Source organism: Apteryx mantelli, chromosome 2 (genome assembly GCF_036417845.1).
Source record: "Apteryx mantelli isolate bAptMan1 chromosome 2, bAptMan1.hap1, whole genome shotgun sequence".
Classification (NCBI taxonomy): domain Eukaryota; kingdom Metazoa; phylum Chordata; class Aves; order Apterygiformes; family Apterygidae; genus Apteryx; species Apteryx mantelli.
In genome coordinates, this window is record NC_089979.1 from 131,878,359 (window position 1) to 132,018,478 (window position 140,120).

Sequence of the window (140,120 nt, forward strand, 5' to 3'; positions counted from 1 at the left end):
GTTTGAAGACTGTGCTTTCACAGTGAACTGCTTGCCGTTGAAATATGCTAAACGTTTCTAGACTGAGCGTGGATTAGCGAATTTAAATTCCCACTACTGTTCAAATAGCTGCGCCGCATATATATTGCACAGCGTAAAAAGGGGAGCGTTTGGCTTGCGATAGCTGGCCAGGAGTAAGGTAACATTTTGGATCGGACCCCTGCCGCCATGTAAGTGCGCGTGGAGGTTCCCGCAGGCTTCAGCAGAGGGGGCAGGTCGCGCTGCCCGGCGCGCAGGGGCCCTGCGCGGCGGCGGAGAGGCCCGCGGCGGGCAGCAGGATCGGGCCCGCGGCCGACAAGCGGCGGAGCCCCGCGGCCGTGCCCGGGAGAGCCGCATCGCGCCCCCCGGCCTGCCGGCCCCCCGGGCCCTGCTCTGGGCCCGCCTGGGAAGCGCACCGCGGAGGGAGGCCGCTGGCGGCTGTCAGGTGAGGGCTGGGGACCGCCGCGGGGCCCTTCGGGCGCGACCCTCCGCAGCAACGTTTGGGGGGTTTAGGGCACCGAAACGGGGACGGGTACACGGTCCTATCCGCGAAACACGTCGTGTCTGCGGGGCTTCTGTGCCTGCCTGCACCCTCCTCGGTCCTCGCGGCTGCATCCCGTCGGTGGGCCCGTCCGCGCGTCGCCCCGTCCCTCGGCCGGGGCCGCGGAGCGTGCGGGAGAGCCGCGCGTAGGGGTGTGTGTGCACATTATTTATTACCGTCATTTATCGTCCAAAAGCCGTTGGCAAATACATTTTCAAGTACAAATTGCTGTTGTATTACATATTCCCCTCTCACCAGTCTGCCGCCAGCGTGCTAAAATATATCCCTAATATGTTTTATAAGTATGTATATCACCAACGAAAATAATTAACCAACGTGATACATTACTTCACGACGTCCGCCTATGCACGCGGTTCGAAGAAAATTATGATTTCTATTCCCTGAGTTATCCAAAACGTTTTAAAACGGTCGTGGGGAAGTTATCGTGCCTGGCTTGTGTGGTGGAGTCATATATGCGAGGAGTTTTATTTGCAGACATTAAAAAAATTGTCCCGGAAGCAAATTTGAAAGTAAAACAAGCATAAAAGTAGAAAACAAACCACACACAAGCAAAATCGAGACTCTATTTTCTCAGTTCCCTTGAAAAAAATGTTGTGTACAGAAAAGGATGTGTAGAACGAAGCAAAGGACAGAGAGAATAAGTTAATTGTGTTTTTAGCGGATTCGTTGAAACATTAATGTCAGAATAATATTTCTGTCCCAGAGCAAAATGCAAAACATAATTCAAGATTTAAAAAAAAATCTCAGTTTAATTCGAAATAATTCATGCAGGATTCAGAGGCATATACTTTAATTCTAAGTGTCTGAATATATGGATTTATAATCGCCTAATTCCTGGCGTCCACTATCCCTTAGATTTGAAATTCTTATGGACAGAGAGAGGGCTTAAGCTTTTGATGAGGACGGAAGGATACCGCAAATGTTTTGTATTTTTTTCCCCCACCAAGAGAATAATCCAATATTTAATCTATCCCCGCCTCGAGCTCTTGGCAGTAGCAAAGGTGGTTTGCTATGGGAAATAAACCTTGACAGGAGCATATTTCCGAAAAAGAATGATAAGTAGAACTGCAGAGCTGTATCTTTTTCCCCTTTCTTTTTCTCGCAAAGACTTCCGCTTAAAAATGCTCAGGCTCTAAGAAGTCTTTCTGAAGCAAATGGGGAAAAATATGTTGCTTCACATTTAAATGATCAGAAAAGAAAATCGCGTTGTGCTTCCAGAGCAGTGACTTTATTTTGCATTCGCCTGAAACAAACGGGAAAGCATTTCGGCCTTTAGCCTATAAATTAAAGTTTAGAAAAAGCTGGCTTTGGCTTAAATAAAACCCCATTCCTCGTACATTTCAGCATTCTCCGTGGGCAGTACTCGCAATAAAATCAAGACAGCGTTTAATAAAAAAAAAATATTGGCAGGCGCTAAAAGGCCGTTTGTTGCCATTCATAACTTTTAGATGCGTTTTAATGCACTTTAATGATGATTTGAAGAGATGGCCTTGCGCATACACAGCCGGTAAAGGAGTCCAAAAAAGAAGAGTGGGGGTCGGGAGGCGGCTCTTGCCCTCCCCCGGCGGGGGCGGCGGGGGCGGTGGGAGCCGGGGTACCCGGGCCGCCCCGCAGTTGGGCCGCAGCGGCGGCCGCGGGGGCTCCTCCGTGCCGCGGGCCCGTCCCTGCCCCCCCCCACCGCCTGGCCCCCTCCCCCTTGAATGCAGTTGATTCATGAACTAGGGTACGAAATGCAAATGTTCATTAAGTCTTTCCTCCCTCCCTCCTCCCTCCCTCCTCCCTCCAGCCTCGCTCCCGCCTCTCCATCCCCCCCCGCAAAAAAAAAAAAAAATTTTTTTTTGCTCCAGTGAATAGCTTCAACATGGCGTGCTGAAAGGCAGGAGATTTGCCCGTTCCTAGATGTGAATTGTGATTAAACATCCCCAAAGAGAGCATCTCCCTTCCTCCCGCCGCTCCCCCCTCCCTTCCCTCCCCGTAGCGTGAAAGAAAGCGCCCTCTTCTACGTAGGAAAGGTCAAGTCCTACAACGCACAACCACGGTCATTACTGTACTGTGACCCGGGGTGTACTGGGGAGGAACGGACGGGTGTCCCGTGAGCAAAAACACTTGGACTTTTTTTTTCTTCTCCTGCGATGGGAATCCATGGAATTAGACATCGTTTTAGCCTCCTGCAATCACCTTGTTTGTGTGCAAATCGCCATCGGAAATCCTAGGGGATCAGGAGAGAAAGCGAGAGAGAGGAAAAAATAAATAGCAGTAATAACAGTAATAATAACAGCCATTATAATAATTAGCCTGTGATATTGCTGCATTTTGCAGAGAGTCTGAAGCTTGTAGGAAGGACGATGTGCCCTAGTGGCTAGATTTCTCTCCGTTCAATTAAAGGCAAACAAACAACAACTAGAACAAAAAAAGTTAAAAAAAAAATCAGCAACAACCTAAATCACTGAGAGCTCGAGAAGGAATGTTTTGTGGACCGGGTATATACAATCTGTAGGGGCGGAAACCAAAAAATGTGCAGTTCATCCTTATTGATATGGAGGTCTGCAGCCCAGCGCGGGATCCTAGCTGTCAGTATCCGTGGGGATATATTTTTGCGCAGGCGAGAGACTTCTGGATGCTGGGGTAAGATTTTCATGCTCTTCCTGGAAGTGGCTGAATGTTTCTGCTCTCCTCGTGCTTGGTGGTGAATTAAGCAAACAAGGCAACAACAAACAACCGCCCGGTCCCCCCGGCAAGCCCCGTGCATGACCGGAGAAGAGTCATTTGGGAGGCCTTTGAGGAGGGTTTCCCAGGCCCCTGCTCCCCCCCCCCCCGGCCCACTCACCCACCCACCCGGCTCCCTCTCTCCCGTGTGAGCCAAGCTGCTGCTCAGGGGACCTGGGTGAAGAAGGCAGGCTGGGAGGATGCTAATAGGGGACGAGGAGCCCGTTTAGAAAAGTAAGATTCCTTGTGCTAGCTTGGGTCCTAGCTCCACCTTTCGCAGAGATGCTGCTCCCAGCCTCGCCTAGGTGGAAAGCAAGGAGGGCTCTTGGCAGGCAAGTGGGCCAGAAGAGGCTGGGGGCAGAGCCCGAGGTGCGGGCAAGCTGGTCGGTAGAGATGCTGGGTGCTTGGCTTCGTATTGCGCTGGTTTTGCGGCAGATTTGGGTCAGGCTGCAATGGAAAGCGGCTCCTGGATTTTATTCCCGGTTGTCTATACGTGTTCGCCTCTGTATTAATTTTAATCTTTCATGAGACGGGGAGCAGGGTCGACTGCTCTGTGTGGAGTAAAGCAGGGGAAGGAGGTATTCCTTCGGAATGGCTATTTAACCTGTCTGCTTTTCTCCTTTGCATGTATGTATCTAGAGAGAAAAATGCCAGCCGGGCGTTGTAACCTGACAGTTTGAATTAATCTGAACTTCGTCGTAATCGTCTTGATTGGAATGCACCGAGCGAAGTGCTCTTATTTATTTCAGATCGTATAAATCGGCCTCTCTAGTCGGCTTTGGTTAGGAGTAATCGAAAAGCAGGGTATTTTAAGTCACTCTGGTTTTAGGCTTCGGGATGCCTCGGGTAGGCATACAAATGGATAAGTCTTAATGTAAAACAATATTGGATGGGCTTCATGTAAATCAGTCATGGTTGGCGTATATCTAGATACGTCAGTTTTAAGAAATTAAAAAAAAAGCCCTGCCTGGATACTTGAAGGGAAAATAAAAACGAAAGAGAGGACCTTTAATCTACACACCCCGCCTTATCCGATTCGAGTGATTTTGCCAAAATTTCTCTGACCTCTGCATTTTGGACTGGTTGTGTTGACGCACCTCAATTTCTATCAAAAGTGATATTCTAATCTGTGTTGTTAAAAGGCCTGGGAATGAGAAATAAACGGTACCCTGGGCATGTTTTGACCCCAGCATAGTCAAAGCAGCCATATTAGGATTATCGGGAGAGCTATTTTTATGGGTAGCTTTGCGTGACATATGAGAGAATAGACAACAAGCTGTCCTTATAGTGCAGGCTGATATGCGCATGGGAATACTACTGCATTTTGAATGCCAGCGCTTACTTTAAACTCGTATCAAATAGATAACTGTAAAGGTTACACAAGTACAGGTACATTTATTATAATGCAGTTCTAAGAGTTCATCAAAAATGTGAAGTTCGGGATTTAAGGTCGTTGATTTGACAGCCCCGGTACAGTGCTACTTTCTGTATACGACCCCTAAAACAATACTTGATGAAGAAATGTCGTTACTTTGGTGGGTTTCACGATATGTGAATAAGATTCTCCTGTAAAGTTAGCAGTGTGGTACAGTTAAATCTGATGTGTTTCTTGGAGAGTTGGGCAAAAAAATATATATATATAATGCCTTTATAAACTACCGATCAAAATCAACGTGCATTAGAGAGAACCTTATATCCTATAAAATTCAATTTAGCTGAGAATCCCAGTCTATTATCTTGACTGCAATTTTTGTACCGAGTGCGGCAAACTGTGGGTCTTGGCATCACAGGAACAGTCTAAATACAATGAGTTTGTCTCGGCGTTGAGGTATTTTACTTTACGTGCCTTTCTGCTCTTAGTATAGAGAGTAAATTATATATTTTATACGTCTTGTTGTTTGCATTCTGAATTTATAGGCAGAAGTATACTCGTTTGCTAGAAGCAACGCAATAGGATTTTTTTTTTCTCTCGCTGCATATATTTCCTGGATTAACAAATCTAAGGTCAAGTTCAAGGCATCAGTTGTAGCAATACTTTTAAATGTAAGTGGTCATGGGAATGTTTTGGTGGACTTGTTTTTTTAATGTGTAGGAAAGCGGCATTGCAGCCTCTGTCCTGCGTGTGGACTTTGCATGGGAACATCTCCTGAGATGCTACCTTCTGTAGGATAACCGCGTTGTTTAATAGCTCGGCTCTTGCAAAGAGTTGCTGGAGATATTCCCTAAACCGCTCTGCTTAATTCCACATAAAATACTTCGACATGAAAGGTGACTGGAACCTGCTTGCTACAACCAATATTAATGACTCCTGTTCTCTGTGGGTCTGGGTCTGGGTGAAAGTCGGTTGAAAGTGTATGGTTTTCTGTATCGAGGAATTATAACCAGGGAAACTCCCTTTCGGAGACATTTTAGAGCCCGCTGCTTGGTTCAGACCCCCCATCTCGGCACCCTATTTTGCTAGAAGTCTCTTGCACCTGTATGTGGGCACATGGGAAGAAATGAATGAATGAATGGATGAATGAAAGGACGTTTTGAAGTGTTGGGATAAGTCTCGCAGAGCATTCAAGGGGAGAAAAGGAGACATTTATGGTAGCATCGTCAGTCAATCAATTACCGAAATACTTGGCCGTCTAAGATAATACCTCCTTATGCCCACCTTATTCCCCAGTCCACCTAGACTGTCTTTCATCAGGCAAGCTAATAACACTAAATAAAGGCAAAATTTAGAGGGGCTTCAGAGAAACAGAGCCTAGGGCGCAAAGCGCTTAGACAACCAGGGATTTTGAACACACACACCGTTATGAGAAACTCTCCGCGCTTGTAAAGATGCTGGGAGTGCGTTACAACAACAAATCCTTTGGCCACAAAAGGGCGAGAAAATAGTTCTTGAGAAGGAGAAGTTATCTTTCTGGAATCAGCTGCCTGGTTTGAAAAAATGTCTTCGATATTTCTGTTTGCTGCAATTATCAGAAGCAGGGTCTAATTTCAGATATAACGCTCTAATGTCCATCATCTGAATGGGATGTAAAATACCATGGTCGACCGCCAAAGACAGGTAGATCTCTTTAGGTCTGTAAGCATTTAATCTTAATGTTCAAACTAAACCGGGGGTGGGGGGGAGGGCGTGAAAAACAACAACCTCCCTCAAACTTTTCCGTCTCAGCAATTTAAAAGGAAAGAGGGGGTGACAGAGCAAAGGAAAGGAAAGGACTTCGATAATTTATATTAAGAATGAATCTAAAATATTCTAGCCCAGACGAGCACATCATTTTGGTAAATTAGTGCCTCTGAAATAATGTAATGCGATTAAATATACCAAAAAGCCAGAAGAACATTTACCTGAATGCTGATAACATTTGCTTTTTCTCTTTATACATATTCAGCAGTTTCCTAGCGAAATCACAACCGTGCTGCCTCGGGTTTTCAATAATAAATAGTCTGTCCCATATCACAAAATTTAGATTTTATCTTGCCGCTATCAGAAATCACCTATTACTTGAATTATGAGATAGATTAATATTTGAAACATTTAATCTAAATACTGCAAAAATTCCTTCTATTACAGTGTTAAGGGAACATATAGAGGTTAAAAAATATAAATAAAAAATACAGACGAATTTGTATAGCTTCTTACCATAACGGACAAAAAGGCAAAGAGAAAAGAGCAAACGCCTATTAAGAACTTTTGTGTCTGAAATATTTAAAAACAAAACAATAATCACACTTTTCGGAAGATACATTCTTGGCACATTTTGCAAAGAATTGTAGCCTTATGGCGTTATTTTAATTGGAAAGGGGAAGGTGATGTGCTTTTCGCTGGCAAAAACGTTGCAAGCTCCCTACAATTACGTTTTTCTAACAGTCCTTTGTATACTGTAATCAAATAGTAGGTTTACAAAACGCTGTCCTAATTCCTGAGATATCTTCTGCTGTTCGAGTCCTAACAATTCTCCCGTTTTGATACATATGGAACATAAAAGATTAAAATCAGCAATCGTGTAATATTTTAATTAGCTCTTCTCGAGGTAAATTCCTTTCAGTACACGCTTCTCCTGTTAATTACAGAAACCCACCCTCTTGGCAAGGTAGGCTTAAAAATTTAAAAACAAAACACTGTACAAAAAGACAACAATTTAGATACTATAGAACTTGACCTTTAAAAGAAGAGCCGTAGTAAGTTAAACAGTTCCCTTTGCACGCGATCTGTATATATAAAAGCTAGGCTATCGAGACATCCTAGCTTTGTTTATATTCCTCCAAATACGAGATGTATCTTTTTCCTCGCTTTGTTTAGCTTAGCTATGGGTAAAAGTACTCGGAGACTCTCTCCACCTCTTGGCCATATTTGTCCTTTGCAAAATGTTCTGCAGCAGAGCTGCAGAATTCATAACATTTTTAGCCGCGTTACCCTCTCTAATCCGGCCGAAATACTTGGGAAGGCGTAACGAATGCATTTTGCTTCTCAAAATGAAATGCCTCCCTTTGTTTATGTTGTTTTCATTGAGGTTAGCAAGGGGAAGGCTCGATTTTCCCCCTTCCTCAACGCGGAAGTCCCAATTACTGTATTAAAAGAGCAATTCAACATTAGACCACATAATCAACATTGATAATTGTGCTGAACACAGCAACTTAACAGCAGGCTCCCTGCAATTACCCACACATTCCGGGGCTTTAAGCATACATTATCTCTGTTTCACTTAACAGCAAATAAAGCGGAGAACTGTCTGTGCCTCGGGTGTCTACACCCTCTCGGGCGAGCTGCGCCCCTCGCAGCCTTCCCCGTCGCCCTTCCTAATTGCTCTGCAGATGGCACCAAGAGGCATTTTTGGGTCCCCTCGCGTGGAAAACTGGACTGAACAAATCTGCTGCTTGTTTTGGGGGGAAACACACACCCGCGCGCACGCACACACACACACACACACACACCACGAGCAATGCAAAACTGGGCAGAGGGGCTGCACGTGTGCACGCTGTGCAAGCACACATATGCCCATGCACACACACACACACACACACACGCTGCGTCTAATTTGGCAGAAGGGTCGCCGGACTTGAGCTGCCTTTTCGCCCTCCTTGCCTTAATTTCCCTTTGTTTCCCAGAGGCAGCCACGACCTCTGGCAAGGCAGAGCCTTGCACGGCGCCACAGCCCCCGAGTGCAAAGACGAGCAGGAAATAGCCACATACAAACCTTTGCCAGCTTTGCTCCCCATTTCTACCCCCAAGGTTTGAAATTTATTTAATGCGAGAGGGGGAACTGCAGTGAGTCCAAGTAGGTGGCGTCCCGCGACTAACCGTCGGGCAGCTCTGTCGTGTCTGCTCTGACACAAGCTGAAGTTGACTGCCAAAGTGCTATAAAACCGCAGGTCAGTCTAGAACTGTTTTCGTTTCTCCTAGACGCGCCGTGTTCAATTATAGCCTTAAAAGCCCTAATACAAGTGCAAGAATTTGTTTGCCATCACACAGAGGCGGGGCGAGTCTCTGCAATGGTGGCGCCTTTGTTATCTCAAAGTCACTGAAATCCTTATACATTCCTTTTTGTTTGAAGGGAGGGGTGTGTGTGTGTGTGCGTGTGTGTGCGAGCGGGCTGGGGGCACTGATTTTTCATATAGAAGTCGAAGGGTGGGGGGAAGACGGGAAAAAAACAACAGTGCTCGGATACCAAAAGAAGACTTCCAACACCCCCCTCAAAAAATGAAAAAAGAAAAAAAGGCTAGGGGTGTAGGGGAGAAAGTAAATGCGAGCAGAATTATAGCGTTAAGCAAAAAGCCAACCGGAGATCTTGCACACACACATCCTGGCTTAACAAAAAAAAAAAAAAATAGAGACAGAGACAGACAGACAGACAGAGGGAAAAGACACAAACACTTTTACAATCCCTAAACGACAATGCAGTCTTTTGCTATCGCTTTTGACGACATGAGATCTCTTTCCATCCACTTTCTAGCAAATATGTCAAACTCGAAGGTTAATTCATTAATTTCAAGTTCAGCAACCAAACATGGAGCAAGCATAAGAAGTTCTCGCAGCAAACCAAAATAGAGAGTTCATTACAGGGATATGTCCAGAGCATTTGATTTGTGAATGGTAACCCTTGTAAAATAAGAAAAAGGCATATAAACATTAATGTTAATAAATTAGTTTACTCCACTACAAAGTAATTACTCGATAATATTGATATTTACAACTTAAATCCAAATGAAATAGTTAACTATAATGTAGGGAAAATACATAATAAGAATATTTTCTCTCTGCACAACATGATTAGATTTGTTATCGAGTCAGTTACGATAAGCTAAGCAATAAATAAACAAATCGATGTTGACATTTAAATACCGAAGTTCTCCAGAATTTACTACAGAACTTTCTCCGGATATATAAATAATTCTACAGCACTGCAGAGGAACGGGGAGGGGGGGCGAAATCCAAATATTATTTCCTTAACATTTTAGTTTCCCTCACATTAGTCTCCCAAATCCACAGGGGCATGGGTCTTGAAATATGTCTAATTTCATAAGATCACCAACTTCATAATAGTTGTTTGCAGTTCTGTTTTTCTATCTTGATTAAATCCAGCCGGAACCCTAATATTTCTTTATTGAAATCGAGCATCAGAATATTAAAAAATATATTTTTTCCAACAGCCTAGGGATGTCCATGCCTCTAAAGGTGCTGTATTCTTTGGCGTATTCCTCTGTTTTCTTTGGCTCTACACATTCGGTGGAGTGTGCATTTTTATTGGCAGAGAAGTACTTTTTAGTCTCTGCCCTGTACAATCCGCTTTCTATATCATCCCTTTCATGCAACAATAGTAAAAGTTTAACCACGTTTTTAAAATAGGTCTCCCTGGGTCTCAGCCTTCAGCGACGGTATGAAGCAAAAAGGAAAGTATCTTGGTACTGCAAGTTTGTTCCTAGGGGTTAATAGTATGTCAAATAATTTTAACTAGGCTTCTGGCAATTAAACTTAGAATATTTGTCAAAGCGGGATAGCCCAACATCCACTGGTTTCCCCAGTATTTAGCAGCACTGTTGAGGCCAGGAGATCAGCAAACACTTTTTGCTCAGTGGTCTGCGATTTAAAGGACTTTCTGGCATTGCAAATAAAGCAATCAACGGTTTGGAGGGCATGAAGAAATAGAACCTGCGTTCTGGGAATCAAATGTTGTTAACTACCTCCAGTAAAGCTTGGATGAAGCCGCGCAGGGTATTTGAGGTTAATATGTAAGTAAGGGAAGGAAGACACTAAGCGCTTCGGAAGTCAACATGAATGCAAGCATGTAATCTATTCACCATGAAAATCGGTACAGACTTGACCCTGGCACATTCTTCCTAGTAACGTTTCCAGAAAAACCCTGCAGGGCGAAGGCTTTTATTTTTTTTTCGGGAAAAAAAAAAGGCAAACAAAAGTAAAATAAAAAAAAAAAAAAAAGGAAAATAAAATCCGGCCGATTTCTTAAGGAAGGTTTCCTGCTCGGAAGCAGCTTTCTAGAACAAATCGTTATCTAATTTCTCCTGTTCTTGTGCTTTTCGAGTATGCCAGCGAGCAAACAAACACACAAGCAAGCAAACAAACAAGCGAAAAGGTCTCACCTAACACTGTGGGAATTTCTAATTCTTTCTACTCCAGAGCGCCTGGGTGCGACTGGCCGGGCGGCCAAGTATGGGGAAGAGGCATGCGCCTTTTTGTCCTCTAAAGGTACCCAGGGCAGACCTGAGGGGCGTTTGAGCTTGCGTGCTTTTTGGGGAGACTAGCGAAGTGACGATCTGTTGCTTCCCCTGAGAAGGCTACAAAGAGCGGAGGGCCCGTGCGCGCAGCTTGTCAACTGCAGCGCGGCGTCACGTGGCCAGCACCTCCCTGCTAAGGATGGGGATAGCTTTCCACGTCAGCTTACGTCTCCAAATTTCTTACTTCACGGATCCGCTTCAAAGAGGCAGCTGCATTAGAGAATCATGTTAAGCTCAGCTAATGCGGAGAGCCCGAGGTAGCCCTAATGATGGATTTTGATGAGCGTGTTCCTTGTTCCTCTAACATGTATTTGCCAAGTTGTACTTACTACGTCTCGGGTCCTGATTTTTCCAGCCTCCCTTCTTTTTTGCCCCAGACCCCGTCTTCTCGCCCTATGACATACTCCTACTCTTCCAACCTACCCCAAGTCCAACCTGTGAGAGAAGTTACCTTCAGGGAATATGCCATTGATCCCTCCAGTAAATGGCACCCCAGGAACAATCTGCCCCACTGCTACTCCGCAGAGGAGATCATGCACAGAGACTGCTTGCCTTCCACCAACACTGCTAGCATGGGCGAGATGTTCGGGAAAAACACAGCTAACGTCTACCACCCCAGCACCAACGTCTCCTCCAATTTCTATAGCACGGTGGGCAGGAACGGGGTCCTGCCCCAGGCTTTCGACCAGTTTTTCGAGACGGCTTATGGCACCACGGAAAACCTGGCCGCGGCGGACTATGCGGTAGACAAGAGTGGCGAGAAGGCGCCCGCGGCCGCCGGGGCGACGGCGGCAACTTCAAGTTCGGAGGGCGGCTGCGGCAGGGCGGCGGCGGCGGCGGGCGCCGAGAAGGAGAGGCGGAGGCGGCCGGAGAGCAGCAGCAGCCCCGAGTCATCTTCCGGCAACAATGAGGAGAAATCCGGCAGTTCCAGTACGTATAAAGGCAGCGCCCGAGCGCTTTATGAAGGGGAGGTTGAAATCTAGCGCACCACCGCTGTTAAATTTTTATATGCTGTTTTATAAGCATATAAGGTTTATGAAGGGCCTTTAGATTTCCCCCAACAAAACTTTGTTATAAAAGGCGAGATCACGTGTTTAGTGCTGAAATTGGCCGTGAAATACCCACCGGGCAATGGATGCCTTAAAAAAAAATTCTTTCTCCTTCCTCTTTTTTTTTTTTAATAATAAAAAAAGAGCTCTGTGGTCAGCTCTAGAAAATATAATAACGTACGTTTGGTGCCTGTAAATTCGGCGAAAAAATGAGATCCCGACTCCTTTGATATCAGTGTAATCCAGTGATTTTATAAAAGCCATGTGTTGCACCAGGAGTCTAGTTAGGAGCTGAATTCAAAGCCATCGCCGTTTTAACGGTTGCACTAGAATAATGTTTAACAGATAAAGTAGCCGCCTGAACTGTAGCAATATATTAAAAGAAACAAATTAACCTAAAGCTGGCCTTTTTGTCTAAAGGAAGCCATTTTACTAAGGCACTGTGGCAATTACGTGTTGCCTTCTGTCCAACAGTTTGTTACTTACAATTGTTATTCAATCTGTCAAAGTCTGATTTTTTATGTGGGTTTTTTAAAAGGCAAAGCTAGTATACAGCTCGGGGAAAAAATACCTCGACAATAAACTGTACCAGAAAAGGAAGCTTTTAAAGGGAAAACAGCTATATTTAATGTAAAGAGCTTCTGAACCTTGAAACCTTTTATATTCTGCTTAATGAACTTTGAAATGGTAATGACTAATCGAGAGGAGAATACCTTGATATCGTGGAGAGCGTGCTTTAAAATTGCAGGCTGAGTGGCTTTTTCTCTGCTGGGAAGGTATAGCCGGGACTGGTTTAGAGAGCGAGAAAGAAATCCGTGTGGGTACGGTTGTCGAGGCAGGCAGGGCTCCGGAACGCGTCGCTTACGCTCGGTACCGCGCTGTCTGGCTGAAGGCAACCAGGTGACGGTTGCGCCCGTGTCCCCGGGCGGCTCGGTGCGCGCGGAAACCCGGCGGAGCAGCCCACAAAGGATTTCCTACAGCTCCCGAGCCGCGCAGGCACCCCCTGCCTCCGCCGGCCCGGTCCGAGGCCCGGCGGCGGCCGCGGGGCTGCGCGGCGGCGCTGCGCTGCGCTGCGCTGCGCGGAGGGCCCGGCCCGGCCCAGTGAGTCCGGCCCGGCCCGGCCCGGCCCGGCGCCGCGCTGCCCGCGGCCTCGGGGCCGGCGCCCGGCGAGGGACCTGCCAGCGCTGGCCTCAGAGCGGGCACAACGCGCATTTTCCGTACGGGTGCGTTTCGCCCTAAGCGTCCCCCCCCCCGCTCAGCCCCCACCTCCGGCAGCCTCAAACGCCTCTGCCTTTTTTCGCTCCACAGGTGGACAACGCACCCGTAAAAAGAGATGCCCCTACACCAAATATCAGATTAGAGAGCTAGAAAGGGAATTCTTCTTCAGTGTCTACATAAACAAAGAGAAACGCCTGCAGCTCTCCCGAATGCTCAATCTGACCGACCGCCAAGTAAAAATATGGTTTCAAAACAGAAGAATGAAAGAAAAAAAAATTAACAGGGACCGATTACAATATTACTCAGCTAATCCACTACTTTAAAACTCATAGCGTTTTTCAAGACGAGATTAAATTCAGATTTCGCCCTTGACAAGGTCAAGCCACGGGGTTACATGGAGGAAGGAGGTGTGTATCTGACGGGACTAGAAGAATCCAAGGCTTTACATAAATGTAAATCTACTCTGGACTTTTAATGATTTTTTTTATATATATTTACACATCAACTGGAATCGATTTGATTTTGACACATATGGCATCCATTTCTAACGTGCACGTCACCTCTGAGTGCAAAATCCATACCTCTTACCTTTCCAAGCACTGCGGTTCACCCTGCTAAGGCTTTCGGGAGTCACGAGTGGGGACGACACCTCTGTGTACACTGACTAGCCGGGGTCTGTCTGTCTGTCTGTCCCGCTCCTCGGTTTTGCTGTGGAACATGTGTATGGAGATTTCCCATGCCGAGCTGACGTAAGGAGGACCACTGCAGAGTACAAACTTTGAGAAATAATATTTTGTCCTTCCTAGAGGAAAATGTCTGTGTTAGAGACAGTGCTCTCTTAACCATAGGTTTGAAAGGAGAATTGAAGGGGGGGAAAGAGAATTAAAGAGGGAAAAATTACATACCTACACCTTCATGAGGCCAATCACGAGCAGTTGTAATATGGATGTAGTGATGGGTATAATCTTGTTTCCTTGGGGATAGGGGTGGTAAGGAGTGGGTAGGGGGAAGAAAGAGAAGTAAACAAAAGACTTAATTATTTACTTTAAGAATATCAGGTATAAATTTGCCATATATCATAAAGAAACAATCACTGAAGAAAAAAAAAGCAAAGATTTAGCAAATTTTAATTAGCTCACGTTTTATTTATGACAACTGGCTATGTGCTGTCATCTTTTTGGAGACAAATCATATATAAATGCTAAAAATAAAATGGCAAAAAGTGTGAATTTCAGTGTTTTAAGAGAAACAAATACATAAAGGAAACTAACCTTCTGGCTTCTGGCTCACAAACTTTCTCCAGGAAATACCTATGGAGAACGACAGTTTGGCAAATACCACACAACACTTAATTGAAACTTGGAGTTGTGCAATGCACTAACATCGGATCATTAAAATAACTGAATCGCATATTCTTTAGAAGGTGACTAGTGAGGAATTTAATCAGAAGCCAAACAATGTAAATATGGTAATTTTGTTGTTGTCTACTTTAAATGTCAAGAGCTCTACTTTGTCGCTCAGTCCACATATGCAAAGAATGGAGAGTTTTTTGGAGTTATTTTAAATATCTATAAATATATATATTTCCCTGCAGGAACCAAAGCGTGAAAAAATGCAATTTAAAAAGAAAAAGGAAAAAAAAGGAAAATATTTAAAAGTCTATATCAGTTTACAAAGGATACGGTGTTCTACCGTTAAGGTAATTTGCTGTTGAGAATATCTGAATGTATATTTCATACATGAACGGTGTTTTACAAGACTTGTACATAATAAAAAAAGAACCCATGACCTATTTTGTTCAAATGCTTTTTTTTCTTTTTTTTTCTTTGAGGATAGAGGGTGTGAAATTTCTTTACATATGCAACAACGTGGTGATAAGAATGTTTTCTGAACAATAAATTTACCAAAAGGATGTAATTTCTTTGACACAGTTCACAAAATGCAATATCTTTATATGACATCACTGTTTTCAATATGTATCATCTATATGTATATACAGTTTTCTTTTAATATGAGAAAGTATTTGGTTGCATGTATACAGTGGAACAGTGCACAAGGAAAATAAAAAAATGGAAACTTTATATTTTTATTCTGGTGTTACGTTACTGCATATTATTTTATCTGGTGTAAGTTTGGGACTCGAAATTCTTCATGGCCTTGTTCAGTCATTTTGGGCTAATTATTATTCCTTTATGAATCTTCGCTTTTTTTGTGTGGAGTAAACAAGTGAAACCAACCTTGCTCAAGCATCGTTTCAGCGGGCTACAGGGAAAAAAGAATGGAAATTAAGAATGTTCATAGCTCGCTACATGCATAGCCCTTTCCTTATCCTTTGTACAACGCAGGCAGGGAAAGATCTTATGTTCTGGGGGTTGATGTGACATTGCTGTTTTCTTCAGACCACATGTGTCCAGGAGAGCTACTTTTGAATTGTTGGTAGTGTCGGTAGCGGTTGGGGCATATTTTATAAGACCACCACCAAAGCGAAGGTACGAACGAACTGATGTGTGTGTTTAATACTGTGAGAGCCCTAAGAAAATTGTTGTATTTGAAAAAAAAAATTCCGCATGGCGGTGTGGTGGAAATGGTCTGTTTGAAATTGTCCTTGATCTCCAAGGCAAGGCGGGGGTGGGCTGAGGGGGTGGGGGTGGGGGGTATAGAGAGAAAGTTAGAAGCGGGGGGGGGGGAACCCCAAACAAAACAATAGCTGAGATGGGAATGTGTTTTGGGAAGAGTGTTTGAATCTTTAATGTTGACCCTAATCCTAATCAGGAAAAGAAAGTACATTCTGTTTTCATATTGTTTACTGGCTTTGAACTTCTGTATTGCTTGGACATCACCCATAACCTTGAGGTGAAGGACTTACTGACTTTGGGCCTTTGTTGACACCCGCCACCCAGTCAGACAACGTCTAGTCAAAGGAAATGATAAAAAAAACGAGGGGGGGGGAAAGGGAACTTTGCTTGTTTGTTTGTTTGTTTGTTTGTCTGGCGTGCTACAGTGGCATGCACGTTAAAAAGAGGTGGATGGACGGACAGACACAGGCAGGCGGCGGGGAGAGACAGAGGGACCGATGGAGAGCTGAATGGCAATGAAAGTTTAGCAAGAAAGCTTCCTTTCCTGGTTAAAAATTAACTGGCATTCATAGCCAATCCTGGAGACAGTTAAACCATGGAGTTTCTCTGTTTGGGGTTTGATTTCCTAGCCCAATAAAATCGCATCCTCTGTGCCGCTGTGACAATGTGGCCATAAAAAGTGTCCGTGACTTGTCCGCTTGCATATGCCGAGTGCCCGGCTATAAACGCCGCGGAGGTTGCGCAGCCGTGTCTCCGCGGCTGGGAAGGGGATCCGCTCCGCGGGGCCGGGGCCGGGGCCGGGGCCGGGGGACTGCGGCCGGAGCCGGGGCCGCGGCGGCGCAGGGCCCGGCTTGCCACGAGATGGCGATCTTCAGATCAATGTCAAAGCCGCCCCGGGCGAGGGGAGCAGCCCTGGAAAATCTTGGCCTTTGTTCACTTTACATCCTAGGAGCCGCACGTTAAATTATTTCACTTTCTGGGCCAGGGTTTGCACAAGTAGCGGCGACCGCTGGCTCGCTTGTGAACCCAGGAGAAACCTTCCCCAAGGCCTGTCTGAGGAGTTAGAGCCGCTTGGCTCTGGGGTGGGCAATGCGCGAAGGTAAGTGCTTTCTCTGTACCCTGCGTGGAGCAATGAGAAGAATGTGCCGTTATCAGAGTGGTTTTTAGAGAGTTTGGACGACCCCTGCTTCGACTTTGTTTCAATTAAGCACTTTTGAAGAGAACCATGGGGAGGGGAAGCGATTCAAGAAGTTGGTGATTAAACTTACGAGGTGAATAATATTTGAGGAACTTTCTGAGTTTCGGTTGACCTTTTTCTTTCTCTTCATAAAGTTTTGGCCAGCGGCGTGGAAAATCCACGTTATCTGGAAATAATTTTTTTTCCAGCGAAACTTGTAGATTTCTTCCATTTATAAAAATCGTAGCACTGGAAATATTATGAAACTTGACATTTATGTGTGGAACAGTAGGTGTCTTCAATCAAATAGATCTATGGTAACACAGACTGCAAATGACAGACAATTCTGACGGTCTTATTGGACTTGAACTGTAGTTCAGTAAGGGTAGTTTGGTAACTTTAAAGGCTAGTTGTTTCATCGCAGCTGGACACAGATTATGGCAAACAAGTTTTGACACACTTATACTAAAAACTACGTATTTGGTTGCATATTAAGTCAATGGTCGTGTAAAACTAGATTTGGATATCTATCATCTATCTATCTATCTATCTATCTATCTCAAATAGCACATGTGTTGTAAACAAACAATAGTCACACAATCTCATGTGCTGAGGGCTGCTCTGGGTTGTAGCTTTGAAACTCTACCCTCGCTACGAGTATCTCTAACTCCAGGTTACTTTTCTCGCCCATAAAAGTTTCACATGTTTTTGTTATGTCTCCATTTGAGAAAGGGGGGGGGGGAGGAAGGTGGTGTTGTGCGGGCATACTGGTTTGGCTGCATATTTTAATCCACGCGTTTCTTTCGAGAGAGTATACAATATTTAAATATCTGTCTGAAAAAGGGGTCATTTTGTCCTTGTTCCCCTAAGCGTCTTCATATGTAAACTAATGCAACATGCCTGCAGTATTTTTTAAGAAGTCCTTTCAATTTGTGCTTGTAGAGAACTGTTGAAAGTATAGTTAAAAGCACATGTTCGGTCGGTAGAGAGCAGTTTTGAGATGGTTATCGGAACCTATCGATTTCATCAAAGATGTTCCATTAAAAGCTCGGGGATTTTGATCTCTTTTGACCTCTCCTCGGAAATGTCAGGGCTTAAGAAGTCACGTCTCGAGGAGGAGCAGGGCAATTGCCGAGGGTCCTTTTGCTAAATTTCATTTTACACCAGTCAAGTTAAACTCAGCATATTTGATCAAATATTTATTTTTCCCCTTGTTGTTTCCCTGCCCATTCAATGCTCAACTGAATAAATCAAAGGGCCCCCAGCAGCAGTTAAAGCGCCCTCTGGTTACGAATTGTTTACTGACGGCCGCGGTCATAGGATAATATTAAAAAAAAAAAACAAGCTTGTTTCTTACAATAATTGTTTATTATTTCACATGATTTGGGCTTGCATATTTTGGAAGGAAGAGGCGAAGTCAACTCAGTGTCTACACTGTGTTTAATTAATCGCGTGCTCAACTTCAGTTCACATACCACATCCAAAACCCTGGGAGGCTTTTTCATAAGCTCTTCTGGTTTGTGTTTTGTTGTCTTTTTTTTTTTTTTTTGTCACAATCTTTTAATTAAACGCTCTGAAATCGAAACTTCAGACCAACGTGCGTGTCTGAGAGCCAAGCTATACTGCAACCAAAAAAGATATTTGTGTTTATATCCAGATCTTATTTAAAGAAAAGACTGCTACAAAAAGGGGAGAAGCGATACAGTTTCAAATGTTTAATACAGCTGTGCGGCCCATTTCTCTCAGTAAGGGTACACTTAGAAGACAGGCCCATATATTTAAGATTTTACCCATACATGTATAACCCGATATCACTGCTGCTTCTGGACGGTGTTTAGGGCTGTACAGACAACAGGAAGCACCGTTCTTCTTAACAGGGTCGTAGGAATGAAGGTGAGATAAACCCTTAATGAACTGGCTGAGGTGTATTTTGTTCTGCCGCATACTAGAATTTGGAGCTCGTCAGAAACGCTTGCAAAATATGTTCCTAATCCAAATGAGTAAAACGATACACATTTGCTATAAAATATGTTTAGGAGAACAGGCCTCTGGATGGCTGGAATAACTGGAATAAAATTAGATCTCACCCTAATTTTTAACAGGATAATCCGCCACAACAAGCCACCCCCCCATTGGGAAAGAATTTATAGTAAAGATAAAATTAGTGGGGCCGTCACTTGTCACCTAACTCGGCACGGACACAGTTCCTAAACCTCCTGTTTGAATTCCGCCTTCTTTGGAGAAAATCCAGAAAAAAATAAAAAAAAGGAATCCGGCACACATGTACGTTCCTGACAACTGACAGTTCCAATATTAAATAACTATACTCTGATTGCATTAATTTTTTCGCGATATATAAAATGTAATCTGCATCTATATCCTCAGATAGGCGGCGCATGCACTCCTATTACAAACTGCAAGGCCATTTAAAATTTTGCAAATTGTAGTTTTCCCGTGTCTATAAATTAGAGCATATTTTAATTAGCTTACAAAATGCGTCTCTTGATTAACATTGCGGTATCTTTTGGTTTATACGGGATATAATAAATGGATAAATCATGATTTAACATGATGCATTTTGAAATTTCCAACCAGAGTTTGTTTAGGCTGAGCTGTCAAGTTTTATTTATTCCCTTTTTGTTTTTAATTTTAGTTAAACCAATAAAACAGGTTAACGACTCTATTAATGCATCTATTATATTTTTCTTAGATCAATAAAGCTTTGTTTTGATAGTGTTGTCTATGCACGCCGTGAGTTTAGATTCTCCCCGAAACCACCTTCTTACTGGTTTTGATATTTATCAGAATTTTATTTGCTCGAATTTATGGACCCTCGGATAGCTTTACTTAGAGAAGTAGAATTAAAAATAAAGTATTTCTCGTCCCCTGGTGTCCACAATATTATTTAAAATTTATTTTAAATAGGGGTTAACCTCCAAGGGACACATTGTTAAGCTCTGGAAATGCAGTAGCTACACACAATGCATGCCAAATTAGCTCAGTTTAGTCAGAATTGACCATTATCTTTTATAGTTAAGAATCAAGCGAACATTATTAGTTTTACTTCACTGGGTTTGATGATGCTGGTTACTATTTGCCTTGGCCTTGTTAGCGATTAAAGAAAGCAGGGATAATACACCGCAGAGCTGAGTTCATGATCTAGCCGGAGTGCCTTGACCATCAAACCAACACTGCTCATTATTATAAACAAAATAAAAAAGGGCAGAGATCAGTGTTTCCGATGGCAGCTTCTGCAGGACCCAGGCACTTTCCTTTTGGTCAAAGTAACCGAGGGCTAAAACCGAGCCCCTGCGTGGCGAACCTTTTGCCACAAAAACTATACAGGGGCGGAAGAAAAGTTAAATAAAAAAATAGTTTTCTTCTTCCGAATAGTCTCTGGCCCCTGTGTCTTTTGTCTGATTTCTCTGCATCAGCTTTCAAAGAGGAAAGAGAAGCCAATTCGTGTTTGATCCAATACGTTTGGAGTAATTTTATTTAGGCTGACGAGGATTGTAACGTAATTTTATAGGCCTTTTCCCTCTTTAATCAAATTTTTTAAAGCGACCTGCTTATTTTAAAAACAGCTTTGGAAGGATTTCAAGTGTTACTCCTCCATTCCGTATGGGTTTTAGGTTTGCAATCCATTTCTATTTAATTTGGCAAATGCAAAATAAACATACCGCAAGAGCGGACTTCCCCGGAGTAATTTTTATACCTGACTTGTGTAGAGAAATGTATTTGGAACGTGGAGTTCGGGCTCACATTTCATTTTATTTAGATCTGTATTTATAACGTTAAGCCTATTGATAATAGCCTTCCTGTATACTAGCCAATAAAATGGTTCCTTATATGGTATTAATTTTGTTAGCAGTGATATGGCCCTCATAGGAATCTGATAAGGGTTTGTCCATCACACATTAACACGTTATGGGGAAAGTCGGGTTTGGGAAATACAAACAACATAACAGAAGGAAATGCGGGAAAAAATCGAAGGGTTTCTATAGGCTGTTGGATCTACTCCTATCACCGCATCCGACAGGCAAGACCCGCTTAGCACTCATAAGTAAGCTGTGCTATAACGCACATTCGCTAACACTGGAAAAATAAGACGCCTTTCCATAAAGGTTTTATGGGTATTGCCAAATTCTAACAACCTCTCCCTGCTCCAGCGTTTCCATCTGACAAGGACAGAGCCTCGGGAGGGCCCCACCAGCTTAACTTGCCTACGGAAACTAACATTTGCGTCCCGCTGTCTTCAGCACGTTTCAGAATAACTTGTCTAGGGGAATGACAAAATGCGGGGGGGGGGGGGGAAATAAATAATTTCCTCGTCGGAGGCAAACACTAAAATGGGAAACCACGTGAGGCTTGACAGATCGATAGGCTGGAGGGGAAGCGGCCCGGGCGCTGCCCGGGCCCGTAGCGGGAGCCGCGCTGCGGGGCCGTATGAACGCCAAGGGGAGCGGAGCGGTGCGGAGCGGCGCGGGGTCGCGATGTCCCTGCCGCCGCCCGCCGCGCCGGGGCCGCGGCCGCGGCCGCGCGGGCCGCGCTCGGGGGCGGCAGGAGGCTCCGGGCAGCCGCCTGCCGCGGGGAGCAGCCCCAGCACGGCCCCGGCAGGCCTCGGTTGCCAAAGGCCCCCCCCCCCCCGGCTCCGACCTCTCCCTCTGCCTCTCGCCCCCTCTCCTGGAAGCAGAGCCCGGGCGGACCGCGGTCCGCCGGGCGGAGGGGCTGGAACAGGGGAGCCAGCCCTGCGCGGCGGCAGGGATGGGGAGCAGACGCTGGGAAAGCCCTGAGCGGCCCCAGACTTTGTTTCGACTAAAGAACCCTTAATCCTCCGGGCCAGGCAGTTAGGCGACTTCGGAATAGCATAAGCGAGAGATGATGGAAGTGAAAGCCAGGATCATTTAGCGATTCATTAGAAAATCTATCTGTCTCTCTGTCTGTGTGCCTGTCTGTCTGCTATCTCTCTGTTACCTCCGCCACAATTGCATGTTGACTGGACAGAGCTGTCTAGTATCTCTGGATTCATCTACTTATTCTTTCCATTATTTAGTACTTTGCTTGTGAAAGAGACGGTGCTTTTGAAGAGACGAAAAGTGAATGACCCAAATGGGGAGGGGGGAAATAAAAATGATCTCCCAAATATAAACACATCAATAAACAGGGTGTGTAGCATCCTGTGAGAATCCATTTGAACTGCTCACGTCTGGATTTTTTCTGTGGCATATGTCTGGCTTTATATTTTAAGCGGCGATCAGACCTCGGGAAGAGTCCAGCGTTAACTAAAGCACTGGAAGCTGCAACCACACAATCAGTCCTCCTAGAGTGGCATTGCTTCCTAACAGATTCTTCAGCGCAGCAGCAAACATTTTATTTCTAGTAAATTTAAGTCTAACCTGGGGTTTTGGTGGTGATGTTAGGCTGGAAACAGCCCATTCATCAGTAGCGACACGAGGCCCGTTTACAGTTTCCAATGATCCGTGATAAACAATAACATGTCTTTTATTTCTTAAAAATTAGACAATCAAATAAAATGCGCAGAGCCTAAGCATACAAAGCAGGACGAGCCGTGGCTTTATTAATTTCGTGACAAACATAGGCTGTGCAGTGAGTTGAGCATGCATTACTTCCTGAAAGCCCGACTGCGGGGAGAGAAGTGATAATAAAAGCTTCATCTGTGTACCGCTTCATCCTAGGTATAATAAACATCAAGACCTCAGGGCTATTTTATAGTGGCGCGTGTGATAACAGGGAAGCGAAAGTTGGAGTAAGTGCCACCAAAACGCGCTCCGACCGCCTTCCCGGAGTGCAGCTCTCCGCACAGGCGCAGGCACACACACGTGCACGAAGTGTGCGCGCGCGTGTGTACAGAAATCCATATCACACATTTATATACATATATATCCCAAATTCAGAGGTCGACCTGAGAGCAGCTCCGTGCATACGAAACCAGACTGGGAGGGGTTGCTGGGGAGGCCCGGGTTTCCATTGGCTGCAAGCATTCGCCGTGGAGCGGGGGTATCTCTAATCATATTCAGCATGTTTTGCACAAGAAATGTCAGCCAGAAAGGGCTATCTGCTCCCTTCGCCAAATTATTCCACAACAATGTCATGCTCAGAGAGCCCGGCTGCAAACTCTTTTTTGGTAGACTCCCTGATCAGCTCGGGCAGAGGGGAAGCGGCGGGAGCAGGAGGCGGAGGCGGAGGCGGAGGCGGCTACTATCCCAGCAGTGGGATCTACCTGCCACAAGCGTCCGATCTGTCCTACGGGTTGCAAAGCTGCGGACTTTTCCCCGTTTTGGGCAAACGCAATGAAGGTACTTCTCCAAGCATGGTCCCCACCTCGCACCCCTACGTGTCCGGCATGGAAGTGTGGCTAGACCCCCCGCGGTCCTGCCGCATGGAAGAGCCGGAGAGCCAGCAGGCCACCTCGTGCTCCTTTGCTCAAAACATTAAAGAGGAGAACTCCTACTGCCTCTATGACTCAGACAAATGCCCCAAGGGCTCGGCCGCCTCCGAGCCCGCTCCGTTCCCGCGGCTGAGCGCCGAGGCCGGCTCCGCCAGCCCCGGCGGCGGGGTGCCGGTGCCGGGCTATTTCCGCCTGTCGCAGGCGTACGGCGCGGCGCGGAGCTGCGGCGCGGGGCCCGCCGCCGCCGCCGCCGCCGCCGCCCCCTTCCCGCCGCGGCCCCCGGGCCGCTTCGAGGCGCCCCCGCCTCTGCCTTCCGTGCCGGGCGCCGGGAGGACCGAGGACGAGGAGCGCTCCCCCAGCCCCTTGGCGTGCGTCTCCCAGAGGGAGGAAGAGACTCAGGCTTCATCTTCGACGGCAGAGGAGCTCTCGCCAGCTCCGTCAGAGAGCAGCAAAGCCTCTCCTGAGAAAGAGCCCGTAGGTAAGCAAACAATGATGATGATGATGATGATGATGATGGTGATGATGGTGATGATGATAGGAACGAAACAAAAAAAATGAGAGAGAAAAGCAGTTGAGGATCATAGTGGCATCACAGTGCAAAAGGAGGATCCCAGCAGCCCTGCAGGGCTGCCAAGAAGCGCTGCTCAGACTGACCTTCTGAACTTTGTAATATTCGGGCATAGGGTTGCAGTAAAAATTAATGTCCATCCTATAGTTAAAAACACTTAGAGCCTTCGCTCTGGGTGACTTTAGCCTTCATGCAGCTTAAGCGTATAGGAAAACAAGATCAGTCTTTTCCCAGTGATGTGAAGGTGCCTACCAGATAACAGAGATGTTTGTAAAGCATCCAAAATAAACAATAAGCAGTGCCAACAAATAAACCTATTAACGCAGCAAGTTATATTTTACGATCCAGAATGCTTTTCGGAATAACAGCCGCACTGAAATGTGCCATCTATGAACTGCTATCAAATTAGGCTGATGAATGCACCACGAGTATCCTTCAGCGTCTACACTAGATAACAGGGTTGTCATTTATTAATTTGCCTATTTATTTCCCTTTCTGCTCCTCATGGCAAAAAAAATAACTCCCCTTCCCTGGGCTGCAGACTTTTCAGGCACTTCTCCCCGGCAGCATTTCAGACGCTCTGTTATTCCTTCGGGCGTCCCGTTGGAAAATAATAAGATCAAAACAAAAAGCAAGCAGAAAACAACTAGAGAGCCAGTCCCAAACCCACGAACCACTCAGCCATCGAGGGATCGGTATTATTCATTCCCATCCGGTTTCAATAATAGGAATAAACACCCTGCAAAGGGGGATATTTTTTCCCCACGAAATCGTTTGGAAACAGAGAGCCAGGGCGAAGCTTTCCGGGAATGCAGGGACTAGAGGCAGGGAGGCTCCGGCTCTGCAGCTCACCTTGTTTTCCGCCACCAGAGCACACTTACGAAGTTCTGACCCGCAGGCTTTGCTTTTTGGAAACAGGTGTTTGGGGAGGGGAGGGAAATGCCCCCAGGCCAGCCATCAGGCCGCCCCTCAGTAGCTGTGGGCTGGGAGCGGCCGAGGGGGAGCCAGCAAAAGCCTGTTTTGGGGGGGTCCGAGATGAACTGCCCACTGGGCATCTTTCCCCGCCGGAGGCTCCCTAGTATTTTGGGGCAGAGGCAGGCTTTTTCCAGCGAGTTCTCGGGCCTTTCGGAGCTGCTTTGAAGTTCAGGGAAACGAAGTTCCCACACGGACTCCCTGCATTTAAACTGTGCCCGGGGCCGCAGCTGGAGGAGTGAACCCCTGTGCACACGCACACGCTCTTTCCACCCTTTCCCTCCCCGGCTCTTTGCCTCGTACCCGCTGGTAATGTCCCTTTTTTACTTTCTTAAAACTAGGCAATTCAAAAGGAGAAAATGCAGCAAACTGGCTAACCGCAAAAAGTGGCAGAAAGAAACGGTGCCCCTATACCAAGCATCAAACTCTCGAGCTGGAAAAGGAGTTTCTGTTCAATATGTACCTGACTCGTGAGCGTCGCCTAGAGATCAGCCGCACAGTCCACCTCACAGACAGACAAGTTAAAATCTGGTTTCAGAACCGCAGAATGAAACTGAAGAAAATGAACAGAGAGAATAGAATTCGGGAGCTCACAGCCAACTTTAATTTCTCTTGATGAACCTATAAACACATCTTTATGGTTTAAAGAGCCAGTATCATTTTCCTAGGCTGTAGTCATCCGCACCTGTATGGATTAACGATTTTAGACATTCTCAGTATGTCCTTAACCTCTTTATAGCTGCTTCTTGGGGGGGGGGGGGTGGGCATGGGGGGTGAGCCATGCTAAGGCACAAAATGCCATGTATGAACTTCCCTCGTTCCTTTAGATTTCCCCGGGTCTCAATTGTCCTTTTTAAGGCTTGAAACAAATAAATATTATTTCAGGAGCTGCAAATATCATTCCCCCCTATATCTCTTTGAAAAGTAAACAGGCTCGGTTAAAGGCGCATTCTTTTAAATTATAGGTGATGTAATTTGTACTGTATGTAGCTTCAGAATTAATAATTTAAGTCTTGCCATATTTATATATATTGGGTGCTCAGCTTTGCCCCCTCCGTTTTCCTTTTCTCCCCCTCCTCCCTTTTTCCTTCGACAAGCAGGACTTACAATAATGAAATGCAGGCATGCTTTAAAAGAGCTTCATGGGAACTGGTGTAAGAGTGGGTTTTTTTGTTTGTTTTTGTTTTTGCTTTACCTTAAAAGTCAATAATACAGCTTTAAAATTGGCCAGGAAATGAAATCTCTTCTCTTTAAAGGTATAAAAGAGTTCGTGTTCCTTATGGACTAAATTATGACACTTACCTCTGAATTTCTCTCTCTCTTTCTGGTTGTAGATATTTACTTAACGTAGTTTTGCTTAAATATGTGGAATTAGTGATTTTTTGTCTATAAATAACGTTACCGTTGGTAACACATGACAAGCACACAACATTCCCCCTTGAGAAAATAAGTCACTTTTTCCTCACTAATTTTACTCAAAAATGTCTATCCTGAACATCAGAAGGACTTTCTGAGCCAGAGTCTAAGATAGCAAGGGAGAATATGTCCGTCTTCCTTTATACTGTGAAGTTACATACATTAAAGGGTCAAACATATAGGTGAAAAAAAAGAGAGAAAAAATAAAGAAGGGGAAAAACTAAAAATACAGATATGTATAAATGTCTATTATTATGAAAATGCCGATACTGTTTTAAGCAAATGCATTCTATCGTTATTATAAATGTTAGTTCTAGCTATATCTAGTTCTTACCTTAAATCGGAATAAATTAATATTGTAATGCTGCTGTGCGTGAAAAAGACGATGTTTATGTTCTCATAGAAGAATAAAAAACGTGGAATGGATCCTTTTAATTTTACCTTTTTTTGTGACTGTTTATCCTCAGGTTCTACTTTATGTCTTCAAGAACATTTACAACAGGAATAGTTGCCTAAACCCCCTGCAATTACTTTAGGAATCTATTTAAATATTACCTAGACGGTCGTAATTTGTCTGGGCCATATAGCGATGGTGCTCTAAGGTTTGTCGGCTTTTGTTCAGTTTTATGACTTGCTAGTATATCTGGATTGTTGCTGTCTTGAACGAGTGGTTTCAGTTGACTGAGGAGCTGCATAGACTGAGGAAGCAAATTACTATTTCTTGAGGGTAGGGAACCGATTTTTTTTTTTTAATCAAACACCTACAAATGTGCGGAGATCTTTAACTCCAGAGAACAGTGACAAAAATCTAGCTTTATGTCAGGGCTCAGAAGAAATCGTGAAGGTGAGCACATGGGGAGGGGGTGATATTAGTCTCTCCCTGCTGCCACCGGGCCGCTTCCAACCCCCTCAGACAAGGCTGTTCCCTACCTGTCTGCATGCGGAAGAGCTTATTTAACCGATGCTGCTTTTTGCATCCTCCCTCCCTTCTTTGCTGCATGTTTATCTAGTAGGGTCGTGCACAAAGGGAAGGCAAAACGAGGTCTGGGATAAGAGCGACAGCTAATGCTTTCTTCCAGGGTATGTGTGCGCTGGGAGGAGGGGGGGGGGATAGACTTTGAACCCGGGCTTATTGGGAGCCGTTAGCTTTTTATGATGTAACATTGTCGTGCACGGCCTTTTCTTCCCGTTTGCATCTGCATGGAGAGGCGAAAGCTGCCCGTAGGGAAGGTTATTATTATATTTCTCTTGTTTTCATTAACCCGCCAAGGCTGGCTGGGGGGGGGGGGGGCGGAGGGATGCCGGCTGGGTGTGCGGGCGGGCGAGAGGGGTGTTTTAGTCACGTTTTTGGTTTTATTTTCGTAGTGGGATCCTTGCGTTAAAGACCACGGCTATGGGGAAAGTAATAATTAGCGCCTGAGAACTGCTCTGTGGTTTAGGTAGTTTCATGTTGTTGGGGCTCCACCTTTCTCTCTACAGCACGAAACTGCCTTAATTACTTCAGTTGATATCATCACCAGGTATGCTTGGTGCGAGGGTCCTTTGTGCCCGAAGAAATCTTAACGCCGAAGTTATCTCTAAGCGTCAAGTCCCAATGCCATTGTTTCCCATCTGCAACGGAGGCTCCTTTGATTCCTCAGATAAACACGGCAGACAAGGGGGGAAGCTTGACAAGTTCTTCAAGGTTAGCTAGCTCCTAAGCGAGTCCCTGCCTGCTTACGGGATTTTAATATCTCTTGCAGGCTGCATTCAAGGTCAGGTGCGTTTTTGCATTCTGCTCGGCGTGGGTCGGCGGGGTGGGGGGTGGGGAGTGGCTTTTTTATTTTTCTGTCTGGATTTATTAAAAAAAGAGCGAGCAAAAGGCTCTCTGCTCCCTGATGGAGGGGAAAGAGATCAAGTCTGCCCCACGCCGAGCACCAACACAAGCAAGGCCCCGGCGAGCGTGGCCAGCGGCCGGGCAGACCGCACCGCGCTTGGCCCTGCGCATTGCCCTCGCCCCCTCCGCACCGCGGGGACCCGGGCCCGCACCGGGGACCCGGGTCGGTGCCTGCCGGCCCGCTCGGCGCCGGGCTCTGCCGGGCTCCGCGGGCGCGGCCGCCCGTCGGGCCTGCTCCCACGGGGCGCCCCGCGCGCGGCGGCCGCGGCCCGCAAGGCCTCGGTGACGATCACGACTGCGGCGAGCCCACGGCCCGCGCTCCGCCGCGGCGGAACGGGCAACAGCGACCTCTCCGGGCCCTTGCCGCCGCCGCCGCTGCCGCCGCCGCTGCCGCCCTTGCCGCCGCCGCCTTTTGTGTCCGCGGCGCGCCCCGGAGCGGGAGCTGCCCCCGGCTCCGCTCGCAGAGCGGCACCGCTCCCGGCTGGCAGGATTTGGGGGGAAGCCTGGGAGAGGGCCACACCCTTAAAAAAAAAAGGCAGAAAAAATAAAAAAGAGCAGAAAAAAACACTCGTTTGGGGCTTTTTTTTTTTTTCATGACGGTGATTTTTCTAATTTAAAGAAGAAAAAGCTTTTTAAAAACTCTCAGCCGAGCTGCAGGAACTCGCAGTAGGTTGGAAAGCGGATTTTATCTGGTTCCCTAGCTGGATACTTGTAGAAGGAGACGCCTTGCCTGGGGCAGGAGCAGATCTTTGCTTTGCAGTCAAATATAAGCGTCTGTTTCTGCCTCTATACGCACTGCGCGTCTGACGGGGTTTCTGCTACGTCTGTGTACATACAGGGAGTGTATTAATGGTACATATGTGTGTACGTGCCTGTCTATATAGCGCTTGTACATAGGTTTGCCTCTGTGCAGTATTTCCCATTTGAATCGCATCATTCTAATTTTGGATTGCACCCCCCAAAATCTGAATCTTTTTTTTTTTCTGTCCGCTGTGCCAAAATACCTCTGTGTATTTGCAGAACGGGCGAGTTCGTAAGAAACGTTTGCAATCGCAGGAAACGCTGGGAAAAGGCGATCCTGAACTTCCAGTTCAATAGAGATCGCAAAAGCCTGCAGAATCCTCCCCCAAAGCCCCAAGCCTATGTACTCGCTCTGCAGTGTACTGCTAATGAAATAGCACTTACTGATGCCCCTTACTTAAAAATGACGATGTCCTTCCTGTTGCTGTTGGGAGTAACAGCCAGCGGAATTGTAGCTTTGTAATTTGATTATGCCGGGATGGAGGTCAGGGTGTATTTTTTTTTTAGCCACAATTGCTGAAATAGAGCTTCATTCCTAACTATTCCGATTTCATATTACGATTTGATATGAAGGTGTATTTTTTCCCTCTTTGTGGTCTGTTGCATCTATGTAAGTCATCGTGATGCTTAAACTATTTGAAACGCATATTGTATGAGGCTAATGCACCCCTCACAAGCCTCGTGGCCCGTATGTAAAATATACTTCGGGAAAACTCGCTGTTACAGGACAAAAGAGAGGCGAAAGTTCGAGTGTTATTATCAAAAACTTGACCGCGTGAAAAATGTCTGTAATTATTTGCTATATTTTGACCCTTGCTTTCTGTATACCCTTTCCTGACACTTGGGTGCTGGCAGTGAAAAGATTAAGAAAAATACAGGGAAATAAAAATACAGACACGTTCTTTTAAACGTTATTGTTATTGTTATTCCATTACTATTATTTTTGGTGAGGAACCAAAAAAATTAAACCCGCTGCAAGCTGAGAACTCAAATTCGAATATAAACATCCAGGACTCCTGCAGCTAAGATTATTTTTTTCTGAATGGAAAAAGGAAGTTCTACAATCACATTTCACCACAGCTGACTCTTAATAATAAATACAAATGACGTCGAGTTCCGTCTTTCCAGGAAAGAAATACAATTATTTTATATTACGGAATGTCTATACAATGGCCACAAAAATAGACGAGGAGATCTTTATTTGCATTTTTTAATTGATAGAAATTAACGGGCTACTTGTTTGTGGAGGTCTTGTAATTGTTCTGTAATTTTCTAACTCTAAGGGGGGATAATAGTTTCATTATGGGCCTTTACAATCCCGAATAGAGAGAGAGAACGTTGTTAAAATAGGATGTCTGTAAGATTTCTGATTAAACTGTTGGGAAGACACGAAAAGAAAAAAAAAGAGAGAAGGAGAGAGGGGGAGAGAGAGAGAGGGAGAGGGAGAGACACAGAGAGAGAGGAAGCCCACATAGCGATGTAAAACTAATTAGAACCACACTTTGCATGCACAATATTTACACGTGATTTTAATTATTAGCCAGCCGTCCCTACCATTTGCTTGGCTCTATTTTCAATAAAAAATCTTTCGAGTAAATTGAGCCTCTTACAGAGATTTTCGTCCCCCCTGCATCCCATTGACCACATTTCTTTGCAAACAACAGGCAATAAACAGCGTGCATGTCCGCCGGAGAAAATCATGAAGTCCACAGTCATATTTGCAAAATGTCCAGCCACCACTTTAATTCATAACACTGGACTTGGATCTGGCCGCGTCTTACTTTCCCCCGCACACCCTCCCCTCCTCTCCTTCTGCAGAGGACTGTAACCCTCCGCTGGGCTCCTGATGCTGCTAGTGTGTGTCCTGGAGTCAAAGGACGTGCCAGCAAATAAATAACTATATTTGCACATAAATTTAATTCATCAGAATGCGGTACAAGCAAAAGCAAGCGCCCCTTTTATAGTCACGCTGACAAGCAGGGTGCCTTTCGGCAGCGGGCAAGACAGGGCTTTTTCTCCCCTTTCCCCCTGCTGCTTTGGTGCATATTTAAGAATGAAGCGGCTGGATACATACGGCCGCCCCCTGCCCTCCTGCCTCTCTGCCCGCTCCGTCGCGGCGCGGGCGGCAGCCCCGGCGCGGCCAGGCGAAACGCCGCCGGCAGCTGCCGCCGCGCCGCAGAGCCCCGCGGCGGCCCGCGCAGCCCCGCGCAGCCCCGCGCCGCGGAGTCGCCGGCCCGGCCAAGGGCACGGGCGGCGGCGAGGATGCGGGGGCGGGGGGGGGGGAGTCGGTCACTGCCGCTTTCAGCCCGCGGGGGTGCGGCGGGGAAGCGCAGTTTGGTGCCCGCCGCGGGCCGCCGGCGCGGGCAGGACTCGCGGGTCGCCGGCGAGTTTGTCGTCGGCAAAAGTGCGAATTTGCCGTAAGCATTTCGAAAAGTGCCCCCTCCTCGTTCCCCGGCCGGGGCGGCGAGGGTAGGCACTGCAGAGCAGTTTCGGAAGGAGGATATGTTGCATTTGACTTTTCATTGCCAGCCCTAGTTAGCTCCGAACTAAACGGAACAGTATTATTTACAGTTAGTTCCCAAACTAAACACAATAGTATAATTTAACCTTTCCAAGCACTCGTAAATTTTTACTGCTGTGAAACACAGCGATGCAAATGAGTATGCTCATAGTTACTGACTTAATAACAACCCCGTGGTTCCTGAACAATAACTCCTTATGAAATATAATAAATATATATTTAAATACAGTATACCGCAACTGCTATTTTGCTTTTTTATTGCTTCAATTATTGTATAATTTTATGTGAAGGTCTCCGATCAGAAGGGTTTTTTTTTTTTCCACAGGGAACACGACCCACTGATGGGCTGATTAATTATGATATAAAATAGTCCGCTTAGGAAAAAAAATAAGAAGAAAGAAAGAAAGAAGGGGGGTGGTTGTAATACGGAATCCGATCTTTTAATCTCAGTTGGCCACAATTAAAACAAACTTTGCCGTATAACTCAAATATCCCTTTGCATAAAAACATATGGCCTCGCAATAAAAATTATGGCTGGAAAACACTGACCCATTAATAGCCTGCGGACTGATTTATACTTTATTGTTCTGCTCCCCCGCCACGTGACGCGGGCAGCCAATGGGCTGACAGGCAGCCTTCAACTTATTAGTGACTCTACTTCTTCGCCAGGACCAAGTTGTTACGTGAAACCCGCAGCCCCGTAATTGCGGCGGGTCCGGCGCCCCGCGCCCGCGCCATGTCGGCTCCCGGGACCCTCAGCACTTACTACGTGGACTCCTTCCTGGTGCCCGAGGGGGACGAGCTGGCGGCGCCCCGCTACGCGCCCGCGCCGCTGGGGCCGCCGCCGCGGCCGGCGGCGCTCGCCGAGCACCCCGAGCTGGCGCCCTGCAGCTTCCAGCCCAAGGCGCCCGTCTTCGGCCCCCCCTGGAGCCCCGCGCACCCCGCCGGCGCCAGCGGCGTCCCCGCCGTCTACCACCCCTACGCGCACCACCAGGCGCCCGTGGCACCGCCCGACGGCAGGTACATGCGTTCGTGGCTTGAGCCTGTGCCGGGCTCCTTGTCTTTCCCCGGGTTACCTACCAGCAGGCATTACGGCATTAAACCTGAACCGCTGGCGGCCAGAAGGGGTGACTGTACCACGTTTGACACTCACACTTTGTCTCTGTCTGATTATGCTTGTGGTTCTCCTCCAGTTGATAGGGATAAGCAAAGCCACGAAGGCGCATTCTCTGAAAACAATGGAGAAAGTGAGGCAAACGGAGAGAAACCACAGATTGATCCAAGTAAGTGGGACTGCAGGGGTAATGGACTTCAGGGCGCTGCGCTGGCCGCGGGGAGGTGTCGAGGCGCCGGGCTAATTACGTGGCTAAGCACCGGCTGCTGCTGCTGCTGCTCCCGCTGACTGCGGTGCGGGATGTGGAAAAGCCTGCGGTGTCTTTCTGAGGCTGCTAAAATGGGATCTAGGAGGGCTCGAGCTTTCCAGGCTGAAAGGAAAGCGAAAACCCACCCTACAACAACAATTTAGCAAAAAAAAACCAAAAAACAAAAAACACCCCCCCAGACCCCTTCACCCCGAGCAAACTCCGCAGGACGTGTCCACAGCCTCTTGCTTCGCCTGCTCTCACAGGCGTGAGCAAACTGCGGGGAGAGGGGACTCAGGGAGCCCTGGATGTGAGGCTGATCTTTTGTGGCCGCTCTCGGGCGAGGGTGCTTATCCTGGGGCTGAGAACACAAACCTCGTCGGTGGCTTGATTTGCCCCCATACACATGCCCCCACCTCCCCCCTCTTCTCGGTGGAAAATCCTGGGTGCTCCCAGGGCTACTGCACAGAGAGCAAAGCACCGCGGAATTGCTATTGCTAATAACGCCATGCAAATACGGGTCCTAAGCAGGCGAGGCTTTAATTATGCCAGCTGTAGACTGAGTCGCCAGCTCCTTGGGTCTCGTCCGTGATGACACGGGAGAAGGTCAAAATTAAAAAAGTGAAACAATTTCGATGACATGCTGGTCTGGCTGGGCAGCCCCCGGGCTAGCAGTCTGAGGTGTGTGTGTGCGTGCGTGCGTGCCTGTGTGTGTGTGTGTGTGTGCGTGTGCAGGGGGGGAGAGGACGGGAAGGAGGAAGGGAGCTAGCAGAGAGAAAGAGAGCGAGGGAGAGGAGGCGAAAGGAGATTTTAAAATTGCATCCTCCAAACAATAAAAACGGCGAGAGGAGGCGGGGGCAGAGGGGCTCCGCCGCGTGTGGTTGCGTATGACCTTTCCATGCGTCTGTATTTTGATCCCATTGTGTCCCACCGTCCTGTATGTCTGGGGAAATGAAGGGAATGTCGTAAACCCCGATATCGGCATACCTAGGCGGCTTGCAGGCAGGACACCAAACTGTGGAGCTGCGTGGTTTTCTCTCCCTAGTCCTCCCCCGTCGCCCACCCCCCACCCCCGAGTCTGAACTTCTCCTGTTATTTTTCTTGTAGATAATCCAGCTGCAAACTGGCTCCACGCAAGGTCCACCAGGAAAAAACGGTGCCCTTACACCAAGCATCAAACGCTCGAACTGGAAAAGGAGTTTCTGTTCAATATGTATCTCACTAGGGACCGTAGATACGAGGTGGCCAGACTCCTCAACTTAACTGAGAGACAAGTGAAAATCTGGTTTCAGAACAGGAGGATGAAAATGAAGAAAATCAACAAAGACCGAGCAAAGGACGAATGATGGCGATACGCGGGTTAAATTGAAAACGCATAAATTAAAAGAAACAACAGAAGTTAAAAACAACAACAACAAATTCCTCCCCTCGAGCCCTACCATACAATACATCTGGGTCCAGGCCTCATTTTTTCCCATGGCAAATTCTGATTATGATTGTACCTGGATTGTCACAATAGCCAGTTTGCCAGGAGAGGTACAGTAAGACTTTTAATTTTCTAATAGGAAAGCAAAAGGGGGCATTAGCACGAAAAGGCTGCTTAGCTGGCTTGTATAAGTCTACCTGTTTCTTCACTTACAGAAAAAAATAAAACAAAAAAAACCTACCTTTTCATAATGCACAACTATTTACGGACTGTATAGTTTAGTCTACGTAGTTAATTTTATTCGCTCTTTGCGCGGCAGAGAGAGCTCTGCTCTAATACTTGAACACTGTGTTTTATTGTGGTAATTATGTTTGTGACTCAATTTATGTGCTTGGGTGCTGTACCGGATGTAATTGTGTAAGCTAGAATTCAATTTGAACTCAGGTTGTTTATTATAAAAATTGCATAGAGTATAGCTCTGTAGTGTATTAAGTCTTTTCTGTATAATTAGACAGTTAACCTTTGATTGTAAAAATATATTATATATATATATAAACCAATTCAACACAAAAAAGTAGAAAAAGAAATTTGTCTGGGATGTCTAGGAATTACGGTTCTAAAATATTTCGAAGCAAGTAATTTTAGTATGCACAGTTGATATATATAGTACTGTCTTTGTCAGTTGTATATATAATCTATATATTAAAAAAGTAAATAAGCAGACTAGCTTAAATATTGTTTTTGCACCAGTGAGCAGTTATCAGATTTCGGAGCTATACATATATGTAAAAAAGGTAACTACCTATCATTATGTTTTAATTTTAATCAAATAATTTGATGGTTATTGTAATGAAGGTTAATTTTATTGATAATAAATTATACACTATGAAAACCTGCATTTGGTTATTGTAAAATTGTATCGATTATAAAAAAAAATAAATCTGGGAAGTTATGTTGATGCAGAACGTATACTGTCTATTTTGAAATAGTTACCTCATGGCCTACTGACCAAACCGTTGTGTTGAAATGATATTTAACTTTTTGCCAAATAAAATATATTGATTCTTTTATATTTTGTGATGTTTTAAGATTATTAAGAAGGGGTTCTTCTATATCACTGCGGATATCAGCCAGCAGGCATGGCAGCAGTAGGGCAGCTGCAGAGGGGAATATTATTATTATTTCTGAGCCAAGGCAAACGGCTCTATAAACGCAGACCCGAGATGATAATTTGGGCGGATTTAAGTCCTAAATGTATTTGCTTCACTGAGGGGAGGCATAGCTCGCCCCTCCCGGATATAATTTCGTAAACTGGTGCTTAGCAATGTAAGAAGGAAGCTCTTTCAGATACGAAGGGGAGCATGCTCTGAAGGTAACACATTTTTAATAAATTTGTCTGGCAGAGCCGGCGTATTTAAGACCAAACCAAAACGTCCGATGTTCTTTAGTGTGGGCAATAATGTAAATCAGATTAGACAGCGACATTTAAGCTGAGATGGTTAATCAGCCTATGGTAAAACGTCCAGAACTAAGTGTACTTCTTCAACAAGCTTTGTCAAAAGGCTCGCCTTACCACTACGTCCATTTTAAATCTTCTTCTAGAGACAATTGCCCGTGTAAAATATGTCATTTAAAGCGTCACCCATTTTTTCTTCCCTTGCGTTCACATTTGCGATTTTTTTCCCCTTTCAAATGTCCCATGGCAAATAAAAACAACACGTTGTATTTTACTAGCGCCTCAGATTATATATGCACACACATATATATGCACATACATATAAAATTTTACTGACAATTATCGTAGAATTTATGGTGTCAAATTTACTCGCTGATTTAGCCGAAGGAAGGAGCTGGGCTGGCAGCAGGCTAGAGCAGAGAAGGCAAAATATGTTAAAAAAAAACAAAACAAAACAAAACAAAACATAAAGAAGGCTTCTTTCGGGTGGAAGATTTCCGCACACACCCCCGTTGCACCCACCCCTCCCCCGCCGCCCCAAGCCAAACCAAGCTAAGTAACAAGAGAAAATAGCGAAGTCTGTGAGCTTGCTGAAATTTACCCTTGTTTGGGGCGGACATCTTACTGCTCGGAGTGGATATCCTGCATAATATGATTCCCAACATATTTCTGCACAACACCAAACAGTGTTGCGGATATGTCGAATAATGGAAGTCCTGTTGTTATACGGGCACATGCTTATATATATATATATACATATATATTTAAAGCAAAATTAGACGGAACACACTTATGGTCTTGACAGAAGTTGTTGTTAGGAAAATTCAGAGCCATACAGTGCAATAAAATAAAATGACTGCTGTAATCGTTTATGGGGTGTAAAACACTGCGGGGCTGAAGACAAAAACTTAGGGAGCCGGCAAGATGTTTAAAGATGTGCAGAACGGCGGGAGAAAAAAAAAATGTTGCTTCACCTTAAAAAAATAGTAAAAGAAATCCAGGGTAAGATGTGATGAGTTCTAATTAGTGAAAGGGAGCTCGTCCCGGTGCTCACACACACAAAAAGGACCCTAATTGATCCCCGAGCCAGTATTTGGGGATGCTGGGACGCCCTCTGTTGTTGCAGACAGAGGCAACTTCAAAGAATCAGCATTAAGAGTGTGTAATAAATGACGGGTCTGCAAACTGTCTGGAATTCGGCTCTTAATGAGTTTACAACTGTCCAGCCACAATTAAGATTTTCTACAAAAGCCTTTTCATTTGTTTTGTCTGGCTGTTTTAGATAAAGCGGGCGAGCGGAAATAACAACCTTTTATTGGCCTTCCCCTTCTTAAATCGCGGCTGGGCGGTGGACATTTATCTTTGCGCGCGCTGGCGGGCCGCGGCGCGGCTCCGCGGGCGCCGGCTCCGCGGGGCGCGGGGCGCGGGCGGGGCGCTGCGCTGCGCTGCGCTGCGCGGGGCGCGGCGGCAGGTGGCGCTGCGCGCCCGCGAAACGGCGCCCGCCGCCGCCATCAGCGCGCCCCGCCGCCCTCCTAAAATGTCGACTTTATGGGAGCATAACTCTGCCCGCCACCGCTGATTTCATTTTCACAAAGGCCCGTAGGGTTTTCCTGCTTCTGGCCTTTTTATTCTTTTGGTTTGGTTTCCCTTTTTCCCGGGCCGCGGCCGGGATCGCCTCTGCCGCGTTGCAAGGCGGCGGTGCAAAGGTAGAGCTTGCCCTGTGGACGCACTCTGCATTCATTACCCTCAAAACACCGAGGTATTTCTTATTAGTGAACAGAGAACGGATGGAGCTCGGGCACAGTGGCGAGCTGCCAGCTTGTCTTGCCCTTTCCAAAAATATCAACCCTTCCCTGATGAACTTCTGCGCCTGCAGACAGAATGTCCTGGTCTCCTGCAGGGCTGGTGAGAAATGTAATATTTGCAGAAGTGGGAATTCAGGGCGCGGGCAGGACGGCAGGAAAGTCACTGCCAGCTCCCCGGTGCTTCCCGGGGTCCCCCTGACCAGCCCCCAGGAGGGTCTGCGAGGGGGCAGCTTCGCACGGAGAGCGGCGAGCAAGGCAAATAAATGATTTTCAGACGAAAGCCGCTTTGCGGAGCTCAAGACATAGCCGCGTGGAGGATTGTGCACAGAAACGGCAACATAAGAAACCTTACATTCAAAATTATTTACCGTCGAGGGAAATTCTGCAACCGCTGTCTGTGATGCAAATAAAAAGCCCTGCTTGTGTCCCCAGCAATTTCAGCTCTGGGGGACCCGTTGTAGTTATATTATACAGAGGCTAACAGCTTGATGCTCTGCAAACTTGACATGTCTCTCAAAGTCATTCTGAACTTCTCCTAGCCTTTTATTTTGATTTCCCCGAGCAGTTTTCATATTTTTTCCGTTTTGCTTGTGCTGAGCTTCACGTCTTGAGAATGAAGTTTAGAGGGGAACTGTAGTCTATTTTCAGATGTTAGTTGCCAAAAAGAGAGGAGGAACAAGTAATTGGAAGGAAAATAAAGGCAGGAGGAAGGGAAGCATAAAATGTGGTCTGAAGTATGAATGTTATATTTTCCAAGTTAAAGCCAGACAAGTAAATAAATCGCTGCATAGTGCTCAGTAACAGAACTACTTTCTCCGTGTTTTATTTACGTTTCCTTAAATCAAAGCCAATTTATTTAAATCGAAATTCAGCATCGGGAAGGAATGTGAACACTGTGCTATTTTTTTCCACACACCATTTCAAAGATTTAATTCTTTCTAGGGATAAATTGTAAAAGCCACTTGCTGCTTTCTAATAAGAGCCTTCTTATCAAATGTTTGTCTACAATAATATTGTTAAGCTTGTTATGATTAATTATTTTTTTTCCTTGGGCAGTAAAATTATATTGAGATTTAAAAGTGTTTATGCCTCGTCATACTAAATAATAACTTGGCACAGTATGTTCCATTATATTTGTGGCTACATTGCGAAGAGAAGAGATTTCAAAACAACAAAAACCTGACTAGTATCAGCCACATCAAGATACTGCTTCACAGACAAACCATAATCTTGTAGTGCTCCCAGGTCGCTTATAACTTATGAGAACCATTTTACCACTACCTTTTACTTCCCGCAAAAGCTCAGAATGCAAAGAGTAGTCCAGACTCATGCGAAAAATAAATAAAATTAATCCCGACTAGAGTTATGTTTTTAAAGCGTGTGAGAACATTGCAATGACCGAAACAGTGCGATTTGTGGTGGTTCACGGTTTCCTCGAGTGCAAAAATATGTTCAAATTAAAAGTGCATTTTCAGACGTGGGGAACCAGCGTTTTTTTTATGTGCGACAGAATTACGTATTTAAGAGTCTATTTGTTATCCTGGTGTTTGACGAACAAGTAGGGGATGGAGGGAGTAAAGAAGGTGGTGGGGACCCATGTCTAGGGCTCCCGGTAAGTTTTTTTCAGTGAAGACTTCTTGAGAAATCTTAGCAGTTGGCAGAAAGGGCTGAGAGCGAAAGACAACAAAAAGTGGTTGTACTAGATATACACGCACAAGGATAAATACATAAGCGTGCATATATTACAGAAACAGAGAGCCCAAAATACAAACGCTCAGCTATTCCATTCAGTCCTGCATTATCAATATTTAAGTCTAGACATTGGTTATATTTGCTGTTTCTTTCTTCTTGCATCTTGGTATGTTGTCACCAGAGGAGCAATTTATTGGTCTAATGACATCTACTTCAGTCTCTTTGATCTTCTTAGTCGTTGTCTTGTTTGCTTCGCTTTCGTTTAACTTCTTGGGCCTTTATTCCTTTCTAGCAGCCTTTTCTGCCGGAATGTTCCCACATTGCGCTTTGCAGCCGCAGGGATATTGTCTAATATTGGCGAATTGAAATAAATAAATGAAGGAAAGGCTCTTTCTCCAGATTCTCCTTTGCGCCTGCGAATAATAACTGCATTTTCAACTGCTTAACACTTGGCAAATATCTAAATACAGGGACCAAAATTGCATACGCTGAAGCACAAATATCGCAGGGATCTCGCCTTAGAGAATTTATTTGCTCCTGTCAGTAACCTATATGCATAGGGTTGCAATAACCAAGCATAAAGAGTCCCAAAGCGTGTGTGTGTGTGTTGGGGGTGGGGGGGGAGTGCGGCGGAGAGGGTGTTCCACGGTTACAAAACATAAAGTTTAGGGTCCGTGCGAAATATCGCCAAGAACAATTTTAACTGGTGAGAAAGTCTTTGTACACAGGGCACCAAACTATAATTGAAAGGAGAATTTCCGGGGCAATTCCATTGTGCTCCTTCCAGTTTATGATGTGCAATACAGGCAGGCAGTAAAAGCTGTCTTTACCAGGACTCCCTGTCTGAGGGAAGAAAACTCATTTTACGATCCGTTTAAAGGAAGGGCACGGTGCAGCATCCTCAATGGAAAGCCGTTCTCATTGTTGAGAAGCTGAGTGTTTAGAAAAACAGCAACGTTACCCGTGATCTAAGTGTAACGTTGCCGTCTCAAGCTTAGGACTGTAAGGTATGTACGATGGGAAGGTAAAAGGGGCATTAAGTAGGCGTCTGAAATCTGAATCAGCACTATAAAGGCCATTCCTTCAAAACACTTTTATTTAATTTTATTTTATTTTATTTTATTTGAGGGAGGGGAAGGGGGTCAGAAAGTAGCATCCTCGCTACGGTTTGCCTTTTTTTTTTTTTTTTTTTTTTACTCCAGCCGGGAAAATCGGTGCGAGAAGGGACGGGCTCGCTCTGGGAGACGCAGTGAACCCGGCGCGCCTGCAGCCTTGATTTTCAAGGTTCAGGCAGAGATTTAGGATCGGCCCCCGGGGCGGCGGAGCCGGGGCTGCGGCGGGCGCCGTGCCGAGCCGGGGCCCCTGGCACCCGGGGAGCCCTCTCCCTCGGGGGTCCTTCACCCTTCGGGGGGGCTTGGTTTTAGGGGGCCTCGCCCCCTGGTGCCCTCGCCCTCGGGTCTTGGCGGCGGCCGGCGAGAGGGCAGAGGGAGAGGTGCTGCCCCGCAGCCCGCGGGGGCACCCTGCATGGATCCGCCCGGCTGCAGGCTGATTTCACGACTCCTCTCACGGAGGGGGAAAATCCCGCGTGGGTGACGAACGGGATGGCTGGAAGCTTTTTGCCCCCCCTCCCCGTCCTCCCACGGGCAGCACATGGCCTCAGTCCTGCCGTCCCCCCCGTCGGCGGCAGCGGGGCGCGGCGCTCTCCGCGCGGGGCCGGGCCGGGGCCGGGGCCGGGGCCGGGCCGAGCCGAGCCGAGCCGAGCCGAGCCGAGCCGAGCCGAGCCGAGCCGACGGCGGCCCCGTCCATGGCCGGGCAGCGGCGGCCCCCGGCCGGCACCACCTGTGAGGCGGGCGGGGATTGGCGGGCGGCGTCATATGACCGGTCACGTGCTGGAGGCAGCTCAGTCCAAAAGAAAATGGGGTTTGGTGTAAATCTGGGGGTGTAATGTTATCATATATCACGCTACCTCGTAAAACCGACACTGAAGCCTGCCGGACAACAAATCACAGGTCAAAATTATGAGTTCTTCGTATTATGTGAATGCGCTTTTTAGCAAATATACGGCGGGGGCTTCTCTTTTCCAAAATGCGGAGCCTACTTCTTGCTCCTTTGCAAGCAACTCCCAGAGAAGCGGCTATGGACCAGGCGCGGGTGCCTTCGCCTCCTCCATGCCCGGCTTGTACAATGTGAACAGTACCATATATCAAAGCCCGTTCTCTTCCGGATACAGCCTGGGCTCTGATGCCTACAACCTGCATTGTTCCTCTTTTGATCAGAACATTCCCGTCCTCTGCAATGACCTAACCAAACCCAGCTGTGAGAAAGCGGAGGAAAGCAACCTGCACAACCAGGCTGAGGCTAATTTCCGGATATACCCCTGGATGAGGTCTTCAGGTAGGGGCAAGCGGAGACGGCTGGAGCTGTGGCAGCCAGGCAAAGCGTGTCGCCAAAATTACTGTCAGCACAGCCTTTATGGTTTTAATTATAGCCGAGGCGCCATTGCATAGAAAGCCCGTGGCATTGTATGTAAATGAGTATCATAAAACTTTTTATTGCCCAATTAATGGGTTCTATCCTCGTAAATTTATTTAACTCCGTTTGCTACAGAATTTTAGCACTGAGTTTATTTGCGCTCTTTGCTTGAGAAATGTGGAGAGTTGGCTGCGTGCTCTCAGAGCCCCCACGGGTGAGTGTCTCCCCTGCCCACTGCACAAGTTGGGCAAAAAATCCTGCTTGGTGGGGAAGGCGGAGGGGAGAGGGCGTTCAGGAGCGGGGCCCGGGCTGACGAGGAGTTTTCCAGCGCATGTTACTGAGACATGTCGCTCTTGTGCCCCTGCCCTCTCCATAGAGATAAAAATCTATAGAAAATCGCTAAACAGGAAAACGCGGGGGTGGGGGGGCGGCTGGGGGCGAGACTGTGTGAAAAACGAGAGCGCTCTTCTGGAGCTAAATGCGATGTATTGTTTACGATCCAGGCGGGGGAGGGGGTGTGGGGGAGCCCCCTGGCATTAAAATAAAATAAATACAGCTCAGCCTTCCAGCTTTTTATTTTCCCTTGCGAAATGCGAAAGTCTGGAAGGTTTTAGGGAAATACATCGCCTGGGGGAAAGTTCCTCCTCCCAAAAGCAATTTCCTCCCCCACCTCCTCTCCTGAATGCTTTCTCTCCACTTTTGCTATGTCTCGAGCAACTTAATTTTTGCCCTGCCTGAGCAAGGCAGGTCGCGTAGCAGAAATGTCTTTGTTAGGGCAAAGTGGGGTGGCGGGTGGAAGTGAGAGAAGATTATTGACTCTCGCTTGGCCGTTTGGTTTGGTTTGGTTTGGTTGTTTCTAAAAAAAAAAAAAAAAGCAAGAAAAAAAACTTTGCACCTCTCTTCCTGCTTGACTCCTGGACGTGTGTGCGTGCTTTCAGGTCCAGATAGGAAGCGAGGGCGCCAGACCTATACCCGCTATCAGACCCTGGAGCTGGAGAAGGAATTCCACTTCAATCGCTATCTGACTCGCCGGCGGAGGATAGAGATTGCCCATGCCCTCTGCCTCACGGAGAGGCAGATCAAAATCTGGTTCCAGAACCGGAGGATGAAGTGGAAGAAGGAGCATAAAGAGGAGAGCTCCAGCACTCCGGTTCCCAACGAGCCCACGTCAGCAGCAGCCTCTGTGGAGAAAGTGGAAGAAGACGAAGAAGAGGAGGACTAAAGCGTCCCATTCGAGGAATCAGTCCTTTAGTATAATGTATGCACGTGACAGTTATAAAAGCTCCCTTTAAAGGAAAAAAAAAAAAAAGAGAGAGACTCACTGTTTTTATTAAAAAAAAAGATCATTTCCCTTTAATAAGTATCTCGCAAGCGAGCATTTGCAAACATGAAAACGTTTCCTGGGCTGGTTTTCCAGCCCCATCTCCGCTCTCCCATCCTCCCCAAACCTGTCCTGTCCCGAACCTGTTGGTAGTATCTCCTAAGAGCATCCAACGATCATTTGGTTTTCGTTCACCCAAGCTTGGGTGGCTTTGTCCAGGGAACATTTCAGTGGGAGAACTGCTGCTTGCACATAGAGTAAACCGTGACCTTCCGAAGTAACTACCTGACTCAATAGTCCCAATCATTTGTAAAGGGGAAAAGTGCATTAAGCTCACATTAAGAAAAACTACCTAATTTTGAATAAGTAGCTCTACACTTCTCGTTTATTTCTTTATTTTGTAATTATTCTTATAAAGGTATCATAACTAACAGCTACACTAATAAAAGGTTAAACTGCAAGTGTGTGTGGGGGGAAGATGTTACACAAACCACTACAATCTACAGCAATGATTTGTACTACCTATTTTCCAGACTACCTATATATCTTGCTCTGCCTACCTATCTTCGAAAGTATACTGTATTTTAGTAGTCAAAAGAAAATAACATACTAATGTGAATCGCAAAATGCTTTTAGAAACCTAAGTGTAGTCGTTCGAGAAGCGTGCATCAATAGCTTTGGTATAGAATTTGGTACCGAAAAGGCTGAATATATTTAAATTTAAAATAATATATTTATTCCAAAGCAATTATAAATGAAAACCATATGCTGCAATATATCTCTGTTCCCGATTCTTTACTATTCCGAGTGAGGAAGCAAACACACGCCAATATTGTACAAAGCGGTTTAATATCTTCCGTTGGCTTCTACCTTTGACTGCCTCTGTTAAAGGCCGTTTTCTTATTCTAGTTTGATCTTACTTAATATAGCGGAAAGTGTTATTTGAAAAGTGAATTTAAATGACCATGTTACCACCTTTCAGAAAAACTGTTTGTCATGATTATCCGAATGCGTTAATATGTAATACCGTGAATTTTCCTACAATAGCAGATACTGTATATTCGAACGATTTTTTTGTCATTTATATTTGTCTTGGAGCTCATTTGTAAGATCATGTCATAAATTGGGAAGTATGTAATTAATTTGGAAACTTTGTAGCATGACGTATTGTTAAAAACTCTGTATAAATCCGTCTTGAAGGTTTGGCTAAAATTTATTCAAAAATTGTATGTTGCAATGTGTTTCGATGTGTTCGTTGTGAACATTTGGATATGCCGTGTAAGTATCGGAAGTGGAAAAAAAATGTCTGTGAACTCTCTTTGGAAGTGATACCGTGTTCAAGTATCTCCCACGATAAATGAGTTTTATGTTACACAGAAAATAAATATGCTTGTTGACAATGAATTATGTTTCTTTATTAGGGAAACAGTTCGAATGAAGCATAAAAAATAATTTACACAGACAAATAAAGAAATTAGACCATATAAATCCTCATTTTTCCCCCGTAATCAGAAAGAAAAAAAAATCCAAGGTGATGAATTGATAGGAATCAGTCAATTTCTCTATCTCGACTTCGTGATTTTTTTTCCTCTAAAGCAGAAAGCCTTCTTTATGGGAGGGCTTCCTTCCACTGTGTTCCAGTGTCCTCTCGAAATCATAAGCCCAATCCAGGCGGCCTGTGACCAAGCCGAAATCGCATGCAGTGAAACAATATTTGGTAATGAATGGAAAGTGCGATACGAAACTTCCAAGTGTAAATGATCTATTCGGGTACGTGTGTGTGGCTTGTGTGTGCGGCTTTCTCCGGGCGGGGGGCATCAGGGTGGGATTAAAAAGAGGGAAAATCACCCTGATTAAGAAAATATATTATTTTTGCCAGATACCACAGAACGTCAACGGGATCAAATATTTTAAATCATTAAAAAATAAAAAATAAAAGCCTGAAAGTCCCTTTGTAAGGCCAGATAAATACAGGTAGAATGCAAGCATAATTTGCGCAGAACTTCCCTATTTCTACTACGTTCAGTTGCTGGTCAACACACTAATTGTAATTTTAATAAAATTAGTACAAACTCTAGGTCTTTAAAAAAACTCCAGGGCTGCCTCTGTGGTAAGATGGCGCCTCTCTAAGACCTGCCTCTTCTTAGTGATGAGGAAAAGGCCATAAATCCGTTGTTGTTTATGAAAATTTACAACTTTGCAATACAACTTTATGAGTTGTTCGGTTTTTCCATTGGTCGTTGTCGGTCATGTGGATGGTAACCGTGAACATGAACTTTTTTATAATTTCCCTTGCGAGAATAGAGCCGCATTCTTTTGCTGAGCTCTGTCCTGCTTCGGATCTCTCTGGCTTTCAATCCCCATTTCATTTGTTCTTTGTAAGGCAATAGTGAACAAAGTGTGCGGAGGTTCGGCATAAGCAGCCGCCTAGAACACAGATCCGGGATGGCAATTTCCAGTTCCCCCGCTGGAAGGTGTGGCATATTGGATTCAAAGCACTGGCGTGGCAGATTTTCAACTTGCAACCTGGCTAATTTCCTGCTTCTTCTGGCACCAAAAGGAGGGCGATTCGTCTCCTGTGCAGCCAAAGCGACAGCTGTCAAAGTCGCAGGGGCTCCTGTGAGCCAGAACCTAAAAGGTGAGAAATGTATATGACACTACTGTAAGCAGGGAAACATGCTTTAATACGTTTAAATATTAGACATGTGCAATTGTACCAGATGGAAATGTGACCGGCCAAAAATAGATGTGCCTGCAGCTCAGTTTATTTTGACTTAACCTGTGCATGCAAAAAATAGTCATAAATAAAATGTCTACTTTCTATTATTTAGTAAGGAAGCCGTGGATTTTTCACGAAGTTTATTTCTGTTTGCATCTGCCACGGGCTTGCTGTGACATTCGGATTATTTTCTAATAATTCAGGTTTACAGCATCAATCCGAGGGGATTTTTTTTTTCCAGTACGGAAAAAAAAAATCCCAAACACTAATTTTTGTTTCGCGGCGTTAACTTGAAGTTAAATTGCGTAGCTATAAATGTAGATGTATTTATTTTTGACCATTTCAGAAAAACACCAGCCATCACAATGTCTTCTCGCTCCCTGGCACGTCCAGGGGAAAGGTTATTTCTAGAGCAGCAAAACAGCGCGAATGTGCCTTTTGGTTGTCTTTATGAGAGAAACCCCTGCCTGCAGAATAGCTGTGCCACGCAGTGGGTCCAGCGGAGCAGCACTCCCGGCGCTTCCCTGCGTAGGTAGCGTGTGCATTCCCGGTGCGGGGAGCTCGCTTTGTAGCAATTAGCCCTATTTCAGGGGCTCCGCGCCGTGCCGGTCAGGGCGCCGTGCCGGGGCGGCGGCCGGTGCCGGCGGCGGCGGCGGCAGCGGGGCCGGGAAGGCGCCCCCGAGCCCCGCCGCCCGCCCGCGCTGGCCCCGCGCCTGCGGCCGGCTCCGCGCCCGCCTCCGCGGCAGCGCTTAGGAAGGAGCCGCTGGGAGCGCGTGAAACGTTGGCCGCGGCGCCGGGGATGCCGGCCGGGCTGATAAAGCGTTGCATTTGCATTGCATTGCGGTATCCGCCGGACTGGGGCTGCAGCGAGCGCCGGATTATTTATTGCGGGGCCGCGGGTGCTCAGTGCTGCCACGGCGTGGCGGAAAGGCGGAGGCAGGCGCGCAGCGGCCCCCGCGGCCCCTGGGAAGGGCAGCGCTCGGAGCTGCAGGGCTCCTGGAGACATCCCGCCCCCCCACCACCAAAAAAAAAAAAAAAAGAACAAAAAAAGAAAACAAGAAAATATCGGCCTATCTTACCTAAGGGAGCATCGCGGGTCGCCCACGGACAGGATATTCCGGCAGGGCTGGCTCTTCCCCCCTCCCCTTCCCCTCCGGTTTTACCTTGATGTGTGTCAACTGCAAAATATCACACTGGGAACTGGCTGGGTAGGATGAGCTCGCGTCCACCCCAGTGAGGTCCCTAATACCAGTCCAGTCTAAACAATGGTTCGCATTGCCCAAACTGTTTGGATTAGAAGCTATTAGTTAAAGGTTGTTTTCTGTGACACTGCCGAGCATGAGAAGGATTTGTAAGTGGATTTATATACGAAGAGAAGGAGGCTTTTAAGCTTAAGAGGGTAACTGCCCCCGCACCTGTACCCGAGGGTGGCTGGAGGTGCCGGCCGGGCTCGCGGCGAGGGGAGGCAGGCGCAGCGCCGGATGCAGCAGGCGCTCGGCGCTCCGTGTGCGGGGCATTCAGCAAACAAATAAAAGGCAGATGAAATAAATGGGTGTTGCAAAGTGTGACTTTGTGGCAATGGTAAAACGCAACGGCTGCCTTTCGGCTTTCCGGAGGGAAATGGTGAAGGAAAACTGCTGCGAAATGTGCCTAGCCAGGACATTTTCCTGGCAGAACTCGGGGGCTGCAGATTATTGTAATTCGGTTTTTTTTCTGGGAGTAGGGGGAGGAGCAGAGAGGATGCATGAATGTGACTGAAGCGAAGATTGCAGTGCAGATTGTTTAGCTGTCACTGTAACAACTCTAACACGACCCAGGCAGGCAAATGTGCAAATTTAATTCCTTTTAATATTATGGGATCAACGAAGAAATGTTTCCACCGCCTGTGGTCAGGCTTTCGGCAGTCTGATTTGGACGCAAACAATAACTTGAAAGAGAGAAAGAAAGAACCAAAAAGAACAGAAAAAAAGACAAGATCAAATCAATATGTAGCCGATGCTATAAAATGTGAATACGACTAAGCCTCGCGCGATTTTTATTTTTTGTTGTGTGTGTGATGGATTCAATCAAAAGCCCTCCTAGCCACAACTTTTTAAAGTATTGGGCGGTGGGTTTCACATGCCCTAAGTATTAATTTTTCATGGTACATTTTCGTTCTGAACTACGTTGTCAAAAATCTGCTCGTTTAAATATGGCTTTGTATTTACTATCTTGTGTGCTTCTTTACTGTTGTCCCCCCCCTCCCTTTTAGCTCTATTTGCACAGAGTAAAAAACTTTTCTGGGGAAGGCTGGCTTTCAGTAAATACACGTTTCCTAAATCACCTCCCAAAGCATGCAGCTAGAGAGATGTAATTCTACCAGGTGTGTTTATGGATTAGCCTGGATGAAGAGGTTAAGGAAGTTGAAAAAAAATTGGAGGCAATCAACATCTGAATGTGAAAGTCCAGCTGAGACTGTGAACAATACAAACTATTGTGGAGAGATGTTTTAACTCACTACTGTTTTATAGGTATCGTAATCTGCCCCCGGAAATGAGATAAATGGTCTTCCAACAACAACAAAAGTCTAATTTTAAAGCTACTTTCGGAAACAGAGCTCGTACGAATGTCACTTTCCACTAGAGCACGTTTAAAATTAGGCTATTCAATCTGTTGTAATGGGCACGTATTATGAGTAAACACAGCTTGGAATGAACAACCTCATGTTATCTCCAGGAACTGCAGGGTTACGGCTGAATTAAAAGCATCTCAGCGAATTTCATCAGCACTGTTACTGTCCCTGCCCTGGGCCAAGAATTATATTTCCGCTATGGGGTAACTGCCATGTTGAAAAATGAACGTGGAAATGTTTGTTTCACGATTTTTTCCCCTCTCTTAAAGAAACACATCCGTGTTTAATCAAATTACTTGGAGCAAGAACGAAAACGATTGGCTTCTGCTGACTCATTAGCGGGGCTATATTAATTAGGAATAGTCCTACTGGTTCGTGTCTGAATATGAATGTTTGATACACTCAGACCGACTTTGGTGGGGGGACTTAGAGAAAACAGACACGTGAAACTTTATCTGAACCTCTTGGAGGGCGCCGGAGACCTCGCCCAGCCCTTCCGAGGGACTCCTTTCGAGGCACTTCTTACAAAATAAAAATACCCCCTCCCCGAAGGCCACTGTTTCCTGCTCCAACCATAACCTCTGCGGTAATTATCGCAGTATTCGTGAAGATAGGAGACCTCTTCCACGGAGGACGTGCCTTAATTTAGCCTCCCGCACAAAAGCTGGGTTTCGAGGCGGGGAGGGTTCCTCCGGCTCCGAAGGGAAATCTCAGTTTCGGGGCGCTCACAGAATATCGCCTCCAACCAGGAGGGCTCCGACCGCGATGGGGAGGGAGCTGCCGGACTGGCGGCCGCGGGCACCCGCGCGCCGGCGGCGCCCAGCCCGCTGCCCCGCGCGGCGCTGCGCGGCGCTCCGCTCCCCCCTTCACGTGCTTCCCCCGCTCCAAACTTTCCCTCCGCAGCATCCATCACCGCCTCCCTCCGCCGGCGGCCGCCTCGCCCGCCCTGCCCACGGGGGCAGCGCGGTCCCGCGGGGGCGCCCTTCGCCTCCCCCTCTCCTTGGTGGGGAGGGACAACTTTTAAGGGCTGCCCCCCCCGCATTCCGGGGGGGGGGCGCCGCCGCCACGCTCCTTTCCGCTGCCGGCCGCCGCTGTGAATGACTGCGGTGCCCCCCCGGCGGGGTCCCCCCGCGCGGCGGCGGCGGCGGCGGCGGCGGCGGCGGCGGCGGCGGGCGCGGCGCGGCGGGGCCGGGGCCGGGGCTGCCGGTAAGTTGGCGGCGCGGTGGCGGCGGCCCCGGGGGAGCGGGCGCCGCGCGCGCTCCCATTGGCCGCCCCGCCGTCAGCTGCTCCTATTTTCTGCTGTCGCTTTTGGCGCTCGGCCATCCAGAAACAAACCACTTCGATGACTACTAATAGTTATAGCCAGATGTACTAATACACAACAAATCACGGTCCGGGAGAGGGGCGAGCAAATGAGTTCCTATTTTGTGAATCCCACTTTCCCTGGGAGCCTGCCCAGTGGCCAGGACTCTTTCCTCGGGCAGATCCCCCTTTATCCGGCTGGCTATGATGCTCTGAGGCATTTTCCGGCTTCTTACGGGGCAAGCAGCCTGCAGGACAAGACTTACACCTCACCTTGTTTTTACCAACAGTCCAACACCGTCATTGCTTGCAATCGGGCTTCCTATGAGTATGGAGCCTCTTGTTTTTATTCGGACAAGGAAATTAGTAGCGCCTCTCCCTCCGGCAGTGGCAAACAGAGGGGACACGGGGACTATCTGCACTTTTCTCCCGATCAACAATACAAATCGAGCAGCGTGCAAACCAAAATTGTAAATGACGAAGGCACCGACCGGAAGTACACGAGTCCTGTTTACCCCTGGATGCAGCGGATGAACTCCTGTGCTGGTAAGTCATTTGAATGAAATCAAGGGGGGACGAAAAGTTTCTTTCCCCAATATGTATATTTTTTTTCTTAGATAAAGTACAGACTGCTGGAGAGAAATGGCTCCTGCAGGGCAACGTGTAACATGAAACCTTCCCAGGTTATTTTAGACCTGGCACATTGGCACCCTGGGAACAGTGGCCGAGAGCCCAGCTTGTGGGTTAATTGGTGAAACTTACTGAGGAATCCTTAGGAAGCAGGAAAAAAAAAAAGTAAGAAGGGAAGGAGCAGGGCTGTTTTACCACTCTCCTTAACCCATCCTAAAGCCCCTGCTTTGCTCCTGCATTGTCAGAGAGCGATGTAAGGAATATGCCCTCTGCATTGAGGCTCCAATGCATTTGTGGCACATTCCTCATGGCCCCCCTCCCCCAGCTCATTAGCGTGTGAGTATTGGATATTGAGAGCACGTTTCTGGGGCCGTGTGCGCACTTCCATGGCATCGGGGATTTTCCCTGACTTCCAAGTGAACTTCACATAATTGAACTATTCTGTCTAGGAGTGGTGCTGGGGGGGGTGTACTGGAGTGGCACTTATTTTTAATAATCCCATTAACACGTTTACTTCCAGTGTTTGCTAATGACTCCCCTGCTCTCCCCTCCTCCAGGGTCTCTGTTTGCTGGACCCTGGGTTGCGTTTCTTTTGGGGAAAGTTTAACTTTTAGGAAGACCATTCTGATGCTGCTTTGCATTTCAGTGTAATAAATTCCGGAGCAAATGGCAAAGGCTGTTCTATGATCTTTAGCTGATGTCTATAATTATACCTAAATTACAGAGCCTCTGTTGTCATAGCCATGGCAATAGAGGGTGTTTGTGTAAACACACGCATACACATATATGCGCGCACACACACACACACGCGCGCACACACACACACACACGTGTGCAGCTCCCTGGGTCGCACACGTGTGTGTGTGTGTGCGTGCGTGTGCGCACAGGCTCTCAACATGCAGAGTGTAGGCACTGTTCAGCGATTTACAAGGGTGTTACCTACTTCACTTTTCCTAGGTCCATCTTACAGCCTCTTTGTATCTGAGTTACCCCATCGACCCTAAGCACGATGCACGTCTGCATTTACAACTCTTCAGGCAGGAGAAAAGGAAAAAAAAGGGTGAAAAATTCCTTCAGAAAACCAGAGCCCCCCCCCCCACCATGTGATAGTGCCTGCAAAAGGAGGCAGAATATACTAACCACTCTTTCTGATCTGAAATCACTGGGCCCTGTCCAATGCGATCATTTTGTCTTTACTTCTACAGGTACAGTATATGGAACTCATGGGAGACGAGGGAGGCAAACTTACACCAGATACCAAACGCTAGAGTTAGAGAAGGAATTTCATTTTAACAGATACTTAACCCGAAGACGACGTATTGAGATTGCAAACGCTCTCTGCCTTACTGAACGCCAGATTAAAATATGGTTTCAAAACAGGCGGATGAAATGGAAAAAGGAAAACAAATTCGTAAATTCCGCACAGCCCAGCAGCGAAGAAACAGAGGAAAAGTCAGGGGAGTAGAATCACATTTAATAAACGCTACCAGGCCTTTCCTTAGCGCTTACTATTATTATTATTTACCTTGTATTCCTTCTGCTACTAAAATCCTATAGGTTTGTCACAGTCTATTAATTCCCCAAAGGCTTGGTTAAAAGATGTACATTTACAATCAACTGTGACTTTCTTTAATATTTGTAGAAGTCTAAGCTTTCGAGCTATGTCATGTATATATATAACCACCTCTCCAAAGCATAGATGGCTTTGCTTAAAGTATTTGAGAAATGGCCCAGATTTTTTAATATTTGAGGTGAGCATCTGTGTGCGAGTGAGTGTCCATGATGCGTCTGTGTGAGAACAGATAAGCGAGGGATTTTTTTTTTTTAAATTAGGATTATTCATATTGTAGAAATACGAGAGATTTTAGAAAATCTTGGTTTTACGTTTTCACTAATTCCTGCTACGTCAGGCCGTCTCCTGTTGTGTTTGGGAGTTTATGGTTTGTAGGAAAAAAAAAAGTTTAACACACGTATAAAGTATTTAAATTGCAAAAGAAGAAATTTTCTTAAAAAAAATCGTTGTATAAAAACATGAGTATGAAAATGCAGTTAAAGCAAAGATGAATCGCAGGGAGATAATAAATGCCGCTAAACTGTCTCTAATCTGCACTACTAGTATTAAAGTAAAAACTCGGTGTTAAACTTTAGGACAAGCTAAGGAAGAGGTTTTAAGGCGGGCGAATTTCTGTGGTTCCCCTTGAGCTTACACTGAGATTTCGGTGAGCTCAGCTCTACACGGAGGGGCTTTGAATTATGCACTACATTTCTTGCATTTCTTGGGGACTTGTGGGCTTGGTTATTTCTTTATTATTATTATTTTTTAATTAAAAGTAAAGTATCTGTCATATTGACTCGGGGATGTTCTTCCCCGCTTTTGTGTTATCTTAATTTACATTCGTGTTTCCTAGCACCGGGGGGGGGGGGGGGGATAATCTAAAGAACAGCAGCTGCGATAAAATGCGTCCATTTCGAGTTCTCTTTAAGTAAAATGAGCACAGTGAAAATATTGACTAATATATACATTATATATGAGTGTGTGAGTGTGCGTGTGAAGCTGTGTACAAATATACATGTAGACGCATCAAGGCTCTTTTGTTTGAAAGGAAGCATAATTTGGGCTACCGCTCTAAATATTTTAAAAGTCACACCGTGAAAATATTGGTGCAAAATGGCTACCATCGCATTTGTATTTTTTCTGGGAGGCGTAAAAATAACGCCGACCATAAAGCCGCCTGGAATTTGACCCCCTAGTTAGAAAAATGCTGCGCAATATTTATCTTTCATAGGTACCTGCCATTTCAGATCGGCAGGACCCGGTTGCCTCTCGAAAGCTCTCGCACAGGGAGGAAAAAAAAAGGGGGGGGGGGAAGGGACATAAGCGTTGCCAGCATCCGAGGATTTATTATATAGTATTGCTGGACTGGTGCAAATAAGCCGCTCGCGGAGGAGAAAACAGCGGCGTGATTTCTGCGCTCCAGGGTCTGCAGCAGCCCGGGGGCGGGAGGGCGGGCGGGAGGCGGCGGCCGCGGAGGCCGCCGCGGGGGAGCGCGGGCCGCGGCCCCGCTGCCGCTGCCGCCGCCGCGCCGCTGCCGCCGCCGGCCCCGCCGCCGCCGCGGGCCGCCCGCGCGGCGCGGCGCGGCGCGGTGCGGAGCGGAGCGGCCGCGCCGCCGTCGGGGGCTTCTCACCCCAGCCCGACCCCGCGGCCGCGCCTTCCCCCGCGCCGCCAGCGGGTGGCGCTCGAGGCCGGCGGAAGGGCGGGCGGCGGCGGCGGCGGCGCGCCGCGGCGGCGCGCCCCGGGCCGCCCGCGCCCTCCCAGCTCCCCCACCAGTGCACGAGTTTACCTCTAGAGGTCATCAGGCAGGATTTACGACTGGACAACAAAAGCACGTGATTTGAAGCCGTACCCCATATTTGGGTGCCTACGTAGGAGGGAACCAAGTACATGTCCCAGTCATTTCCATAATTCATCATAAATTGTGCAAGGGTGCTATAGACGCACAAAACGACCAAGAGCCACAAATCAAGCACACATATCAAAAAACAAATGAGCTCTTATTTTGTAAACTCATTTTGCGGTCGCTATCCAAATGGCCCGGACTACCAGTTACATAATTATGGAGATCACAGCTCGGTGAGCGAGCAATACAGGGACTCCGGCAGCATGCATTCCGGCAGGTACGGATACGGCTACAATGGCATGGACCTCAGCGTCGGGCGCTCTGCTTCCACCCACTTTGGTGCCAATGAGAGATCCCGCAGTTACCCGGCCAACACCACCTCTGCCTCGACAGAGCCCAGGTACAACCAGCCCGCGACGTCTTCCCACTCGCCGCCACCTGACCCTCTGCCCTGCACCGCCGTGGCCGGTTCGCCTGTCAGCGAGAGTCACCACGGGGTGAAAAACTCCCTCGCCAACTCCACCAGCACTTCGTCCAATTCCAGCAGCAACACGCACATAAGCAGAGACGGGGTTGGCACCTCGTCTGGGACTGAGGAAGACACTCCAGCAAGCAGCGAGCAGGCAAGTGCCCCGACCGACCAAAGCACAGCCCAGCCTTCACAGCCCCAGATCTACCCCTGGATGCGAAAACTGCACATAAGTCATGGTAAAGCAAATACCCTGTTCTTTCTTTATTTCTCTGGAGGAAAAGGAGGATTTAATGTAAACCGGGTGTCTGCGCTAAGCAAGGTCGGGGAGAGGGGGAGAGGAGGGCGTGAGAGCGTGCAGCCTCCAAGCACAACTCTGCTCGCAGGGAAGCCAGGTCCGTTGTCTGGGCAAGTGCCCCCCCCCCAAAATAAAAACGGCCAGCCCCAAAAAGAGAGCCTGCCTTGCTCCCGTCGCCAGCCCTGTCTCGCCCCAGGCTTGCGAGGCTAGCGAGGGGGATTGTGAGCAGAGGCTGCTCCTGGGTCTCCTTTTAAGGTGGATCCTCCAGTGGGAACAGCGCTGCTGACCCCATTTATTTTTCCCGAGCCGTGCTTAAAAAGAGAATAGGAGAGAGCGAGGAGAGCAGTTTTCACTGCTGGGAAGCCCTGGGTGAGGGGGGCAGCAGCCCCGAACTCCGGGTGAGGGACGCGGGGGAGCCGAGAAACTTTCCGACCTGGCTACCTGCCGTGCCCCCGCCGCCGGGGGAGCAGCCAGGGGCTCGCTGCCTCCCACCGCCTTCCCCTGCCCAGCCGTGGGAAAGGGCTGCCCGCCTCAGCTTTGCTCTCCCAGCCCTGGAAACCCAGCTCTAGCATCAGAGGCACCCTCCAAACCAGCTTGTCTGGGGGGAGGCATGTGGGGATTAGTCTCAAAATAATAATAATAAACAAATCTAAATCTAAATCTAAGATAAAACTTACCACGACCACTAAATCCCCCTCCCCCAAGCCTTTCCTAAAAGAGGCTGGAGGGGAAAACTTGTTGAGCATTTATCCAAACCAACACAAGCAGGGCTGAGAATAACGGTCCTGGCTGCTCGTAGCTGCAATAAGACATGAAGGCTCCAAGTCGCTGCTGAGAATCTAAATCATGTACTTTTCTCTTCCAGACAACATAGGGGGACCAGAAGGGAAAAGGGCTCGGACTGCTTACACCCGATATCAGACCTTGGAGCTGGAAAAGGAATTTCACTTCAATAGATACCTGACCCGCAGAAGAAGGATTGAAATAGCACATGCTCTTTGCCTCTCAGAGAGACAAATAAAGATCTGGTTCCAAAACAGGAGAATGAAATGGAAAAAGGATAATAAGCTGAAAAGTATGAGCATGGCAGCTGCAGGAGGGGCATTCCGTCCCTAAGCATTTGATCAATTAAAAGTACTGAGCAGTATTAGCTGACCCTGCGTCTCATGTCAGTACTAAGTTGACTTTCTAAAACTTCCTTGTGTTACTTCTGTGAAGAAACCCTGTTCTTGTCGCCCTTATTCATCTTTTAATCATGAGCCTGTTTATTACCATTCTCTCGCGTGTATAAGTAGATCTGCTTTTATCGTACATTTCTTTGTCTTGAATGGCTTTGTCTTGAAAAAATAATAGATGTTTTAACTTATTTATATGAAGCGAGCTGTGTTACTTGAAGTAACTGTTAAAAAAAAACAAAGCAAAAAAAAAAAAGAGAAAAAAAGAGAGAGAGAGAGAGAGAGAGAGAAAGAAACCCTCCCCCGGTTTAGTACAAATGTTATGTGTTGCACTCAACCTGCTTAACTGTGCATGTGTGGTCAAGTGTTAATGTCTGTATAGCTCCAAGCTGTTAAAAATATTTTTATTCAAACTACCTATATAATTCCTGTGTAATTAATGCTGTTGTAGAGGTGAAATGATGAAATCAACTGAACTTGTCCTACGTGTAGTGAATAGTGAATCTGTGACGAAAACTGTGATTCCAAGCAGTATGTCCTTGCTGTGCCTTTGTATATGACTCTTTGCACGAACTCTTAGAAGTGGCTCTTATTAAGCGCAGCTTCTGTGATGTATGTTTTTTGTGAACAAAGTTACAAATATAGTCAAAGTCTGGCTGTTTGAGCAAACTGTGATCAGCTTTTTTTTTTTTTTGTATTTGTTTTTAAAAAAAACTGACTGGAAATCAGCAAAAAAAATAAACTTTCTATTGTAAAGTTTTCGTGATTTGGTTTATGCAAAGCAAGGAGTTGTGCTTCCTGATTTGCCTCTTAAAAATGTGAATCCGTGCAGAGTTTGTGATAATATTTTACCTGGCTTACGCTGCACGTTGCATATGATAGAGCTGCAATTTTCTGCTACCAGTATTTTTAATTTAAAGTTTCACCATAAGTTCTTCCTTGATGGTTTCTCATTAGGTGGAAAGCTGCATTGCAGGACCACAATCAACACCCTTTGTGGGTGAATCAACTGTTAGATGTTTGCTGGTGGTTGAAAAAAAACATGTGCTTTGTTAAAACACACTGCTAACTCCAAGGCGTGTTTGCATCGCTCTAGAATTTCTCCTGTGGTTTCATTAAGTATATTTGCAGGACAGCCACATCAGAGCCCTCTGTGTCTATTAGTAACACTCGATAGCCACATTCCCACTTTTCACCCTTTACAGATTTTTGGCTTTCTTCACTACAATTAGTTTTCTATAAACGCAATGTTACTTACCCCATCAGAGCTTGAATGGTTAACTCTTCTGAGCTTCTAAGAGCAACTAAAGATTTGCACATTTACTGACTGGTTACATTGATGCCTTCCCTTAAAAGTTATAAAACAGTAAACTTTATAAGCCCCAGTTCCGGCTATATGACATTTGGGTGCCAAATGAATAGGGTTTTGTCTATGAATTAGATCGTAAAATCATCCATAGCACAGACAGATAGGCTCACTGGCTATAAAAAGTCACGTGGTGCCATTAAAGTAAGTTTTATGGTTTTGGGGAGTTGACATCCAACATTATATACCACATAACATATAATCTCACTGACGCTGGACTTCATTTGACTCTTTTGCAGGCTACGTGTGCCTCCTGGCCATTCAAATTGTCAGTTTTAGGTTCAGAAGTATCCAAACCACAAGTTCTCAATACTGTATGAAAAATGGCTCCTTGCAAGTCAAGGTAAGTTTTGTGCACAAGTTCCTTAAAGTTTATTTGTACAGTTGGGACCTCGAGGTTCTCGCTCGCTGGTTCGCTCTCTCTCTCTTTCTTTCTCTGTCTCTTTCCCTTTCCCTTTCTCTCCGCCTCGAGCTTTTCAGGACTGTCCCACCGAGCCCGAGAGGCAGATTCAACCACTCATGATACAGGTTGCGCTGAAAATTCCCCCATCCCTTCACTCTCGAGCAGCTAGTTCTCTATTTTAACGATCAAATCAAAGTAAACCACAATAAGCGACTTTGGCAGAGATGGATTTTGGGGCCTAGGTTTAATCACTTTGACTACCGCAGAAGATAATTACTTCCTTTGCTCCAATAGACTCTCCAAGTTTGGAAAGGTTTTGTTTAGCAAGGAGTAGTTACTGCAGACGATTAAGAAAAGGGAAACAAAATAGATAGGGCATGATATTATCTGGGCAGTGTTTTATGCAGGCATAATAGAGTTGGAGGCGTGCTGATGTGGTAATAATCTTTGGATTGGCAAAATACGTTGCACATCAGAGCTAGTATTAAAGTGGCATAGATTGTACTGGAGCACTTAAATTCCTCTTTTCTGCATTGGGTTGTGCAGGAAGCTTTAGCTACGTATATATGTCCATCTGTGAGTGTGTAGTGTGTTTCGGTATGCACATTTATAACATTATTGCAACTTTTTCCAGATCCTATATCTATAAATAAATAAATATATTGATATAAATATAGATATAAAAATTATATGCGTGCGTGCACGTATGTATAAATCTATGCATATGCATGTATAAATCTGTGCACATGCGTATGTGTATCTAATACCCATGCATTTAGGTATACAGGGTGTGTGCATGTGTGTATACTTATATATGTTATTGTGACTCGTTTTTTTTAAGCGAGCCAATTGACTGTAACTTGTAGCATTAATATAAGAGACTACAGGTCATTAGAGTGCTGCAAATTATGAAATACGGGCTTGGTTTATTGAAGATTGCAAATATCCCCATAGCTCTGTGCTCTGCCTCTATCCTTATATTGCTGGCTGGCCATTGTAGGGTAGGCCCCAGCTGCATGTTTACTTCAACATTCTTTTTATTTAAGTAGACTGTTCTCACCAGAGTGTGATTACTCAGCAATAAACTTTATGACCGGATTTAACTTTAGTCTTTGAATTTCCAGGACTTGAATGAAAGGGTGAAAGGAACTCTGTCTTTCTGTGGGTAGCATTAAGGCCTGATCCTTACCCACATGACTCTTATTTAGGCAAGTAATCTCAGGGAGTGCAGATGGACTAGTCGGGTGCTAGGGAAGAGATTTGAGAATTAGCTTCGATATATATCTATACGCAAATCAGTTGTGAGTATCTTGCATCCTGCTCAGGTTTGGAGGAGAAGTGTTTCAACACAAACGTCTGGGCAGATTGCATTGTTTTGCCTCATGTGTCATAAACTCGAGTCTGAAGAAGAATTGGGTTTTGGGAAGCGATATGAGCTTTGTTTTATTTTGCTAGTGCTCTCCTGTCTGAATATTGCAATTTACATTATATGTGGTGCTGCCAGCAAAATGAGAGAAAGGCATTGAGGTACAGGAGAATAATTAAGATTGTTATGTGCCTCTATATGGCCTGCACGGGTCCAAGAATGACATTGCAGATTGATCCTATTTTTAATTTATTCCCCTTTTATGTTAAAGAAACAGTAATAGTTAATGTTGGTTCACCCAAAAGATTTAATAATTTTACAAATTAAAAAAAATTAGAGTCACCCCTTTGTGTAAGACAAATGGAGTCTGGAGCCTTTTGTGTTTGTGTATCTTTCTATGAGCACTAAACAAAACACATATGAATATACTTTATATTAAAAAATGGGAAAGACTTGAAAAGTGCATATCCAAATGCCCATTTGAAAATAATTTCCATAATAAACAGCTGGAGATTTTATAGTACACTAGCTGTCACACTTTCATCAATAGGAATACCAGAAAGTTATATATGATAGGCGTGTAGTATATTATATTGTATGCCATAAAATTTTATAGTGTGAGGTAAAGGCATAAAAACACTTTGAAAGTTTTGGCTTCTTTTATATATGAGTTATTTTCTGAAAGAAAATCCTCTGCTTGTTGCATAGAAAGATACTGCCTGCAAACAATTTACAATTACTCAATATTCGACAACATTGCGTTGTTAGAATTATCTGATATATATACAAACAAACGCACACACGTTCAACTAATATTTTAGAAATCTGTATATCCTCTCAGATTGTGATTTTTCACTGAATAGAGTAAAAGGATTTGCTACTATTATTTTCACTTTTTTTTTTTTTAATGTGGTTTCTAGAGTATATTCTATGTAATATTGTGTACAGAAATTCAAGAACTGTGGAAAAAGGAAAAATATCAGAAAACCGCATAGGCATATAAACCGGCACAAACTGAAAGAAACTCTGCAAAAACAAAATAAAGTTAGCTAGAAATGACACGTTTTCAATATTTCTGGCCCTGCCCTGTCCTAACCAGGACAGTTTAAGTCCTTTAAAACCAGCAATGCATTAAGGTTTTATAATCCACTTCGCAATTTAAAATTCAAACAACTTCAGAATGTCGAACTCTAAAAAAATATTCCCAGGTCCTGATTGTTTTCTGAGTGAAAATGTCATGGAGAATAATCGCTTGGAATCAAGAGACAGTTCTTATCTGTGCACATTATTTTTCTGCTGTGTTTGGGGGATTAATGCGTGCGAGTTTGTTTTACTTAAGGCATGGCAAGTGGCGTTCTGCGCATTGAAATATAGTTTACCTAATCCTTTGAAATAAATACTTGAGTGCAGTGTGTCATGTCTGAGCGTAAGGCCAATTAAAGATTAGGCAACTCTCTTAATGTGTGTAACTAGTGACTTTATAAGTCATAACTTTCTCTGAACCAGAAGTATAACAATTCGATTGAAAGTCATCCGTAAATTACAGCTCTGCAGCGTTGGCTAAGCCCTGCAAACGCCCTAATTGCAGAACATTATGGGGAAATTATTATTCTGCCATTTCCTTACATTTAATAAGTGTGTATCTGTGGAAGGGTGACAATAGAAGGGTTCGCAATCTGCTGCATGGGAAATTGAATGGAACAGATCATGAGGGGCGGATCAGGAGGTTTCGATTTCAAACCCTGGATACTGGAGCAATGCCTTTTCCCTCCCCGCAAATACAGATTTAACGCATTAAATGCAGACATAAGTAAATCTCCTCACCAAGTTAAGACATCGCTTTGCTTTCTTAGCTCTTTCTCTTTCCTGCCCTTAAAATATTCCAAATTTATTGTTAGAGTTGCTAGTCAGAGCGCAGAAATACAGCTCCCACAGCCGCCTGATCATCTTTGAAAATATTATCCCTTTTAAATTAAAGCATCCTCACTAATGCCTCTCTGGAAGGCAAATACTCATGGACCATCACAGTCACATGTTCGTGTAGCTACACGCACAAACAATATCAGCTCTGACACAGAAAGCGTGTAAGATTTGCAAGGATTTCGCCTTGTAATGCACAGAAGGAATCTTTCCTATATCCCCCCCCAAAATGTCTTTTCAATAATAATATTTGCTATGAAGGTTATTGGGTAATTATTGCAATTTTGTGGAACAGTCCTTGCTTGAGGTGAAGTCTGTCTCTGGATAACAAATGGCAGCCCGTGCAGTTCACTGCCAGGTTAAGTAAATGCAGAAAAGATAAATCTGCACACCCTAGGAATCACCAGCAGAGCTCGCTTTAGACCAAGTTCACAGTCAACTCGTTTGCCTAGACAAGGCTTCGCAAACAATTAGAGTTGTTTCTTTATGTTTAAATCAAGGCATAATGACTAAGACCCTAGCAGTAGAGAGCCCCAGTTTTCCCCCCAACGCTAGTCGCTACATTCCTTCCAACCTCACGCCCAAAACTTACCCAGCATTTCACCTGCAATTGTAACCATAACGCGCCTTTGAGTAACAGACTTTCCTCCAACGCTGGCGAAAGGGTGTGCAAACTGATTTAACAGCACTTTACCAAGCTGAGAGATTAAAAAAAAAAAAAAAAGGCAATGATTAAAAATGCAAAAGTATCCGATTTCTCAACAACAAGAAGAAGGAAAAAAAAACACCTTAGAAAGCTGGGGGAAACGGCAGAACTATTGAAACAAACAGTGCGAGTCTCTTACTCCTAAAAGAAGCTGCATAGCTTTTGTATATCTTTGTGGTTAAGGGCGTTACAACTGCAGGTCAAAAAGTTGAGGGTCAAAAGTTTACGTTTTGCACCACTCTTAGTCATTCGCCCAGACAGAGTTTGATGTCAATGTTATAGCCGAGATCTTGACTATCAGCACAAAAGATAAAATAGCTCTGAGTTACGTGTGTATCACAGTATGGACTCCAGGTGAACCCTACTGGCTGAATGACCTCAATTACCGAGGAAAGAATAGAAAATTCCTCTTTTCAAGAGTAATACACGTTGTATTTCATCTTGAATTATCGGCCACATTTGTGGCTGAATATCTCGGGTTCAGCGCGGCAGGTAAACGTACATGTTACCCCCACACCAGCCACTGGTGCTGCCTCCTCAAAGCGTCAGGTAGCAAAATGTTTCACCCTTGTTTATTATATAATAACCTGCTTAAAGAGGTTTAATGTTAAGCCTTCTCACTTTGCAAAATGGCAGGAAGATAAGATAGGAGCAAAGCTATTAACGTGTGTATCGATCCTAGCTGCGTCTTTGTTTTTGCTCTTATTTCTGTAGCGACCACTAAACTGTGCTTAAACAGGACATGCTGGAGATAATACTGACTGGTTATACGTTTAGTCCGAAAGAGCTCTTTTAAAATGCAGAGCGATGGGGACATATTGTGCTACCGATGGAAAATGTGCTGAGGACCTGGCGCCCCTGCATCTCCCCACGGCGCGGGGGGCTCCCCGAGCCTGATGGAAGGACCCCGAGACGGCGCTTTGCGGCGAAACGGGTGTCCGAGAGGCAGGAGTGTGTCCCCTTTCCCCAAAAAAATGTTTAGCGGGATTTCTTTGTGCAGGGAGTTATTTCCACGTTGCTGGGATTTTTTGTTGTTTACAAAGCCGCCTCAGTGTTGAAGCTTTAACTCCTCAGTTAGGCTTGTTTGGAAGAAGAACCGGATAATATTAACAGGGAATTTAATTTTGAGGGGAGACAACTGTATACCACCTCCGGATTCAGGCTGAAATTGTACGGATCGGGATCTGTGGAAGAGGGAAAGGATATTCCAAAATATTCAGAAGCAGATGTGAAAGGTGTGGAGGAGGGGACAATGCGATGAGGAAGACAGAGCGAGAGCGCACCTCACCACCATCCATGCGTAGCTGCTTTTCGACCCAAAAGCCCGGCGTCTATACTGTCCTCTATGTATTGGGTACACGTGAATTATTTACTAGAGACACATCTGGATCATCGTCTTCTAGCGATGTTTCTCCAGAACAAATACGCGAGGTGTTAGATTTCAGATTAGCCAAAATTATTACTGGACATTTTGCCTAAAGTACCTGCTGAAGCGTAGAAAGTGTACATAAGTATTTGCTCGGCATGTAGACATTATTCACAAGATCCTGCTGCTGCAAACTTGTAGTGAGCCCCTGTCTTACACATTTGGGGAGCCATTTCTCACTGGAGATACTCTACAACCTTTCAAATCTGGAGTATTTATTTGGTGTAAGAGCAAAGTCTGATAACAAGCTAAAAAACGTAGCCAAGTATCTATTTTGTTAAAGAATAGTAGGCAGATTGTTTCCAAGAATAACAATGCGTCTTTGATACTCCCCGAACGAAAGCTGTTACTATAACTGGGTAACTCAAGAGTAGGCGACTGAAATACATGTTTCCTTACCAAAACAATTAGTCGCTCGAATTCCATATTTTCAATCTAGTTCAGAATAAAAATATCAATGAGAATATTTTCAAAGAAGTTCAAACTGCAACTTCAATAAATATTGACTCTTCTTAACTGTTGTTTAAATTATCCCTTAAAAAATAAGGAGCAGAACGGTTATTAATTTGAGACGAACTATTTCTTTCCTTTCACTCTCTGCATTCAGCACATTGCACTCTGGCGTGGAAGGTCTGGTCAAAAGACCATTCATTCAAAACCCGAGCACAAATCTCATTTTATATGTGTTTATTTAACCACGCCAGGACAGAGCGAGCAAATCCCGCCAAACATCCAGTTGTTAAGAACATATCCTATGCCAGCGAAGTCATCGCTTTTGTAAAATGATGAACTTGGGCAAAAATGTGAGAGCCTTGCCCCAGTAGCTACCATGGAAAACGCCCGCTTCCAAAGGCGAAAGGCAGTAGCTGTCTTGAGGGCTTTCTGAGTGCCGGGAACAAAGGAGGGGATACAGTCGATACATTCCATAACGTTTACATTTTCCCGCGATTTTTTCTTAATTTTCTCTTAGAAGTAGTGACCTGGGCAAAGCACCCTGCTATCTAAAAGACACTGTTATAGACCTTTTAGAAAAACTAAGTCCAAGGCCGAGGTGAACTTCAGGTCACTGCGTCTAACAAATATGAAAATGTCGCCTGGTGAAGGGCACGCCTTGTTATTTAACAAAGACTGTCAATGTGTAAGATTAATAAGAAACAAAATGCACACGGTGTCACTTTTCGGTCACTTTGAAACTTGGGACAGCCTTGCATTCAAGAGGGGAAAGCTGGGGCTAAATATATTCAAAATGGTTCAAATCAAATTCAAACCAGGCTGCTAGTGCGATTCTTTCTCCTCCATCCACTCTCTGTGCAGGGTTCCCGGGCACGGCGAAAGGGTGACTAGAATTATTATTACTATTACGATTATTGCTATTATTCTCTCTTTCGTGGTAATTATGTTTTAGCCGCGCACGTGGAAGCTAGCAGATGTGCTTGCATGTTCACAAGAAACAGGGGGATCCCCCTGTCCCACTGTTTGGGTATGTATGAGGATGGCTCTTCTTGGTGCATGGAAATTAACTCTCTCACTCTCAACTTAATTTCAGTGAACTCCCCATCTCTTCCTCGACCCGATTCAGCCGGTAAACTCTCGGTCCTTTATTAACTGATTAAAGTCTCCTTCACCAGTGAAATTGAGCCTTTAGTCCTTCTATAAAAATAAGGAACCAGAGTTACTTTTTCATTTTCTTTCCTTTCCTTTTCTCCCTTTAAGCGGTTAGGATGATGCTACAAGTTTGTAAAGGGAAGTACCGGTGAAAAAAAGGGTTCTGAGATTGTTTATTACAGCCATAAATCTTGCAGTAAAATGTCGAAATGGCCGTGTGCAAGATAACACTTGGTGGTCTTGGCTGGGTTCTTGTTTATGATAACAAAACCACAAAGACATGGAACAGGCCTTTTGGAGGTCCTGCCTCAGCACATCTTCGCGGACTAATAGAGCCACACGAAAAAACAGACTTCAGCTCGGCAGCTCAGGTCACCTCGTAGATTTACAGTCGTATACAAAATTGCATCCTTCTCTGTTTAACCGAGCGCCAGAGACACACGGTACAAAGAGGTGCAATTAAACAAGTATACTTTGAGATCTAATCACGATAAATAATGTGAAACAGAACCTGGTCAGCTTTCCGAATATAGCACTGAGCATACAAGTTGAGGGACCAGTTTTCGTTGTATTTCGCTGTGGCTTGGAAGCACGGTAATCTGCTGTTATGTTCTAGCCATGGTGTCTCAGGACTTCCCTTATGCCGAGGATAATATTTACGATAATCCAGTGTAATTCATCTGGTGCTGCCCAGCAGGTATTTGTACGAATGTGTCTGTATGTGTGCATGTTATATCTCTTTACGCCGGGAAAATGCTCTCTCCTCGTGGTGGTCTTTGAGAATCTTTTATTTTTACAGCAATATAGGTTGGAGCTTTATTCTTTTATAATATGCTTTTTTTTTAATAAAACAATCTCCCCTTTCCTGTCAAATGTGTGTTGCTGAACAGTTGCGGCTGTCTCTGTCTGCGTGTGTGTAAACGCATTTCCTCTCTATGCAGAGTAAATAGAGAAACTTATCTATTACACCAGTTAAAGAGCTCCATAGATGTTCTGTTGGAAATGAGTAAGTAAACGTGTTTTAACTCTCTTTACAAATTGGACATTCGATATGAGCAGGAAATGAGTGATTGTTTAGATAAGTACCCCAGTATACCCAAGTGTTGGAAATGTTCTAACATATTACAAGCCGTCTGCAATGTGCGTGTGTATGTGTATAAAATATAAATCGATACGATATGTGTCTAGTTGGATAGAATATATATTCAAATAGAATTTTATTGCATGTATCCATTATCTATAAAACGGCAAAAGACAATAATCTGAATTTAAACCAGGGTAACTGTTAATGTAACATCTTTAGGAGGGGAAGGTCTAAAACACATCACATTTACGCTTGATATATTAGACGTATTTTCCCATACCAGAAGATGAGATTACCCACTCAACAATTATATTCTCGAAGGGTGCGGTAAATATTTCTATGTGTTTATATGCTTCCCTGAAAAAGGGGAAAAATCCGAAAAGTTCGCTTCTAACTTCCAATCTACAAGAGCAGATGATGTTCAATAAGTATTTTTCTCCCCTTAGAATAAGAGTCTAATTAGTTTAACCATCAAATTTCAATTACCTAAGGTCAGGGCGGTTGCCTCTTTTCTCTCTGAGCTGCAAATATCGTTAACAGTCTCAGTTTTAGCAATGCAGAAGTGCCAGAGTGCCCTCTCCTTCCTACGCCAGGGTTTGTGAGTCACTTCGGCGAAGGCACTGGCGATTTCTCGTGGAATTCAAAATTAATAAATAAAGCCAACACGAGGCATAGCAAACTGGCAAAATGAAATTCGTAGTTTGGAAAACGCTGCTATGCGGGGAGAGAGGTTCGCTGTTAGCCCTTCCGTCGGTAGGAAGTATTTGATATCAACGTGCCCTCCTTCCCCTCTCTCCCTTCCCCCTTTCCTCCCCGTTATTTCCAGGCTCGCTATATCCCTCACACCCCGCAAGACACTTAAAAAGACTCTCTTCGGCCTTCCCGCGACGTTCGTACTAACTTTTGCATCTATTCCTCCAGTTATCACGGCTTCAGAGGTGCAAAGGGATAAACAAGTCCCAGCTCTGCGAGCTCAGCAAGGCTTGCGCGCCCGCGGGACAGATCCCAGCGAGAGCAGCGCAGGTTCAGGGCGCGCCGCCCGCGCCCGGCAGCGCCGGCAGCCGCGCAGCGCGCAACCCGCCGCTCGGGGCTTTTGGAGACGGACTTGCTTAAAACTATTGTGCAGCGCCTTGTGCAATGCCTGCCGCCCCGTGGATCGCGCAGCCGGGCTGCTCTTTGATTTCGCGCCCCTTTCTCTACACGCTCCCGCACGGCCACCGACGGAGAAAGTGTCGGGGGAGAAAACTGTCAGATTTGGAGGATTTTTTTCTTGCGTGACACCGCTCGACGTGGCTCCTGTTCTCCGGGCAGGAGCAGCCGGGGATGCTGGTGCGGAGAGGGCGAGGGGGCAGCTGCGCGGGGCCTCCGGCGGGGCTCTGTCCCGCGGGGAGCCGCCCCGGCGGGGCGGCCCGGGCGGCGGCGGCGGGGGGCGGCGGCGGGGCGGGCGCGGGCTGCGGGGCTGCGGGGCTGCGGGGCTGCGGGCGCGGACCTGCCCCGCGCCCCTGCGGCCGCTCGCCCTCCTTCCATTTCCTGATCCGGGGTCCGCGGCCCCGCGCAGTAATTGGCGCTGGCGGTCAGGTGGTGATGGTGTGTCGGGGTGTGCGTGTGTGTTGTGCGCGCGCGTGTGTGTGTGTGTGCGTGTGTGTTGTGCGCGCTCCAGGGGTGGGAAGAGAGGAAGGGAGGGGAGTGCGGCGGGGAGGGGGGGAAAGCTGGAGGCCCAAACTTTGGCAGCGGCGAGCACTTGACAGCGGCGGGAGGGGGAGAGGGAGGGTGGGGAGGGAGGGGGGAAAGGGGAGGGGCCTCGCCGAGCCCAGAAAAACGACAACGCGAGAAAAATTAGTATTTTTGCACTTCACAAATTAATGACCATGAGTTCGTTTTTGATAAACTCCAACTACATCGAGCCCAAATTCCCTCCCTGCGAGGAGTACACGCAGCACAGCGGCAGCGCCGGCAGCTCCGCCAGCTACCATCCGCACCACCCGCACCCGCACCCGCACCCGCACCCGCACGCCCCGCCGCCGCCGCCGCCGCCGCCGCCGCCGCCGCCGCCGCACCTGCAAGCCGCGCACCCGGGCCCGCCGCTGCCCGAGTACTTTCCGCGGCCGCGCCGCGAGCCCGGCTACCAGGCTGCCGCCGCGCCGCCGGGGCCGCCGCCGCCCGAGGCGCTCTACCCCGCGCAGGCACCCTCCTACCCCCAGGCGCCCTACAGCTACAGCGGCGCCGGCAGCGCCGCCCCGGGCCCCGAGCAGCCGCCCCCGGGCGCCTCGCCGCCGCCGCCGCCCGCCAAGGGCCACCCGGGCCCGGGGCAGCCGCTGCTGACGGGCCATGCCCTGCAGCGCCGCTGCGAAGCGGCCCCCGCCGCCGCCGCCGGCACCGGGCCCGGCTGCCCGCTGCTGCCCGACAAGAGCCTGCCCGGGCTCAAGGGGAAAGAGCCCGTGGTCTACCCCTGGATGAAGAAGATCCATGTGAGCACGGGTGAGTTGCCCTTGCCAGGGCGAGGCTGGGATGCGCCTGCAGAGGAGGGAAGAGGGGAGGGTGCTCCCAGGGCCGGGCCGGGTTCTTGCCTGTGTGTTTTTTTTTCCTTTTTATCCCTCCGCGTTCCTAATAAAAGAAAAATAAATAAATAAAAGTGAGAAACCTTTTGTATCCGGGGTCCTTTATCAAAAGATTTACGAGACGCCAAACTGTTAGGGCAGTAATTATAGCCCCCATAAATTTAATTGCCCTGCAGTGGCTCTGGGCCATGTGTCTTTGAAGCTTTTCTTCTAACCCAAATGCCCATCACCATTTTTTATTGCTCCTCGATTGTCCCCACTGTCGTGGGGGCTCTGAAACAATTTTTCTTGCCGTTATGTATCTTATTTGAACCTGGTGTCAAGTTATTATATAATGATTATGTTCAATCGTTTTTTTCCCCCCTCCCTTTCTTTCCCTCTGCGTGTGCGTGTGCGTGTCTCTGTGTGTGTGTGTGTGTGTGTGTGTACGTTCAGTCAATCCCAATTACAACGGAGGGGAGCCCAAGAGGTCTCGCACTGCCTACACCAGACAGCAGGTCCTGGAGCTGGAGAAGGAGTTTCACTTTAACCGGTACCTGACCAGGAGGCGACGCATCGAGATCGCGCACACCCTCTGCCTCTCCGAGCGCCAGGTCAAAATATGGTTTCAGAACAGGCGCATGAAATGGAAGAAAGACCATAAACTGCCTAACACCAAGATGCGCTCCTCAAACCAGTCCACACTGAGCCAGCAATCCAAAGCACAGACACAGGGCCACCCCCATCCCCTCGATGGGGCTACACCCAACGCAGCCGCGCTATAAATATTATGGTTTTTTTTATATATGTATATATATATTTACCTATCTATTGGGGTTTTCCAGCTGCCTGTGCTGGTGGCTGGCCATTTGGACCAAATAACTGTGTAAAACAAAACAGAGCAGAAGCAGAAAAAGAAGAAGAGACGTGCCCAAGAACGGGTACATGTGCAAACCAAAACCCGGACGATTGTCTACATTGTATATAGATAATGGTTCCATGCCCATCATTTTTTTTCTATTTATGGAAACACTCTGTTGCCCTCAGTGTAAGAGAGTGCTGGATACTGTCACGGACGAATTCTCTGTACCTAAGAAGGACTCTTTTTTTTTTTTTTTTTCTTAGAGAACACTAAAAATAAAAGACGATTAAAACAAAGCAAAGACCTCGTGAGACACTTGTGTAAGGCACTGACTTGAATAGCGCTGTTTCGTGGCGTGTTCGTGGATTCTCGAGGGGGTGTGTGTGTGTGTGAGGGTGCACATACACGTACGCACACGCACAAACACACATAAGAGAGCAAACGCATTCACAGGCGGTTAAAACTTACGAAAACTGTCCCCTTACACTGTCTAAAATAAAATGTTTTATGTATCAAAGGTAACTTAACTGGTTTTAGGTGTAGCCCCTGCAGTAGCTGTGATATATTAGTTTTTCTCCACATTCCCTATTGCATTTATTAAAAAAATATTGCTATAAAGGCTCTTGCTGTTTTCATATTTGGCACCGTCTAAATCGTTTGGGTCCGTGTACAATTTGTGGATTTTTGGTGTAATGTATACAGTGCCAAATGCTGGTAATAAAGATTATTCTGCACAAAATAATTAAACTCTTGAAACACAAGACCATTCAGTGCTGTTTCATACACCTTGTGCTTTGCTGGTATTGGCGCCAGGGATGGAAAAAATACGGTTTAACATATTGTTTTAACTTGGAGTAATCTTGTCAATAAGGTAATGGTTGTAGTAAATATAGTGAAAAACGTGCTCACTCCTAATTGCTTGGCTGGGAAAAGAACACTGTAGGACAAGGAAAAGTCTTGTTTTATCGCATAGGTGAGTGGTATTCTTTTTAGCCGTCTATATGGTAGAATTAGTCTGTCTCTCCATCTCTGTGCATATGACTATTTTCGACTGTGTTACAGAGAAACTGAGCTTCCACTGGGAGCCAGTAAGCTCCCATGACGGATTTTACTGCAGGAGAAGTCACACATGCTCCGCATGATAACACTTTAAATCTTTAGCCAGCCGTGATTTATTCGTTCATTTTCGTCTGATTATGACTTTTCAATTGGCTAGCACTTTTGAAGGTAAAATACTTGGGCGGTAACCTAAAGTTTCTCTAGCTGCCTTTTCTGTTTCTGTTTCTTCTCCCCCCCCCCCTTTTTAAGGCAATTTCGAAATGTGTTGAGAAAATCTCAGCAGTGACATGAAATTGGGTACAACTCAAGAAGTTTATTTGATAGGGATTCTCGAAATGCTTGTGGCATAATGGGGTTCAAGTGCTTCCAATTCAGACTGTGCTTCTCGCTGTTTCTAGACAGCTAATGAACACAGCCAAAGTGGAAATACTAATGGGGAGCGTGTGCCACACTATCCTGTAAGAGTTTTCACAACGCTTTCTTGAGAGTAGCACTGCAATAGGTAGGAAAAGTCATAGAAATTAACTCAAGTGCTAGTAAATCTTCCAGGAAAGGACTGAAGGCCAAGACACTGTTACTCACCCAAGTATCTCCAAGAATAATTATTGGAATCACTGCTTTTTTTCATGTGGATAGCCCGCCAGGATAGGGTGCCTTGTCCCCCCTCCCCAGTAGGAAATCACACTACCCTAGCAATATTGTGAACATCACTGCCTGTCCAAGGAGCACGCACCATCTCAGTGAAAAATTTAACGTGTCACTGGCAGAGTATGTTCAGCATCAAAGATGTGGCGGTTGCAAATACGCTTAGCAAACACTGTTGTCTCCCAAACTGACCAACAAGCAGGCCCGAAAAGCGTGCTTCCATTCACATATTGCTGTTTGCTAAACCCTAAACTGCCAGCTGCCACCTTATAAAGGAAGCAGAATATAGCTGTAAGTGAGGTAACTACTATCTGCGGTCATGTAACTCTCGCTTTGTTTATTGCTGAATGATTCCTCGTTTAAATCCAAAATTAGCCCAAATTAGCACAACTGAACAAAAATCCAGTTGAAACATATTAACGGGCCATGTAGAATTTCTCTAGTGTGCAGCCTATGAGTGTAAACCTGTTTTGCTCCCATTGTAAAGAGAAATGAAATCACGCTGCAAATAGCAATTTTAGCCGGAATCATTAATCACCTCCTACAATAAATACTTCTTTGTAATTCAACAGAGGTTCTGAAAGGCATTCTCTTGGAAAAGTCTGTGAAGACGCAAAGGATTTTCCTGGAAAAAAAAAAAGTGGTCATGTGTAAAGACACAGCATCTTGGCTGTCTGCTAAAAAAATGTACACTCACTTGGTGGAGATTGAACCGCGGACTGCAAAATATCCCATGGCAGATTATCATCATTTAAGGTAATTTTTCCTTTATACTCCCTTCCCCCTCTCCCCTTTTAAGAGCGGCACCATGTTCTCGGGATGGGAGCCCTTCTGCTCCCAGTTCCATACCGCCCGTCTTACAATAACTTCGAAAATTACATCGTCCAGCTTAAATTCTCGCATTGTGCTCCCTTTGCTAAGGCAACCAGGAGTTCACCGAGAGGACAAATTTTCTATCCCATTAATTGTTTTTTTTTAGAGAAGCAGACTGACCCTTCAAACCCTTGACCTTTAAAGACAGTATTCCTTTTAATCCGGCACTTGGACCTAAAGGTCTCTTTCTCTCCCTCCCTCTCGCTCGCTTTCCTGGTGTCTCTCACACACGTATTTATCTGCTCTCGCCACAAAGGCGAACGAGGCCCAAAATGCTGGAAATGGAAGTTTGTCAATATTTCAAAGAAAGACCAAATCACCTCGGAGTCAATCTAATGGCCGCAGGGAACGCCACGCCGTTAACCCCGCTATCCACCTCCCCTCCACCCATCAAGAAAAATGGTAGTTTTCCAAGGTCTCCCTCCTCGTTTCTCCTGCAATCTCTTCCTATACCTGGTGTTTTATTACAAGGTGAACTCAGCTGTGACAAGCGCCTTGTGGTATTTAAGAACTAGAACCGTTCTGCATTGGAGGGTTACCCAAAGATGTGACAATTTTTTTTTCTTTTTTGCAGGGTGCTTGGTGTCCCACGGACACTTAGTTTGTAAACGCGGAAGCGGGGGGAGCCCTCGCGCAGGCAGGGGTCTTGCCAGGCTGGTCACGAAAGTCCGTCTTCCCCCGCGGGCCTGCCCCGCAGCTCCCCTGCCCCGGGGCTCGCAGCGCGATCCGCATCGCCCCCGGCCCGCCCGCCCTTCCCGCACCTCCGCTGGACCCAGCGCGGGGCCCTGCGGAGCCGTCCGCACGCCGCGGCCCCCCCGCGCCTGCCCGCGGAGCCCGCCGGCCCGGCGTGGGGTGGAGGCGGAGAGCCGCACGCGTTTGCCGGGGGCTGCGCGGTGCTGCGCGGGGTGGTGGCGGGGGGCTCCGCGGCCGGCCCCTTCCGCTGCCCTGCTCCGCGGCCGGCGGCCCCCGGCAACGCCCCGGCTCCGCCCGGCCCGCGCAAGGCAATCCTGACCCGCGAGAGGCAAGCTTGACCCGCGCAAGGCAAGCCTGACCTGCGCAGTGCTCTCCTGACCGGCGCGAGGCAATCCTGACCCGCGCAAGGCACTCCTGACCCGCGCAAAGCAGTCCTGACCCGCGCAAGGCAATCCTGACCCGCGCAAAGGAATCATGACCCGCGCAAGGCAATCCTGACCCGCGCTTGGCAGGGCAGCCCCGGGGGCACCGTCCCTGATCCGACCTTATTTCCCAGTGCCATAAGTGTGAGGTCCCCCCCCGCCCCCGGGTTGAACACACGCTGCTGAATGAAGGTCTAGATTCAAAGGGCTAATTTGGGGGGGGGGGGGAGTGCAGAGCTGCCCCGTTTCGCTATGAAGCGGGACAAACCCGCATTATTGCTGCCCGCGCGCTCTCCCCAGATACCGAGGAGCTGTCAAAGCCAACAGAGATTAGGGGACCCAAGTACGAGGATCCCTGTGCTCGCAGATAAAGGTGTTGCGTCTGTTCTGGTGGAGATATTGCAATTTTAATCTTTATGGTCACGTGACTCATTAAATAATTAATGCAGATAGTCAGGAATGGATCTGTGGCCGTCAGTCCTCACTAGGAGTGATTCCCTCACAAGTGAAACTCAACTCCTTATTACTGGAGTTTGTTTTTCTTTCTTTTTTTTTTCCCTTTAAAAAAACCCACCTGATTTATCTTGAAAGATTCTAAACTTCTTAAGCAAGCAGTAGGGTCTGTGTTGGTAAGTAGGTAGTGTGTATTTCTAGCTTGATGACTTTAATTGTTTGTGCTTGCTTTGTCTGCTGAGCATTTGCTTAACAAGTTTAATATTTGGAAATGTTAAATCTTTGTTTTAGCTACCTTGTGGTCACATTATGGCTTTTGGTGATTAAGTGTTACCGAGGCAAACACATTTGATAATGTTCTAATTCACACTGTGGAAGGCTGGATGCCACAGTGCAGGAGGACCTGCTTTGTTCAATTTTCCTGGCGTTAATAAATCACCGGCTCCTAATGCAGGGCCAAAAAAGCAATGGAAAGGCAGCAAGCATTGTAAAGGAAAAGTCATGGGCGAATTTCTCTATGACTCATTAGTCTGAACGATTTATGTACGAACTTAAAGCGCCGCAATGAATATTAGAGTTTGGGATAACAACAAATTAAAAAAAAAATGTCATAGCGTTTGTAAAGTGCTTTATTGCTACTTAGCAACTCTTTCAAGAAGAAGCATAGTTTAAAGGACTGTGGCAGTGTAAAATATGGTGGTGTGACTTAACAGCTCCAAAATAAATAACAGAAAGTCGCTGGCACCATTTTCAGATACACACTCCATATTTAACACGAGTGGCACGATCCGATCAAGACATGCTTGATCAATGTTTATTGCCGTTTGCAACATGACTATTGATTAGGGATCAAAATGGGTAAGGTGTGAGTTTGAGCCTAAAATGCCACGGGGTTCCCTCTGTGGCCGCTCTGGGCTGGTGAAGTGGAGTGAAAGGTAGAGCTAAGAATAACCTCAGGCAGCAGCGCTGGGGCTCCAAAGATTGCGGATTGAACTTTCAATTTTCTTTTGTGTTTGCCAGTGGATTTTAGCAGTCAGCGCTCTAAAATTTATGAGACGGCAATAAACAGCTTAGTAGGCTATTATTGCATGTTTTTATGTAGACTGGAGTTCAACACCAAATTTAAAATTATTAGAGTAATTATGGAACTACTAAATTAGCAAAGCAAAGTCTCTACTCTGAAAGATCTCCCAAGACAGACTTAATATTTCCAAGGCTCAGATGACATTCTTCCACGAGAACTGCGTTATTTAATTATTAGCATTTACATTTGCTGACAATTTTAAGATGCGTTAGATGGCTTTTATTAGTGAGAATGAATACGGGGGCACATTATTATATCTGACAAATTCATATGTAAACGTGATTCAGTAAGTTTCATCGAATAATCTGACTATTGTCTTATTAGATTGTGTAATATTGTTTATTTTTTGGGGGGGAGTTATTTTTTTTTCTCTCCTTCAATGGCTTTCAATGTTTAAAAAAAAAGTTTGGGGCCCGATCCTGTTTCCAATGAAGTCAACTGTTAAACTCTTATTGCATTAGTGGTGCCAGGATCGGGCCCGGACTAACTGTTTGAATAAAAGCCCAACCACAATGCTCCCTGCATTTAAACTGGAACCCTTTCCGCGTTTTATGCAACAGAGATGAACACCACTAGTTGTGTTTAATGTCTGTTCTTGATTAAATGATCCTAAACAAAGGTTTCCCAGAGGAAAATAAAGCAGACATTCATGTAACAAGAGTTAGGAATGACAATATTTCCAAACACTTGGAGACAGAAGGCATAGCTGTCTCCGAAAAAAAAACCCCACGCTTTTACTTCTGAGATAGCAGTGCTCTTCACCGCGGTGGAAAGCAGCGTTTGAGGGCGCCGCGCCGGGAGCCCGCGCCCCGCTCCCGCACGCTCAGCCGCGCGGCGGCTTTCCCGGGGAGCCCGCACACCCCGTCCTGCCTGTGAACGAACAGATACCTCCCCCTGCACTCCTCCTTAAGGCATTGTTTGTTGCTTGTTTACAGAGAGCCTGTGCACCGAAAAACGCCGATCTGCTTGGCCGACAGAAGCCGGGAACAGTTCAGTCCAACTCTTTGCGATTTTAAGAGGTAAGAGCCCGGGAGAGTGTGCCGTCTATCGGGGGATGCTTTCGTGCCGGTTGCAGCTGGCGTCTAGAAGAAAGCCATTTGCCTAGTACCTGCATGTAGAAAAAGCCTGTCGGAATGAGATTTTTGTTGTGATAAATATTTAACCTAGCTGGAATTTTTCTGGATTGGCTCTATTCATCTTCTGTGGCTGGTGAATGCGCGTGTCTGCGCAGACAAAGAAGTATATGGGACCTGAGTAATAGCGATCCTTACAAAGGCATTGGGAACAGGAAGGATGCAAAGTCATTTGGAGAGCGAAAGAGGTTGAGAATTTCTTTGTCCATTGCTCCTTCCCAAATCAAAGTGGTAAGGCAAGAGAGAGATAGTTGGAGCCTTTTCAGTGCTGAATGGCTTATCGCGGCTTGTTTGTTTGCCTCCTCCTTGAGGAGCTCCGCAGCGAGTCCTGCGTGTTTTGCGATTGGAAATGTTGAGCTGATGTGGCGGTGTTAGAAAAGCTGACTTTTGTCTGAGTACATGCAGCAGAAGGGATCCTAACCAAGCTGCAGGTATTTGTCTCTCCCGGCCTTGTTAGCACCGGACGTAGGTTGGTGTTTAATTAGGGAGAGTTGTTAGAATCCGAGGTGCGATTGTTCCTCTGACAACAGCAGTGTAAAGCTTTCCGCAGCGAGCACTGTCTTACGGCAGCCCTAGAGGAGGGAGGATTATAGAGAATTAGCTTAAAATCTTGCTAGATTTACCTGCTTATTTTTGGACGCTGATGTACAATTAGTATATTTTACTACCTTTTAAAAGCAGCCATCAATTACAGGACTACAAGGGCTCTTTGTGTTGACTTAATGGGCTGCTTAAATCTTAACTAGAAAAAGCCACTGCAATTGCCAATTCACTTTTAGGATGGGAAATTAAAAGCGAAAATATGATGTGAAAGAATAACCAGACCTTCCTCCGGTGGCATGTATCTCCAACTTTTCGTGCAGAGATATTTTGGATTCCTAAAATGACCCAGCACTCACAGACTCAGCTCATTCTCGTCAGAACTACTTTCACAAGGCTACAGTAGATAGCTGTATTATTTTTATCTGCTTCGAAATGATCAAAGACCAACTTTATCTCTATCAGACGCACAGATGTAGGTAAAAAGCTCTGCATCCCCGCAGATTTCAAACCTTTCGAGGAAGCAAGGAAATAAATACTTGTATCATATGGTGTTTCCCATTTCTTCTCCACATGGGAGTGATAGCCTTACCTCTTAACAAGTGACATAAACGTAAACTTGAAAGGCAGTAAAAAGCTCTAAACCTATTTATATTAAAAGTAACTTTAAATAGCATTAATGCTAAGAGTGGCTATTAATGCCAGAGCTTGCACAAAGTCACTCTCTTAATGAATGCACGTTATGAACTCAAATCTGTTTGTTGTTACTGAGCTTGGAATTTCAGCTCAGCTCGAAGCCATGTGTATAAAGCACAGAAAAATCAGTAGCAGACCTACTGATAAGCTCCATATTTTCTTCTAGAAACAGTATTTCAGGTCTCCAAATCATCGGAGTAATAAAGCACAAGGTTGAAAGTCCAGAAAAAGGAACAAAGCAATATATGGCGTGGCAGGGGAAATCAAGCGCCTGCTACTTACAAGATTATTTGAATTTGTATTTGAAAACTCGTAATCATGTTACTAGAGCAAAGAAAGCGTTTTCCAAAATCAATGGAAGGGAATAATTTTCAGCTGCGATCCAGGACACCATGAAGTTAGGAAGACTCACCCTCCTGCCTTCCCAAAGCGCACCCTGTAGAAGGTATTCACACGTCAAGAAGTTACTTTCTTAAGAATTAATTAGTTTCCCAACTACATACAAGAAGTTAATTGTTAAACAGTAGTTTTAGCATTAACTTGACCATTAATACTAATAAAGATGTTCATAGAAACAGGGTTTTGAAGCCAATAGCCATAGCTAGCGTTAAGGCATTTAAGCTGACTTATGATTGTGATTTATTGCTTTTGTAGTTTCTATTTGCTCAGGATTGCAAGTTCTAAAGCCATCTTTCTGCTTTTGACGCAAAGCAGTCGATAACTTTTTACAACAGACCCAAGAAAGCCTTGCTCTGCTTTTTCAACATCTGCTCCATTCCCCATTAATTTCTGTTGCATTGTTGCAGAAGAACTTCTCTGCGTGTTTCTTTTATGGGATCTAAGCGCATTTCATTCAAAAGAGCCATGAATCCACCGCGAGTAAATATCACTCTTGGTTTACGTTTAGTACGAGGGCTACAGAGTTACAAGTCGTGCTGATAGTTACAGACTTGGAGATGTCGTGTGTGGCTAATGCTCTCTATTTCTCAAAGGTATATACTTTTGATTCCAGTTCTTAGTAAGGGATAATATGTGTGCACCCTCTACTATCTTAGTCATTTCAATATGAAAAATTGAAAATTCTTCCTCTGATGTAATGTCACGCTGGCTTTTCTGTAATGTCCACTAATATACACTCTTACTGATGGGTTTAAATTCCAGTGGCCCATTTCCACAATCCAAGTGAGATTATGTAAGGCAAAAATAAATCACCTTTAAAAACAATTCGCATTCTGTTCAGTAAGGTACAGGTGAAACAGTAAAACGGGATAGGCAGTTAGATGAAATTTTCCTTCGAGTTCGTGGGGCTGGTGGAAAGATTTAGGCAAGATTTAGGGTATATACATCATGATGCAAAATGCTAGAGTCGCAGAACTGGAGCAGGAACACGTGAAGAGCGTGAACTATCTGATTTTCTTTGTCTCTTTCCAGAAAAGTTGTGTGAGTTTAGGGTTTCTTTTGTTTGTTTAGCTTATTGTGTCAATAGCAAAAGTGAAACACTCTTAGAAGGAAGATGTAGGGTGTTCGCACACAGGTGAAGCTGGTTCACTTGGTAGGCTCAGGGGCTGAACAGGGCTTTGCTCTTTTTTTATTTTTTCCCCCCTTAGGCAGAGAGCTCCCCCCTCCCCATTTTTTTTTCATCGTTACAAACCTATAATTTTGTGCATCACTCAAACTAGATGTATAGGAAATGCGTAAGCACAGGTTTAACAGCAAGGTCCCAAAAGGTTTTGCAAAATTCAGAGCCACGCCAGTGAAGGAAGGTGTATTCTTCATAGTGTGTTACAAGGACAAAAACCAACTAGCCTCTTAGAAGAGACTCTTTTTTGCCTTTGTCAGGTAATTATAGGTCTTTTTAGTTTCTACAGGAGCCCTGATGTAGAGTGTGGGAGTCGAGCAAGCCCTGTACAATGGCAGGGTAGAGAAGGCTGGGCGTGGGGGGAAGGCTGATAATCGTCCCACTTAGAAGAGGTCTGGAAATGATAGTATTAAGATTGGGGCTTTCTTCGGGGGTTGCAGAGGACATGCAGCGTGGAGCAGAGTGGCGGGCCTGCAGAACAAATGCCGGTTAATTAGGCTAAGTATCAAAGTGCAGTGTAATCCCATATTATGAAAAGAACTGCTCTTACCTTCCAGTGGGCTTTGTGTAAAGAAATGTTAGTGTGGGAGGAAAGAGAATCACCCCCCCCCCCAATCATCTCCATCTCTTGATTTTTTTTTCCCTCCTTTAAAACTCTTCTTTAATATATCGGGTTAAGGCTTTAAAAGCAAAGGCTAGCTCTAAGAAACCCTGTTCCTTCAATGATTCCCTGTTTGAAATAAAAGGATTTAAGTTGACGTATGACCACGTGAGCACATAATACAGCGCATTATTGTGGCATTTGGAGTGGAGACCCGGTCTGGCTCCGTCTGCGATTACGCTTTTCCAGTTTCTGTTCAGAGCAAGCACTGCTTTATATTATTTTTTTCCTGCCCCCATCACCGTCCCCGCAAGAGCTGGCCATTTCGCTGACAGCTTTCGTTCCTTATGGAAAGATTATTGTCGAGCCGAGAGGACGAAATGCTTCGTTAGAAAGGATGGATTTTATTTTAAGGTATTTCCGTTGATTGTTCATTTATGTGGTGAGTTATTGCTGTTCGAGGCAAAGGTCAGTAGAAAAGGCTGGAGCGAGTGCGTGTGTGTGCGTGCGTGTGTGTGTGCCCCCGAAGCCAGCCTGCTTCCCCCTTTGTTTCAATTTGCTGCGGTAAATATTCAACTCTCCCCTCGCAGCGAGCAGACCAGGGAGAGTTTGCTTCTTTATTTATTTTTCTCCATAGAGATCTCACACTGCATTTGATGGCCAGCTGCCTCGGCTCCGTCCCCTCGATTGCCATGTTATCATTATTTATGATCGGCTAGAGATGGAACGCTTCTTTTATTCTTTTTTTTTGTATTTTATTTTTATGCTTGTGTGTTTGTTTATTTATTTGTGTGTTTGGGGGGTTGGAGAAAACGGTGTGTGTGGGGGATACTCCTCGGCTGAGGTCGTGCTCGGGCGTGCGGCGGCGGCGGTTGTTGTTTTATGTGTGTTTGTTCGGCCGATGCCGCTCTGTAAATCGATGAGTATGCAATTGTGCTGCCATTTTATTTATGATGCTTTAGTGGTACTTTGTTTACCGTGCACGGAGGGCTGCACGGACGCCCTGCTCTGTGGCAAAGCTTCCCCTTTCCAAACGAGCCAGACACTCGTCTTTATTTGTCCTCGGTGAGAAGGAGCTGAACCAAGATCGAGCCATGGCTTCTAACAATAAATCAACTCTGGAAATGTGTTTTTTTTCTCTGAATGAGGATCTGGAAAGCGAGAAGAAAAGGGGGAGGAGTGGAGTCTATCTTCTAGGAGAGCATACACTAATCCTAAATTCTTCTCCATACCGTCTTATATATAATATATATCCATATTTATAAATACGTGAGTATATGCTTATGCGTATAAATATATGTGAATATAACTATACATAAGGAACGCACTTTAAACGTCGAAAATGAAATAATTACTTGGTTATCCAAGGAGGGCAAAATGTTATATAAAATGACATCCCCCGGTGGGGGGGATGCCCCCATTCCCGGCTTCGGGAAAGGTCACAGCGCTGAGTTATTTTTTTTTTCCCCAATTTGATCAGCGCCTCTCGCCTATTTCTGCTGTACCATTTTGTCCCCAGTTACTAGGTGCTTGTAATTACTCAGCTCCTGGGGGGTCAGAGTGAGGGGGAGAGAGGAAGAAAAGTGAACAATTAGAAACAAAACGTCCGCTGAAAACAAAAAAATGGATATTTCCACTTGAAACTATTCGCGGCCATTCTGTAGGAACCTACAGGGCACAAATAGTAGTGCCGGTTTCTCGCTTTTTTGCTCTCTAAGCTGCCCTCAGAACAGAATTGATCCAAATAAATGCTATTTCCCCTTCTCGCCATCCTGAATCATGTTCTCCTTTATTAGACACAGTGTCTCTCTTGTGCCTCGGAAGGAGAGCTATTCCACTCCCAGCAGTGTGTCTAAAAGTGAAGCTTGGCTTTGCCATGTTTTGAAATGGGCCAAAACGCGCCTCCAAAATAAAGTGTAAGCTTTAATTGCAGCTCAATTACTTGGCAGTGTCTCCTCTGATTTATGACCCAGTTCGGATGCATTTTGACCCAGTTAAAACACTCATAAATAATACCGTCCTACTCTAGAGCAAAAGAAAGCAAGGGGAGTTTTGTAGGAGAGGGATATTTCGGGCGGCTTGTGTAAATAACCCCAGTCTGCTGAGCAAATAGCAAAGTGTCCATTGCGATTCTTTGGTGTTAGAAGATATAAGCAGTAACTCAGATTAAGCACGGCTGCTTGCGATATTCGTTAGTTCACTCCTTCTCTTAGGCAGCTAATATCCCCGACAAACTCTCTAATGACTTGGCTAGGCATCGCTTCCAGAATTTGTCCCATTCTTCTGCGAGTCCCCCCCCCTCTATTTCTTCCCTAAGACATCCCCCAAATCGGCCATGAATTATAGTGCCGCCTGCTTGTATTTCGGAGCATCCAAAGATAAAACGCTTTATAGTCATTATTTTATTCGGAAACTAACGATAATTCCGTGCAAGGGGAGAGTCCCTCAGAATGTGACCCTTTGGGAAGAAAATGCAGCTCATTTCTGCCTCATGTATCAGCCCCAAACACTCCCAATGCCTCTCCGAGCTGAGCGCTATCGCTCTCTGCGGAATGTAGCAGAAAGAAAATATTCGGCCTCTGATGGGAAAAGACAGATAAAAGCAGCGGGGATCTGTGCGTTGGGACATGTTACTTCGACTTATCCCTCCATCATAAAACACATAAAAAAATCATCTTCTCATGTTGAAAATGACCTCTTTGGGGAGAGAAGGGGTGTGGGGAAACGCGGCTAACGGTCGAAATATCGCAAAATACTCTTTGCAGACAGTAAGACGAATGGCGGAAATACTTCAGTATTCCTATGAACCACTTCAGCTCTCACAATTAAAGTCCCTTGCAAATCCTTTCAGTTTAAAAAAGATCCCACTCCCCTCCCCCTTCTCTGTCCTCGCTCTTAAATACTCTTAAATACTCTTAAATACTCGCTATTAAGGAAACATAGACAGAACATCCAGCTAGAGACAGCTCCAAAGTTTAAATACACTCATATGAAAAGGTCAAACAAGCTTTCGGTAGCGCTTCCCAAACCGGCACCGTGCCTCGCGTCCGCAGGTTTCTGGAGTCCTAAGTTCTCACTTCCAAATTTTCCTCTTTATTCCGGAGGGCTCCGTCAGGGCTCAGCGGTGCCTCTCGCTATTTGGTCGGGAAACAGGGCGAATGGCAGATCAGCGGTTTCAGAAGAAAGTGTGGGGTTGATTATTGACTAAAAAGACTTTTCTTCCGATGCAACATTCAGGAGGTTGTTTGAAGCAAAATGCATACGCGGGATTTTTGCCTGTCCTCTCCACCTACGCTGCCGCTTCCCCTTTCATGTGGTGCCTTCTCACTTATGCCATAAGGAGCAAGTGTTTTCTGTTTTAGTGCTCTGTTTACAGCTTTGGTGCATGAAGTCATAAATCTTGCATAGCCATAAATGACAAAACCATTGGTATGCGTAAGAGGCCACCCTAACCTTATAGCGCTTTTTATTTCTCGCTTCCCCCTCGCTTTGTTTGTGCTTTAAGATGACGCTGGGCTCCCTCGTGCTTTAAACGGACTAGTTATATTTTTAATGCCTTAATTAACGAAGTAACGTCAAATTTACACCTAGACATTATTCGGAGCCTCCGCTTAATGCACGGAGCCCAGAACCTATCCAGACGGGTAGGGGCTGCAACTTGATTTAAGTTCTCATGTGTGCACGGTAGCTGCTGCAGATACCGGGGGGACAGCGGCAGCGGCACCACCGAAAGCCCCGGGTGGCGGCGAGAGCCGGGAGCACTTTCCAGGGCGCTGGCGAGGAGCGGAGGGCGAGGGCGGGCTGCGCGGCGCCGCCGCCGCGCCCACGCGGCCCCCCGGGGGGCTGCGGCCCCCGCTGCCGCCTGGGCAGCACATGCGGGCGGGCGGGTGCGCCTGAGCGCCTGTGTGCCCGTCCCGGGGCTGGGGATGCTGGGGGGGGTTGGGGTGTCTGTGTGTACATCTGTGTGTGTGTGCGCTCACGCATGCATGAGTTAATAATTAGTAACTCTAATGATTTCCATCGCGGCTCGGGAAGCATTGCCCAGAGCGGGGATCCTGGTGGGCTTTGGTTGGCTCGCCGGACCCAGAGCCCGGCTCCGCGGGCTGCTCTCCTCGCCGGGACTCAGTGCGGCTGTGCCGGGCCCCCTGCGCCGGGGAGCGGGAGAGGGGCCGTTGCCTGGCCGCCCCCAAACCCCACTCATAAGAGGGACAAAACAAACAACCCCACAACGGCAACCCCGGAGGCTGGTGAGAGCGACCCTTTGTGAGCGCCGTTTGTCTTCATTAGCATAATTTTCCTGGACTTTAGTGACGCCTGAGTGCTGGGGGGAGCTGCACTCCTTCGCTGCCACACTCCTTCTCTCCTTCTCCCAGCCCCCACCCTGCCTCAGACTTCCCCAGGCGGCTGCCTTTCTTCTTCCTTCCTTGCTTTTTTTTTTTCTTTTTCCTTCTTCTTTTTTTTTCCTAATCCCCCCTTTCTCCTTTCCTCTCTCTCCTTCCTTTCCCCAGCAGGCGCGGGGAGCAGCCCTAGGAAACGGCCCCGCGCTCCGCGGCCCCGCGCAGGGGGAGCCCGGGACGTCGGGGACCGCTCGGGGCAGGGTGGGCAGTGTGGAGCGGGCAGGGGGCCGGGGCCGGGGGAGGAGGGTGTCCGCAGCCGCCGTCCCCATCCCGGGCGGGCAGGGCTCGCCCCTCCCGGCGGCCGGGGTTGCCGGGTGAGGAGCGGAGCCGGTGCCCACCCCGCAGCCGCAGGGACTTGGCTGGGGGGAAATAGTCCTTGCTCCCTGGGTTGTGTCGCCGAGACTCCAAAAAAAAAAAAAAAAAAAAAAGAAAAAGAAAAAGAAAAAAAAAAGAGGAGCATGCTGGCTTCCGCCTCAGTCGTCAGAAGTTAAGGTAAGCAGGCCACAAATACGCTGCTATCAGTCGTGAATGGTGGAGTTTATGTCCCAGTGATTTATGACCGTAGACTTAAATGTCGGTTCAAGAAGAGTTCACAAGCTGGGGCTTCCTTCCAGGCAGTGACTGATACCCTTACACTTCGTGTTCAGGCAGCTCTCTCTCCTCTCACCCCACCCCAACTTTGTCCTTATCTTAAGAAATTCTTTCAGGGGGGCCGCCTGTTTTTTTCCGTCCTGGATTCGGAGTTTGGGGCTCGGCTGGGAATTACAGGGAAGAGATTTGGTGTTCTTAGCAATGGGAAAGGCCGAGGAAAGGAGAGGGTAGGGGACAGCTGAACTGCGAAGTGGGGGGAATAGGGGGGACCTGCCTCCCCCAAGCAGCTTTCATCTGCTGTCTCCAGTCTGACTGAAGGGGATGGGGTGGATGTTGGTAAAGGGCAGAGGTGTATTGCACGAATGGAGATGGAGGCGATAAAACGGGCACTGGAAAATTTGGGGGCCCAACTGTGTTTGTGAGAGCTGGCCTTTTGTCTTTGCGGGGGGGTGGGGAGCTCTGCCCACTCCAGGCACTAGTTCTGGTTGCAAACTTTCTCTCCCCCTGCTCTCCCGCCAGGGCGCTGTTATTATAGTTATCATTGTCGCTATTATTCCTGCTATTACCGTTTCCGAGAGCAATGGTCGTGTACTCCTCAGGTTACGCCGCTTCTCTTTAAGTCTGTAGGACCTATTTACTTTCGAGGCCAAAAGTGGGTGTCGATTCTTATTTGCTGGCAGACAGCCGAACATTGAATAATATTTTGCCTTCGAAATAAAGTTGCCCATTGTTTGCGCTCCTGGAGTGCAACTGTCTGTGGGAATATTGTGTGCCTCGTTTTCTACTCAGTAATGTGTGTCGTGGTTACTCGAACGAACTTCAAAACGTCCAGGAGGATGCGAAATATTTGAAGTCGCGATCATGAAAGACTGGTGCAGTTGTAAAATCGCTGTTACCTCATTATTTCCTTATTTTGCTCTTGCAGTGGTGTCCCTATTCTCTCTTTCTGAAGCAAAGGAATTGAGAAAAATCACACTAGGCCTAGATATCATTAGGATAGAGAGGCGAGGACCTGGAAATTGTCTGTGTTCCTCAGATCTTGTTCGGTTTATTACCTTAATAACATCCAAAGAGCTTGATTAGTGCAATAATACGGTAGCCGCCCTGCTGTAGGTGTTTTACCTTAATTTTGTTACGATCTAACAAAGGAAATACTGTTTTCTAAGAACTTGTATAACTTGAAAGGTGTAGAATGCGATCATTTGGTGCATCTGTTGTGCAACATTTTTCGCCTCTAAGCATTTGTCGTCGTTAGATGTTTGGGGGGGGGGAAAGCATCCAGCAGCATAAATACAAGGAAAGTGGCAAAAGAAATTGGGGCTGTTCTGACACGAATAGACGGAGTTGTTTGTCAGCAAGGGGAGTGGGGGACGGTGAGGAACACATTTTAATTTCTGAGAACAACGTCTGTGCATGTGGAAAGAGTTCCTAGATCGGAGATAACGTATAGGTCTCCTCTACCTTTAGTGTGAACAATTTTTTAACTGTTAATTTTCAGGCAGGTAAACAGCAGAATTTAATTGAAAAAAATAAGAAGAGGAAAAAAAAGGACGGGGCGGGGGGGGGAAGAGGGGGAGAGAAAAGGGATTCACCCGGGCAGGAGAAGCATTCTCTGGGTTTGTGTCCACCCTCTCTCTCCCCAGCCAAGTGACCCTCATACATCAAATTACATAGCAGTTTCTAAGACAGAACCTATTATCGCCGAGTTGGAAGGAAAGTTCAAGCCGTGGTCATGGAGATGAACGCTGGTTTTTCAGGTTCCTGGTGTGTTTTTTTCCCCCCCAATCCATCATGTTTTAACAGGTAGAATCTGGTTGATTCCGTGAAAAGGTAGTGTCTTGAAAATAACTGAAGGGGAAAAAAAAAAAGCCCAAGTGCCTCTCTCGCCCTTGCTGGACTTGCTGAGGTGGCTCGGCGTGGAGCGGGTCCAGCCCGGCCTCCCGGGGACGAGCCCTGCGGGGGACTGCGGGCCCCGCCGCGCTCCCACGCGTGTCCGCGCGGGCGGCGAGGGGGCGATGGCGGAGGGGCGGCTGCTCTGGGAGCGCCTGACCTGCGCGGCTCCAGGTAGTGGGCGAGCGCGGAGGGGAGAAGGCGCTCGCTTTGTTTATTTTCCCATCGAGCATTTCATGGACAAGCCGAAATCTGTCATTTGGGTTCAGCACGTGTAAATATCTTTGGCTAGAAAACCTTCCGACCCCACTCCTGCCCCTTGCCACACAGCGAAAGGAGCAATCTCATGTGTTTCTTTGAAGTTGTAGGGAGAGCTGCAACCTGGAGAGAAAGGCTAAAAATAAAACGACACTGGTTACAGGCGAGGGTTTGATCCTAGAGTGGGAATGAAGAAATAGCCCAGCCCCTCCACATTACAGATTCCTCGATCACCCTTATCTCAGAGACTGGTATTAAAACAGCCTCTCGGTGATAAATGATCAAACTCCTTGCCGTGTGGTGCCCTGCTCTGTTTCTTTAGAAGAAAGGAAGAAAAAAAACCTTGAAAGCCCCTATCCCGGTGCAGCAAAGTGCATATTTGTAGCTGCCAGTAAATCCAGGCAGCTTTTATATCAAAATGCTCTGTGCCTGAGGCCAAGTCATGCTGCTAAATATTGCTGACCACTTTTTCTTTTATGGCTTTCATGTCACTTAGCTATTGAAAGTAAGATGGATTTGTACCATTTCTTCACCCTGCTCTGCTCTCCCCACACCCCAGGTCTGCCTGGAGAGGCCATTGGAGGAAGAGCGCCACGTGACAGAGGGGTGCCAATGTTATTCTCCAAGGGTGTCAAGACCCTGTCAGTTTGCGAAATAAATATTGGGAAACAACGAAATGCAAAAAGCGACCTACTACGACAGCTCTGCAATCTATGGTGCCTACCCCTACCAAGGAGCAAATGGTTTCACTTATAATGCAAGTCAGCAGCAATATCCTCCGTCTTCATCACTTGTAGAAACTGAGTACCACCGTCCCGCGTGCTCCCTCCAGTCCCCTGGCAGCTCCGTGTCCCACCACAAGGCCAATGACATCAGCGAGGGTTGCATGAGGACCCTCCCCAGCCAGCCTCTCCAGGCCCCTGGCCTTGCAGACCAGCAGGCCCCGCCACAGCCGCCTCCGGCCCAGCAGGCGCAGCCTCCACCTCCATCCTCTGCCTCACCATCTCAAAATGCCAGCAGCAACCCTGCCCCAGCCAACCCCACCAAAAGCCCGGCTCTTAACTCGCCCACCATGTCCAAACAGATATTCCCATGGATGAAAGAGTCTCGGCAAAACACAAAGCAGAAAAACAGCAGTTCCAGTTCAGGTACGAAACATGTTCCCCCTTTCCCTGGGTCCCCCCGGGCTGGCCATGTGTCCTGCAGGGAGGAGAGGAGCCCTGTCTGCCTTCACTTCTGGGAGGGAAGGGAGGGGCTTTTTTTCTCTCTGATTCGATCCTCTCCCCTCTTTGTGAAGGGGTTCCCACTGCTAATACCCATCATAAAGCTTTCACCCCCTGTAAAACTTTCCCAGCCTTGCAGGATGGATCCAAAGTGATTTTGCTTCCCAGTGGCTAAAGTAGTTGTGCCCTCCTGCATCTATCACATTTCGTAGGTAATCCCCCCTCCAGTAAATCATGTCAGTGCAGAGCAGCCTAGGCCTTAAGCCAGAGGCCTGTCCTGAGTACTTTGTTGGCATGGTGCTGTTAGATTAATAAGACAGTGACCTATCTCTGCTGAAGTGTAACATGAATAAAATAGCTCATAATCATGTGCAGTCAGGATCAATGCCCTGCATGCAGTCAGAAGCACTTCCTACTTTAACAAGCTGATTGGCAAAGTTACAAGCCTGGTAAACAAAAATCATTCTGGAGTGCCATAAACTTGAGCCCATAAAATATTTTTTGAGGGATGGAAGTGTATATTAACACTTTTATTATTCAAGGAAACCCAAATCAATAGCACTTGTGCTAGCTCTAATGCCCAGGACTTGTGTTTATATTAACCTCTTCCTCTTTTTCTCTTAAATGTTTCTTGGAAATAGAGTACAAAACTTTAGCAAATGTCTTCTCCAACGTGTTTTTTAAAGCTATGGTAACATTACTGTTTACAGCCTTCCATATTGTATATTTATTTTGTTAAAAAGCAATAACATTTAAATATGTGTATATGCCTATCTACAAGCATAGCCACTGTATGTTCTTATAACATATACTATACCTCCCAATCACTACCATATGTTTGTTTATGCTATATGCTAGATATGATAGAAACACAGTATAGTAAATTCTGTGCATAAGTGCATAATGCTGTGTTATAGTAGACACCTAACCTTCAGACATCTGTAGCTGATGTGTGTTTTTATTGGAGTTTTCAGAAAAAAAGGTTGTAGATCTTTGCAGGACTGAGAAACAGCTAGTTCTTGAAGACCCTGATCCTGGGACTTAAGCAGAGTCATAGGTTCACCTTCAGAGTTTCTAAACCCCACTTTTTTTTCCCCCTGAAACTTCCTTTTTCCTTGTTGTAAAGCTAACCAGTATGCTGTAGCATTGACTGCCATTTCTAAAGGAAGCAAGTATAGTGCTACAGTGACACCACTGAGGTGAAGGAAGTCCGTTGTGAGCCATCTGAGGCTTGCAGCTTGGCATGACTGAGCTCCAGGTGGGAGTACTCCTTGCACACCTGGGCTTCTTGTGCCCCAGAACTGGACTCTCCAGTGCTGGTGTTGTCTCTGGTTGCTGTGTTCAGGTTCGTCATGCTGATTGTGTTCTTTGTGTGATTTACATAGGTGAGAGTTGTGCTGGTGATAAAAGCCCTCCAGGGCAAGCCTCCTCTAAGCGAGCCCGTACAGCTTACACAAGTGCCCAGCTGGTAGAACTGGAAAAGGAGTTCCACTTCAATAGATACCTTTGCAGGCCACGAAGGGTAGAGATGGCTAATTTGCTCAATCTCACAGAAAGACAGATCAAAATCTGGTTTCAGAACCGCAGAATGAAATACAAAAAGGATCAAAAGGGCAAGGGCATGATGACCTCTTCAGGAGGACAGTCCCCAAGCAGAAGCCCTGTCCCTCCAGCTGCTGGGGGATACCTAAACTCTATGCATTCTTTAGTAAACAGTGTCCCCTACGAGTCCCAGTCACCTCCATCATTTAACAAGCCTCATCAAAATACCTATGGCATCCCTGCATCATATACTGCTCCTCTTAATAATTGCCCACCTCCTCAAAAGAGATACACGGGGACAGCAGCTGTGACACCTGAATACGATACTCATCCTCTTCAAGGCAATGGTTATGGGAATCCACATATACAGGGAAGCCCCGTCTATGTAGGGGGCAACTACGTGGAGACCATGACCAATTCTGGGCCTTCCATCTTTGGTCTGACTCATCTTCCTCATCCTCCCTCTGCCAACATGGACTACAGTGGGGCTGGGCCAATGGGCAACAGTCACCACCATGGACCTTGTGATCCACACCCGACGTACACAGACCTTACTGCTCACCATCCTTCTCAGGGAAGAATTCAGGAAGCGCCCAAACTCACCCATCTGTAAGACACAGGAGTCACTAAGTGGAACATGAAGTCCCCAACTTTTTAAAAGTACTTGCACCCTTCCCTCTCTCTTTCCTTCCCCCACTATGTGCCCTCTCCTCTCTTTCTTGTATTTTTTTTTGTGTTTGTTTTGTTTTGTTTTGTTTCCTTTGGTAAAAGCGTTCTCTAGTTTGTGACGTAGCAATATTTGTTGCTTGAATTGCTCTATAGTTTCACTAGTGGATATTTATCTTCCTGAACTGTAGCCTTGTGTCTCACTTTGGGAGTATACATAGGCTTTATACTTTACCTTCTACACTTTTATCAAAACAGGGTATATGAACAAATTTTCTATAAAAGGAATTCTTAAATGTGAATTTGTTCGTACATGATTGATCCCACGGGGAAGCAATTTTTTTTATTGCACTTCTTTTAAATAGCGAGAAAGACATCAAAAGCGCTTGGACAGGGGCTCCCTGGACAATTATTAATACGTGTAAGTCTTTCAATGTGTGTATGCTGGTGAACATTCAGATTTATTTATATTTTTTTTGCAAACATTGAATAATCTAAGTGTTTAAAATTTTATTTATCCCCATTTGTTCATATTTATATATATATAACAAATCTGTACCCTGAATATTCAGGAGGTATTTACCTGCCCATATGTTAGATGGCATATCGGCACGTGTAGGAAATATCATTTGAAAGGAAAATATAACTCCTTTATTAAAAATGATGATAACGATGATGATGACGATGCAATAAAATCTGGGAAAAAGATCGCAGTTTGAATAATTTATGCTTGTAACATCCAGCTAGGCGGAGAGTCTGTAAAGCTGAAAAGGCTAGCTTTGTTTTGAAAGTTATACATTCCTTGCTGCTCACGTTCTGAAAAAAAAAATAAATTTTTTATTCTGAATAATAAAGAGTTAAGAACGTATTATTTGCAGTGCAAGAGAAGGGAGAGCCCTTCATGACGTGGGGAGTAAGCACGCTCGGCTGTAAACTCACGAGTATCCGTTCTCCCACCCGAATGGCTTCGTGGCGCCTTTTTCAGTGTTTTACAGATAGGCAGAGGGATGTTTTTTAATGGTGTTTAAAAACCTGCAGCGGGCGGTGCATCCTGCCACGCTCCGCGCGCGGTGGCAGGCGGGCCGCGGAAGGCGGCGGGGCGGCGCGGGCCGGGCCCCGGGGCAGCGGGGCCGCCCTGGCGGCGGCGCGGAGCGCGCCCTCTCCGCGCCCGCGCAGCGGCGGCGCCGGGCCGCGGCCCCGCCGGGGGGGCGGGCAGTGCTCGCCGAAAGGGGCCTCTTCCGCGGCTCCGCGCCCGTGTGGGAAAGGCCCCGCCGGCCGCGGAGCCCTGCGTACAGCGGGGCGGGAGAAGCGCGGGGAGCGCTCTCCTCCGCGCGATTCCTCCCACGCCCTAAGCAGGCAGGCGGGGAGGAGGGGTGTGTGTGCGTGTGTGTGTGTGTGTGTGTGTGTGTGCGTGTGCGCGGGGGGCGAGGGCCGCAGAGCTCGGAAGAGACCCGTGCGCGGGCGCGGAGCCGAGCCGAGCAGACTCCGCGGTGGGGGATCGGGCCCGCAGACAGAGCCGGGCGCGACTGGGGGCCGCGTGAGGAGCGGATCTGCCCCCGGACCCGCCGCCCCCACCGCCGGGTATATATATTATATATATATTTTATTTTCCGTAGAAGAACCGATTTTCTCTTCTATTTTCGGGTTGCTGGTGGCGGCCGCGCCGCCGGGCAGCCGCGGGGGAGGGGAGCCTGCGGTCCCTGCTTCCCGCGGGTGCGGCCGCGCTGTGGGGACAATATCGCGGAAGCGCCGCTTTCCCGGCGGCTTTCGGCTCCAGACGGGCACCGCAGGCACCCGCGGGGGGCCCCGGGCCGCATCCGTCCGAGGGGGGAGCCAGAAACTCAAAGGCGTCTGCTTAAATCCGATTTTTCTTCCTTTCAGGCGAAACGTCCGTAATTTTTATATTGAAACTTGAAAGATGAATCAAAATGGACCTTAATAGACTAGGTAAAATATACCCGTGCACGTTTATAAAGACATAATAATCCTATGCTGTAGAGATAATAACGCACGCTGTTCACCATCTGTATCTTTTAGAACACAGAAAAAATGTCGCCATTTTGGTCTCGTGATGAAATATTATTAATCTTTGGGTTTTATCTTGTTCCCAGAGCCATCTTTGCCTGATGCTGAAACATTGTCATGCATCCATGAATCTATCTAGAGCTTTTCTGCATAAATAGATAAAACATTTCCAGTCAAAGAAAGGGACTGCAAATATATTTATACCATGTTGTTTATTAGAGATATAGGTATGTAGCCATTGCGGGAAAGGTTATTTAGTCTGATATTTTTCATTGAAACATAATTATCACCCAATACGAACCACCGACAGATTGTTATTTTGTAGGCGAATAAAGTATTTTTTGTAACTGATGCAAGATCATCAAAGACTATGCTCGTTTCAAATAAGCGCACGATTAAAATTCAAAACAGCCCCCCCCAACCCTCGTATTAGTTACGTTACATAAAAGAAAAGGTAACCGTACAATCGGTGAATTCTTAATGTGTGCCTACTTTAGCACCATGAATTACATTTACGAAAATGTTCAAAGAGAAGGAATTTGGAGTTTCACTCCCCTCCCACTCTGAAGAAGGAAAATAGAGGCGATTTTGTCCCCGTCTTTTCAGAAAGCATATCCTACCCCTTTTTCAGAGTCTGTACCTTACATATAAGAATCTGTATCTTTGCATTTAAAATTCGACCGATTAAAAGATCTCTCTGGAGGCAGAAGTAATTGATTTGCCCAAGAATTTCGTGTCCCCTCTCCAAAGGTTTTGTTCCAGGTGGTTTTTGTATTAGACTGACCACAAGAAATAAATGTGCAGAATAGAGACACCCACACAGGTTTTACTCACAAAGCCTGGTTAAAGTCCAAACCTCTCTCTTTATTATTTGTCATCCTGCTGTTAATCCCAATATTTTCCAGAAAAAAAAATTAAAGAAAAGAAAAAGAAAAGCCCGACCCCAAGGTAGGCACTGAGAAGCAAAATAAAAACGGGCTCTTCCCACAGGCAGGAGAACAGTCCTCTGCCAGCATATTTTAAAAGCAGCTTTTTTTCTTGTTTACTTGCGTTTCTTGCTCTGCCTCTTTTCTCGGCCACATTTGATCTTGGAAGGAGCAAGAAGCTTTAAATGTGTTCTTAAGGGCCAGTAGCTGTCAAACCTTTTGGCGGCCAAGATTGATCGCACGCAGACACCACCAGAGCTTTGTTTGGACTAAAAGCAAGAAAATTAAACCCCTCGCATTTTCCAACAGCATCGATATTTGTAAGGCATCCCTTTTGAAGGATTAAATGACAAGTCTCGTTCTATATTTTATTTAAACAAGCAACCACCAAAAAGCCCATTTAATGCCTCCCAGCCCCTCCCCTCCCCCTCTCTCCAATGCCTTCGCAGATATACTACATCTTGTGCGTGCATTAACTTAAAACCGATTTTTTAAATGCAATTCGTGCAGTCTGGACGTAGACTGATCCGCTGAGTGCTTGGGGTCTCCTTTTTTTTCCCCCTTCTTTCCTTTTTTTTTTTTTTTTTTTTTTTTTTTTAAGAAGACGCTTGCCGATCCCTTTACGGCAATTCCGAAAATATAGAGGGACGGAAAGGCATCGCCCTGGCGATGGTGCCTGGCTCCATGAGGACGCGGAGACCGGCTCGGCTACACCGCCCGCGCTCTGCCCGCGCACCCGCCCGCCGGACACCGCGACCGGCCTGCGCTCCGCGGACGGCAGACCCCGGCCGCGCTGGCGGCGCAGCTCCGCTGGCCACAGGACTCCTCGAGCTCATGATTTTGGCCATCCTTGTCATCGCTCTCCCGCTCGCCTCTGTTTGATTGGAAAATTGTGCCCGAAACATCCAAATTCGGGACTTGCCTCGCCCTAGCAGGGGCAAATGGAAACGACGGTAAAGAGAGCCAAGGCTTGGGAGGCGAGTGCCGTGCCTCAAGTTATAACCCCTGCAGCAATTTTGCTCTGCCTAGCCCTGTGAAAACAAACCCGCTACCAGCCCATATATTTCTTGGTAATCGAAAGTACTCACCAGACCCAGCCTACTACGGTTATTAAGCAAATTATGCCATCAGACGGGAGTATCGTTTGCAAGCTAAGGCACAGGATTTTTTTTTTTTTTTTTAAGAGTCAACAGCCAGACGCTTTTGCAGCCTCGCGATTTGGCTCGCCCAGAGAAATACTCCTAAGGTATGTTTTACGGTCCAATCCCGGAAAGCCAACTGGAGAGGGAAGTCATGAAGCACAAGGGCTGCTGCCTATGTGACTCTTCCCCTAGAAGCAAGATTGCTGAGGAAGATCCTGTTAAACAATGGCTCGGGCATCGGCGGCCAATTGTTCTCCATACTGTACACCCGATAACCAAAAAAAAAAAAAAAAAAAAAAAGCGAAAGAAAACAAAAAAGAAAAAAGGAAAGAAAAGCAACACACCGAGGCTTACTCGGGAGCAATAAACTAGTTTTGGAGGAAGTGCTATTCCCTAGGAAAAAATCAGTATTCTCTGCTTCAGACTCCTGCCTGGGTGCAACTTCTTATGTGGGGGCCTGGCGGTGTCAAAACTTTGAAGATTAATGGATTACTTTGTTAATGACTCAAGGCGTCAGATTGAGGTGCTTAAATGATTTGTGAGGTGCAAAGCGTTTTCCTGACAGTCCCAAACAATGAGAGAAGAGTGTGCGGGTGGAGGCGAGGGAGGCAGCAGGCTGCAGGACAAGCAGCCACACACACTCACACACACACACACTCACACGCACACACATACTCGCAGCCTCTCACACAAACATATACACGCACACGCACCCCCCCACATCATTTCACATTAGGACGCCAAGGGGATAGATACTAGAGATATCATTTCCCTCTTTAAAAAAAGTGTAAATAAAGCCTTTCTGGCCCCCAATGAGGCGTTCCTTCCCGACTTTTTTGGATCAATCAAACAGACAGTGGCTTCTTTTGATTAAAGCCCAAATTGTCATTGGGCAGAGGCAATCATGTGACAGCCAATTCGGTCCAATTTCAACCTTGTCTCCATGAATTCAATAGTTTAATAGTAGCACGGTCCCCATACGGCTGTAATCAGTGAATTAGAAAAAAAACACCCCACCAGCGATCTTCTATGATATATTTTTTTCTTCTCTCTCTCCTTTTTCCTGGGCCTTCCCCCCCCCAAGCCCCCTAAATCCGAGGGAACTTTTTCTCCACGGGGGCTGCGAGTTGAAGGCCATGAATTTCGAATTTGAGCGAGAGATTGGTTTTATCAATAGTCAGCCATCGCTTGCTGAGTGCCTGACATCTTTTCCCCCTGTCGGTGATACATTTCAAAGTTCATCAATCAAGAACTCGACGCTTTCACACTCGACACTGATTCCTCCTCCTTTTGAGCAGACCATCCCCAGCCTGAACCCAAGCAGCCACCCGCGCCACAGCGGCGGCGGCCGCCCCAAGGCGAGCCCCCGCGGCCGCAGCGGCAGCCCGGGCCCCGCCGGCGCCCCGCCGCCCCCGGAGTACCCCTGGATGAAAGAGAAAAAGGCGTCCAAGCGATCCGCGCTGCCGCCCGCCTCGGCCTCCGCCTCAGCCGCTGGACCAGCCTGCCTGAGCCACAAAGGTCAGTTCAAAGACTTTTCGCCTTCCCCTCCGTGCCGCTTTATTGGCTTCTCGCATCCCCTCAACTTCGCTGGGGAAGAGGCCGAGGGGCGGGCGGGAGGCGAGGAAGGTGCTGGCGGGGCTCTGCGCAAACCCAAACTTTCCCCAAACTTGTTTAATGTGGGATGATTTATTTGAGTTGGAGCTGACCTCTCTTGTCTCGCTGTCCTAGAGTTAGGATATTTGACAGTAATGAAGAGTGATAGATTGCTCCCGCTCAGCTAAGCAGCTGATGCATTAATTATAAATTGTGTTATGGCTAATATAAAGTTTGCTCTGGTGTGGGGAGGTTGGGGAGCCGGAGGCAATAATTTTACGGAGGTGGCTGAGGGGTACGCAGCACTGGACGCTCAGCAGTGCAACACAATGGGTTTACTGCATCCAAAGGCGGCCATTTTGTTGCAGTTGTTATTTTATGCTATATAGGCATATAGATATAGAGACACATATGCAGGGAGAGATGGAGAGAGCACTCCCTCCCCGCCCCGGGATGCAATGTGCTTGGGATGCTGAAATTCAATCTGTGCATTTATCTGTTTTGTGTGTGCGTGTGTGTGTTTTTGCTTTTGCTGATCTGGTGGTGGTGTTTTGGGCTGTGTGTGTGTGTGGTGGTGGTGTTTTTCTTTTTCTTTTTTTTTCTTTTTCTTTTTCTTTTTCTTTTTCTTTTTCTTTTTCTTTTTTTTTCTTTTTCTTTTTTAACAGATCCCCTTGAAATCCCTGATAGTGGTAACGGTGGATCTAGGCGGCTGAGGACGGCTTACACCAACACCCAGCTTTTGGAGCTAGAAAAAGAATTTCATTTCAACAAGTATCTCTGTAGACCAAGGAGGGTTGAGATTGCAGCTTTGCTGGATTTGACTGAGAGACAAGTCAAAGTCTGGTTCCAGAACAGAAGGATGAAGCACAAGAGACAGACCCAGTGCAAGGAGAACCAAAACAGTGAGGGGAAATTTAAGAGCTTAGAGGACCCGGAGAAAGCAGCAGAAGAAGAGGAGGAGGAGAAATCGCTCTTTGAGCAAGCCCTCAGCAATGTCTCCGGCGCTCTTTTGGAAAGGGAAGGTTACACTTTCCAGCAGAATGCACTGTCTCAGCAGCAGGCTCCCCATGTGCACAATGGAGAGTCCCAAAGTTTCCCCGTTTCGCCTTTAACAAGCAATGAGAAAAATCTGAAACATTTTCAACATCAGTCACCCACTGTTCAAAACTGCCTCTCAACAATGGCCCAGAACTGTGCAGCTGGCCTAAACAATGACAGTCCTGAGGCCCTAGATGTCCCTTCTTTACAGGACTTTAGCGTTTTCTCCGCAGATTCCTGTCTACAGCTTTCAGATGCAGTTTCCCCCAGTTTGCCAGGATCTCTGGACAGTCCCGTAGACATTTCTGCTGACAGTTTTGACTTTTTTACAGACACACTCACCACAATTGACTTGCAGCATCTGAATTACTGAGAAATTAAAGACGTCCTCTCAAGGGTCCTGCCTTCTCCTCCTTATTCTTCTTCTTTATTTTTCCAGTGAATTAATTTTATTCCCCCCCCCCCAATTTTTCCGGTCAGTATTTTCTGTTTATTACCTCCCTTTGCTGTGTTTGAGAGCCATTTTACCGTTTTTTATGAAGTTTTAGTTGTGTTCAATTTTAACCTAGCCACATTCTAGGTCCTTCTATGAAAGCAATATATGAAGTCTGTAAGAAAGTGATCATATAGGAATTGTATCTTCACTTTCTTTTTATTTTTGTATTACATTAGGATGCGTTGTCATAATTATTTTTGGTAGAATAAATTCTTGTTTGCTACAAGGAGCTTTCTCTTTTTTTCTTTCTCCCTTTCTCTTTCCCTTTTTCTCCTTTCAAGACTGACAACATAACGGGTATTTCTCCCCCTCCCTTCTATTATTAATTTACTAATAATCAAAATCCAACATTCTGACTATGATCTCTCCCCTTTTGGCAATTTAGTACACTTATTAGAGAGAAAAAACACGTTCAAATTCTTTATTGCAAGGGTTCTCACAAGAAACAAAACAAACTAAAACCTTTCACAACTTAAATGGCTACTTCTTCCTTTTAATATATAAATGCAGCATGTTATCTCCGTGTCGATACAAAGCTTGCATATTCTGAACTGTAACGAAAGCATAAACGCGCACTTTTTTCTTGCAGACAAACATAAGCTAGAGTCGGTAGGAAAAGTGCTTCCTGCAGAAACTAGCCTGTTACATACACGAAGGGCTCTTTTCGAAACCACCCCCCCTATTTTTCTAGAATGCAGTGCTTAGCAGCCAACAAATTGTTTCAGGAAGCATATCTTAAAAATATAAAAGCTCACAGAGAATGCGTTTGATTAGTGCTCACGTGCTGAGTGGTCCAAGAAAACAGCCCTAAAAAGAGAGGAAAATAAAGTTACTGCCTGTTAAATAAAAAAGGTGTCATAAAAGCATGAAAAAAGCATTAGGGAGAATCGTACCCTCCACTCAGTTCTTTTGAGGGGAAGTGCGCGGACACAGCGCAAGATATTTTCTCTTTAAACCCGATTGCGAAGAGAATGGCTGATAACGAAAAGGGGGAACTCTTACTTTCTGAGCTGAAATTTCCTCGGGGCTCCCCAACTCTTTGCTTGAGGCAGCAAAGATGGGTGTAAAAAATCTCCAGCAAATTGCCTGCGACTGGCTGAGCGGCATTGCCGGAGCCCGGGGCGCAGGGTGAGCCGCGTCTGGCGGGCTAAAGCCGAGCAACAGATGCGAGCCGGGGGCTCCCCGCTCCGGGGGCGAGCGGGGCCCCAGGGATCGCTGGTCCCTCTGCGTGTGTGTGTGTGTGTGAGTGTGTGTGTGTGAGTGTGAGTGTGAGTGTGCCTGTACATACGAGAGCGCAGCTGAGCGCGGGGCTGCGGAAGGCACTTCGCTGCCCGCCCGTGCGAGGAGTGTCGTCTGCCAGCTCTGCAACACGTTGTGGAGCGGAGCTGCGTGGGTTATAGCTGGAAGGGCTGGACGCAATTCTTCCGAAAGTCATAAATCAAACTCTTTCTATGAATGAGAATGTCATCAAAGAGATCAATTGCAGGAACACATGCACAAATAAAAATCCTCTTACGTATTTGCCGGGCTGGGGATCCCCGTCTAAAACCATTAAGTGAGAAGGCGTTTAGTCATAATTCATTTTTATTGCTCTTTTAAAACAACAGCTTGGCTGAGCTGCGGACGCGGCGAAACCTCGGCCCTGCTTCTTGTCCTTCTCTCTGCTCCAGCCCCGGCTCTGCGGAAAGCAAGCAGCCTCACCGGTATTTTAACTCCTGTGGCACTGGCTTAAATTGGATTGCAATGTGCGCGTATGGGTTGGGATTTATTTTGTGCCCAGATCTCTGGATACTGACAACGCTAAAAAAAGAAGGAAGGAAGGAAGGAAGGAAGGAAGGAAGGAAGGAAGGAAGGAAGGAAGGAAGGAAGGAAGGAAGGAAAGAGAAAAATACACTATGAGATTTAAACTTTTCTCACACTCAATTTAAACAAATCGGGCGATTCAGGAATCAGGAGTCGCCTAAGCCTCTCCCAGTGAGCTCTGGGGCCACAGCGGGGGCACTGGAGGTGGGGGGGATGCGAGATCTCCCACGAAAAAGCCTTAAGCACCGGAATTGCCCCCGTTGCTCCCGGCTCTGGACAGGAAACGGTGCTTTCTGCACCCCGGCCCGGAGCGAGCGACGAAGGGGGCTTGACGGGGAGAGGGGCCCTCCGGGCGCCGGGCGCCTCTGGGCGCGGAGAGGGGGCAGCTCCGCTCGGCCGGAGGTGGAGGGGGATTTTTCTCTCTGCTCTGGCCCTCCTTATTTTGTTGCCCCCACGCACAGTGTTGGCAGGAAAAGTCCGAAGCACTGCGAGAGAGGCAATGTAACAAAAGGCACGGCTGAACAATGGCAGAACGGCACGAAAAAACGAGAGAGAGGGAGAAAAAAAAAAGAGAAGATTCCGGGATGCAGGAGGCTGTAAGAGAGGTGTTGTAATTTGGCGGGATTTAGGGGTAAACCAGATCTATTTATAGTAAAATATAAATTTTTCTTGGCCAGCTGTTGTAAAAAAGCCCTGAAAAGATGCCAGCTCTTTTATTAGTAAACAGTCCCAGTGGCCTGCCTTTTTCTCTGCCTTATGCAGTATTTATCACAACTGTTTTACAATAATGAAATATATGTGTTTACATCCGTTACCACGGCCAAAAAAGGTGCAGTGTAATTCCATAAATACCTCTGGAGTGTTGTTGCTACTCCTCCCTGCCACGTCCCCTCTGGAGTTTAAGAAACTGAACCTTTCCAGAGAGCTCTTACCCATTTGTGCCTGCGCAGTAAAGGAAAGCAAATAGAAATACTAAAGGCATATGAATAAACAGTCCTTCAGTTTTTGCTGGCCGCGGAGAGGCCTTGGAGATGGAATGGGATAAGGGCTGACCTAATAGTAGTAGGAGAGCCTTGCACCCAGGAGAGGATGCTGTAGTGGAGATGGGAGGAGCTTGCGGGTGTGTGTGTGTGTGTGTGTGTTTGTGAGCAGGGAGAGGCGGCGGGGTAGAGGAGCTTTTGGGGCTTCAGAAGAGAAGCAACAATCAAGCACGAGAACACAGCGATGTACGATCCGTCTGGAAATGCACCTGCAAAAGTACAGAAGGCAGCTCCTCATGGGGTTGCTGCTGGCGGTGGGGAATATTGCTTTCTGTCTATCTCTCCCCTAGGTTAACATTTCGCAGGACGCCTCTTTGAAGGGTGCTGAAATCGGCTTGCTGGTGCCGTCCCCTCTCCCTACAGATGGATAGGTGCCCTGGGACGGATGGATGCCCGATCTATACCTCCCCTTTTTTCTTCTGCATACGTAAAGCGAATATGAGGTCGCAACCCAATTCCCAGCCGCCCTTCCTCCTTTTCTATCCACGGACCCTTTTTTGGGGAGGGGAGGAGAGGGAAGTTTCAGTCGATGTTCAGTGCGGTTCCCAAGGGTCCCGGGGCCGCCTCTGCCATTGGCCATCTGCCACCTCCCGCCACTGCCAGCCCGGGTGGCGGAGCGGGGACAAAGGGGACAGGGCGGCAGGCGCTGCGCCTCCCCGCCGCTCCGCAGCCCCGGCCCCGGGCTGGCGGGCCGCGACCTGCGCCCCCCGGGCAGCCTCCCCCCGCCCGGGCCTCGGGGCGTGCGGGGCGGCAGCGGCGCCGGCAGACGGGCCCCCGGCCCCGCCAGCGTGGCGAGCATCGCCCGTCCCCCTGACACAGGCCCCCCCCCCCCACCGCAGCCGCGGGCTGGCGCGGGTGAGCCCGGCGGAGGTGCGGGGGGAGCGGGGACGCGGGCGGGGGGGAGGCCGGGGGGCCCGGCCGAGCACAATGGCCGTCAGTCCCAAAAGCGCCTCATTTCCATGCTAATGTCCGCGGCCGCCTGGTGATGCGGCTGGACAAGCCCCTTTAACTCTTGGCGTCGCGTCGCGCTGGGCTCTGCGGCCGGGCAGCAGCAGCGGGAGTCCCCGTCCCCATCCACGGGCCCGTCCCCGTCCCCAGGGCTGATGCTCTCAGCGCCTGCCCCAGCCTCCCCCGTGCCGCGGGTCCAGCCGCCCCCCCGCGGCTCATGCCCGGGAGGGGCGGGAAGGGGGTCGGGAGTGCCGACCGCCGGCCTGACAGCGCCGACAGCAGGGTAGGCGCCGGGGCACCGTCGGCGGGGACGCTGCGGCATCACTCACCCTCGAGGGGACGGCCGGTGGGCTCCGGGGCACGGGCGCAGCCGCCAGGCTCTCCGCTGCTTTTCCCTCCCGGCGGGCGGGCCCCCCCGCGGCGCCCCGCGCTGCCCCGCGGCGCCGCGCCGCGCCGTGCCGCGCCGTCGGAGCGCTCGGCGTTTAAATGCCCCCGACGCGGCGATCTATCAGCGGCAGGAGCCGGGAAAGTCCCGCAGGCGCCGCAGCCATTGGCTGCCGCCCCCCACGTGCCTCCCCGCTCGCTGTACCTTCGTGTCATTTTCCTCCCGGCCCCATGGAGGAAGTGGGAAAGTTGGCGCGGCCCCGCAGGACGTTGAAGACCCGGCGGCGGCGTGACAGAGGGACGCGGCGAGGATGAGCTCCTTCCTCGAGTACCCGGTCCTCGGCGGCGAGGCGGGGGGCTGCGCCGGCCGCGCCTACCACCCCGACCACGGGATTACAACTTTCCAGCCCTGCGCCGTCAGCGCCGGCAGCTGCAGCGGGGAGGACCGCTTCCTCGTGGGCCGCGGGGTGCAGATCAGCCCCCACCGCCACCACCACCCCCCGGCCCAGCCCGCCGCCTACCAGCCCCACGGCGGCCTGGGGGTCTCCTACTCGCACGCCGGCTGCGGCCCGACGTACGGCGCGCAGGGCTTCGGCGCGGCGTACAGCCCCTACCCCCTCGGGCAGGACGCGGAGCTGGGCGCGGGCTTCCCCCCCTGCGCGCCCGCGGTGTACTCGGGCAGCCTCTCCGCCTCCGCCGCCGCGCAGCACCCGCACCAGGGCTACGCAGGGGGGCCCGCTCAGTACGTGCACCCCCCCTACGGACAGGAGCAGCAGAGCCTGCCGCTGGGCGCCTACAACCATGCCCTGTCTCCTCTCCACTCCAGCCACCAGGAAAACGCCCGCTCCTCGTCCGCGGAGACCTCGCCTCCCGCGCAGACCTTTGACTGGATGAAAGTGAAGAGAAACCCACCCAAAACAGGTCAGTCCCCGGCCTCAGGGCGGACGGGCCGGGCAGGGGGACGAGCTCGTTTCTCTCTCTGCCGTCGGTAAAGCCACGGCGAGGCCAAGCGCAGCCCCCGCGGCCGGCAGCGCACAGGTGTCCCGTCCGCTTGCTTTGCAGGTAAAGCGCCCGCGACCTCCGAGAGCAGCCGCAGCCGTCTGCCCGCTACGCTCCAAGTCAGCGCTGCTTGTGCCTGCCCCCCCTCCCGCGGTCATATTTCTTGTAATTCATAAACCACTTATCAAGTTTCCTCTGACACTAGAGGCTGACTCCGGTTTAGCACCTCGCACTCCATCACTCACCCTGCCGGGGCTTCTCTCTTATCCTAAGAAGTTCTTGCTCCCTATCGCTTAGCCGGTGTGGACATATTGATTATGTCGACTATAAATCATTTGCGCTTACTTAATGCTGAATGTCCACTTTTGCAGGAAAGGCTGGCGAGTACGGCTTCGTTGGGCAGCCCAACACAGTCAGAACTAATTTCACCACCAAGCAGCTCACAGAACTGGAGAAAGAGTTTCATTTCAACAAGTACCTGACCAGGGCCAGGAGGGTGGAGATTGCAGCCTCCCTGCAACTCAACGAGACGCAGGTCAAGATCTGGTTCCAGAACCGGAGGATGAAGCAAAAGAAAAGAGAGAAGGAGGGGCTGCTACCCATCTCTCCCGCCACCCCCACGGGATGCGAGGAGAAAGCGGAGGAGTCGTCAGAGAAGTCCTGCTCGTCGCCCTGCACTGCCTCGCCAGCCTCCTCTACCTCAGACACTCTTGCTACCTCAAACTGAGACGCGCCTGAGTCCCGTCCTCCCCCCCCGGCTTGGACCCCCGACTCCCAAGCCGCCTCCCTACCGTAGCTCGAACCGATTTAACGCTGTTGTGTGTGTGTGTTGGCTGGTTGGTCTCTTTCAGAGCCCCGGTGCCCCAAACGCCCTCCCCGTCGCGGCAGCCGCCCGTCCCGAGCGCCCGCGGGCGCCCCACTCCGCGCCCCGCGACCCCCGGGCCTCGGGGCCAAGAGGACATTTTCTCTCTGCTCCCCTTTTGCTGGAGGAGGTGCGTTGGCACATGCGTAAGGGTCTGTCTCCTCCATTGCAAGGACGTTTCTTTGAGTTTCCCCTGAGTGAAAGACAGGCTATCTAGGGTACATAACCTCACGAAGAGATGCACTATTGGAAGTGTTTACACGACTTATAGGACTTTCATCCTTTAATTTAATGTATTATTTGTTCGCGTCTATGAGTTTGTTGCTTGTAAATACTTTGTCCGAGAGATTTTATCTTTTTACAAATTTTTCTAGAAATGACGTTTAGATTATCAGGTTAAGCAGGATGGGTGCATTCGCAAAACTGGATCCAATTTTATATTGTTAAAACAGACAACCGTATCAAGTTAAACGTGTTAAGCTCAAGCAGATACCTCAAAGAGTAGCGCTATTTCTTTAAGTGTGACAAACAAGGCTTAAATTGCACTAGGTTTTGTAAACCTTACCCGGTGTGCTTTCCCTTCCCCCTCCCGCCAGAAGTCTGTGCTGGATTATATAGAACCGAAGGGTATAACTGTCCCAAAGACCTCACCTCTTCCTATTTTCGTATTAACCCTCCTTTAAACTCGATGTCTTTTCAACCTAATCGTAAATGTGACGACTGGCCAAATGAATGTATATTTTATGTGATTCGTGTCTGGAAGTTTGCATGATGCACAGTGCTTTGCTGTACTCCAGGTACACTGAGTTCTATCAGTTGTCGTGTGTGAGCGAACTATCTTCCTCGTTTTCTGTACAATCATCAAAGGCGCTGCGATTCTGGGACTGAAGGAATCCAGGGCAGAATTTACGGGTCCTTATAATGTCTGTAATAAATATATTCAACTTTCAGGTATCCCTTGTGTGCGTACCTCTGCATGACGTCACCGATGAGTCACCGACTCGGCTCAGCAGTTTAGTTTCCATTATTTTCTTCTGATGGGGCCTTTCTAAGGGAGAAAGGGAGGAAGAACCTCCCAAAATTACTCCTTTTTTTTTTTTTTTTGCCGGACTCAGAGCTCGGGCTGTCCAGTCTGATTCATAACACAACCTTCTTCCTTTTCTATGCTCGAATAATATTATTTTTAGAAAATATAAGCCCTCCTCTCCCTCCACTGTAGCAGCGAGGAATTTATGATACAGATCTATTTTTGAAGCACACACACGAGAACTTCCTGGGTCAAGTGCTAACCTTTTCACCTCGAGATGGATGTTGACACTTTTATAAACAGAGCACAATTCAAAAGCAGAAACTGTCTTCAGCCAGTCTTTCCTCACATCGCAGGCCCCTCGCTAAGGGCTGCACATTTAATTAGCCTGGACACTAAGCTGGTCCTGCTTCCCTCTCCTTCCCCTCCAGGCTGCCACTTCCAGGGCCTGATCGGCTGGAAAGGTGGGAGATGGCTCCCAGGTGCCTGGCAGTGTGTTTCTGGCAAACTCCCATCCCATCCTTCCCCCGCTCCTCCCCCCCCCCCCCCAATTTTCTTTTTGCCAAAAAGAGCAAGTTCTCGCAGGTAAATATCAGCCATCCCCAAGAGGTGTCAAATGAACACTGGGTCGGGGAGAGAGGAGGCGGGTGTGTAGAGAGACCGGTCCCAGAACGGAGCATAGACACGTTCAGCTGCACGGGGGTGTCTCGAGTCACTGCTGCCTCTTGAATTTTATCCCAAACGCGCATAACGTCTCCTTTCCTCGGCACATCTGCAGGGGAGCGCTGCCCTGCTTTTCCCGAGGCTCGGCTGCCTATGGAGGCTCTGCTTTGCGGGATCCGCAGAGAGTCAACGAAATTTTCTGCACTTCAGTGTCAAAAGAGACAAGCCCTGACTTGCAAGGCGCGGCGGCCATATCAAGAGCCGAGCTATCTTGCAAAGGAGCAGGGCTGTCTCCAAAGGCTCCCGCGAATGCCTCGATTTCTTTCATTTCCTCGCCTGCCATATACTTTACCTTTTGTTTATTAGTGTAAAGCCACAAAGCAAAACAGATGGCCTTCTTCCAGAGACTTGGATGTGTTAAAGTGTCATTTGCATGCCAATGAGGGCATTTCAATATCGAAATCTGGATCTAAACATTGCCGGAATCCGGATCTGCAACCCGGCTCCCCCGGTGTTGACTTAATGTGTTAGAAAGAGCAGCCATAAATTATAGCCTAAATGCGAAAGACAAGACACTTGTCAGTGCGTCAATCTGCGGTGAGCGATTCATCGGCAAAGAATCTTGTCTCCTTCCAAGCCGAAACCTCAGTTTATCTTTTTCGCAGCCCCAATCGATTCCAGCAAAAATACCCCAAACCCGCTTATCATGGCTTATTTTGTTATTGTTATCATTATTTCGATATGATCAACCCCTCAGAGCAGGGACTGTGGGGGTAAGGAATGAAAATTTCTAGTTGCTTCACATGTGAGAGTTTCTAACACAAAAATATCTCTAAGAACCAGAGCATGCTTTGGCCTGACGGAGAGGCTCATTTGCACTTCAGTTTGTAGGGATCCTTTTGTTTTTACACCAGCTTTTTCTATTTCTCTCCAGAGTCTCAGGGGAAAAAAATGAAGAACACCCCCCCCCCCAAACCAAACTGTGTCCAATTGTCAAGCGGACTTTAGTATCTTCCTATCATTCTTAAGGCCATTTCTGCTGTTCACCTTTAAAGTTTACTTTGGAGGCTATTGAGATGCTTTGGTGTTTTCCTCTGGGGCAATCAGATTGAAACCGATCAATATTTACTCAGTCTGAAAGGGCTGTTGAAAAGGCAGCTAACAACAAACTGCTTAGCTGCTCTCCCCTCTTTAATCTCAGGTTCACCGAAAGTTCAAGCAGAAATGAATTCAGTGATGGGTCACTTTAGAATAAGTCCCAGTGGTTAATCTCAGAGCCTTGGTAAAGGCAACAGTTACAGAGTCATCCCTCTCTCCGTCCCTCTCGCTGTCTCCCCGGCAGGCGCAAATTTCCTCTCATTTTTGCTCAGCAATGTTTGCTGGAGCTTAACCACTTTGCGCTGCTTTGAGGAGGCAGCGAGCGCTGCCCCAGCCCGCGGAGCTCACCCCGCACCCGCGCCGCATCCGAAGCCGGCACAAACGCGGGTCCCCCCGGCAAGAGGTACCCGGCGGTGCGGGAAATAAACCCTCCCGCAGGGGATCCTGCCTTTCCACAGGGGCCCCCGGGGACCGACTCCCGGGGCAAAGGGAGGCATGTTCGGGGCTTTCTCTCCGTCAGCGACACGGAGGCGCGGGGGAGCGCTTGGAGGCGCTGGCAGAGCCGTGGGGCAATAGTCTCCTCTGCATCCTTTGGGGGGAAAAGAATAGAGAGTAGTGTGGGCGAAAAGCGATGGACAGTGCTGCTAATTTCAGGGACTCTTCAGGGCCAAAGTTCACGCAATCACTGCATAAATGCATGCTTAATAGGGATTTATTAGCATCTCTCTAATGGCAGCTCACGTTCGGGCTATAAAATCGAGAAGGTTTTCCCCAGCAAATTGCTTCGCAGGAGTTACCCCCGCCGCACCGCGCCGATGTCGGGGGAGCCGTGCGGAGCCGGGCACGAAGGGCGCTGCGCTCCCGGCCGGGCCCCGGGGAGCCTCCGGCCGAGCCCGGGTCCGGGCCCCGCGGCCGCCCGCGGAGCGCCCGCCGGGCGGGAGCGCGGCGCGGGGGCGTGGCTCCGCCGCCGGCCGCCGATGCAGTTTTTTGGAGGGGTTGGGGAGGAAACAGTCGTTTCAGAATATTTTTCCACCTAAGCACAGGAACAACGTTTCTTGTTTGTTTTCGCTTGGCAATTAGCTCGAGATCTCAGTAAATAGGTAACTATGTAAAGGGAATACATAAATGATTAATTGAATCATATTTAAGCGAATAATAAAATATAAAGTTAAATCTTTCTTTCTTTCTTTCTTTCTTTCTTTCTTTCTTTCTTTCTTTCTTTCTTTCTTTCTTTCCTCTTCTCTCCCTTTTGCTTTCTCACCGCCTCTCTCTATTTCTCTCTTTTTCTCTCTCTCCCTTTCCAAGGCAAACATTCCTTTTCTCCCCCAGGCACACTACTTGGCCGACTTTCACTGTTAACATTATTCTTTTATGGCTTATGTGTCATAAAATATTACAGGTCACAGTTACTCCTGTTTCAGGCTCAGAAAGACCATTGAAATCAATGGGAGTTTTAGGGAAAAAAAAAAGTCTTTCCTTGTGCCTAAGAATTCGGGGGCAAACTCTGTTGATTTTGATCATGTGAGGAGCCCTATTTGCCATATAACTTCAAAAGGACTACACATTTCAGTAACACGAGCAGAATTTGGCCCAGAAAAATGCTTCCGTGCTATTTTTATAGGGCAGTGACATATTTCAAGCATTTGTTCCACATGGAGAATGTTTCAGCCATTACTTTTACAATTATTTTGGCTTTCCGATCTACTTACCTTGAAGGTGTATATCTCGTAAAGGTAAATCAGGACTATTGATTCTTATAAAAATGTGGCCGAGCAGTGATCAACCTCTACTACGGTGAAACCAATAACCAGAGCATATCTTTTTCGGGAGCCCAGTTTATAAACACAAACTCAACGTGTCGCAAAATTCTCACGGCTCAAGAAAGTAAAAGCAGCAACAACAACAACAACAAAAATCAAATATAAACAAAGACAAGCCCAAACGAGCCCGGAGAGGAGCTAGCATCCGGGGCAGATAGAGAACCTGAAGGCAAGCTCAGCTGCAAACTCTTTTACCTATGCTGACATAGGTCTAAGATGTGGTGAAGTCAGCGGGAACCAGAGGTATTAGGAAAATACATGGACTCATGGAGCGTTTCGTTGGCAACAGTTGTAGGAAGTGTTAGAGCGGTCGGGATCCGGAGGGACCCTGACAGCCCTACCCCGTGTTTCAGCCCCAGCTTCCCTAGCGATGCCCTTGTTATCTGCACCCGATACGCCTGGATTTGCGCATACATATATAAATATATTTCCTAATTTCAACATACCCTTGGTTGTAGGCCACTCTCCGCGAGGAGAAAAAGAAAGTAATATGCTACCGATTATTAAAAAATAAATTAAAAAAAGCCCAAGGAAATATGTGCTTTAATTGAATGTTTCGCTTAACGTATTTTGTAGGGATTGATTGCATTCACAGCCGTCCTCGGTTTTGCTCTTCGGCAAATGACTCACACAACGAAAATTCGTTGTGCGCGCTGCGATAACGCAGAGCCCCGCGGAGGCGGCCCAGCGCCGCGGGCGCGGAGCGGACGTGCCGCGCCGGCTGTGGCCGTGGGCGCGGGTCCGCGCGCGGCCCGGGAGGGCTCGTTCCCACGCACTTCCCGAGGGCCGCTCGGTAAATAGCGCAAGAGCCGACGGTCAATAAATACAGCGCGGCGCGCACGGCTCAGGTCTGCACATAAAGTACGTGCGCTGGCAAACGGCTCGCACTGCGCCGAGCCGGCGATAGCTAAAGCCAGCAGGCTGGAAGGAAAGGGAACACAGACTTTCCGGGAGGGGGGTGCGGAGGGGAGCGGAGCGCCTGGCGCAGTGGCCGCGGCGGGCGGTGCCAGGCGGGGCGGGCGCGATCTGGGCGGTGGCGGGGCGGTGGGGCGGCGGCGCCTGCCGCCAGCCTGGTCCCGGCGCTGGGAGGGCTGCCTGGGGGAGGACCGCGGGCACCGAGGGCAGACCTGCGCTGGGGCAGAGCCAGAGGTGAAGTGGAGACATCCTTCGGGGGGGGCAGAGGGGCCCCGGCCCCCCCCCCCCCCCACTCGGGGGCTGTTCCCCTCAGTGCCCTCTCCAAGGCGGGGGCGGGCAGGGGGGTTCCCAGCTGCCCCCAGGGGCAGGCGGGATGGGACCCTGTGGGGAGCAGGGCAATGGGCCCCCTGCCTGAGAGTGGGGTCCGGGGGGCGCCGGCGAGGCCCTGCCACCCGGCCTGCTTTATGCGAGGCGGCTGGGAGGCTGTGGCCCTGCTCGCTCATCCCACAGTGGCATCACCCAGATGAGCAAGGGGTATCACGTCTGATCTGCTTTGTCTATTAATACACCTATCACCAAATCCCGGATAACCTCCCTTTCTCTCTGTCAACACCCCTCAGCTCCAGGCTGTGCTTGGAGAAGAGGGATGGGACCTGCCATCAGGGTCCTGTAGCAAGGGGGTGTCCCTTTTAGGGGTTACTTGGTGACAGACGTTGACGTTTCTAGGGAGCTCAGTAAACAGAAAGTTGGACTGGACTTTTTCATAGCCCACGTGTTTTTCATCATTCCCCGTCAGACTCAGACCAAAGGCAGAAACTTCCCTCTTCACACTCTTCATCCCCTCTCATCTTCAGCAGTCACTCAGCTCCGGTGACATGGAATAAAGAGCAGAGAAAACACAGGAGACCAGGTTCTTTAAGTAATGAAAAGAGATGGGGGTGAGGATGGGGCTGGCAGTAGAAATGGGGGTGGGGATCCCTCCTCCACTGCACACCATGAGTATTCAGGTGCAAAGCATATCTGTGTAAATCACAGACTCCATCTGGGGACAAATCAGGGCGAGCACATAGGAGGAGTGAGGTAAGAGTCTCAGAAAATAACCACTTGTCCAGACTTTTCACTGTCTTCATAAGAAGGTGAAGTTTCTGGAAGGGACTATGCTACAAGGACAAGGATTTCTATACAGTTTTAACTGAAACTCCTCTGTACCAGTGAAAGAAAGCTTTTTCTTGCCTTTGCATCAAGGCTGGTTTACTAGGGAGCCTCAGCTAACTCCCATGCAAAACATCAGTTACAGAGGAAATACCATCCAAGTCTAGATTGATTTTCTTAGCATAGTTGTGAAATATTCCCTCCAGCCCCCAGCAAAGATGGAGATTTTAAGCAGACTAGTCTATTTTGCAAGAAATAAAATCCCTGCAGCATTGCTCTGTTATGTCAGTGGATTCAACATTCACGCACGGTTCTGGGGACAGATGGATCATAAAACAAAATGCATTGGTTGGGGTGGTGTTGTGTTCCTCATGCTGTGCTGGGAGAAAAAAAAGAAGAAATAGGTAAAAAAAAAAGCACTGTCTAGAAACTGAAAGGTGATCCCATCTGAGAGCCGAGCCATCGAAGAGCCATGCATATTTCACTGTGCGGAAATGTTATCTTGGAGGAGCACTCCTTCCAGCAAACAGTATTAGCATGAACAATATGTTTAGACATGGAGGTGGGTATTGGAGGTAAATAGGACCCTGTGGAGTTTGCAATTTATTACATTTTTTCCCTGTGTACTTTATTTTTGTATTCCTGACAGTGCTAGGAGTGCAAGCAATGATCATGGAAATGGAGGGTGACACAAAAACAGGCTGAGAGAACCTATCCTTTCATCAGAAAAGGTTGAGGAATGCCACACCTCAGCTCACACTTTGCTAGAGACATGCAGTGTCTTTATCCATGTGAATATGTATTTTCCCCCCAGAACTTAGATTCATTTAATGAGGCATTATGCTAGCTTCTTTCAAGCCAGCTCACAGGCTGAAAGGTTTAAAGTTAGCAGAGGCTTGCACTGTCACCCCATGTTTACATCAGCTTTGAGCAGGACCTACTGTGGCCGGGGGGGGGGAGATTTGGCTTGCCTGAGAGCCACAGATCTGCAACTCAGAAGATTAGGCTCATTGAGCCTGATAACCCATCAGTAAAGAAAACTTTTCTCTGTTCAGATCATACCTTTCTCATCCCAAGGTTCTGACTGCCTAAGCAAAGCATATAAAGAACATGATATACAAAAAATACAGAAAATTCTGCTGAGACTTCTTTAATGTAACAGTTTGATAGCAAATCAGATGAGAGACACTAGGAATCCAGGTAATCTCCATATAATCCCCTTTCTGAACACTGTGATGTGTTTTGAGACTAGTCAACCATATAAGTCGAACTCCCACTTTCGCTGGGCCTGACACAGACAGAGACATGCCCATTTCCATGGGCTCTGGATCAGGCCCCAACTGTTAACTCCATATCCGACAATGTGCAACAATTTCCCCTCTGCTTTTCAGTGGGAATAGAGCAGGGCAGGCTGTTTGCTGAAAGCAATAGAAACCTAACAGGCAATTTTCTGGGCACATACTTGAGTTTTTTTCTACTATATATGTGAGCTAACAGAGGGGAATCTGCCTGTGAAAGGAGAAGATGATGCATTTGAAATATTTGCTGCTACCAGAAAGGACAATTTTGCTCACCCTGTCTAGTGTGTGACTCAAAATGAATGCAAGTCATTGAGGTTTAAATTAAAATCTTAGCTGCCACCTTAGCTATGATCCCATTCAGACCAAGGGAATGGAGAAGGCTGAGCAGTAACCAGTCTTAATCAGGTTTAAATGGAGAATACATAATGGGACCCTATTCTGCAGACCTTATTCATTAAAATCAGTGGAGTTTTGCCTTAGAAAATACAGCAGGCATGGGCTTCTGAGTCATAAACCATTTTTCAGTGTGATATTTTACATTTTAAAATAATAAGTGAAAATTAGTTACCACAAATGTAAAAGCAACAGTGAGCCCATGTTAACATTGATTTCTCTCTGTGTGTCTCTTTCTCTCTTTGTTTATAAAACTTACATACTTTATTGATACAATGCTAACCACTTTGATAATAAATCTGTTGTTCCAAGCTAGGATGCTACCGTTTCCTTTTCCATGTAATTTATAGTTATATTGATTCTAAAGCTTTGGTTCTCTATTTCCTCCCTGTCATATTAAAAATGAGTTCTAATTGCAAGGCAGATGATCTTTCGGTCGAAGCACCTCGCAGAGTATTTTAACTGCGGCTAAGGAGATTTAATCTGATTAATAGAGAAATGAAAGCTTCCAACATTTTAAATGATAATTTTCAGCAAAAAAAAAAAAGACAGAGAAAGAAGGGAGGTTAATGGAGCCAGGGAAAGCTTTCATAGATCAGCACGAGCAGATGTTCTTTTGCTTTTCTGTCAACAATTCTGGTTTGTTGTGCATATAGAAAAACAAGCTTTTCAACTCTCACCACTATTTCAGCCCGTTGCCAGCTTTTCTTGCCTGCAGGATATCTGCTCATCTAGCATGGGGGCAGGATCAGGCCTCCTCCCCTTTGGTCTAGAAGCAAAACAGCCTTTCACATGGGCTGTGAGGTTTGTCACGCTCCCCCCCCCCCACATACATTTTAAGCCCTTAGATCTTTATTTCATAAAATTCCTTTCCTCTTAGAGACCCAAAAGATGACCCGCAGATGAATGGAAGAGCTGAGAAATATTAAGTGCATTCAGGTGTATGCTTGCTGAGCGGAGACTAGAGGAACGTTGCCCCTTCCTCGCGGGCAGCGTGTGCCTTTCAGCCACGTGATGCGGTGGTCGCTGTGCCGCTCTGCCATGTCCCTGCTCGTCTGTACCCCTGGCGTTTGCACCAAGTGTGTAACCCCAGAGGGAAAAGAAAGCTGTTGCTTCATACCAAAAATTCAAATAGCTATTCTCCTCTGTAAAGCATCTTTGGTAGCTACCTTGCATGCTCAAATGTCTGAAGTGTCCAAGTTAAATGAGCAGAGTGATATATGGGTGCGTGGGTGTGTCTTTGGGGATTTATGAGAACGAGACATCTTTTCTCATGTTTTTTTCCTTAAAGCAGGTCTTTCATTTAGTGAAGTTCCATATTACTTTGGAGCAGCAGCATGAAATGTAATAGAGTCCAGTTTGAGCCATAAATTCAGCTTTGTTCTTTTCTAGGCATTCTCCAGGGCAAGGAATAAATATCATGCTTTGAAAAACAAATGATCTACATTTAAATGGAGATTAAATAATCTAAGCTTTATCATGTCATTCTCAGAGGGCAGGCCTTTTCTTATTGTAGTAAAATATCTAAAGTAAAAAATGCCAGCACATCTCAAATAGATAATTCTCTTTCATCCCAAAAGGTTAGGTCCTGCTACTCTGCTGCTACATAAAAGGCCTACCAGTTTCAATGGGGAGTTTGTCAGAGAAAGGACTGTGGAAGTAGCTCCAAAGTCACTATCCATGGAGCAAATAATATCTGAGCTCAAAGAGAAAAGAGAGAAAGGAATGAAGTCTGTCAGCGGCACTGTCTTGAAGCATACCTGCTTGATGTTAATTTGTCCAAAAGCAGCACCTCAGTCCGCTCCAAAGATCCTGTCGGACAAATCTCAAGGACATTCCTTTAGACATCACATGTGAAGATCCATTTAATGGTAAGGAGGAGTAAATGTACTTAGCCAGACTACTACTGAAAATACTACTTTTTCTTTACCAGCAAAACGAATTCTGGCCACACTCCAAAGGTGAGATGTTGCAAAAGTTCTTATTAGGAGAAAGGGGAAAAAGGAGTTCCTCCTTGTGTGCAGCTTAGACTTTTCTTTTAATCAATTTTTAAAAAAGCCTCATCTGTATGTTTCCCAGATGCCCACCCACATCTATGAGACCAGCTCCTCCGGATCTCTTCACTGGTGGTCCAATAGTCTATCCAATTTTCAAAACCTTTTGAGCTTTGTGTTCTCCAGCCTGGGCTCACAGTGAAGCCCTTCCATTGCTTTTATCCAGGTTAGGCGGTCAACAGGGCAAGGCTGGCATGGGGCAAGGAGAGGAGCAATCGTGCAGGAGCTTGGCTGGCCAGTGTTGCTACCGTCACCAAGGACACTGGCTGCAGGGCAGTGGGCAGCGGAGGCAAGTCTGCTGCCCAGGCTGCATGGAAGCAGGGCAATGGGGCAGAGAAGGGAGAAGCCTAGATGCCGGCATGTTTTGCTGTGACTCCTGTGGGGATATCTCCTTCTTTCCCATTGAAATTGCTGTGATGCGTGAAGTGTCCAAGTTACATTTCACAGGACCATCCAAAAGAGTTGTTGTTCTTTTTTGGTCCCTTCTTCCGGATTTCTGCTTTGTTTACTCAAGCTTGGATCCCACCATCCATGCTTTTATGCTTTTTTTAATGTAACTCTGTGTACATGAATGCTTGCTTTTCTTTAAAAGCTACAACATGAGTCACTTGATAGAAAATGAATAACTGAAGATTTTTTGTTTTCTATAAAAGCATGCATTATTTTGCTTGCTTGCTTGCTTCCTTCCTTCCTCTCTTCCTCTCTTCTTCTTTTCCTCCCTTCTTTCCTCCTTTCCTCCCTCCCTTCCTCCCTTCTCTCTCTTACCTCTCTCCCTCCCTTCTTCCTTCCCTCCTTCTGTTCTTCCTTCCCTCCCTCCCTCCCTTGCTCCAATTCAGACAATCCTAAAACATTATTCTTGTCAACTAGGTGTATATATAAGGTATATGTACCTCCATTTCCCTTCTGGAATGCCCTAAAATATTTATACTGGGTCATGTGGGCGGGAAGGGAGGATAAACTGTTTCCCAACATTTCTATCTGCCTTTTTGGTATGAGGTTTTAAATTGAGGTTTTGATCTGAGCCATGATAATGCTGCTGAAGGTGAGGATGGTGTTTTACTCTCATTTAATATCGGTTTGTGGTTTGCTGTTGATTGCAAGATTTCCCCCATTTCCTTCAGCCTAGAACTCAGAGACTCAGACTCCTGCTGCAGGGAAAACATAGAAAATGTTTTTTCGCTTGCCACAAAGTGTTTCCTAATAGTTGCCTCCTTTTCTGCTGTCTTTTCTTCTGCTTTAATATCTTTAATAAGTGTTACCATCTGTTTGGGTGCCTGGTGTTACATGCTGTAAACAAGGCCAAGAGTTTCCAAGGGGCTGGGAAGGTATTGCTTACTACTAGGTGTAATGAGGATTGTCGTCTTTGCCCAGGGCAGGTGGGCTGAGGCTGGAGGACACATAGTAGAAATGCAGAACATGTGCTGGTTTTGAGCTATCTACATTTCTCTTAAAAGGAGGTTTTGCTATTTAGCTAGTGGCACATACTTAGCGTGCAGGGATTCTTTTTCCTGCCGTCCTCTGGCACCGAACGTGCTTAACCTTAGCGAGAAAGATACAGCTTATTTTGATGCTACTAACTGGTCGAAAGGCACTATCAATTTCAGCTGTGATAGGTGCATGTCAGAATCAGCATAATTAACTGGAATGACAATCCTGTTAAATGTGTTCATGCCATTGCACTGGCAATAAAGCACGTGTAAATTTACAATTAAGGCCTGTCTTTCTTCTATACCTTAGACACTGGTGACAAACATTAAGAAGTTGTATGGCATCAGGAGCTGAAGGGAGGTATTTATCACAATAAAAACATCAGGTGATACATTTTCCAGATTATCAGGCCTCCTTATGCAAACACTATTTTTGCTGGAAATTTTAGGCTAAGTAATAATTATATTTCTGACCTGAAAGGTGATGTCCTATCCTCTGAATTTTTATTTTAATTTGCAGGATGGATGTGAACCACACTATTTATCTACCTCGCACTAAGGTATTTGAAACAGTTCTTATTTCATATTACACTTTGAGTTATGCGCTGACCTTTGCAGATCCAAAGCGAAATTTTCAGGGATACCACCAAACATTTTGCTATGTTGTACCAAGATGCTGTGGCTACCGCTATAGTCGCTTGCTGGAAAGCATCAACATAAGTAAGATAAAGGTGATTTAAAGCGCATTTGTGACTCAGGCAGTGAACTGACAGGCATCTTTAACCAGCATGACCCTGGGCTGACCCTGAGCTCAGCTGGTTGGGAGATAGTTGGGTCTATTACGGGACAAAGGATCATATGTCTGATAGGATGCAGAGAGCACATTATAAGATCACAGCTGAGTAACAGTGCAAGACATAATGTACATTTATGTGATGAACAACACAAGCAAATCTTGCCAGGAAAATTTAATTTCTCCTATTTTGTTTATTTCAAGTCAATCGCTTTCTGCTGCCTATTTCAAGAAATTCATATTTGCTAGCTTTTTCTCTTCTAGAAATGAAACAGATGATCAGGCTAGTCAAATTTATAAAGCATGCAGAATGCATGCCGATAAATTCAGATAATGGACTTGCATATTTCTATTGTATTTCCTGCTTCACATGTGGGCTCAATCTGCATCTATCTGACATTAAATTTCTAACATCTTTGCCTAAAACCACATATAATTTGGTCAAGTGAGGCTGAGAATGTCAGAACGAAAGCAATAGTGGTTAGAGAGAAAGCCATGGGCCTGAAACTGCCTGCAGTCTCATCTGTGAGTAACTGCACTCACGCGAGCAGTGCCAGGAGAGCAAAACTTGGTGTGCCAGGATTCCCAAGAAGGAAGAGAAATAGCTGAGTACCTTTTTGTTTGAACTTTCTTCACCTCTAGTCTGAAGAATAATATTGTAGCAAGGTAGAATCTAATATCCTTATTTTCAGCACTGGGAAAAAGGCTGATGAAAATGCAGGCAGTGGTAATCTATATAACCTTGTGCATTAAAAATTAGATCAGCTCTAGCCTCTCATCTGCGGAGCTCATTGCATGTTAGGAAGCAGAATAGAAAAGACATGGAAACTGAGGCTGGGAAGTGAAGGGGCATGCCCAAGGTGCGTGGCCAGCCACCCACCACCCTTGGTCCCTGGACTTCCCTGCTGACCGTGCTGCGGCTCTGACGTGGCTTTTTGGAGGGGAGGGAGAACGGGTGTCCTGTTGCTGTGGGGCAGTGCTCAGCAGGTGACCCGGCGCCGAGTGGCCCCCGCCAAGCCCCTCGACCCAGGAGCTCGGCACTGACAAGAAACCCAGGGCGAGCAATGGGGCACAGTACTGTTGGCCTCAACAGGCTTGAGACCATGTCCCATCTCCTGCAACAAAAACCGCAGCGTGGTGAATAACGCACCCCACTGCCATATGGGCGAGTGGGGCTGAGAGACGGGGAAGAGGAGGCGCAGCGCATCTGCTGAGGACCGGCCTCTGCTCTGGCCATGAGGGGAAGCAGGACCCGCTGCAGGGGAGGCACCCAGCAGACCCACGGCTGCTGGGGCTCCTGGTGCTGCTGCTGCCTCTGCTCCTCCAGCTGCCCCGTGGCCGCCCAAGGGTCCGGCTACACTGGGCAGGGGGCAAAAGCTGCAATCAGTGGAATTAAAATTTAGAGTTGACCCCCCTGCCTTGCGCCGGTGCCGAAGGATGATGCGGCACGGTGAATGAGAGAAACCGGCTGGAGTGCTGCACGAAAGGCAAACGCCAGAGCAGCGCCGCACCTCGGACTGCTTTCTAGGAGCTGGGGGGGTTAATCTGCTTCCCAGGCCCTGCTGTCAGGAGCCACACGTCCTGTTCCTCTGGGCAAGCTTGAATCTGGCTCGCAGTCCTATACAAACAGCTCACTCTTAACGAACTACTGTGCTTTGTGACCTCTTTTAATGTATTACTGGTTTATATTTGGTCTGATTGCTTCCAAAGGGGAAATGACACGAAGTGAATCAGCGTGACCTCATTAGCTTGGCTCACACCGGTAAATGGATGACCACCATTAGGAAGGCTCTGTTGTGGCAATGCTTCTATCATATCACCTGTGGATAGTACCATAATCTTGCTATAACCTGCTGCAAAGATTTATGCACTATACTAACTTGTGCACTACAGCTGCTTTCTGTCTTATAAATATTGACTTCTGTGCCAAAAACAACAACTTGGTACAACAGGAATTAATCTTGTGCTTGACTGATGCTTCTTTACAGACCAGTTTGTCTTTAGAAAATAGAGCTCAAGAGAGTTTTATGATTTAGAAAAATACTTTATAAGTTGATCTAAAATATAGGCTGTGATAAGTAGAGGTATCATTAAAGTGACATGGGGCTTTTATTTTGCCTTCTAGATTTTCTTAACTGTGCCATCTGTTTGTCATCTCAACTTGTGTGAAATTTAAAAAATATCGCCATACCCTGAGTCCTAAATCTTTCTAAATCTTTTTTGTATATCACAGTTTCTCTGATAATTTTTCTATCACACTATTCAAATAGTCTTAATTCACTTGATTTTCTTTATCAAAAATAATCTTAAAGGATTTAATTTATCAAAACACTGGCAGACGTTATACTTTTTGTCCTCAGCTATAGCATTACAATGCCAGGAAAGCAAAGTGCATCCCTCATCTGGTGTCAGACGCCAAAACAAATTCACAGTATTGCGGGATTCTAGAGTTAAAGACAATAAATAGCAAATTACAGAGTCACGGTGCTAAAAAGATTAAAAGGCAGAACATCAGCTCATCTTATCCAAGATCCTGCTAGGAAGACTTGTGCAATATAATGCCTAAGCAAAGATATTTTACAGCAGAGGAACTGTTTAAGTTATTAGACCTGAAGATGAATTTACAGTATTTTGACACTTAGCCTTTATTGAAGTTCAGGTGTTCAGGGCTCCAGTTACAGACATTTTTTGTAAGCCTGTCAGTATTGCACATGAGTGAGAGAAAGTGAGTATTCCCTGCTGTGGTGGAATTTTTGACTTGACTGTGCTCCTACGGATCATATAAAAACCAGGAAAGAGCCGTGGTTGAGGACAATACTGGCTCAGCTATGTTAGCCATATTTTATGGTCTTATGTTCTACAAGCCAGATCTGACTGACTTGCAATTGAATTTTTATTTGGACAGAGGCTTCAGTGCTGGCTCCTTAATGATTTTAATGAAGCTCACCTCCACACACCCTGAATAAGCAGGCTGGTGGCAGGACTTCCACTCCTAGGATGAAATTCACACCCCTGAAATGGAGCCAGTCGCTGGGCTGTCTCACAGCCTCACCTACAGGCACTTGTTTGGTTCTTGCAATGCCACAATGATGCTTTCAGAGCCATTAGCTCATATTTTCCCCACTGCAATTCTCATCAGTGGTAAAGCTACCAATAATTCCTGTGCAGTGGAATCAGGGATGGAGGGCAGGATGTGTCTGGATGAGACTGTCACTGACCCGAGGTATGGCAGAGTGTGAGAAAACCTGGACCACAACCCTGCTGAAGGCTGACGTTGTCTGAACCGCTCGTGTTAATTATTTCACACCACTGGTTAATTCTGTCATGAGTATAAAGTTTATATTGCTCAGAGAAAAGGACAATGGGAAATACTGCATAATATGAACAAACTGACAGCATTTTGGATTTCTAAATTTCTAAATTTGATAAACCATCAGCTTTCATCTTATATAGTTAATTTCCATACTTGCTCAATGCTTAAGAACTCAAGCAAATACCACATGTTTAAACTGGCTTAGCTTTACAGTGGTCTCAGAAACTGAATTTTAAAATTTTCTAATGTCTTATCCATAGGAAACACATGCATTCAAAATTATGGTGCAGAGTGTCTTCAAACAAGAATTGCTTTTCTCTCTTCAGGGAAGACAGCTAGGTAAAGTAAACCAAGACTGAATTTCAAGCTTCATCCTCTTATGGGTCCTCCTAATGCAAATATTCTCATAAGGGAAAGAGTATTTATTTTGTGGTCAGTCCTCTAAAAAACAGCTGAACTGATTAAAATCACTTTCAATCAATAGGAATTATAATCAGTAGGAATCTTCATCAATAGGACTTGGAAAATGTTAATGGAGAAATCAGTTTCTGTTGTGATTACAAACTCTACAGCTATTTAATTACCTCAGGTGCGATACGCAAGAAATAAAATAGTGTTTACAAGCTGTTATTAGGAATAGGTTCGTTCATAATGAAATGCACGAAATTTAGGCATTTTTAACATATAGTTCTGAATAGTAGCAATTATTAGTGTGTGTATATATATATATATGTAAAAGAAATTACATAGCTGGAATCCTTAAGTGGGTCATATTCAGTTACATACCTTCTGTAACAGCCTAATAAACTGTGCATCTAATTATACATAAGCCAAAGCACAGAGGTGATCTTCAGTAAGTACATATTCATACCAGCACATTAATGGATTCATATTGAGCAAACAAACATATTTTGAACTCTAGGAATGATTAATGTACAGCAGATATAATGAACTGTAGTTTAGATGTGTTAAGTTATGAACTTCAGTTTGTGAGGTAGAAAACTTTATGATAGCTCAGTCTTAATTCTGAATTGAAATCTTTAAAGCAAAAGATCTTTAGTTCTTTGTTCAGCACCTTCCACAAATGGAATGCTGATCAACATCACAGTAGTAATTTTTACTGTTTTTCTTTTGCAGAAAGCAGAAGTAGGCACTGGCACCTATATATTATTCCCCATCTGCAGTATAATTGTCATCTGTAGGAGCTGTTACTGAAGGCCTAGAACTGGACATATTACAGTAGCAATGTCTGTTCAGATGAATCCTTACATTGTCTACAAATGCTGCTTGCTCTCTCTCTGTACAGCAGTCTGTGCTCCTGTAAGGTGGATCACCATGACACTGGGTGTGTTGTTCCAGGAAACTGTGATTTCATTACATAGCGGTGAGAATAGTTCCTTGTTTCTGAAAAAGTTAAGATTTTCTCCCTTATCCGCCTTTAATCTTGAGATCGTAACCAAACAAATTGTAGTAAGTGATATATGAACAATGTTTTGGGTTTTCATGCTTCCTTGAGCCATTGACCACAAATATTTGAATTACTGTGAGACTTGGGAAACATTTTTTGGTGTGCAATATTACTGAACAGCTTAGACTCTGATATTCCAAGCACTTGTGATTCCTTCCTACATGCATAAAGCTAAGCATAGGCATTACTCTGGATTTCTAGGATCGGAGCCTAGCTATGGAAATTCATACTGCTGCTTCAGTGCCTGTTAAGGCCTCATGTAGCAGCTGAACCCAGCTCCAGGTCAGCACGACTCAAGAGAAAAGACTTCAGACGGAGACCGTGTGTTTGGTGGTGTTGTCAAAACCTAATGTTTCCTGAAATGCCTCCTTTGACTATGAGTGGCCCATCAGAAAGCAGATGAGGTGAGCATTTATGGGTTGGATGTCCAACATGGGCATGCACTTATATTTTGGAAACCTGACACCAGAAATTCAGAGAAATTAGACAGCAAGCAGGAAGCCAGGAGAAAATGTGAGGAAGATTAGGCTTTAAGCCCTATTCATGATCATCTGAAGTAGTAGAAGTTTGATTTAATCAGAGGTCTAGGCTCTGCAGAGCATGACAGGAAGAGAGGCAGGAACTGGGTTTGCATAGGTTAGAGGTAAGCCACTCTTGGCATGTTTGTTGTTTTTCCTCAATTAAAAAACACACATAAGTTTCTCCCAAACTTCTCTAGGGCTGAATGCTTTGATGCTTGATCTCAACTTATAAAGGAACTTTATACTCCTGAAGGTTTGAGGAATATCCTTTGATACAACTTTGAGCCATAGAAGAGTGAACCAATGAACCTTCTTGCAGACTACAGCTTAAAAAAAAGCAAGCAAGCAAACAATCAAACAAACAAAAAACCCAAAGAAAAGAATCTCTGATCCTGATATTGGAATGTTCTTCCATGAAGGTCAATGTCCAAGTCAAGCTGTAGTCCCACTAAATTCACAGAGGGAATGACATGCACAGAAGACTTGTGGGTAAAAACTCAAGTTTGGAAAAACACAGTGTGTTGAGAAACAAGTTCCGAATACACATGGGAAAATACTCTTCCAAAAACCACAAACAAACAAACTCCCTCTAACACGACAACGTGGGGAGTGAGGAAGAGCTGGGTACTCCATTTGGTTGGCCACACTGGAGCCAGGCTGTTGCTGGGGGATTTGTAAATACCTGAAAATGTACACATGTTGGTGTAGCGGTGACTTGCCCACACCATGCAACTACCTTCCTTTTCAAAATCCAGTGAAAGTACTGAATTTTGATAACTGGATTATTCACTCAAAGTGTTCACATCTGCACTGATCAATGGATTTGCCACTGGTGTTTTTAATATTTAAACAACAAGTTTGCAGCAAATATTCTACTGTTGTATTTCATGGTAATTTTAAAATATTTCAATAATGGCCTTAAAATGAGTTTAAATCTTCTAACAAGTAGAAGAGAAGGTTGAATAAAGAGAGGGTGGGAGTACAGCTAAGATGTCAATATGGATTCCCAGACATAGATGGATTCAGGCTTTACAGTGGTAATCAACCTGGTCTGATCCAGTGGTGAGTGGATGCCTGCTTGACTGGAGTACAGGATGTCCAAGCATATGGATGTGCTGTTAGCCACAACACTCCCCTGTGTGCTATTGGCTTCAGCAACTTGGTAAGCTTTAACCTCTTCCATCTGATGGGCCATCTAGACCTAGGCAGATATTGATATGGATACACAGATCCTATTTGAAATTCAAGTGCTTATCCTTCATAAGTCACCTTTTTTTTTTTTTGTGTTGCAAAGTGCTATGCATGTGCTATTCGCCTGATTTTGTATGATGATAAATAAAAGCCTATAAAGTAGTTGATGCCATGAAGTAATACTAGCAGGAATATGTAATGAAAGCCAAAGTAATAGTGTTTACAAAATCAAGCCTTATCATGCTGTGTAAAGTAAGGTTCTTATTTCAGCAGTATTCAAATCTGAGCTCTTTTCAGTGGTTTTGTCTTAATAATGAGCACACATCTCATACTAGCAAATAGCAGTAAACCCTATTGAGAATAATATGTCCATTGTTGTCATAATGGATCTCTGTTGACACATTTAACAGCTTGAAGGTATACACTTCAGACGCTATAACTTACACTAATTAATCTTTATTACATCATTTACTGCATTGTAAAAAAAAAGCAGAACCTCTGTAAGAATATGTCTTTGATATTAATGAGTGTACCAGACCTTGGTGCAGTTAAAGTCAAACTTTATTTTGAAATGGAGATTCTCTAAGAACCTTGTACACACAATAAGTGGATAAAGCCAGTCAACTGACATAACTCTCTTCTGTCTTATAGTACTGTATAACTGCAGCATATTCTTACCTGATGATGAGTTAGGGGTTTCTGTGTTTAGAATTCAGAGGATTACTAAAGAGATTATCTGATCTGTCAATCATACTGATATTGTGATGGCTTGGAATACTGTTACAGATTTAGCAAAGTGTCTTTGCTCTAATGCTCATTCTGGATGTCATGGTTAACCAGCATCTTAATTATGTATAATGAATAATCTCTCCAATGGCTTATTATTGCAATACAAACCTCAGTGGTGCCATATAAGCAGAGTCCATAGCTGGGAGTGACTTAGAGCTTCAGGGTCCCTCTTATAATAAGAGTTCAGTAAGCCTTATCCATACTGAGTTGAATGCATTTTATTCTGACCAGATTTGGAAGCTAAGCAGTCTAGGGGACTCAGATGACCGTGCAGAAAGTCCAGGTACTGGCAGCAGAAGCTATGGAGTCATGGCCACAGAAACTAAATAACTGAAGTTGAAATAATCTACTCATATCCACTTTTGCTACTGTACTGAGGCTTATGGAAAAGAGAAGCAGCTCAGTGTGGCCAGCTGAAAACAACCTTTCCTGTTAATGTAGTGAACTACACCCAAGGGTGTAGTAGGATTTGGAGGCTTTGCATTGCCCTGTTGGTCTCTGGGCTAATAAACTAGTGCATTGCCAAGTGCAGGTCTTCTTTACCTAACTCTCTCTGCTTTCCCAGGTCAACTTTTTGCTCTTGTCATCCTTCTGTCTTATCTCACACAGGAGGAGAGACTTTCTGTGATGAGGGAAGGTTTTCCAGGTAGAGATGGACACATAGCTGCATGCTACCCCAGCAGTGGTGGTATGGAATAAATGGCATTTTGCACTAACAGCTATGTAAGACTGTTCGGAGATAAGGCGTGGGGGAGTAATGATGCTAGGTACCAGAGAAGGGACATACCGATACTCCTCAAAGCCCAGTAAAAAAACATCTGATAAGAGGGAACGAATGGTTTCAGCACAGCACTTCTTCATTTGCCTTCCTTAGATTTCTCTGACATGTTATCAGTGCTGTTTAGATAGCCCTGAGTATAAAACTGCTGAAAGATCTAACATGATGCAAACATGAAAGCTTTTCCTGGTGGCAGCTCCAAGGGCTGACTGTTCTTCATCACAGCCTGAAGCTGGGCTGCAGCAGGATAGCGATTGAGGGGTATCAGCCCCCTCAGCAATGCTGCAGGGGAAAGGAATGACACTAAAATGGTCGGATCCTTTAAAAGAGGGCATTGCTGAAAGGAGCTGTTTTCACCAAGCATTGCTATCATGGGAGACAGCTACATCTATAAGCTGTTATCAACACAGAAGGCCAGGGATTAGTTTCAAAGGGATGTTCTGAAATGGCTGAGTGCTCACACTTAAAATGATGTAAACTCATCCATGTTATGTACAGCATCCTCATCTAAAATGTAGGTACCTAAAAATCAATTTAATTAATTCTCTGTATGGGTACTGAAAACAAAAACAACAGTTACAGTGGTTAATATATGACACTTTCTTCCGATCTGTAGATGAACACAAAGCAATAAGTATTGCACACATTTTTGCTGTGACTTTCTACCACAGCTGAACACAGATGGTACAAAAGGACCAGATTCTCAGGTGGTGTAAGTTGATATAGTGCCCAAATGCATAGCTAGGCTAGCTGATGGGAGGTAAAATACTTCTTCCAGGAAGATCTGGGAAGATAGCTCAAAGAACTAATAAATATGAATTCCAATAGTTGCATTTATTTTATTATGATCAGGCTCTATTTGTAGCCATTTGTCATGGATGTTCTTGTAATCCTATCTCTAGATACAACTCTCTGTGTGAAGTACACTTGAGTATTTGCTCCAGGCTTGCTCCCATGCTTATCCCATTAGGATCAGTTGGAACAAAGCTGCATGGACTAATGTGAGAATAATCACAGCCAGAAAAAGGAAAAGTTGAAAAGTGATCAGCTGGTAAGATTTAGAAGGAAATAGGCCTGACATTAGCCAAATTATTTGCAATGAGCATTAAATTAAATTTTTGGTGCATTATTACAGGCTATCTTAACATGTGTCTGACTGAATTTTTGCCAGCTTGTACCTGGTATGTGTGAAATAGGTCCACTGTAACTGAGATAGAAAGCAATGATCTGCAAATACTAACTGTGCCTTGTAGCAGTTATAGCTTAAATGTGAGGAATAGAGGACAGAGTTAAACATTTTGTTTTACCTCATTAATATATCCCTGGCATAGGACAATGACTGGTCAGAGCTGCATGACTCCCACTGATCCTTACAGTGGGGTGGGCCGTCTTGCCTTACCATTTGCACATCTTGGACTGGATCTTTTGCTATCATAAGGTCACTGTGTTCTACATATCAAAAGGCACTCCTCAACCAGGGAGGAAAAAAATCCCCCACATTTCTTACTTTGGGCTGGATAACATCAGATGAACAAAGTGACCTTGCATGCACATTATCCAAAATGATGTGCATGCCGCGTTTTTCCCAGTTCAAAGAAACAGCACTCTGCTTTAAAAATAAAATGGTAGAAATTGGTAATTTAACGGCATGTAGTAAGCAGTTTTCAGCTTTCCCTGCTGTGAATCTAGTCCATGGTTCCCTGTCTTAATCAGGCTTTTATTTAAATAAAAGTTTCATTGTACCACAAGAAAAAAAATTGGCATTTCATTCTCTTGCAATGAGCCGTGTTGTCTGCAGGGCCAGCTCAAAGCTTCTCAGCAGTACTGGCAGAACCGAAATTCGTGGCCCCCAGGTTGGAGGACTGGGCTTGTCGTGCTGCTAGGAGGGGAAGGACGAAGGAAGGGCTGGAACAGAAGCGAGTCCTGGAAAGGCAGGCTTGCTGCTCCTGCTACCAGTGGGGTGGGACGTCTGCCACATCCCCTGACTTGACTTTCCAGAGCTCTGCTGTAGGTAACGTAAAGCTATTTCGCTGTTCCTAGCAGTCATCTGCCAGAGGTAACTACTGACTTTGCCAGCGGCAGTGGCAGCTGTGGTTATTAGTTTGTCACGTTGAATGAGATACAGAAGTCAGACTGAATATGGGGGCCACTATGAACCCCAGTGGGTGAGAGATTTTGATTGGCAATGTACCTTTAAAACTGGCCTTCTCCTAGTGAAAGGCTGGCTGTTCTTGTTTACTACTTTATGCAGCTATTATATCCAGCTCCTGCAGCACCACTGTGAAATGCATGTCTAGCCTTTGAACTTAAAAATCAGATTAAATTCTCCCCTTCATCAGAGCTTTACTTAGGCTGAGAAGGGTGATAGGGAGTGAGGCAGCATTTGCTTAAACCTGGAAGAAACTTAGATTTAGTGAGAAAGTTTAAACCCTGGGTCTGTCACATCCCCTCCTTGACAAACAGCCTTCCTATTGCACAAATGCCAGTCCTTGCTCTTCTACTTCTTGTCTGTAAGAGTCTCTCTTTTTGGGGGGAACTCTTCACTGCCCATTTCCAGCCATAAATGGTGTGGTTTGAATGGAGCAAAGCAAAGAACTTGTATGCAAGAAGTTACATAATTTACCCAAGCTCAAGGAACAAGGGTGCTTAACCTCTTATTGGTTCTAACTCCTGCAACCTGCTGTTTTCAGACATCAGGAACAAAAACCCTGGCCTTACATTGGTTGAAGTGGCTTTGTTAGGATAGGACAAACAAGATGGCCTAATCTTAAATCTAATTGCAGATTCTCAAATAAAATATAGAAATTGCAGTAACTTGGGGGCCAGGCCATGTCTACCAGAGAGGGAGGCCCCAAGCTTCCTGGGGACCAACACAGCCTGCATACACAGGAGAAATCTTCTGGTTGCTCCTGTGGGAGATGTTTTGATTGCTTCAGATGAATCTCTGTCTTCCAGCTATCTCATCAGCCCTGACTGGGTGATTTAGGGCAAAAGAAGATGACCTAAGATCTGTCTTTCATATAAGTCCTTCCCAGAAGGCCTGGTATCACTTGCTGTCAGCACAGGCAAGATGTAGGCTGTCTACCCTTAGGCTAGCAAGCGTTAGGCTAGCAAGTCTTAGGAGCAATCTGGGCATCAAAGCATTTTTGGGAGCACCCTCTCTGGTGTTACTGCTGCTCTGAGGACAGTCAGCTGGGAACCACTGTTCTACCTCCATGCACACTTCTCCAGCTCATAAGGTATCCTATGATGAATATTTGAAACACTTTTGTTATGGTCTTAAACACTTAGGTTAAAACAGTAATTGCAGCTAATCATTGAAGGGAATAATTGGACACTTTAGGTATCAGATGACCATAACACAGTAATACCTGTCTTGTCATGTTTTATTGTCTAGGGACATGATGAAGGTTTTGAAGATAATTGAATGGCAGGCATTCACTAGTACGGCATGTGATTAAAGGAGCAAATAGCCTAACAAGCATGGTCAGGTACAGTGCGCATTTCAGCTGTTCATTTTGCTGACGGCCAACAATTTATGCTACACCCAGTGGCTACTGACTCTCTTCAGACCAGGTACATGCAATAAAATTGGAATGTTAATGGGGCAGGCTGCAACGTGTTAAAGGGACAGTGTCCTTGAAGATACAGGCAATATCTTATTCTAAGTTGCTTCATTCTTAAATTTTAATTTAAACCATGTTAGTTGAAATGCTTATGGGAAGGAATTAATAAAAGAGGCAACATGTTTTGACACATATTGGACATCCTCCTTTCAAAGTGAAACCCAGCTCTCATTTTTTTCTTCAGGTGCAATGAGCTAGCAAATGTTTTAAAGTTATGTCTGTGATCTAAGAGAGAGGTACTGTGCTAGTAAATATGGAAAAATTCTAGTGTTGTGGAATTATTGATAGGCCTGATATTAAAATTCAGTTTCTCCAATTCCATTCCAACTAAACAGAATGAATGGGGCATTAGCTTGAAGCTTTTATGATTGTAGTTATATCATTCACTAAACAGCTTCCTAGCTACACAGTTACGGGAGAAGGCCCAATGTTATGCTTAAAGGTACAAGCTTGCCCATACTTTTTTAAAGCAATATAATATTGTTATAATCTGTCCTGCCCCCTTACAACTGAAGTAGGGATCCTTGAAACTTGGGAAGAACTCAAGAGGTCTAGAGCCCTAGCTATTCTTGAGCCCTAGCTAATCATTAAAATGTTTAAATATAATGTTAAAATCATTTAAATATTAGCTATCTAAGTTCAGTTTCCCCAATATATTTATTGTAGAACTCTTCGGTGGTTAAATTCCCACCAAGGCCAGAGGGAAGTCAAGTACCCCAATAGGATTTAGGTTTTCAGATATCATTGTGTATTTGACCTCTAGCATCCATAAAGACTCCTGTTGAGTGGCATGAAGCATTTTCTGCTCTCCAGAGAGTAAGCACACTGGCTATCTATACTAACACACTTCTGCTGAAAGAAGGGAACTGAGATCAGTAGCTGGAATCCAAGCGTCTCTCCAGTATAACACAAATTTACTGGACCATCAAGCCAAGCTACGCTTGGAGGTTTGCCACATCTTCTGTTTTCTCATGGACTGGATGTTGACAGCAGTTGAGATTCTCATATTGCCCAGACTCTCTTGACATGAGAACTATACAGTGATTACAGATTAAGGGTGTTGGTTACATTTGTTTCAGGGCTGCTCCATTCTCTTTGCTCACAAGCTGAACTGCCTCAGGCCAGTTCCTTGCTGTCTGTGGCTCTCCCGCCTTTTCTCACACTTGCTCATGAGGTAAAGCACTGATATTTGTTCTGCATGTTGCCTGGCTGCCGAGCATGTCCTTAGCAGCTCCGGTCACCAGTAGGATCAGATGGATAGCATGCTAGACTGTTGCACTGGATCCTTAGGGTTGGCGATACTGGTGTGAGGGATAGATATTGTCCTGCCGAATTTTGAATATTATATGATGCATGGAGGTTTAGGAGGCTTTAGCTTTGCAGCTGTAAAATGATACACCTTGTAAAGGTCTAATGATTCCTCCTTTAGAAGATTTTCATATAACTCTTCTTTGAAGAATTGGACATATTCTATTCTGTGGAAAAGCTACTCCATGTTCCATATTTTTTCCCTGGTTCCTTGATCTTTAGATTCCCTTGAACAAGATGGGTTTATATTTCCACTTAAATGCCACAGATTACTTGTACATATCCCCCTCTTACAATTCAAATGAGTAAAGAAGGATGAAAAGTCTAGACTCCCATCCCCATCCAACAAAAAAAGGAGTAAAAAACTGAACAGCAAGTGAATAAAATTTAGAAAAATGAGTGCAGAAATAATGGGGGAAGTTATGGAAAAAAGTAATTTATGGAAGCTAATGAAGAAACAGCTTGGCTTATTCTTAGGCAAATCACTTTTTCTTTTTAGATATCTTTTTCTTTAACTTTCAGGAACAACAAAAATCTAGTCTGTGTCACTGTGTAAAGGAGAGGAGAGCATGGGGAGGAGGTTGCTGAGGCACTGGGCTCTCTGCTCCTCAGACCCCCCCCTAAGCCTTGGTGCTCCACACTTGGGTTTTGTTGCTGTGTCAGTTCCTTGGATGCAGGAGCTTTCTGTCTCTCCTTGCTGTTGTGTTTGTATAGCAGCTCCAGCAGTGAGGGGGAAGCCTACCTGGGAAGGAGGTGCTCATGCGCCTCCTGCAGTGTCAGCTTCTCAGAAAATATTGTACTTTCAGGCCATTTGTCACCTAGCCTTACATTTGGGATGAAAGGAATGAGCCATTTAAGTGAACTTTCCCCATCTTTTCAATTCTCACTTTATTCTCAGCCATCAAAGACAAGTAATATTGAGTCCAACACTCAGAAATATAGTCTGCAGAGGTCTATAGTCTGATGGCAGTGGCAGAATCTCTTAGCCAGGGCTTAATTTTGGGAACTCACTGGGTCCCAGCTTATTTTAGCCTTGTTCTCTCCTGTATGGGATTAGAGTGCCTCTGCTGTCAAAATTACTAATAGACCCCTCAGGCAGAAAATGTTTCTTCTGTAATGATATGCATTGTGCTACTTCACATCTGGAGTGCTGCAGGGCTGCTCTTTTGGCTACCTCTCACTTTGCTGGGGAAAAAGATGGAAAAATGACTATCTTTCTTGGTACACCTTTAACATACTTTAGTTCAGTTTACATTAAATACCCAGGAGTGAGGACAGAATGACAGCTACTGTACTGTGTGAGCTGCCCAAAGGTAGACTCTGTTAATACAGAAGTTAGACAGTGTGACAGATAGATGGGAGATAAGCAAAAGGCTATTATCCCATGGTAAAGTTATTTCAACATACTGCCAATAACTCCTATATATAATTTGGATGAGGGGTGGAGAGGCATGACTTCAGCTGAGATCCTTTGACTGCCATCTACACCTTTCAGTGAGGCTCTGACACTTTATCAAAGAGGGGGGGAAAAAAAAAGAAAGCTCAGTCTTTATACTCTGGGCAGAAGTCCAATAAGAAACTCCAGCAAAAAATTAAAGTCTTTAACATGAAAGAGAGATCCAGTGAGATGTGTAATATCTAGCAGTTCTAAAAATAAGCGTTTGTCAAGTCTGCAACAATCAGGCTGATTGCTAGCTTTGACAGTATGACATACAGCTTGCAATCTGGCAAAGGGTAAAAATGTTATTCAGATATCTTCACAGTCAAGCTGGCCTTTGTATTTATGGGAGAGGGACCGCGTAACAGCCCTGACCTGGCTTATCTAGCCCCTCTTCCCAGACGTCAACCCCAGTTCCTGAAGATCTGGAAAGACACATTCTGAGGTGCATTCAACATATATCCCCGGCTGATCCTGAACGTCTCAATGGATGTTTCTAATGGTCTTGCCATAGAGCAGGAGTCCCTTGCATGTCTGCTGGAGTGTCACATGGGGTTTGTTCAGGCTGCTGGGAGGAGAAGGGGAAAGAGAAGCCCAGGAAGACAACAACTCTTCAGTGGCAGAGCTGTGGCCAGGACTCACACGCCCTAAACCAAAGCGACAGCTGACCAGAGAAAGGGCCTGAAGTGGCAGCTATGCACAAAAGAGGAGCACTTGTGTGCTGATTAATTTCAGACTGCATTTACTTTTGAACTCCAAGTCCTTCTCTGGGAGAAGGAAAGGAGAATTATACTAGTGCCAAAGACTGGGGGAAGAAAACCGAGGCATAAAAGCCATGTAACTTGACCACGGCCATGGAGGAAGCTGATACTCAAAGTAGGTTTCATGTATGGATGTTGTTTTCTTCCTGTTTCTAGGCATGGAGAAGGAGCACTAAACAGATCCTCAGGACATTGGACAACCTGCCAGTTCATGCTCAGAAATCTGCCCTATAGTTACAGCCAGAAATCTGAAGAGTGGCACAGAAATTTAACTTGCATTTTGGGAGGGAGCTGCTGTCTGGGCTGCAAGTGGTACCCCTGTAGCGCTGCCCTGCTTCTGTGCCTTCACAACACTTCTCGAAGTGATGGATCAGTACACAGGTATCCCCTTCACAGACACTGAGCCCCAGCCAGAGTTGGACTGGGACCATTAATTAACTATGTGCCCTAATAAGGAAGGTCCAAAACAGCAAGTATCTGTCCTGTTTGAGAGGTCCGATTTACCTGATTTGCATTGAAAGGAAAAAGGTTTTAAAAATCCACTTCAGCTTTTATCTCTTCCTAACTGGGGATGAAATAGGACAGTCAGTGGTTTCTGTGGGTCTGAGACCGATAATGAATTTTCTGGGTGTGCAGTTCTAACACCCTGTCCCTAGTCTCTCCTGGCTAACCTTCCTCTGCACTCCAGGAGCTCCACTTTTGCAACTCACTCCTCCCTTTTCCAAGTGTCCTTCTGATCCCCTCATGGGGACTTTATTTCCCTTCTTTTTTTGTTTCCAGAAGGCAAAATACTAAAATCTGAACATGTATATAAAGTTAACCTTGCTAATCCCTGTTAGAGGTCAAAAGAACAGACACATGAATTACAAAGCTGGTGTTCTTCATCACCCCGTTAAAATCCTGGACAACCGAATGCAGATGCTCACATGACCAGAACTGCAGGCATCTGCAACCCGTCATAGTAATAAAGTTCCAGAGCACTTTATTAAAATATTGCAGCTCCACCCACTCCACAAGACACCTCTGGGGTTTGTGAGCCTGAGGAAAGAAAGCATCAGACCACAGAACTATTTCTGGTTCTGTCAGACACCCTCCATTCGCAAAGTCTTTGATTCCTCTAGCTTTTTTTCCTCTTTTAAATGCAAAACTTATGACTTCATACTTTCTTCCTGGGGCTAAGTAGTGCTGGTTCGCACCCATTACTGCACATCGCCTTCTAGAGTAAATGACTTCTTACCCTCTGTTCCTGTGAAAACACAAGCTCCTGGCTTTGTCATCTTGGACAGGATACTCACTGGGTTTGGAAAAATACAAAGGTTTTGGGGAAATACAGCCATAGGAAGCTGGCTTAGTGTGTCGCTGTTTGTCCCTGGGGCTGCATGATGGGGAACACCCAGTTTCACTTTTCTGGGTCAGACAGCAGAGTTGACTCATGTGCTCCTTAACTGTTCCTATGCCAATCCACAAGGCCACGGTCTGTGTGGTTGAGAGCCTGTTGTATTTCTGATATAGCTGCAGGGAATTATATTATACTCGCTACATAGAGAAGCATTGGACATACTGGGTCCATTGAATAGTCTGAAGTGGTTAAGCAAGTTTATGTTATGAGAAATGACCTTGTGATAGCATTTTGCATGAGAAATAGGAGAATGTTCCCACCTAATACACAGGTATGTACAAAATTTTTCTGGTTTCTGCAAAATCCCTATCCAATTCTTCTTTATAAGGAAAGGAATTAGTTAAGTAGCTATAATTTAACTGCTCATGCACCCTTAAGTGTGAATTGCATTTCCTTGCCTCCCGCATCTCTAGACCCTGAAGAGATATGTCTGGGTTTAATGACTCTAATTCAGATGGCATTTCACCCACAGACATTGCTGGTGATAGCAGCATTTATTCCATGACAGGGTAAAGGTGCATCACCTTGTGAGAGCAAATCCAAACCCAAACCTAGGAACAGGTCTGATGCCAGCCTAGCTGTGCCCCACAGTCTGCTTCAGAGCTTCCAACAGCTTGAGCATTGCTGGTTGAATCTACCATCAGTGATGTCTTTTTTGAGATCAACAGCTATTACCCTGGGCTCTCAAGGAGGACTGGCATGAGAAGCTTCTAGCAGGGAAAGAGAGATCCCGTTCTCAGCCAGTTTCAACACTACTGTGTTAAGTGTAAGAGGCAACAAAGCATGTCCAGAAACCAGCTAAGCTGGAAGAATAGCCAAATTTTCTGTGAGTGGGGTTCCCATTTTCAGTTGAGCAAAGGCGCTAATATTTCCTGAATGTGTTATTTCTGACGTTGAAAATGCCCGGCTTTCTAGAAATTCAGTAAAACCTGGCTTTATTAAAGTTGATATGAATTTTATCATTGATTTCAGGGGCACTAGAATTTTACCTTGGGCATATAGACCTGCAAATTATCTATATAAATTTACCCGCTTAAACGTACTCCAAAAAGTTTTTTGAATTATGTTTATGATATAGGATGGAAGATCATATTGCCAGATTGAATCCTATGCTGAAAGCTCTTTTGAATTTAAGGCATGATACTTGGGAATAGAATGACAGCCAATACCATTTTACTCTTTAGTAGCACATTATACAGCAAGTGCCACCTGTTACAAAAGCTGTTAGCACTCTGTTTGGTGGAAGTGTAATTGAACAATGAAAACACTTGTCTGACCCAGCCAGGATTTATTATGATATCCTTGTGGGTACATTTTGTTTTTTAACTGTAACAAAACATGTTAAACATGAATGCATCTAACTACATCAGAGGCCTTTCCCCCTGAGTTGGCTGATTTCTTTGTTCCCTCTTTCACTTTTTACATATTTTGCCTGCAGATGATTTATTCTATACCTATTTGCAAAGGTGCTTTCTCCATAACATTTCTCTTGATCACCTCTTTCATACACCACATTACTGAGTTGCCCCAAATCTACCTGAATTAAAATGTACACATTGTGTCCAAATTCACCGGGGTGAAGTTAGCATTGTGATTTTTTTTTTTCCCAGTTCTGCCTCTCCTGCCTTGTTTAAGGTTAAGACAACCAGTTTCCAGGCAGGCTGTGTGCCCAGGAGACACTGCAGGGAATGGAAGCCATTCCTTTCTGGAAAAATGCCTAGGACGGTCACCCTCTTTTTAAACAGTCCTGCTTGCCATCACCAGAAGGATGCAACAAGGCTAGCTTCCATTTTTCCACTCTGTTTTAGCTTAAGGAGAACATTTTTTCTCTCACTTATAAATAAATTTTGCAAGTTCCCTGAAGGCTTTGGGTGAATTGTGCCAGATGAACTTTGTTTGTTAGGATACTTAGCACAATTACCATATAGCACCTGTTTTGTTATGACAGCATTTCCCATATGAGCAGTCAATCCACTGTAGTCACCCAGAGCCTGAGGACTTGCTTCACTTTTTAGTTGGGGTTTGTTTTTGTTTATTTAAATAAACATTTAAAGCAAAGCAAAATGGAAATCCCAGCATTTGATCAGTCTCTGACAAGTAGCTCAGAGAGTTGCACTGAAAATCTGTTCTAAGCATAGGTGCATTTCTCCACGTGTCACAAGCATGTCTGTAGAAATGAGGACACTTACAATGAAGGTGACAGAAGAGACTACTGCTTAAGCTGTGATCTTCCAAAGATGTCAAGCAGGTGGGCTCTTAGGGCTAACTAGGACCCCCCTGATGTCCTTAGCATTCCCTATGTGTGACAGATTTCACCACATAAGGTGCTTTTTGCAGGCTCGAGATTTGAAGCTCCAGAGCTTATGAAAAGCCAGAAAAAAGGACAGAGTTCCTCACTGGATGGAGTTCTTCAAGTTCCCCTTTTTAGGCCTATGTTATCAGGCCAAGATATGTCTACACCATCATGCCACTGTGCTCCTGACTATACTCAAGCCCTACTTGCTTCCATTTGTCCTCTCTGACTATGTTACCTTTGTCCTCTGTAAGGTGACCAAAGAGCCTCCTTCAGCTTTGCTCCAACACATGCAAGACAGCTCTTTCAGGGGAGGAACCAGAGGGTGGAGAAGGTGCTCGTGGGCAAGTCAAGTCCTGCCTGCACATGCAGGCCTGAGGCAACTGTCATACTCCAGGAGGCCTTCACCACGTGGATGCAATCTGTGGGTCCACTTTCTTGAGTACCTCTACCAAAGACATTAGCAACATAGCAAAGGAATTTCCCCTCTTCCCCCCACAGCTCAACACATCGCTCTCTGTGATGTTGCCATATGTGTGGGGAGGCAGCCTATGCTTAGCAAGGAGAGCTGATGAAGTGTCTCCACTGTATAAATCCCCACTGGTACCACAGATACACTTAGAATCACAGAATCACAGGAAATTCAGGCCGAAAGGGACAACAGGTGGCTCCAGTCCAACCTCCTGCTCAGACTAGGGTCAGCTATGAGAGTAGACCAGGTTGCTCAGAGTTTTATCCAGTTGAGTCTTGAAAACCTCCAAGGATGCATAGTCTCACTGGGCAGCCTCTTCAAATGTTCAACTGTCCTCATTGTGAAGAAGTTCTCCCTTAAATCCAGTCTGAACTTCTTTTGTTTCAGCTTACACCCACTGCCCCTTGTCCTCCCACCATGCATCACTGTGAAGAGCCTGGCTCCATCTTCTTGATATCCTCTCCATATGCACTGCCAAGCTGCTGTTAGGTCCCCCGAAGCCACCTCTTCTCTAGGCTGAACAGATCCAGCTCCCTCAGCCTCTTGCAGGCAAGTGCTCCATCCCCCAACCACCTTGGTGGCCCTCTGCTGAGCTCACTCCAGTTTATCAATGTCTTTCTTGTTTTAGGGGGTCCAAAACTAGACTTCATATGTCTGAGACCAAGACAGTGTCAGCTACAATAGTGCTACCAGCACTGGTTTTTATTTTGTGCCTAATCACAGGTACAGTGAAATTTTGCGTCACTTCAACCCATGAAAATGTCACAAGAAAACTTGATTGAACATACTTAGAGCAGATTGTATTAGTTTGTTACTATCTTTTGGAATTTGGTAACACTGGAATATTTTCTGCTTTAAAAGAGATATGCAGAATTATGAACTCCATATAGGCATGTAGATTGTACAGGCCTATAGTACTCTTGCTATTTTGAAATATTTTCTTTTATATCAAACTGATTTCCAATATATACATTTATAAAATCTTCCATTTGGTTAATCTTTTTCAGAATTAGAAAGCTTCAAAGGTATTTCCAAGATGAAAATTTATTTTTCCGTAAGTTTGCTGAACTCACTGTGGAAAACTCTATCAAAATTCCAGATTTCAGTGTGGAGTTATTTTTCCATTATGAAAAAAAATGTTTACATTGAAAGATGGGTCAGTTCAAAAGTTTATGAAGCTAAAACAGTTTTTACGTTAATGTTGAGCTTTCTAAGGGCTGGATTCTTGTTTGGTGCGAACATGCCAGCAACTGCAGCTGACAATCTGATCCTGAATACAATCTCCCAACTCAGAAAGCACAAATGAGTCCAAAAAGCAATTAGAAAAAAAATCATGGAAAAAAGCCATCAAGAACAATTCCATAAAAAGAGGTAGACACAGCCTCCAGCTTAGGATGTTCTTACACCACGGATTTCTGGGTACTGAAAAGATATTCTGAACCAACATACAGGGTCCTATTCTGACCCTATTCCCCAAGCAGTCGATGTTGGACACTGAGCAAGACTGGACTCAGCTACAGGGATCCTTGGCCTGGCACAGTTCTGTGGTTCTGGTTTTCTTGTCTCCTCACAACTAACAACATGCTAGCCATCATTAGTCACACAGTTCTCCTTTATGTAGTAGGGGCTACTGTACTTCTCTGATTTTCAAATGAAACCATAAATAACTTTGTTTACAAATATGTGGTGGAATACAAACTGTGTGGTGTAAAACAATGCTGTGCTTAGCTTCTGTAAAAATATCCATTTAAGATACCCCAAGTGACATTAGTCACCAAGAAAAATGCATTTAAAATGTCTACGCTCTGACTTGTTTTTGCACAAGAAAACACATGCCACAGATCCACATTTTGTTTTGAACTACAAACTTCAGTTTTTTTTTCTCCCTGCAAGGCATACTGAGATACCACTGCTGAGTGGCGTGGAGCATTTAGCAGGCACAGTCAGCAAAGAACCCCCTGGAAATCCCATCAGTGTGTCAAGACTGATGTTATTGATGTATATGGGGAGACTTCTCATTCTAACCCCTGCTGCTCTTTTAGAAACCCAGAGGATTGTTAACATGGTTAGAGAGAGTTCATGAACTCTGCTCTGTATGAATGCAAAGTATCTGGAACATTGATATGGAAGTGGAGATTCTCTTGCCTTTGTTTCTATTCATGTTCCTTTACATAATATTTTAATGATTTAGAGCCAGATTTAGCCCTCAAATATGCCTGCTGACATCTCTGAAGTCACCCAATTGTTACCAAAGGCAGAATTCCATTCTGAATTTTGTAAAAATGAAGTGATAAAATCTCAGATCTTCCAGCTCCATAGGGCTTTTAAATAAAATCATGTCTTTTGGCTCCAGCCATCTATTATTGATTCTATTAAAAAGAAAAAGAGAAAAATGAGCTTAAAAGAGGCAGCACAACCCTGTGGATCAGGCTTTTGTGCTGGAGGCATAAGCACGGGGTAAGTTCTTTATTAGTGTCTGTACCTTCCAGAGCTTTGGTGCCAATGTTACACACACTCAGCGAGGCAAGTAAAAGGCTTGCTCCCTTCTGGCATCCTCAGGGATACAAATAGCTTCTAGGGTGGCAGGTAAAGGAGATGTAAGGCCATCATCCCAGGCAGCAAGGGAAGCTGAGTTGTGCTATCAGAAAGTATACTGCAGTGTCAGAAAATTTCTCCATGTGTGCCAAATTGCTCATTGAACCATTCTGCAGCACTCCCAGGATAAGCCAGTTTCCCACCAGTGTAGTGTGAACCACTGAGGTGACTATGAGCTATAATGTGAAGCAGAGGGTTACAACATTTGTTCCCCAGCTCATCACTTCTAAACCTCACTTGAGAAAAACTAAGTTTTGTGCTGGACTATCTCCATCTCCTTTCCTCCTTCCATCCTGTCGTCAATGCCACCTCCACTGCTTGCTTTCCCCCTGTGGAAGATGTTCATCAAAGCTTGTTAGATCGAGCTCAATTCTTCTCTAATATGCTCTCACTTCACTAGTGAGGACCAACTTACTGGTTGGGGACTCTTGAAAGAGTGGTACGTCTACGTTATAACCTCATAGACATTTCTTGAACTATCTATTTACAAGGTGGTGCTAAGATCCTTTTTTTTTTTTTTTTTTAAATATAGCTTTCTCTTTTTGACAGCTTGGACTCCTTTATATTCAGTGGGCCAAATTCTAAGGGATATAAAACTGATTTAGCTTGCATACAAAAGGTCATCTTATACTGTGCTCTGAATTTTAAATTCTTGGTACTCTAAAGTTATAGGATGAGTTATAAAATGTACATGTCTACTAAATAATTTTAAACAGCTTATGGTTTTAGTTAATAAAATGTTTACAGCTAGCATATAATTAAGAGAATCATGTATTATAGCTCTAGACTGGTAGATCACTTTGGGAGAGTGTACACACACTGCAGTAGCAATCCATTGTGAAGTTTTTACCAAGAATTGTTTGTTCAGAATAATAGCTGGGGCAGTCACTTAATTTTCACAGCTATTTGTTCTTTTTAATTTGGACCTTGCCTATTGAAAAATCAGCCACAGAACAACTTTTAAAAGACAATGAGATGGGGCTCAAACATGGAGAAAAGAGGTATCCTTGACTGCCCTCAGATTCATAGTGATAGTTATCTCTGGCAACTGGGACAAATGTCTGCAGCTGCAAGGCAGGAATTTATATAGCATCACTAGTCCTTAAATAGGTAGGTATGTGCCTCCAAGTCCCTATACTGATCCTTGCATCATATTCTCTCATGACTGACTCCCCTGGCCCATGCTGGCAGTGGAAGCCTGAAGAGAGCCCTACAGCCCTAGGCAGCTTTCATTTAATTCACTAGTGAGTGATCCCTGTGGACCAAACACGAGCTAAAAGCTGCTCTCTAACACATCTCTTTTGTTGGCTTGCTTCACATGTTTAGGCATGGGATAGTTTAGCTAAAAGGTTCTAGTCTGAGACTGTAACCAAATGCAGTGATTTCATATGTGATGGTTGAAAAACACGGTAGTTGAGGTAACATTATACCACTTTTTCTCAAAAGCAAAAAAATAAAGAGATTTATTGAAAGCTGGTTGTAGACATAATAATTTGTGTAAATCAAATGCTAAAATAACAAGACTACTGCCACCACTAGCACCAAAACCCCAGGCCTGCAGTTCATATTTTGGAATCGCAGTCTAACTAAATACATTAGCTTTCTGCATCTATAAAGTGTGTGGCCAGATGAATGTTTAATAATATTGAGATTTCTGATTAGGTCTGCCTAATGATAGGGTGTAACACTTTTCTGTTTTTATTCCATTTTTAGTAGACGTTTATCCAGTGACACACTCTCTTTTAGTGTAAACTTACCTGTCTCCAACAGAAATAAAACACATTTCAACCAGCTACATTCTGCCACTAGACATAACATTGCTCTGCTTATACTGTCAATGAGCCTGTCATTTTTTTTTTCAGAGTGTTGCATGATATTGTGCTTCTGGGTCCTGCTATAAGAAGTGAAGTAAGGAATTCCCTTCTCAGAATGGAGCCTTCGTTGCTGATGGCTGTATTGACATGGAGATGATGGTTGAGGGTAATGTGTATTGAAGGCACAGCAGTCTGCTGAGATTGGTGATAACCGTTCTGGAGACGCTTATCATAGTCTTAAAGTTTTCATTGTTTTGTCAAGCAATAAAATAATTGGTTGGAAGGTATCATAATTTCAAGAATTCAGGTCTGGGTCAAAGGATACCGTTGGTACCTACATGCCCTTGTCAAAGATGCCCTCAAATGACATCAGCAATATGTTTTTTTTAAAAGGAGAGAGCTTTTTTAACAAGACAGACAGCAAATATTTGTAATGTTGACACTGCACTGGAATAGGCATTGTATCTGAATTCTGCCTAAGGATGTTCCAGCTTACAGTCATGAAGAACTTCATGAAGAACATTGACCTATCATGTATACCTCAGTTCACTCCTTTTTATAATTAAACTTAGCTTTGTTTTACTTTTATACATCTTTTAGAAATGGGAGTACGTGTTCTGACTCATGAAGTTCTTACTTGTGTCTGGGTTTTCCTATTTGGCAAAACAAGTGGAAAAGGCATCAGAGTCATCTTTACATTTGGCTGCAGACTATGTCAGATTTCTGTTCTTAGCAGTGCTAATCCACCCAAATGTATGTGGCAAAGTCCAAATCAGTTCTCTTTTTATCTAAAAGGGTTCATTAGTTTCCAAGAAGTGTGGATGTATTGCTTCTTTATGGCACTAACTCCGCCATGTGATATGAAGCATGTGGATACATTACGTATCCGCCAGCAGGAACATGACACAGAAATCCTGATGGCGCAGAAGGCTGTCAGTTCAGAGAGACACTGAAAAGCAAACCTTGCCCTCTGGTCTTTTGTTGTCCTAAGGCAAAAAGTCCACTAAGATCAGTGATTTATGATTGATCGTTATTACTACCAGTTATGACTAATTTTAAGAATGTGAAACCTTCATCTTCATTTACATGACTGCAATATCCCACCT

At 46.0% G+C, this 140,120-nt stretch overlaps 9 protein-coding genes and 2 long non-coding RNA genes across 20 annotated transcripts; 9 read left to right on the forward strand and 2 right to left on the reverse strand.

The window, feature by feature from the left end:
* Positions 1 to 11,210: 11,210 nt before the first annotated feature.
* HOXA11 (homeobox A11) lies at positions 11,211 to 15,359 on the forward strand. The gene is made up of 2 exons (XM_013941390.2): positions 11,211 to 11,941; positions 13,369 to 15,359. Exons 1-2 carry the CDS (start codon positions 11,278 to 11,280, stop codon positions 13,599 to 13,601), a joined length of 897 nt encoding a protein of 298 aa, XP_013796844.1. The 5' UTR covers positions 11,211 to 11,277; the 3' UTR covers positions 13,602 to 15,359.
* Positions 15,360 to 16,828: 1,469 nt separating this feature from the next.
* LOC106483458 (homeobox protein Hox-A3) lies at positions 16,829 to 96,795 on the forward strand. Of its 9 annotated transcripts, XM_067291573.1 has the most exons (6): positions 45,680 to 45,765; positions 57,335 to 57,438; positions 71,281 to 71,464; positions 75,169 to 75,252; positions 94,527 to 94,960; positions 95,701 to 96,795. In XM_067291573.1, exons 3-6 carry the CDS (start codon positions 71,355 to 71,357, stop codon positions 96,444 to 96,446), a joined length of 1,374 nt encoding a protein of 457 aa, XP_067147674.1. In that variant the 5' UTR covers positions 45,680 to 45,765; positions 57,335 to 57,438; positions 71,281 to 71,354; the 3' UTR covers positions 96,447 to 96,795. The 9 variants fall into 9 exon arrangements, with proteins under 9 accessions (XP_067147673.1, XP_067147672.1, XP_067147674.1 ...); XM_067291572.1 differs by lacking the exons at positions 45,680 to 45,765; positions 57,335 to 57,438 and adding an exon at positions 16,829 to 16,953; XM_067291571.1 differs by lacking the exon at positions 57,335 to 57,438 and having other exon boundaries at positions 44,593 to 45,765.
* Positions 22,583 to 25,718, forward strand: HOXA10 (homeobox A10). Its single transcript, XM_067292481.1, has 2 exons — positions 22,583 to 23,918; positions 25,322 to 25,718. Exons 1-2 carry the CDS (start codon positions 23,087 to 23,089, stop codon positions 25,594 to 25,596), a joined length of 1,107 nt encoding a protein of 368 aa, XP_067148582.1. The 5' UTR covers positions 22,583 to 23,086; the 3' UTR covers positions 25,597 to 25,718.
* HOXA9 (homeobox A9) lies at positions 32,235 to 35,451 on the forward strand. The gene is made up of 2 exons (XM_067292482.1): positions 32,235 to 32,877; positions 34,063 to 35,451. The coding sequence occupies exons 1-2, from the start codon at positions 32,331 to 32,333 to the stop codon at positions 34,299 to 34,301; spliced, it is 786 nt and encodes a 261-aa protein (XP_067148583.1). The 5' UTR covers positions 32,235 to 32,330; the 3' UTR covers positions 34,302 to 35,451.
* On the forward strand, positions 41,145 to 44,527 carry HOXA7 (homeobox A7). The gene is made up of 2 exons (XM_013941389.2): positions 41,145 to 41,728; positions 42,745 to 44,527. The coding sequence occupies exons 1-2, from the start codon at positions 41,353 to 41,355 to the stop codon at positions 43,026 to 43,028; spliced, it is 660 nt and encodes a 219-aa protein (XP_013796843.1). The 5' UTR covers positions 41,145 to 41,352; the 3' UTR covers positions 43,029 to 44,527.
* On the reverse strand, positions 45,676 to 61,636 carry LOC106483461 (uncharacterized). The gene is made up of 3 exons (XR_001292398.2): positions 61,573 to 61,636; positions 61,377 to 61,482; positions 45,676 to 45,758 (listed from the first exon to the last, which is right to left on the reverse strand). It is a non-coding gene; the product is annotated as an uncharacterized lncRNA (long non-coding RNA).
* HOXA6 (homeobox A6) lies at positions 49,669 to 52,814 on the forward strand. The gene is made up of 2 exons (XM_013941388.2): positions 49,669 to 50,305; positions 51,595 to 52,814. Exons 1-2 carry the CDS (start codon positions 49,870 to 49,872, stop codon positions 51,852 to 51,854), a joined length of 696 nt encoding a protein of 231 aa, XP_013796842.1. The 5' UTR covers positions 49,669 to 49,869; the 3' UTR covers positions 51,855 to 52,814.
* Positions 53,678 to 56,485, forward strand: HOXA5 (homeobox A5). Its single transcript, XM_013941387.2, has 2 exons — positions 53,678 to 54,495; positions 55,420 to 56,485. The coding sequence occupies exons 1-2, from the start codon at positions 53,934 to 53,936 to the stop codon at positions 55,668 to 55,670; spliced, it is 813 nt and encodes a 270-aa protein (XP_013796841.1). The 5' UTR covers positions 53,678 to 53,933; the 3' UTR covers positions 55,671 to 56,485.
* On the forward strand, positions 67,406 to 69,765 carry HOXA4 (homeobox A4). Its single transcript, XM_067291577.1, has 2 exons — positions 67,406 to 68,083; positions 68,599 to 69,765. The coding sequence occupies exons 1-2, from the start codon at positions 67,468 to 67,470 to the stop codon at positions 68,925 to 68,927; spliced, it is 945 nt and encodes a 314-aa protein (XP_067147678.1). The 5' UTR covers positions 67,406 to 67,467; the 3' UTR covers positions 68,928 to 69,765.
* A 76-nt stretch (positions 96,796 to 96,871) lies between the features above and the next one.
* On the reverse strand, positions 96,872 to 100,844 carry LOC136991290 (uncharacterized). Of its 2 annotated transcripts, none has more exons than XR_010883483.1 (3): positions 100,690 to 100,844; positions 99,225 to 99,314; positions 96,872 to 98,018 (listed from the first exon to the last, which is right to left on the reverse strand). It is a non-coding gene; the product is annotated as an uncharacterized lncRNA (long non-coding RNA). The 2 variants fall into 2 exon arrangements; XR_010883484.1 differs by lacking the exon at positions 99,225 to 99,314 and adding an exon at positions 99,622 to 99,788 and having other exon boundaries at positions 100,690 to 100,841.
* Positions 100,845 to 100,969: 125 nt separating this feature from the next.
* Positions 100,970 to 103,549, forward strand: HOXA1 (homeobox A1). Its single transcript, XM_013941504.2, has 2 exons — positions 100,970 to 101,665; positions 102,115 to 103,549. The coding sequence occupies exons 1-2, from the start codon at positions 101,056 to 101,058 to the stop codon at positions 102,468 to 102,470; spliced, it is 966 nt and encodes a 321-aa protein (XP_013796958.2). The 5' UTR covers positions 100,970 to 101,055; the 3' UTR covers positions 102,471 to 103,549.
* The last annotated feature ends 36,571 nt before the right edge of the window (positions 103,550 to 140,120 follow it).

What these genes read in the sequence shown, in the direction of transcription:
- HOXA11 (XM_013941390.2), top strand. Translation starts at nt 11,278, where the DNA reads ATGATGGATTTTGATGAGCGTGTTCCTTGTTCCTCTAACATGTATTTG. An exon ending in GGAGAAATCCGGCAGTTCCA is followed by an intron (nt 11,942 to 13,368) that starts GTACGTATAAAG and finishes TTCGCTCCACAG; the next exon opens with GTGGACAACGCACCCGTAAA.
- HOXA10 (XM_067292481.1), top strand. Translation starts at nt 23,087, where the DNA reads ATGTCAGCCAGAAAGGGCTATCTGCTCCCTTCGCCAAATTATTCCACA. An exon ending in TCCTGAGAAAGAGCCCGTAG is followed by an intron (nt 23,919 to 25,321) that starts GTAAGCAAACAA and finishes TCTTAAAACTAG; the next exon opens with GCAATTCAAAAGGAGAAAAT.
- HOXA9 (XM_067292482.1), top strand. Translation starts at nt 32,331, where the DNA reads ATGTCGGCTCCCGGGACCCTCAGCACTTACTACGTGGACTCCTTCCTG. An exon ending in GAAACCACAGATTGATCCAA is followed by an intron (nt 32,878 to 34,062) that starts GTAAGTGGGACT and finishes TTTTTCTTGTAG; the next exon opens with ATAATCCAGCTGCAAACTGG.
- HOXA7 (XM_013941389.2), top strand. Translation starts at nt 41,353, where the DNA reads ATGAGTTCTTCGTATTATGTGAATGCGCTTTTTAGCAAATATACGGCG. An exon ending in CCCCTGGATGAGGTCTTCAG is followed by an intron (nt 41,729 to 42,744) that starts GTAGGGGCAAGC and finishes GCGTGCTTTCAG; the next exon opens with GTCCAGATAGGAAGCGAGGG.
- LOC106483458 (XM_067291571.1), top strand. Translation starts at nt 45,573, where the DNA reads ATGGCAATTTCCAGTTCCCCCGCTGGAAGGTGTGGCATATTGGATTCA. An exon ending in TGTGAGCCAGAACCTAAAAG is followed by an intron (nt 45,766 to 71,280) that starts GTGAGAAATGTA and finishes GTAATTCAACAG; the next exon opens with AGGTTCTGAAAGGCATTCTC. An exon ending in GCAGATTATCATCATTTAAG is followed by an intron (nt 71,465 to 75,168) that starts GTAATTTTTCCT and finishes GCTTGTTTACAG; the next exon opens with AGAGCCTGTGCACCGAAAAA.
- HOXA6 (XM_013941388.2), top strand. Translation starts at nt 49,870, where the DNA reads ATGAGTTCCTATTTTGTGAATCCCACTTTCCCTGGGAGCCTGCCCAGT. An exon ending in GCGGATGAACTCCTGTGCTG is followed by an intron (nt 50,306 to 51,594) that starts GTAAGTCATTTG and finishes TTACTTCTACAG; the next exon opens with GTACAGTATATGGAACTCAT.
- HOXA5 (XM_013941387.2), top strand. Translation starts at nt 53,934, where the DNA reads ATGAGCTCTTATTTTGTAAACTCATTTTGCGGTCGCTATCCAAATGGC. An exon ending in AAAACTGCACATAAGTCATG is followed by an intron (nt 54,496 to 55,419) that starts GTAAAGCAAATA and finishes TTTCTCTTCCAG; the next exon opens with ACAACATAGGGGGACCAGAA.
- HOXA4 (XM_067291577.1), top strand. Translation starts at nt 67,468, where the DNA reads ATGACCATGAGTTCGTTTTTGATAAACTCCAACTACATCGAGCCCAAA. An exon ending in GAAGATCCATGTGAGCACGG is followed by an intron (nt 68,084 to 68,598) that starts GTGAGTTGCCCT and finishes GTGTACGTTCAG; the next exon opens with TCAATCCCAATTACAACGGA.
- HOXA1 (XM_013941504.2), top strand. Translation starts at nt 101,056, where the DNA reads ATGAGCTCCTTCCTCGAGTACCCGGTCCTCGGCGGCGAGGCGGGGGGC. An exon ending in GAGAAACCCACCCAAAACAG is followed by an intron (nt 101,666 to 102,114) that starts GTCAGTCCCCGG and finishes CCACTTTTGCAG; the next exon opens with GAAAGGCTGGCGAGTACGGC.